The sequence below is a fragment of the Rhodamnia argentea genome, chromosome 4 (genome assembly GCF_020921035.1).
Source record: "Rhodamnia argentea isolate NSW1041297 chromosome 4, ASM2092103v1, whole genome shotgun sequence".
NCBI lineage: Eukaryota > Viridiplantae > Streptophyta > Magnoliopsida > Myrtales > Myrtaceae > Rhodamnia > Rhodamnia argentea.
The window spans coordinates 14217468-14357820 of NC_063153.1; the positions used below are offsets into that span (position 1 = coordinate 14217468).

Sequence of the window (140353 nt, forward strand, 5' to 3'; positions counted from 1 at the left end):
TTTTGGAAATAGCACTTGCACAGCTTAATTTTTGCTGTAATTACAGAAACATCCGGATAGATTTCACGAACTTACAGGGACTACTTGGGAAAATCATTACTTTCACATCCAAGAGCATCTTGACTCTGGTATCATATTGATTTGATGAAGACAGGCTCTTACTTGAATATTAAACGGTGCAATTGGAGCTAGCAGTTTAATTGGTCCAAAGTTTGATTTCTATACCAAGGAAACCCTTAAAAAATATAATCTTGATAAATCTCCCCATTACAATACGGATATATGTAGAGGTACGCTTAATTGTACTTGGATGCACTTGTTGTACGGATATTAATTTAATCCTAAACCTTTTTACAATTTGTCAATTTAGTTTTCCTGGCCAAATTGGGCCGAAAAAAAGGGAAAGCAATTGTCCCACGTGGCACTGCCGGTATTTACATATTTTTCTATCTTATCTTACCTTTTTTTTTATTCCAATGTGACCTGTGAGGCGGCCCTTGCTGACCATAGTGAGAAAAAAGAAAGAGAAAAAATACTTAGAAAATAATAAAAATTGTCCCTTGATCAAAATTGGTCGAAGGATTATATTGATAATTTATTAACATAGTGCTAAAAGTTTTCCATGTTAGCCATGTCACATAAAAACGGTCGGCATCCACATCAGCGATGTCTAACCAGAATTGATCGGATTGACTGAATTTGAACAAATACAAGATGTTTAGGATTGAACTGGCACAATTGCAATAGATATAAGATTTTTTTGGTAATTTTTCCCTTGTACATTAACACATGAAAATTCTACAATAATGCCAAAAGAGAGTTGGTGATATTTGATTCTAAAGCATCAAAAATTGCATTTAGGGCCAGTGAGGAATTTACAAAATCATGAGATACACTCCGTCAAATATATTTGCAAGATAAATTATTTGGAGCGGTATCGATCGTGGGCCGCGCAAACCTAGAAGATATGACAAAAAAAAATAAAATAAATGTACATGTGAAAGTCCCTGGGAGAAGAGACGTATACTTTGAAGAATCCCAAAAGGCAGATTCACAATTTGTTTATGCAGGCAAGGGTAAGCTTGAGTAATTTTCCCCGCATGTGCATTTTCTCGAGTAGTTCAAGCTCGAGCTTGATGCAAAATTAGGCAGTTGCATATCAAGTAATTGTCAAGTCGTGTCCAAGCTATAGGAGGGCCTAGTTTTCTTAAAAAAACACTAAAATTAGCTCGGATCTCAATTTTGGCTAAACTTTAGCTTGGAAAGCATTTTTCTTTTAATCTAAAAAAAGCACAACTTTTGGTCGGCACCCAAATCAGCCCAATTTAACGTGATGGTTAAATTCAGAATCAAATGGTTTGTGTCCAAATTTCTTGCAAGCATAATCACGGCATAAGCGTGTGGTGTGTTGCTATGATTATCCTATCTGCCCTTGTTGCTGTCGCTTTTTTGCTCGGCTGCTGGTTGGATTTGGGTAATGAAACACAACGCATAATGGAGGTCGGTGGTCAAAGGTGGTTCGTAAAAAGAAAACTCTGGATGGAGTTGGTCAAATATTAACACAGAGGAATGTCTTATCTACCTTTTCCTGAAAGATGAGTCCTAGAAGATGTCCCCGGATTGTAGCATCAGAATTGACAAGGACTCGTTATCTAGTAATGACCGCAGCTTAGATTTTTTTTTTTAATCGTAAGTGTTGCGAGATCGGGTCCGAGGGGTGTTCTCCCATTCTCGACGTAGAGGCCGATGTCTTACATTTACGGCAGGGTCCAGGGTCCTCGGAAATGACCCGAGCTCTGCCTCATTGTCATTTGGATGTAGCATCCGGACTCATGCAGGGTCCGCTATAACGCTCAGCGTGAGTGACGTCGAGAGATCTACCGATTGTTTCTGCAAGTCTCAATACCCCGCGAAGGTAGTTCTGGGCGTGTATATAGCCGCATTCCTGGAGATGGGACCAGTGCAGCTGTGAAAGTTCTGAAGAGGGTGGCCAGGAATTTTTAGCCGAAGTCGAGATGTTTTAGCCAGCTACATCACAGGAATCTTGTCAAGCTGATTGGTATATGTGTGGAGGAACATGACCGCTGCCTTCTTTACGAACTTATTCCCAATGGCAGCGGGGAACCTCATTTGCACGGTAGGTCTAGCGTACATTTTACCTAACTTGGTCATCTTGTCACAATATCAAAGACATCTCCACATGCCGATTGCATCCAGGTATGTCGATCCTCCTCGCTTCACTGTCCTGCCAGGTGCTTGGCGTCCTGGCACTATTCTATTCACCAAAAAATTGCTGGGATCATGGAGAGGCCCGAAAGAGGCTAAAGTCCTGGTGAGGCTGGAGTGCAGGATTTTGATGGCTATGTTTCTGATGGAGGTGGTGGTGTTGGTCAGTTGCTAGGTGATCAGTCAGGAAGGGGTGATGTGGTGGACAAGAAGCGGAGCATGAGGATCACGAAAGTGCAGGAGGAATCGACAGCGGACGCGGCTAAGATGGCGGAGGTCGAGGCCAAAGAGTTGGATGAGAGAATGAGGTGAACCCTATTGAATGTTAGTGCCCATTTTGCCAATACTCTGAAAAATTGAGTTCACCTTAATAAGATAACCAGCAATGAAGCATACAAATAAGACAATCGAGACAAGGCGGGCGCTTGGCAGCATACAATGAACTATAGCGCAAGTATTGCTGATTTCACACTTCAGAAGTCTTGATACATGAGCTACATTTCACACACAGTAACAAATACGAATATAATTACTGTTGTAATATAACGTGCGGAAGCTAACCCAGATCTTGCAAATAAATCAATGCGAAAGCATCAAGAGAAATAACGATGAACGATAAATGACACCAGGGATTACGTGGTTCGGTCCGAATATCGGTACCTACATCCACGGGAGAGCCAGCAAGAACAATCCACTATAATCGGAGAATCGGAATTACAATCGCTCAATACGCTCGTGTTTCCCGCACCTAGATTATACCCAAACCCAAAGTGTTTACAAATAAACAACTTACTTGGATATAACAAAATATAACTCACGAAGCACAAATCTACTACACTCGGAAGCTCCTCGCGCTTGTGCGGCTTCTTCGTCCAGAGAAGAAATGTAATCCCCTTCTCTTAGTGCCTTCTGTGCAACTTCTTCTTTGTGCGATGAGAAGCCCTTTTGTGCAGCACACCTCCCTCTCTTCTTTTGGGTGCTCATTATAATATACAAGAAACCCTTCTTTCCTTCTATACGGCTTCTGCAGGTTCAAGAGAAAAGGGGGAAAGCAATCCCTACCTTTTTCTTCTTTTATTCCTTTCATCCACCACCGTGGGCCCACAAAATTTCCTTCTCTTTTGTGAACGACAATTGCATGAAGAAGCCATGTGCTCTTCTTTCTTTTTGAACTCTCTGGGACCCACCGTGATCTCTTGATCTACCATTACTCAAGAAAGAGGTCGTGCACTTCTTTCTTTCCTATCAGACCAAAATCTTGAGTAATGATCAAACGTGGTCCCCATATTTTGTCTTGTGGTGCCAATAACAATTTTAAACTCGAGACATATTTAACAATTCTCCACCTTGGCTCGATGTTTGAAGCCAAGTTAATAATGCTCATCATCCATGCTGCTCTCCCAACGCCCCCACGGGCGCTCACTCTCTACAGACGCCAATAGTGCTCAAGCAGAGCTTGAGCTTCGCCAAAGGAACAGGCTTAGTCATCATGTCTGCGGGGTTCTCTGCTGTAGCAATCTTTTTCACAACAACCTTACCCTTCGCTAAGACATCTCGGATGAAGTGGTACCTGATATTGATATGCTTCGTTCGCTCGTGATAAACCGGATTATATGCCGGATAAATCGCACCTTGGTTATCACAGTGTATATCAACACTTTTATGTTCTAACCCAAAGTTCATGAGCAAACCTTGCAACCATATCGCCTCTTTCACTACAAAGGTCGGTGCCATGTACTCTGCCTCGGTTGACGACAAGGCTACGTGGTCCTGTAAGGACGCCTTCCAACTAATCGCACCACCTGCAAGCGTAAACACGTACCCGGCTAAAGACTTGCACTCATCCAAGTCACCCGCATGATCGGAATCCACAAAACCCGGTGGTCTCACTGCCATTATCGTCCCCCCGGTATACTATACCAACGTCGATGTCCCCTTCAAATATTCGAGGATCCATTTCATGACTTCCCAATGAGTTTTACCCGGACGCTTCATATAATGACTAACCACACCGACAGCTTGTGAAATATCGGGCCTAGTGCATACCATAGCATACATAATACTACCCACGGCACTAGAATAAGGAACACGAGACATATGTTCCTCTTCCTCCTCGGTTTGCGGCGATAACTTAACCGAAAGTTTAAAGTGCTTCGCTAATGGTGTACTCACGGACTTCGCTGATTGCATATTAAAACGTGCAACAATTTTCTCAATATATTTCTTTTGAGACAGACGTAATAATCCTGCGGTCCTGTCACGCAAAATCTCCATACCCAATATTTTCTTCGAAGCACCTAAATCTTTCATCTCAAACTCGGTACTCAACTGCCTCTTCAGCACATCAATATCGGACATATTTTTCGCTGCTATCAACATATCATCAACATATAATAGCAGATATATCAAAGACCCGTCCTCCAATCTCCCGAAATAAACACAGCTATCCATCTGACTCTTTGAATAGTCCCGACTAGCCATGAAAGCGTCAAACCGCTTATACCACTGTCTAGGAGATTGTTTCAGCCCATATAAAGATTTTTTTAATAAGCAAACATGATCTTCCTTACCCGGAATAGCAAATCCCTCCGGCTGCCTCATGTAAATCTGTTCCTCCAACTCACCGTGAAGAAATGCCGTTTTCACATCAAGCTGCTCCAACTCGAGATCCTGTGCAGCAACAAAGGCAAGTAAAACACGAATAGAAGTATGCCTTACTACGGGAGAAAACACCTCACTGTAGTCAATGCCTTCCCATTGGGTATACCCCTTCGCAACAAGTCTCGCCTTATATCTCGCTGCCTCGACACTAGAAATGCCCTCTTTCCGTTTGTAGACCCATTTACTTCCGACAATCTTCTGGCTCTTTGGTACTTTAACTAACTCCCATGTCTGATTTCGATGGAGTGATTCCATCTCTTCACTCATAGCCCCTAGCCCCTGCGACGACTCGGAACTAGCCATCGCCTCAGAGTAAGACGAAGGTTCATCTGTCTCCACCTCGTCACCTACGGTCAAAGCATAAGCAAAGTCCGTATAAGCATAACGTACCGGTGGTTTAATTTGCCTTCTCTGTCTGTCTGCGGCTATACTACGCTGCAGCTGTATTGGTTGTTCATTATCACCGATTTCGGGAATTGCGGCCTCATCTGCAGTCTCAACATCTGTTACCTCCGAGGTCTCCGGAGTCTCCACCTGAAGCTCCACCTCACTACTAACACCATGATCCGTCCGCTCTGCTGGTTGTGTCTCAGAACTCCTGCGTCGAAGCATTTCGGTCTCGTCGAAAATCACATCTCTGCTGATTAGAAAACCGGGTGATGCGGGATCGGTGCACCACAGCCGGTAGCCTTTCACCCCATGTGCATAACCCGGAAATATGCACTTCTTCGACCTCGGCTCAAGCTTACCATCACTCGCATGAGCATACGCGGGACATCCGAATATTCGTAATCCGGAGTAATCAACGAGTTTCCACGACCATACTTCCTCCGGAGTCTTCCACTCGATAGCAGATGATGGAGATCGATTAATCGGGTAACATGCCATGTTCACCGCTTCGGCCCAAAATTCCTTGCCTATTCTAGTATGCGAAAGCATGCTCCGAGCTCGCTCAAGTAAAGTTCGTTTCTTCCGTTCTGCCACGCCATTCTGCTGTGGTGTCCCAGTGCTTGTGCGGTGTCTCACAATCCCTTCTCTCTCGCGGAACTCGGTAAAATCTTTACCACGGAACTCCATGCCGTTATCGGTTCTCGGGCACTTGATCTGTTTATCCGACCGCTTCTCAATCAATGCCTTAAATTTCTTGAACCGATCAAACACATCAGATTTGTGCTTGCGAAAGTATACCCATACTTTCCTGGAATAGTCGTCGATAAATGTCAGCATATAACGAGCACCTCCTTTCGAAGGAACAGGAGACGGGCCCCAAACGTCCGAATGAATATATTCTACCGGTTGCTTGGTCGAATGAATACCCGTAGCAAACTTAATCCTGCGTTGCTTCCCAAAGATACAGTGCTCACATAAGTCTAACCTACTTGTCTTCTGACCCTTTAACAACCCTCTATCACTCAGCATCGTCATACCTGCCTCACTCATGTGCCCTAGACGCATATGCCATAAACGAGTTAAATCAGAATCTGACTCAACCGATGAAACTGCAGCAGCTCCTGTCACGGTCTCTCCCAGTAGATGATAGAGAGAACTCACTTTCTTCCCTTTCATCACTGTCATAGCACCTCGAGAGATCTTCAGCACTCCACCTTCAGCGGTGTACTTACACCCGATATCATCGAGTGTACCCGGAGAAATAAGGTTCTTCTTGAGCTCCGGTACATGCCTCACGTCCGTCAATGTGCGCACCACACCATCGTGCATCCGAATCCGAACTGTCCCCATCCCCACAACCTTGCAGGCTGCGTTATTCCCCAACAGAACTCTACCACCATCTGCAGTCTGGTAAGTAGTAAACCGGTTCTTATGAGGCGTCATATGATAAGAACACCCCGAATCTAGCACCCATTCATCTCCTGATGAACCTGCGGTCACACACAAGACAGCCTCTGCATCACTAGTGCTCTCTTCGACAACGTTCGCCACACTGGTTGTGGCTTTCTGCTTATCACCTCTGTTTCTCAATTTAGGACAATCTCTCCCGATGTGCCCTTCCTCGTGACACTCAAAGCACTTCACGCGTCCCTTGGACTTTCTATGGCGTGACTTAGATCTGCTTTTACCTCTGCTGCTCTTGGACCCTCGTTGTTGCTCTCTACCCCGAATCACTAGTCCTCGCGCTACATCCTGCGCTAGACCGTCATCTCGCAACTTTCTCTGCCACTCTTTAGAAAATAAGGCGGACTTTACCTCTTCCGAGGTAATCGTAGTACGCCCCTGCAAGTGTGAATCAGTAAAGTGCTCCCATGACTCTGGTAGGGAAGCTAACAACATCATGCCCCGCTCTTCATCATCAAGTGTCTTACCGACGTTCTTCAAATCCATCATGAGTTTATTAAATTCATCTAGATGGGTTCTGATAGACGTACCTTCGATATATCCGAACTGGAACATCCTCTTCAACATGTATAAGCGATTGTTCAAACCCTTCGTTACATAGAGCGCCCGAAGTTTTGTCCACAATGCTGCGGTATCCTTCTCCTCACCAACCTCTATTAACACTTCATCCGATAAATTCAACAGGATTAAACTTCTAGCTTTCCTCATTACCACATCCTTTTCAGCATCTGTCATCGTTTCGGGCAACTCGGCCTTGCCCTCCAATGCTTCTGCTAAACCTTGAGTTGTCAATATCGCCTCCATCTTGAGACTCCATAACCCAAAGTTGTTCCTCCCGTTAAACTTCTCAATTTCAGCTTTCACTCCAGACATAATTGCAATAACAGGATATCCAGATAATAATCGGACAAGCAAAAGCCCCAAATCACAATCTAGAATATCCGAACCTGGTGCTCTGATACCAATTGTTGTAATATAACGTGCGGAAGCTAACCCGGATCTTGCAAATAAATCAATGCGAAAGCATCAAGAGAAATAACGATGAACGATAAATGACACCGGGGATTACGTGGTTCGGTCCGAATATCGGTACCTACATCCACGGGAGAGCCAGCAAGAACAATCCACTATAATCGGAGAATCGGAATTACAATCGCTCAATACGCTCGTGTTTCCCGCACCTAGATTATACCCAAACCCAAAGTGTTTACAAATAAACAACTTACTTGGATATAACAAAATATAACTCACGAAGCACAAATCTACTACACTCAGAAGCTCCTCGCGCTTGTGCGGCTTCTTCGTCCAGAGAAGAAATGTAATCCCCTTCTCTTAGTGCCTTCTGTGCAACTTCTTCTTTGTGCGATGAGAAGCCCTTTTGTGCAGCACACCTCCCTCTCTTCTTTTGGGTGCTCATTATAATATACAAGAAACCCTTCTTTCCTTCTATACGGCTTCTGCAGGTTCAAGAGAAAAGGGGGAAAGCAATCCCTACCTTTTTCTTCTTTTATTCCTTTCATCCACCACCGCTGGGCCCACAAAATTTCCTTCTCTTTTGTGAACGACAATTGCATGAAGAAGCCATGTGCTCTTCTTTCTTTTTGAACTCTCTGGGACCCACCGTGATCTCTTGATCTACCATTACTCAAGAAAGAGGTCGTGCACTTCTTTCTTTCCTATCAGACCAAAATCTTGAGTAATGATCAAACGTGGTCCCCATATTTTGTCTTGTGGTGCCAATAACAATTTTAAACTCGAGACATATTTAACAATTACATAACCAATGTTCTTGTCCAATAATAATAGAGATTACTTCCAAAGCTTCAGGGGACGGTAGAGGCGAGGCCAGTAGGTGGATTCGACCATTTCAACGTACAAGGGAAGCTGTAAGATTGAGAACATTACGATAGGGACGGCAGCCAGCAAAGCAACTGGGATGTAAATCCACCTCCATTGTTCGCTCAGGACGATCATAAGAGCAGAACTAAATGCCACCAGCATAACAGCCAATGAGAGGAATAGAAAAGTGAGGCCCAGTGTCATGTCTCTCGGGAGTGAGAAGAGGAAATCTTCAATTGCGTAGCATGAAGTTAGGACAACCAAGAACATCAACGTGGCGGCGACGGAGGAAAAGAGAGCAAGAGAGTTTGCAACTGTGAATACCATGAATGAGTTGTTCTTCAGAAGTGTCGGGATCCCCATATTGTTGTCGTTGCCTCCAGGTACCATGAAAGCTGCAGCGAAAGCTATCGTAATAATGAGAGTCCCAACGAGGCTACAAGAGGATGATGTATCCTTCATCCATTGCCTTGCGTCCTTAAGTAACTCTTGCCGTTGTTGTACGAAAACTTCCCAATGTGTGCTCTTGTCTTCTTGATATTTCAGCCATTTAAGAGAAGGAAAGGTGCTAACATCCACTACCTTAAAAAAAAAATAAAGAACGCCTATTAATATTAATTGACATTATAGAGCATAAAAGGGAGGCAAACGAGTAAAGAGAACTGACTTGAAACCACTGAAGTTCCCTCTGCAGAAGAAAAGCTGCTCCAGAAACATCCGAGGATACACATTTTGATGACCATTCGGCTACAGCCTTCATTAGATCAACGTCGATCGAAAGATCTTCAGCAATATATCGAACGCGGTTGTGTGTCCTCACTAGTCTAAACAACTCAACATGCCGTCCCTTCACAACTTTTTTTATCAGTTCTTTTGCGAAATTGTCATCCCACATCAACTCCGGAAAATTTTTAAGACATAAGTCCACAAATTCAAAGATTCCGCGTGATGCAGCGTCAAGGACAACGCCTGAAGTTAATAGAAATTCAAGCATTTTGGGCGTTCCCATATTACTCTTCATCTCCGTAAGAGCTAGTTCTGCAAGCTCAAGCAAGCAATTGTGCCTCAACTTCAATTCTCCACAACTTTTGATGAAAGGTACTGCACGTAACATCAGATAGGTAATTTTACTAATGATGAAGAATAAAAAGGTTAAAAAGGTTTCACATTTACAGTGTGTGGAAAATGATGGATTTAAGTCATTAATCGGGAAAACAAACTTGATAAGGCTTTGAAAAAGTTAAAATGCATGAATCATAGAACAGGTGGATCTATCGATGAGCACACATGATGTCTTAAGAGAAAAAAGATTTTTTTTCTTCTAAGAAATGGATAAATTCAGCAATGGATCGATAAACCTGCCTTCGATTGAATATTTTTACGGGTTCACCTAATGGATGCTTATAGCGTAAACCTTGAATTAAACTAATTAGAATCAAGTCGTATGTTAATAACAATGATCTCAAAGGGATATACTGAAAGTATCAATATACACTTTTAATTAGAGATCTCTACCCATGTGCTTTATCCATATATAAAATAGCACCTTCATGTACCTGATTTTGTGACAAGATTCCAGACTGATATCTTGAACCGATTAAGTGCTAGTAGTGCTACACCACAGAGAGAAGAGACGAATTATGTTAGCAAATCAAGAAGTAGTGATGAAATTAAAAGATAGTATCACAAACGTTAAATGAAAATAGCACATGTAATTGAATTTAATAATGCTTGAACATGTTAGAAAACAACTCTGGATCAATCAGCCTCTATGACTTGCAATCCAAATCTACAATTCTCAACAGTTCTTCTTGGCAATTTTGACATTGAGTAAGACTTCTCAACCAACTTTGCAAATTTTATATTAGAGATTGGTTTGTGACATACATGGTGGTTTAGTTATTAATTTGTACCAATAGATGTAGTCCCTGTCCGTTAACATTGTTCTTAATGAATGATATATATATATATATATATATATATATATATATATATATATATATATTTTGGTCATGTTGTTAGTGCATCCATTAAGCAGATCAACAAAAATACCTCGAGCCATCTTCGTGTCTTTGGAGTTGTCAAACACTGTATCGACCAACCATAGAGGGATACCTAAAAAATGGTAATAAATAGAGTGAACACCACGGGAATAGAGTTGCTCGAATTGTACATATGTAACATAAGAAGCGCCACATGTACCTACAATTGTAAATAGCTTTTTGCAAAAAATTGAGTTTAGCTCCACTATGGAAGTAAGGAGTCAGTGTCACGAAAAATTCGAGAAAGCTAGCATCTTCGATCTCGAGGTCTTCTCCCGGGTCTCCCAAAGTGCCGGGGTATTTGCGAGCTAAATACAAGAGTATGTCTTTTGGGACACAAACAAAAAAGTTAATTCAGGTGAACAACGAAGATAATGAGATAAGATGAGCAAGTGTGAAATGCTACCCAAATGGCCAGAATGAACAAGTTTGGACCAGGTAGTTTGATATGGTTTTGTACGCTTGACCAGGTACCAGATAACCTCCTTTTGCGTAGGAGAAAACGTGGATGCGAGTTCCAACGCGTCAGCTATAATTTCAGGATCATACACAACTTCGTCTGCTAATGCCTTTACTATCCTTATTCTTCCCCCTCGAGCAGCAAAGTGGAGGGCCCGACTAGGATTGTGATATTGAGGAAAGTGCTTGATCAGATTCTCAACCAACTGATCTTGTTCGCCCATAATCGCAACTTCGAGCACAGTAAAGCCCTGACTTTCAGTGGTCATAACATTGGCTGTCATTGCTGCAATGTCTTCATTGAGGAGTTTCTCGGTAGTTTTCCAATCACCTTTCCATGCGGCTTCAAACAATGATCGATGGTTCTAAATTACCTTCGCTCTTGGCAGGACTGCAAAAATTGAACACCAAAAATCCTTAGGCTTTCACACTTCTTGCTTTTTAGGTCTAACTGTAACCATTGCCCTTTCTCAAAGTTCCCATGAAACTCAGATGCCATTGAAGAGGCAGTGATTTACTTAACAGACCTTTTTCACCTTCCTTTACTCTTCGCAAGTCAAAAAAGAATTTTTTTATTTGGGCTGTCTCAATTATAATTCAAGAAGTAATTCGCATTTTAAGAATAACGAAAAGATTATATTTGAATTAATATACTAGCATGATGGCTTGACTGTGAAATTTATATACTCTATGCATATATACGTGGTCTCTCTCCTTCTATCGACTTAAACTTTATGGTTGGACTTTCTTACATGGTATAGAGTCAGGGTTTGCATTGATTTATTTCACTCGTGCTTGTACTTCGTTCGTCAAACTCCATCTTCTAACAATATGTATGCTAATAAATTTAAAATGCTTTTGATTAAATAAAGTCAATGCGTGGAACAATGCGTGGAAACACCCGATTTATGAAGCACGAAAGTTGTGAGATCAAAGTGACAAACCTTTATTTGATCGTCTCATGCGCTGTTGCTCCACCCACCTGCGATTGTCTTCCACAAGATTTACCTGATGCAAATCTCGTGAGTCAAATCTCACCTGATGCACCTAACCGATGTTGCTACACGTATCTGTGAAGACAGATTCGAGTCCGGAAAATTCTTTTATATTTTTTTTTTGCCTATCAATATTGATGACATGCTCCTATTGCTGGAGACTGCCTTGCCCCCCACAAAAGGGAAGAAAGATATATGAGAGAGAGGAGAAGCCACCAAACCAAGAGAAAAGTAGTGGTCAAAGTCTACGGTGGGGACGATTTTGAAGAGGGTCAATGGAGGAAGGCAGCGGGTCCTTTTCCTTTCTCCCCTTAAGTTATTCCCCACCTTTACTATTATTCAAATTACCATTGTTTCCCACTTCTTCTCACACCTGAATTTAACACCACCAGTTTTTTTTCCCTCATTTCAATAAAAAAATATCAAATAATTCATGTTCACATTGGTCATACAATAAATCTAGATATTTCACGTCTTTACACACGTGTAATTCACAACAAGTCATACAATCTAGTCATGGTTGGAAACCATGTACACATCATATAATACGGTATCCGTGAATTGCCATCACATAGATTCGATTAACCTTAATCAAGGATGTATCGAAACCCTAATTTTAGCAGGTTTTGGCATAAGATTAATACTAATTTGTAGCCCCATTCCACGTGGGCCCTCTCTGGCGATGATCTTATCACCGTTCGTATTAGCGTAAAAGACATCATCAGACTTGATTTTTTTTGGGTTTCGCTAGCATAATAGTATCCGGGTGACTGTGAGAGTAACAACATATTGTGGGTCACAAATTCTCGAAGAAGTGGACCTTGCAGCAAGTTCGAATGATTCTTTTATTTACTTTTTTATCGGCCATAATAAGCTGTTAATCTCGCAGTGGATTAAAGATCGTGAGATAACCATTTCTCTAATTCTTCCCCTATAATAAGATATTGGACCACTTTTGGAAGTGCCCACTCGAGTAGGCTTTCTAGAATGCTTCAACGGGTCGTCGGGTTTGAGATTACCACGTAATTAGTTTATAATGCAGTGTGAACACAACATAGTTAATAAGCCTTTGTTTCTCTGGACTTGGACTTTTCTCTTAGTTGTTGAGAATATTATTCTTTCCTTCTCTCCATCATGTGTCCAGCATTGACCTTGGGTGATAGAAAAATACGCCATTTATATATTTCTGATATAGATAAGAGTGGTAGCTTATAATGACCACTGTTTAATCAAGATTTGGTCAATTAGGGAGATTAGTCATGCTTGAGGACCTCCCTAATCTAAGTTCCTATTCATATCAATCAAAGGAAGAAACAAAGCAGCCCATGTAAAGTAATCACTCATAATGACGAATTAGCCACGATTTTTTTTGGGAACCAGTCTTGAACCTATTGTACATATGCTAATTTTGCTCTAAACTTTCAAGTTTTATCACTTCAACCTAAACCTTTAAACGAGACTCCAATTTAGTCGTTTCGATCGGTTTTCGTCGGAAATCGCTGATGTGATGATACGCCACATATGATGGCCGATAATGATTGGATTCCCATATTATTAAAGAAAACTAAAAATATGATGATTATTTTGTGGTATCATTGACAATCGGTCGATATTGTATAGTTTCTATTCAAGTTCGGGGGAAAAAACATACACAAGTGGGTGGTGCTATTCGACCCCATCTTCAAAGTCAACGGGTTTTCAAATTGTGTCTACAGCTTTCTTTAGCCGTGACAGTTGGCGGCGGGGACCCCAAATCTTCGTCTCCATACTTCTCGCGAGCAATACCCAAGAGCACTTTCCACTAGGAGTGCATGAACAACATGGGATAGTCTAAGGTTAATAATGTCGCATTATCTTCTATAAGATCGCAAATTTAGATTTGTTCCACTAGTGAGCTTTTGACTAAAAAAGCTGTTAACATAATAGTCTGATAATACTGTCAAATATTTCTAACCACACGATCTCCCAAGTAATGAGTGCTTTATACAAAATACGCAAAGATAGTATGTGAATCTACAGTTGAAATTGTATCGTCGATGACAATACTGTCAGGAAAACGTTTTCCTTTGACCAATATGAGCCTTGGATATTTGCTACCTCATATGAAGAGACTTTCCGAATCCGAGCATTTTGGGAAAGGGCGGTGACAAGCTCATCGATCTTGGAACTTCATGCTCCTAATTGGGACGGAGTAATTGTGGCTCATACTAAATGTTCCATAACAGATGGAAGAACTTTATCATAGCATTTTAGAGATTTCACCTACCAAAGAAAAAATTTAGCAGGTGGATGACCACCCCCTAGTGTGGTAAGCCGATTGATGTCATGCTCACCTATGAAGCTTTTTTCTAGCCGTGTGCACGAACCTCTGGCTAACTTGAGCTTTTGGGTTGTTACCTTGTAGAGAGATAAAGAAAATGGTTTAAAAAGTCTTAAATTTGTTACACTTTTATCAATTCAGTTATAAATCCTTTTAATTGTGTCAATTAAGTCCTAAATCCTTTCACATTAGTTAATCCATCAAGCTAATTTTGACTGAAAGTCGCTGACGTGGACATCACGCGTCTTATGTGGCACGGTCAACACCGGCCTAAATAACCTGTAATATTGTTTCAATATTTTTTTGATATTTTTATTTTTCCTTTTTTCTTTCCTTTTCTTTGTTTTTTTTGCTGTGGCCAATAAGGGTCACCGGGCCCTCACCCGACATCGCCCATGGCCAACGAGGGCATTGCGGCTCTCACTAGCCACACTAAAAAAACAAAGAAGATAAAAAAAGGAAAAAAGGGAAAATGAAAATAAAAATTAGTAAAAATTTTGAAAAATACCAAAGTAATTAAAAAATTGCTCACATCGGCGCTCGCCATCTTGACATCAGCCGTGGCGCATAGGACTGCCAATGTCCACTTCAACATTTCCTATCAAAATTGGTCGAATGGACTCAATTGGCAAAACATGAAAAATGTTTATAATTCAATTGACAAAATTAAAAGGTTCAGAAGCGAGGCGGTAAAAATGCAAGAAGTTCACGACTTTTTGGACAATCTTCTCATGGAAAGATAGTCACGTACTACTGACATGTGATAAGGGACTCGCCAATTTTGAACCATGTCTTGGACGATAATGGGTAGTCGCAAGTTAAATTCAGCATTTTTAGAGCGGTGTCACTCTTATGGTAATGTCTAGAAGGCTATCAATGTTGATCGCCTCCTCCGTCCCTTTCACCCTTTTTTTTTTTTTTCAATCAGGATAAGGATGAGCTATCTTTGGATGTTCTCATATGGCGAACTTAACGGACAATTAATTCCAGAGTACCACTTGACTTCAGTAAAAGATAATTCTTTTTTTTTGCCCGTCCTACCCGTAACTCTCATCTCTCCGACTTTTGCCGAAAGCTAATTCTAGAATTACGCATCTTCATCAAACCCCTTTTCGTGTTCTTGCTCTTCTTCCTTTTCCTCTCTAGGCACAACAAGGTATCCGAATCTTCAAGCGCGACTCATTCCATTTTACGTCGCGAACCCTTTTCATTGGCGCTTTACTAGTATTATTCCCGGCAACTTGCATGAAGAAAGAGCAAGGAAGCGGAGAACTTCCAGATCTTCCTTCCTTAACAGCTGCAAAACTTTATTGCATTCGCTTGACTCAAAAAGGAGTATTGAAAATTCTGTAGCTATTCAGAACCGCTCGGATTGCTACTTGGCGCTAGAGCTCAGGAAAATGGACGAACACCAAATCAACTAATTGCGGAAAAATTCATTTTCCCCGTCGCCTATGCTTTAATTTACGAGAGGTTGCAGATAGTCCATTTTCGAATTCATCTCGTCCATCTCTACCCCTAAATTTTCTTGTTTTTCTTCTCTCTCGGTCGTTTCAGACAAGGAAAGAAAGAGGGAAAATTATCCAAAAAATCCTAAATCTATTGTTATTTTGCTAATTCAGCCGTAAATTTTTTGATTGTGCTAATTGAGTCGTAAACTTTTATAAGGCTTTGCCGGTTAAGTTCATCATGCTAATTTGAGCTGGATATTGCAGACATGGACGATGGCTATCCTACGTGGCATGATTGACGTGAATAATTTTTTTTATTATAATTTTATAATATATTTTTCTTATGTTTTCTTTCTTTACTTTTCTTCTTTCCTTTCTCCCTCCGCTGGTATTGGGTGAGGTCCGCCCTCGCCTACACTGGCCAAGGTTGCCCTCTACTGGGCGAACCGAAGCCGTAGGAGCCGTCGCTTTCTGTCCTTCCTTGCTATTTTGCCTCTCATTAATGGGGTCCGAACGCAGGTGACCCGGCGAAGGCAAGATGCACAAGAATGGGGGACGAGCCACGACCATTTCAAGCTCACGTCACACGCTTGAGGCCAAGAATCATATGACTCGTATTGCCATACGAACATTGTCTCCCTGTCACACAGCCACTTGAATTCTTAATGGCCCCCACAAAACGACGCCGGTTTAAGCCCGATCCTAGACTAATTTGACACACGAAAGAGAGCCACGCGCCCACGTCGTCCCGTGTCCACACGTGCTCGTGGAAATCTTTCGCGTGGGACAAGAAGGGAGAATAATTTAAAAAAAAATCAAAAGAAATATTAAAATATCGTTAAAAATTGTTCACGTTAGCACCAACCGTTTCAAATAAGTCGGCCGTCATTCAGGTTAGCGTTTTTCAGTTAAAATTGATTGGATGTGACTAAATTAGCAAAACGTGAAAATATTTTAATTGACAAAAATGTAATATGTTTATGGCTTTTTGTGGATAATTACGGGGCATATCATGTTGTGCTCGAGCTTGTCCCCTCTTAATTCGCGCATAAAATGTGGTACCGCACGATAAATGGTCAAGAATCATATGACTCGTATTGCCATACGAACATTGTCCCCCTGCCACACAGCCACTTGAATTCCTAATGGCCCCCACAAACGACGCCGGTTTGAGACCGATCCTAGACTAATTTGACACACGAAAAAGAGAGCCACGCGCCCACGTCGTCTGTCGTCCCGTGTCCACACGTGCTCATGGAAATCTTTTGCATGGGACGAGGAGGGAGAAGAAATTTTTTTAAAAAAAATAAAAAAATATTAAAATATCATTAAAAATTATTTACGTTAGCACCGGCCGTCTCAAGTAAGTCGGCCGTCATGTAGGCCAAGATTGAAAAGTGTGTAGCGCCAGGGCTAGATTGAATGTTTAAAGGACGGGTCGACCGTCGAGCCCCGCTTTCGAGGAATCTCGTGCCCGCCGTGCTCTTAGTTACAATTAGTGTTAATGTCGAAACACCCATCCCCCCTCCCTCATGCCCTTATTTGACAAATTTTAATAATCGCTTTGTGAATTCCCTCCGGAAAAATCACAAAAAGTCCTAAATTTATTATAATTGTGCCAATTTAGCTGATTGAAAGGAGGAGGAAGGGAAGAAAGAAAAGAAAAAATAAATAAGAAATTTGGCAAATTATTAAAAAAATTATTAAAGATTGTCTACGTCGGCACTAGCCGTGCCATGTCACGTCAATGGATCAATATCAAAATTATCCGGATGCAATGAATTGGCACAAATACAAAAAGTTTATGACTCCATTAGCGAAGAAAAAAAAGTTTAATGACTGAATTGATACAATTGCAATGAGCTTAAAACTTTTTGGGTAATTATCCCCTCGTATCGTGTTTGTGCCTAGACCCGATCATCAGCCAAGTGGCCCGGTGGGCCCCACATCATCTTGGTCTATTCGAGGGGCGAAATGGGCAGGCTGGAGAAGCAATTCTCATCTCGAGCCTGGCCTCCTCAAGCTCGATCATTTATGTGTAAAAAAATCAATTATCTTATTAAATTATAGAAATGGGCGAGCTGGAGAAGCGATTCCCATCTCGAGCCCGGCCTCCTCAAGCCCGATCATTTTTGTGTGAAAAAATCAATTATCTTATTAAATTATAGAAATGGGCATGCTGGAGAAGCGATTCTCATCTCGAGCCCGTCTTGGTCTACTCGAAATGGGCAAGGTGGAGAAGTGATTCTCATCTCGAGTCCGACTTGCTCAAGCCCGATCATTTATGTGTAGAAAAATCAATTATCTTATTAAACTGTAGCGAGGCTCAAACATGGATCTTCATGCCACACCCATCAATCAGCTCAAATCGAACTTGTATTTGATATTTCGGGTACACAATGAAGAACAGGGGAAGAACCACGTGACGGTGTTGACTCCAACTTGGGAGACCCTCCCTTCATAATTTTCTGACGACGGCTTAGAGGGAATAGGAACCGCTAGCTCTTCATGGCATAAAAAGAAAACAGTCTGCGTTTCATGTCAACGCGTCCAATGGTCCCGATCTTTCCTCCTCGGGAACGGTCAAATCCCCCCCCCTGGTTGCTTTCCCTCTGGGTCTTTGTCCGTTCATACCATCCATCGTCATTGCATATTTTTCACATGGCCTTCTGAATCTTCAGATAAATGGCTCCAATTTATTTATTGCCAAACTATTTATATATTTATAAGCACTGACGTCTATCTTTTTGCAAAGCGCAAAGTCAACGAGCTGTTTGTTTTAGGCTGCAAAAGGTCAAACTTGGTGTATTCATAGAGAGAGAAAGAGCCGGAATACATAGAGACACAACATGATTTTGCTGGGAAGGGGGGTAAGATAGGCAATATAAATTGTGATGTGAATGGTCTGTCTCTTATTGACAGTGAATTGAGATTTAAGAGAGGACTTCTTCGGATCTCGATCTCGAGAGACGATCCGCCGTCATCTTAAAAATGCCGTATTCAAATGCATTTTATCGTGCCTCCGAAACAGATTATCATGCCCGATAAGCACTTCAAAGGTACTCAATGAACGAATGATAGCAGATTTGCATTTTTGCAATCTACCGGTAGTGATCCCACCTCATAAAACACTTCAAAGGTTTTTCGAGGGATGCTCGAGATTTGTTCATTTGTGATCCAATGGCCGCCGACCCCCCAAAGATCTAATCCTCGGGGATTTGTAGAAGTGCCTTAAGATTTAACAGCCCGATATAGGAAAAGAAGGGGGAGGAACTGGATTCCGAAAGCAAGGGTTGAAGAGGAGGAGTACACTCGGTGGCGTATACATGCTGTTAATCGACCTGTTCGACTCCCATTCACCTTAATACGGCAGTGAGCAATGAAGCATAAAAATAAAACATGAACACACTCCATGGTAATCACAGTTCACACACAGTAACAATTACAAACAAAGATCACATCACATATGTCCTTGCCCAACAATAATGGAGATCACTTCCAAAGCTTCAGGGGACGGAAGAGGCGAGGCCAGCAAGTGGATGCGACCATTTCAATAGACAAGGGAATCTACAGCTTCGCGAACAGTACAACAGGGATGGCAGCCAACAAAGGAACTGCGATATCAATAAACTTCGATCGTCCGCTCAACACGATCGTAAGAGTAGAGCCGAACGCCACCAGCATGAAGGCCAAAGAGAGGAAGAGAAAAATGAGGCCCAGTATCATTTTCCTCGGTAGTGATTGGAGGAAATCTTCCATTGCGTAGCGTGAAGTTAGGATAGCCAAGAACATCAAGGTGGCGTTGACAGAACAGAGGAGAGCGAAAGCGTTTGCAGCCGCAAATACCATGAATGAGCCATTCTTCAGAAATATCGGGATCCCCGTATCGCTGTAGCTGCCTCCAGGTACTGTAAAAGCTGCAGCAAAAGTTACCGTAATGATAAGAGTCGCCACGACACTGCAAGATGATGATGTACTCTTCATCCATTCCCCTGCCTCCTTGTGCAACTCTTTGCGTTCTTCTACAAAAATTTGCCAGTATGATTTTCTTTCTGGGTCAAATTTCAGCCATTTGAAAGATGGGAAGTTGGTAACTTCCGCTACCTTCAGAATAAAATAAAGGAAGCGTATCAATGTAAATGTCAAATAAATAAAACAAAAAAGGAGGCAAACGACTAAGGAGAACTGACTTGAAACCACTGAAGCTCCCTCTGCAGAAGGAAAGCTGCTCCAGAAACATCAGGGGATACACACCTTGGTGACCATTTGACAACAGCCTTCATTAGGTCATCCGGAATATCGTTGCCCACCGAACATCGAATAGAGTTATGTGAGTTCACTAGTCTAAACAACTCAACATGTCGTCCCTTCACAATTTCTTTCACCAGCTCTTGTGCGAAGTTGGTATCCCACATCAACTCCGGAAAATATTTAAGACATAAATCCACAATTTCAAAGACTCCATGAGATGCAGCGTCACGGAGTGAAGTCCCTAGAAGCTTGGGTATTTGATTAGTATCCTTAGCTTTCTTTCCCTCGGTAAGAACTAGTTCTGTGAAGTCAAGAGCACATTTGTTCCTGAACTTCACTTCACCAACCCTTTTGATGAAAGGTGCTGCACGTAACATCAAATAAGCAAATTTCCAGAGGATGAAAAACCAAAAGCTTATAGAAGCTTTCACGTTTGCGCCGTGTTCTTTTGTAAATATATCGGAGTCGAGAGAAAATAATGGATTTCAGATAATAATCGAGAAAACAAACTTGATATGGCTTGAAAATCAAAATGCATGCATTGGAGAACAAATGGATCTGTGATTAATGCACCAAAAATCATACGAGATAAAAAGGAGTTTTTTTTTTTAAAAAAATGGGTAGATGCAGCGATGGATCAGTAGACTTGTTTTCGCTTAAATAGTATTACAGATTCACCTAATGGATACATATAGTCTAAACTTCGAATTAAATTGACTAGAATTGAACCTTATAATATACGAATTGAGAGCCTGTCGATATAAATGACTATCCTATCAAGGGAAACATACTGAAAGTATCAATATGCACTTCAAATTTGGAGATCTCTACCCATGGATGGAATAATGTCATTTTTCTGTATATAACACAACAATTTCGTGTACCTAGTGTTGTGGCAAGATTCCATAGTGATCTCTTGAACTGGTTTAGTGCTAGTTGTACTGCCACCACAAAGAGAAGAGACGAGTCATTTCAACATATTAGGAATTGACCACGAATTAGAAAATCCATGTCGCACTCGCGAAATGGAAATTGCTTCTGTTTTATAATGCTTGATCATGCTAGAAAATAACTTGGATCGATCAACCTTTATTGCCTGAAATCCAAAATCTACAGCTCTCAATAATTCTACTCGGCAATTTGACATCGAGCAAGGCTTCTCCACTGACTTTTCAAATGTTATTAGATATTAATATGTGACATATATTATGGTTAAGATGTTAATTTGTATACATAAATGTAGTCCCTCAATGATATGCGCTTTTTTTTTTTTGTGCATGTTAGTCGATCCACTAAGCAAATCGATAGAAGTACCTCGAGCCATCTTCGTGTTCTTGGAGTCGTCAAATGATGTGTCGACCAAGCATAGAGGGATAACTGAAAATGGGAACAGATAAAGTGAACACGATAGAGTTGTTCCAATTGTACATATCTATCAAAAGGACCGCAACAAATACCTACATTCGTAAATACAATTTTGCCAAAAACTGAGTTCAGCTCCATTATGGAAGTAAGGAGTCAGTATCGCCAAGATTCCCAAATGCTCCATGCCTCCGGTTTGATCGCTGGGGTATTTGCGAGCTAAATACAGGCATATGTCTTTTGGGACGCAAGAACAAAAAAAAAAAAGAAGGTTAATTCACGTATACAACGAAGAAGATGAGATAAGACGAGCTGAGTGTAAATCCTACCAAAATGGCCAGCGTTAATAAGGAGACGTATGGTTTCTTTATTTGGGGTATGTTTTAGACGCCTGCTCAGGTACCAGATGATCTCCTTTTGATTAGCTGCAGATTCAGCAGCAATCTCCAAGGCATCGTCAATAATTGTAGATTCAGCACCAATTTTGTCTACTAATGCCTTTACCATCCTTATTCTTCCTCCCCGGACAGCGTAGTGGACGGCTCTACTCAGATCGAGATCTTCACATGTTGGAAGGAAGTGGTTGGCCAACTTCTCGACCAAATGATCTCGTGGGGCCATAACCGCAACATCGAGCACAGTAAGGTGGTCGTGTTCTAAGGTCACAACTTTGGCTGTCATCGCTGTGCGGTTTCCGTTGAGGACCCTCTCGATTTCTCTCCAATCATCGTTCACCACGGCTTCAAACAATAATCTGTGTTCTTCATCGACCACTGCTTTGGGCATGACTGCAAAAATTGCACATTAAGGCATTTGTACTTGTTTTTTCGTTTTTTCAAGTCAAGTGTAACCCCTGCAGCGGCTCAAAGTTTCCAGGAAAGTGCGGATGCAAGCGAAGAGGCGGTGATTTACCCAAGGGAACTTTTGCACCTTCCTTTACTCTTTGCATGTGAAAAAAAATATTTTTTACTCGGGCAGCCTCTCAATTATAATACAAGATATAACTCGGTTTTTTCAAAAAGACCAAGAGGTTATATTAGAATTAATACGGAGTTGAAATGTCCCACGTCACTTGATCATGAAATTTATGTACTCTTTATATGCTTGTGGTCTCCCCTCTCCCCCTATTAGCTTAAATTTTATGGTCAGACTTTCTTACATGGTACTAGAGACAAATTCCGCACTAATTTATTTCGCGCGTGTGTCTGCCTCGTTTGTCAAATTTCATTTTTTATTTATTTGTGTGCCGTGAAATTTAAAAAGTTTTGGACTGAATAATGTAAGTACATGAATCGCAAGATTTATGGAAAACGAGAATTAAAAGTCTAAAGTGACAAACCTTTATCAGATGTCAATATCGCGGAGTTTCGCTCTGTCCACGTCGTATGGTCTTTTGCAAGATCTGTCATGCCTTCTGAACTTCCTTCTTCGTGCACCCCTTTGTTACCAAAAAGAGAAATGACCATTAGTCACAGTTTCTGCGGTTTAGACCATGTACAAATGACTAATATCATGCTCATTTATTGCATGGAATTTTCTGTCTTGAACTTAGATGATAAAATTTTAAAGCGAAGAATACTTTAATGTCAAACTTGACAATTTTTCTTTTTCGAGATAGGTATTGTATCATGAATTAGTTTTGTAGGACCTTGTAACTTCCATATCCTGAACAATGCGTTTCTTGTTAATTAGTTTTTATTTCTTATTGCCGTTGATTTTTCCACAACGTCATTCATAAATTATGACCGCCTTCTTTTACTCTTTGAAGTAAGAAAGTATTATTTTTTGGACATCCTCAAATATAATTCAAGATATTATCTGTATTTAAAAAATTACGATAGGCTTATATTGAATTTATATGTCGTATGCTATGAGATTTACGATGTTTCGGATTAAAGAAAAGTCAAGTGCAAAAAACATGAGTTTTTATGAAAAACGAAAATTAAAAAGTTCAGAGTGACAAACCTCTGGTTGATTTTTGACTATCTTGGCAAGCTTGATCAGTTGCCATGTCTTTTGAACACAAGTCTATGCGAACCTCTTTGTCGCAAGAAAGAGAAATGGACATAAATAACTCTATAGAAAATTGACCACGCATTGTATGCCATGGATCATGGATACATGAGTAGTATCAGAAAAAAAAAATGGATATGCTTTACTTGATGGTTACACCTATCAAACCGGTGGATTGGGTCATAAATGGTCCGACCTAAATAGACCCGTTTGTTGACCCATTTGTTGCAATGCAAATCTAGTGACTCATACCTAACCCGACTCGACCAATGTTCATAAAACACCTCAATATCTAAACCCATTTAGGAAAATCCTTACCCAAGCTGAGGTGAAAGTGCGGAATGAGTGAATGCGAGAGAGAATTAAGAGAGACTCGTAAAGGTGGATTGGGTCTAAGTAAGTCGAAAACCCATTTATGACTTTTTTCCTTTTGTCGACATGACCTATTTAACATCATATTATGTTTGAATCAATTTTCGGCTCATTTATTAGACATAACTAATCCACATAATAACTCAGCCCATCGTATGTGGGTTAAGAAATGAAATTATGACCCATCTTGATAGGTCCATTGATGGCCACACATTGTTTCTACAATGTAAGTTTGTTGGAAATTCATTTATTTTTTGGTCCCTGTATTCAGTCCCAATTACGTATGCTGCCAAACTAGACACAAAAAATAAAAATAAAAGTTATAAGACCACATAGCTCATCCCATAAATTTTATGTGTCGGAACCTGAACATGTACCTCGTGGTGGCTCTGCAGGATTCGGATTCCCTGATTTTTCACTTGGTTGCGACCCCATTGAGTTGCGACCCTCGTTGTCTTTCAAGAACAAAGTGAAGGGAGAATGCAAATATGGGTAAGATATTCAATTACCAATGAGTTATAGTAACCTTAGGCGGAGTTCATTCTTCCTTTTATACAAGTGCCTCCCCAGTCGTAAAGATAAGCTCTCACATCGATAGCAAGTAAAGCATATCCATTTTCCCCACTTTATAGAGGTTGGTTTACTTCATTGTAAAACGGATTATCACCGGGAACATAGACTAGACTTGTACAAATTGGAAACTAGGCTTGGGCTTCGGGGCCACAGATCATTAGGTTCCGTCCCTAGTGATCGAACCATGACTTTAAGGCGACTCCATCCCTCTCTCCTACAATAGAATTCATATCGTGCCCCGACACCTTGACCAAGTTAAGTCATAACCAAGTTAAGCAGATTCTTTTCTAGAGCTTGGGAAAGCTATTCGGACAATTTAATTTGTAAGCCTTGAGCCGATTAAAGCTCAAAGCAAAACCGAGCACCTCACTTTTTCTGGCCCAAAAGCATACGCAAGGAACTTCAATTCAATTCAAGATAAAATATTTCTAAAGAAAACACTTTCACATGCAACTTGAAAAGGTTAGGACTAAATTGGTAAATCGTCATAAGATTCTGTTGCTTCTAATAGATTTATTGGGTCAAGTTCATCAGCTCGGACAACTAGATCAACAGGTGCCTAGGATTTTTTGGTCAATTTTCCTGGCTTCGGGGCCACAAATTATTTGGTTCAATCCTTAGTGATCGAATCATCGCTTTTTAAGGCGACTGTCTTTCTTCCTACAATGGCATTCATACCGTCCCGACACCATGATCAAATTGAGTCATTAGCAAGTTAAGCACATTCTTTTCTTGCGCACGGGAAAGCTATTCAGGCAACTTAATTTGTAAGCCCCGAGCCGAATAAAGCTCGAAGCAAAACTGAGCACCTCACTTTGTCCGGCCCAAAAGCATATGCAAGGAACTTCAATTCGGCTTAAGATAAAATCTTTCTGAAGAAAATGCTTTCACATAAAACTTAAAAGGTTCAAGACTAAATTTGTAAATTGTCAAAAGATTTAGAACTTTTTGGTCAATTTTTCGAACTTCGGGGCATAGATCATTTTGTTCAGTCCCTAGTGATCGAACTATTACTTTAAGCCGACGCCGTCTCTCTTTCCCGCAATTGAATTCATACCGTCCCTTGACACCATGATCAAATTGAATCATTTTTCTTGAGCTTAGGAAAGCTATTCCGGCAACTTAACTTCCAAGAACCGAATATAGCTCGAAGCAAACCGAGCAACTCACTTTATTTGGCCCAAAAGAATACGCAAGGAACTTCAATTTGATTCAAGATAATATCTTTCTAGAGAAAACGCTTTCACACAAAACTTGAAAGATTTATGCTGAATTGCAAATTGTCAAAATATTTAGGACTTTTTGGTTAGTTTTCTCGGCTTCGGGGTCACATAATTTGGCTTAGTCCTCAATGATTGAACCATCACTTTAAGGGGACTCTCTCTCTTTCCTACAATGGACTTCATACCGTCCCCTGACACCATGATCAAATTGAGTCATTATGAAGTTAAGCACATTCTTTTCTTGAGCTCGGGAAATCTATTTGAGCAACTTAATTTATAAGTCTAGAGTCGAATAAAGCTCGAAGCAAAATCAAGCACTACAGCCCAAAAGCATACGCAAGGAACTTCAATTTGATTCAAGATAATATCTTTCTAAAGAAAATACTTTCATTCAAAACTTAAAAAATGTAGGACTGAATTGACAAATCATCAAAAGATTTAGGACATTTTGGTCATTTTTTTGGGCTTTGGGGCACATAACATTTGGTTCATTCCCTAGAAGGCGACTTCGTCTCCCTTTTCTACAATGGAATTCATACCGTCCCCTGACACCATGATCGAATTGAGTCATTACCAAGTTAAGTAGATTCTTTTCTCAAGCTCGGAAAATCTATTCGGGCAACTTAATTTGCAAACCTGGGGTCGAATAAAGCTCGAAGCAAAACGCAGCACCTCACTTTGTCCGGCCCGAAAGCACACGCAAAGAACTTCAATTCGATTCAAGGTAAAATCTTTCTAAATAAAAAGGTTTCACACAAAAAAATAGATGTAAAATGGAGATGTTTCAATTTATTGTAATTATGCTAATTCGGCTGGCTAGAGGAAGGAGGAAGGGAAGAAAGAAAAGAAAAAAATAAATAAGAAATTTGGCAAATTATTAAAAAATTATTTAAAATTGTCCACTTCGGTGTCAGCCGCGCTACGCCACATCAGCAGATTAAGATCAAAATCGGTCGGATGGACTGAATTGACTTAAATGCAAAAAGATTTAGGATTGAATTGAGATAATTGCCAAATGTTTATGACTTTTTTAATAGTTATCCTGTCATATCGTGTTTGGGCCTAGACCCGATCATCGGGCAAGTGGCCCAATGGGCCCCACATCGTCTTGGTCGATTCGAGGAGCAAAATGGGTAGGCCTGGAGAAGCGATTCTCCTCTCGAGCCCAGCCTGCTCAAGCCCGATCATTTAAGTGTAGAAAAATCGATTATCTTTTTAAATTATTGGGAGGCTCAAACGTGGATCTTCATGCCCTACCCATTAATCAGCTCAGATTGAACTTGTAATTTCACATTGAAGTAAAGGAGAAGAACCACGTCTTGGCGTTGGCTCCAATCGGGAAGACTTTCTTTTATAATTTTCTGACGATGGCTTGGGAGGGAACAAGAACCACTAGCTCTTCATGGCACAAAAAAAAAAAAAAATCGTTTGCGTTTCTAGTCAGCGCGTCCAACGGTCCTGATCTTTCATCCTGGGGAATGCTCAAATACCCCCTGTTGCTTTCCCTCGGGGTCTTTGTCCGTTCATACCATCGGCCGTCATGCATATTTCTCAGATGGTCTGAATCTTCAAATAAATAGCTCCAATTTCTTTATTGCCAACTATTTTTTAGATAAGCACTGACGTCTATCTTTTTGCAAAACGCAAAGTCAACGAGCTGTTATTTCAGGCTGCAAAAGGTCAAACCTGGTGTATTGAGAGAGAGAGAGAGAGAGAGAGAGAGAGAGAGAGAGAGAGCGTGTTTCAATACATAGAGAAACGACATGATTTGTTGGGAAGGTAGATTGACGTGATTGACGCGTAAGATAGACAACATAAAATTGTGACGTAGATGGTCTTTCTCTGATAGGTGGTAGGGGCAATCGGTTCTGCCGTGAAATCGAAAACGGGAATGGGACTAGTTCCTATGAGAGCAGCCCAAAATTGACCAGGCCAGTGTGGTCCCGACGATTTCCGATTCTTTTGCACACCCTTAATTTATAGTGAAGGCAGGTGCCTCAAAATCGAATTGAGATTTAAGAGAAGATTTCTTCCGTATCTCAAGAGACGATCAGCCATCTTGAAATCGTCGTATTCAGATGCATTTTATGGTACCTCCAAAAATAGATCATCGTGCCTCATGAACACTTCAAAGATTCCCAACGAACAATCGGGACACGTGCTTTTGTAAACTACCGGTAGCGGTCCCACCTCATAAACCCTTCAAAGGTTTTCGATGGACTCTCGAGATTTGTTCTTTTGTGCTCCAACGGTCGCCGATCCCCAAAGCTCTACTAATCCTTCAGGATTTGTGGAAGTGCCCTATCATTTGGCAGCCTGATAGAGGAAAAGAAGTGGGGGGAACTAGATGCTGAAAAGAAGGGTTGAAGGAAAGGAGTACCACAGAGGAAGAGCAACTGAGTTCAACTTTGGTGAATAATTTTGAACTGCACACATGTTGGGTTCGCGGCACATACTACATATCTATGAAAAATTACTAAAAAAATCCTAAACTTATTGCAATTATGTCAATTTAGTCATAAACTTTTTTTTCCTTCCTATTCAGTTCTAAAACTTTTGCAATTGTGTCAATTCAGTCCATCCAGCTAATTTTGGTCGGCCGGCACCGACATGGACGTGCATGACCTAATATTTTAATAATTTTTTGAATTTTTTTACATTTTTTATTTTTTTTATTTTCTTTTTCTTCCCCTTCCCTGTTCTATCTCCGTCGGTCATCGAAACTCGGTGACTAGCGAGAGGACGACCGGCGAGGCTCTAGCAAACCTCACCATGGCTGGGCAAGGCCGACCTTGCCGCCTTAGATCTAGCGAGGTTGAGCCTCACCGAGCCATGGCAAGGCTTGAACTTGTCATCGCCGGATGAGGATGGCCTCGCCTCGCCTCGCCTCGCCTCGTTAGATCCGGGCCGGAGAGGCTCGGCCTCTAGTGTCGTCCTACGGCCGGCTATCGGGGTTCGGCGATCGATGGAGGTAGAACAGGGAAGCTGGAAGTGGAACAAGAAAGGGGAAGGAGAAGGGGAAGAAAAGAAAAGAAAAAAGAAAAAATCTAAAAATTTAAAAAATTGATAAAATATTATGATGATTTTCTTAAATATCTAACTAATTACGGGTTCCAACCTATCTTTTTGTCAAAACTGATTAGGGTAGCTAAAAATTACGTGGATATGTCGAATTTTCTGTTGAGACATAATAAACGTTTATCAAATATGAACTATTAGATCTAATTTTTTTTCGGGTACATATACTAGGAAAAACACAAACATTCATAAAAAGCGCTTTTTTTATTATCAATAAGCTTCTGTAAGTTTTTCTCATCACTTCTGTAAATTTTACTATTCATCTTTACAATTCCTAAGCAATTTCTTTATATCAAACTTTGAACAAGTTATGAAACAATTACAAAATGAATGGAATCGGTGAAATCGTTTCATACCGAATAGTCGAAGCTACTTGTATGAAATTTGTAGCTTAATCCGCAACATAGTTATTCTAAATTATGTAGATGTTTCCCTAATATACAATGAGTACATGTCAAACTAAAATAGCTGTGAAAACTTATATGATTCTTTAACTTTTCTCACCTTCCCTATTGACACCATATTCTTAAGAAAAAAAGAGGCCCGTGTATGATAAGTCATAAGAATCATCACGACGTCGTTCTGCAATAACATTTCGTTCAGCCTTAAAGTAGAACAGAGTGATACGTGACATTTGCCCATCCAACGTTGTGCGATTCATCCTTTGAACTTTTTAGAAGTAATGAAATTAATCTCAAATACGTGTAAGAACTTATGGACATTTGTTGCTTGCATGGAGGACGCTTAGTCTTGGGGAAGAAGTCTGCTAACATGTTGGCCATGTTGTACAAGTAGCTCGTTAAAGCAGGTAAATTAGTTGTGTATTGACATGGGGAAAGAAGTCTGCTCCATGCTGACTATCAACTTTTACCTTCATTTAATCATGAGAATAAGTTTGATTTTCATTTCTATGTACAAAACTAGATGAAGATTTTTCAGGGGTACTGACTCGACAAGTCGGTTAATTTGACACTATGGGAAGTACCAATCGACTCAGCAAGAAGCCGAAGCTTCCTCTCTGTGACTCTTGACGCGAGAGGCTACTATACCTATTTACCCAGCAATTGTTAATGGAAGTTAATCTGGGGTCTACCTTCCCCAGCTACAAGCCTCTGAAGTCTTTCCAAATCTTTTTCTTCCCTAGAGAGATGGAATACGAATAGAGAACTACATAGGAGATCCATCCACCATACCAGGGATCTCCTTCCCCTTGACTTTTTAGGACCTACTCAAGTCCAAAAGTAGGTAAATTAGTTGTGTATTGACATGGGGGAAGAAGTCTACTCCCATGTTAACTCTCAACTTTTACCTTCATTTAATCATGAGAACAAGTTTGATTTTCATTTCTATGTATAGAACTTCATGAAGATTTTCCCTAGTGCTAACACGGGCAGAGAGAGTAGGCATCAAACTTTATTGGATGATGACATTAATGGTCCTCGTCGAAAAATAACCGTGGCTTCAGTCGCGATGGTTATTGGTTTGCTATGGCAATGGATGAGCTAGAGAAACATACTCAATATGGTGCCCTCATTGTATTCATCAACACAAATTCAAGCGTCAACAGCTTTATATTATTCTTTTTTGGGAAAAATCCAAAAAAATGCTTGAAGTCCTCTTATTTTTTCAAATAAGGGCTCAAAATGAACTATATTTTAAATAAGGACCTAAAGTGACATAGTACGTTTCAATTAAGGGCCCGAAGTGGTCATAATGTTTCAAAAAATGGTCTGGTCTAAAGGGCGTTTTCATCATTTCACATTTTAATTTTTCTATTCATTTTTTATCTTTTCCCTAATTAAAAAAAAAGCCACACATAGGCGGGAGGGCTGCCCCTCCCGCTTGGGGCCGCCAGCCCACCGCTGGTGGGGGGTCGGCAGGCGCGATGAAACCTAGCGGGGTCACCGGCCATCCTGCTGGTTAGAGGCGAGGGCCTACTGGTGGTTGTGAAATGCACAAATCTCCTTGTTTTTCGCTTGGTGGCACCGCCATTGGGTTGCTCTCCTGGTTGCAGCCGCCCTTCCACGACAAAGTAAACGGAGAACGCAAAAAATCGGTGAAATGTCAATTATCAAATGGCTTTAGTCTCCTTAGGGAGAATCTCATTGCTTCCTTAAAGACAAGCACCTCCCCTAGCGTAAAGGCAAGCTCCTATAACTAATGCAAGCAAGCAAGAATTAACTTTTTTTATTCACGTAAATTAGATTCAGCCCCTAGTTATCAAATCGTTATTTTAAGGTGACTTTGTCCCTGTTAGATTTCACTCCGCTCATTGACATCGATTGAATATTTGCCAAGTTAAGCTGCTTCTTTTCTCGGGCTCAAGAAAGCTATTCAAACGAGTAATTTGGAAGACTCTAGCGGAATAAAACTATCGACAAAAATAGGCACCTCACTTTTGTCTGGCCCAAAAGCAAAAGCAAGGAATTTCAATTGGATTCAAGGCAATATCTTCTTAAAGAAAAGAAACTTCATGCAAAATATAGATGCGAAATGGAAATGTTTCAGTGTCCTGCTTTTTGACACCAACAGAATCTTCACCAAGTTAAGCCGCTTCTTTGCACGAGCTCAAGAAAGCTATTCATGCAAGTTAATTTGGAAGCCTTTAGTCGACTAGAGCTATTGGTAAAACGGGCACCTCACTTCTATCTAGCCCAAAAGCAGAAGCAAGGAATTTCAATTCGATTCAAGGTAGTATCTTCCTAAAGAAAAAAAAATTCACGCAAAATATAGATGTGAAATGGAATTGTTTCAATGTCCTGCTTTTGACACCAATGGAATCTTTACCAAGCTAGGCTGCTTCTTTTCTCGGGCTCAAGAAAGCTATTCAAGCAAGTTAATTTGGAAGACTCCTGTCGAATTAAGCTATCGGCAAAAACGGGCACCTCACTTTTATCCGGCCCAAAAGCGGAAGCAAGGAATTTCAATTTGATTCAAGGCAGTATCTTGCTAATTTCAATTCAATTCAAGGCAGCGTATTTGTAAAGAAAAAAAATTTCACACAAAATATAGATGTGAAATAGAATTGTTTCAATCTCCTGCTTTTGACACCAATAGAATCTTTACCAAGTTAGGCTGCTTCTTTTCTCGGGGCTCAAGAAAGCTATTCAAGCAAGTTAATTTAGAAACTCCAGCTGATTAAAGCTATCGATAAAAATGGGAACCTCACTAAAGAAAAGAAATTTCATGCAAAATATAGATGTGACATGGAAATGTTTCAAGTCTTGCTTTTGACACCAATGGAATCTTTACCAAGTTAAGCCGCTTCTTTGCTCAAGCTCAAGAAAGCTATTCATGCAAGTTAATTTGGAAGCCTTTAGCCGAATAAAGCTATCGGTAAAAACGGGCACCTCACTTTTGTCTGGCCCAAAAACAGAAGCAAGGAATTTCAATTCGATTCAAGGTAGTGTCTTCCTAAAGAAAAAAAAATCACGCAAAATATAGATGTGAAATAGAATTGTTTCAATGTCTTGCTTTTGACACCAATGGAATCTTTACCAAGTTAGGCCTCTTCTTTGCTCGGGCTCAAGAAAGCTGCTCATGCAAGTTCATTTGGAAGCCATTAGCCAAATAAAGCTAATGGTAAAAACAAGCACCTCAATTTTGCCTGGCCCAAAAGCAGAAGCACGGAATTTCAATTCAATTCAAGACAGTATCTTCCTAAAGAAAAATTCATGCGAAACATAGATATGAAATGGAAATGTTTTAGTGTCCCGCTTTTGATGCCAATAGGATCTTTACCAAGTTAAGCCGCTTTTTACTTGGGCTCAAGAAAGCTATTCATACAAGTTAATTTGGAAGCCTTTAGCCAAATAAAGCTATTGGTAAAAACAGGCACCTCACTTTTGTCTGCGGCAAAAGCAGAATTAAGTAATTTCAATTCGATTCTAAGTAGTATTTTCCTAAAGCAAAAAAAAATCACGTAAAATATAGATATGAAATGGAAAGGTTCCAATTTCCTTTTTTTTTTTGGTACCAATGAGTCTTTACCAAGTAAAGTCGCTTCTTTTCTCGGGCTCAGAAAAGATATTAAGGCAAGTTAATTTGGAAGCCTTTAATCGAATAAAGCTATCAGCAAAAATGAGCGCCTTGGGATAAGTACACCGCTAGCGCCACAATTTGTGTATGGCGCTCATTTGAGTGCCACAATTTTTTTTTCATTCACTTGAGTACCAAATATAAGCAAAACCGATCACTTGAGTGCTACTTCTGGCAAATCATCCTACGTGGCTTTTTATTATTTTTTATTAATTTTTTTGTCACATGTGGAATTTTTTATCATTATTTTACGTTATTTTCCAATTTTCTTTTGTTTTTTTATTTTCTGGGTTTTTTACATTAGCTGGCGAGGGTCACCAGCGGGCCTCACCGACCATGAATCCGTCGCCGAGGGGCGAGGGCCCTCGCGGTCCCACCGGCCATGGCCACGAAGGCCCTCCCCCGGACCTGGCGAGGGCCATTGTGCCACCGCTCACGGTTGGCGAGGGGAGGGCGATCACGGGTTAGGGCGCAATGGCCTTCGCATGGTCCGGGCAAGGGCCTTCGCGGCCATGGCTGGCAAGGTTGCGAGGGCCTTCATGCCCTCACTCGCGGCCAGCGAGGTCGCAATGACCCTTGCCCATGGCCATCACGGCCGGCGACGAATTTGTGGCCGGCGAGGGTCATCGGTGACCCTCGACGGCCAATGTCAAAAATCAGAAAAAAAAAAATTACAGAGGAAAATAAAAAAAATTCAAAATAAATAATAAATAAATATATTCCAAAAAATATTAAAAAATTCAAAAAAATTGTGCCGGCGATGCCACGTCCGACTTTCCAGCATCCATGTAGGATTTCCAGCAAGCCAAATCACCGATGGCATTCAAGTGATTGATTTTTAAAAGTTGTGGCACTCAAGTAAGCGTAAAAAAAAGTTATGGCACTCAAAGTGAGCGTCGTATACAAGCTACGGCATTTGTAGTGTACTTACCCCTAAGCGCCTCACTTTTGTCTTGCCCAAAAGCGAAAGAAAGGAACTTCAATTCCACTCAAGGCATAATCTTCCTAAAGAAACAGCTTTCACGCAAAATATAAATGTAAAATGGAAATGTTCCAATTTCCTGTTTTTGACACCAATGAAGTCTTTACCAAGTTCAGCCCCTTCTTTTCTTGGGCACAAGAAAGTTATTCAGGCAAGTTAATTTGGAAGCCTTTAGCCAAATAGAACTATTAGCAAAAACAGGTACCTCATTTTTGTCTGGCCCAAAAGTATAACTCGGGAATTTCGAATCGATTCAAGGCATAATCTTCTTAAAGAAAATGCTTTCACGCAAAATATAGATGTAAAATGGAAATGTTCAAATTTTCATCCTTCGACACAAATGGAATCTTTACCAAGTTAAGCCACCTCTTTTCTCAGGCACAAGAAAGCTATTCAGGCAAGCTAATTTGCAAGCCTTTAGCCAAACAAACCTAGTGGCAAAAAGGGGCCCCTCACGTTTTTCTCAGGCCCATATGTGCTTGTTTCCTGGGAGCATGCGCCTTTGTCGTTCAATATCCTCGCCACATTAATATAACATATATAAGAGTTTGCTCCTCATCTTCTGATCCTGTTATCAAGACTTATTAGGAGCACTCTAGAAATCAGATTCTGAATCCATTGGACCGAAATGGACCCAACACCTCCCCAAAAAAGCCTAACTTTAGCGTAAGAAAATATCAAATGTCGTCTCTTAACTTGAATTAATGGAATGATTAAATTGAATATTTTCCTATGGTTCAGGGACTAAGTTGAACATGTTCTAAAAATTCAATGACCACATTGAATAAATTGAAAGTTCAGAGATCGCATTGCATATTGGGCTAAAGTTTATGGACCACATTGGTCAAATTAAAAGTTCAGAGATCATATTGACATTGGATCAAAGTTCGGAGACCATTTGTGTCATTATCCCAAATTAATTATCATACTTTTTCATTAGTTTAAATATCACGAAAAACCTTGCTCGGGACAATTTGTCAAGAAATAAAGTGTAAACGTGGAAGGCTAGCTCTTCGGTACTTGGATGAAGAAATAGTGAAGGTCATATTAATCCGGAAAATTACCAAAAAAATCCTAAACCTATTGCAATTATGTAAATTCAGTCCTAAAATTTTTTTTCTAATTAAGTTTTAAACATTTTGCATTTGTGGCAATTTAGTCCATTTGATCGGTCGGCGCCGAGTGGCGTCATCCAAGACTTGCCCTGCGACCGCGCCTTGTGATGGTTTAACAATGCATCCGCCATGGGACATTTCATGTTCTTCTCTAGAGGAATTAGTAAATTCACAGACCTTGAGATGTAGATGAGAGATCGAATTATTAGGTTCGCGAAGCGAGGCCAAGGGCGAAGGTGGCCATGGCCTCGCCGGTCGCAAGCAAGGCCACCTCACCCGCGATTGCAATGGCCTGGCCGAGTGGCCAGCGAGGGTCGCTGGAGCTCGCCGGCCTGTAGGACTTTTTTGGTAATTTTCTCCATGTTAATCAATCAACTATATATTTTTGATTATATGTTACATTTGATTCATTGCGTCAATTAAAATGGTTCGGATATTCGACCACGCCACGGTCCTTTTCAGCCTTATCAGAATTTAGAATACAAAAACAAAGTCCCAAAAATTTCTTTATGTGCAACCATATCCAAGTCGATCATTAATTCAAGTTAGAAACTATAAACTAGCGATACGAGTCGAGAACTACTGGCATTAAGCCCACTTGGGATTTTGCCGCAGAACTTGTCACTCTCGATGGTCCGTATCTTTTTTGTTCAACATCGAATGTCATGGTACATTTTTACTTAATTAACTACGAGTTATCCTTTTTGGAAATAGCACTTGCACAGCTAAATTTTTGCTGTAACTACATAAACATCCGGATAGATTTCACGAACTTATAGGGACTACTTGGGAAAATCATTACTTTCACATGCAAGAGCATCTTGAACTCTGGTATCATATTGATTTGATGAAGACAGGCTCTTACTTGAATATTAAACTGCGAAATTGGACCTAGCAGTTTAATTGGTCCAAAGTTTGATTTCTATACCAAGGAAACCCTTAAAAAAATATAATCTCGATAAATCTCCCTATTACAATACGGATATATGTAGAGGTACGTTTAATTGTACTTGGATGCACTTATTGTACGGATATTAATTTAATCCTAAACCTTTTTATAATTTGTCAATTTAGTTCTCCGGGCCAATTTGGGCCGAAAAAATGGAAACAAGTTGTCCCACTTGGCACCGCCAAGATTGACGCGGACAACATCTTCTTTTTTAAATAATTTGTCTAAGTTATATACATATTTTTCTGTCTTATCTTACCTTTTTATTTTATTTTATTTTTCTTATTCCAATGTGACCTGTGAGGCGGCCCTTGCCAGCCGGAGTGAGAAAAAAAAAGAAAGAAAAAAACTTAGAAAATAATAAAAATTGACCCTTGATCAAAATTGGTCGAAGGATTATATTGACAATTTATTAAGATATTGCTAAAAATTTTCCATGCCAGCCGTGTCTCGTAGAACGGTCGGCATCCATATCGGCGATTTCTGATAAAATTGGTCGGATTGACTGAATTGGCACAAATGCAAGATGTTTAAGACTGAACTGGCACAATTGCAATAGATATAAGAATTTTTTGGTAATTTTTTCCCTTGTCTATTAACACGTGAAAATTCTACAATAATGCCAAAAGAGAGTTGGGTGATATTTGATTCTAAAGCATCAAAAACTGCATTTAGGGCCAGTGAGGAATTTACAAAATAATGAGATACACTCCGTCAAATATATTTCCAAGATAAATTATTTGGAGCGGTATCGATCGTGTGCCGCGCAAACCTAGAAGATATGACCAAAAAAAATAAATGTAAATGTGAAAGTCCCTGGGAGAAGAGACGTATACTTTGAAGAATACCAAAAAGCAGATTCACAATTTGTTTATGCAGGCAAGGGTAAGCTTGAGTAATTTTCCCGGCATGTGTGTTTTCTCTTACCATTAAAAATTTTAAAAAGAAATATAAAATTTCGATTAGTTTCGTGAGCCTATCGAGTTAAGTATTTTCAGGGCCTGCTTGACAAGATACTCGAGTAGTTCAAGCTCGAGCTTGATTCAAAATTAGGCAGTTTCATCTCAAGTAATTGTCAAGTCGTGTCCAAGCTACAGGAGGGCCTAGTTTTCTTAAAAAGCACTAAATTTAGCTCGGATCTCAATTTTGGCTAAACTTTAGCTCGTAAAGCATTTTTCTTTTAATCTAAAAAAAGCACAACTTTCTGTCGGTGCCCAAATCAGCCCTATTTAACGTGATGGTTAAATTCAGAATCAAATGGTTTGTGTCCAAATTTCTTGCAAGCATAATCACGGCATAAGCGTGTGGTATGTTACTATGATTATCCTATCTGCCCTTGTTGCTGTCGCTTTTTTGCTCGGCTGCTGGTTGGATTTGGGTAATGAAACACAATGCATAATGGAGGTTGGTGGTCAAAGGTGGTCCGTAAAAAGAAAACTCTGAATGGAGTTGGTCAAATATTAACACAGAGGAATGTCTTATCTACCCTTTTCCTGAAAGATGAGTCCTAGAAGATGTCCCGGATTGTAGCATCAGAATTGACAAGGACTCGTTATCTAGTAATGACCGCAGCTTAGATTTTTTTTTTTTTTTATCGTAAGTGTTGCGAGATCGGGTCCGAGGGGTGTTCTCTCATTCTCGACGTAGAGGCCGATGTCTTACATTTACGGCAGGGTCCAGGGTCCTCGGAAATGACCCGAGCTCTGCCTCATTGTCATTTGGATGTAGCATCCGGACTCATGCAGGGTCCGCTATAACGCTCAGCATGAGTGACGTCGAGAGATCTACCGATTGTTTCTGCAAGTCTCAATACCCCGCGAAGGTAGTTCTGGGCGTGTATATAGCCACATTCCTGGAGATGGGACCAGTGCAGCTGTGAAAGTTCTGAAAGAGGGTGGCCAGGAATTTTTAGCCGAAGTCGAGATGTTTTAGCCAGCTACATCACAGGAATCTTGTCAAGCTGATTGGTATATGTGTGGAGGAACATGACCGCTGCCTTCTTTACGAACTTATTCCCAATGGCAGCGGGGAACCTCATTTGCACGGTAGGTCTAGCGTACATTTTACCTAACTTGGTCGTCTTGTCACAATATCAAAGACATCTCCACATGCCGATTGCATCCAGGTATGTCGATCCTCCTCCTCGCTTCACTGTCCTGCCAGGTGCTTGGCGTCCTGGCGCTATTCTATTCACCAAAAAATTGCTGGGATCATGGAGAGACCCGAAAGAGGCTAAAGTCCTGGTGAGGCTGGAGTGCAGGATTTTGATGGCTATGTTTCTGATGGAGGTGGTGGTGTTGGTCAGTTGCTAGGTGATCAGTTAGGAAGGGGTGATGTGGTGGACAAGAAGCGGAGCATGAGGATCACGAAAGTGCAGGAGGAATCGACAGCGGACGCGGCTAAGATGGCGGAGGTCGAGGCCAAAGAGTTGGAAGAGAGAATGAGGTGAACCCTATTGAATGTTAGTGCCCATTTTGCCAATACTCTGAAAAATTGGGTTCACCTTAATAAGATAACGAGCAATGAAGCATACAAATAAGACAATCGAGACAAGGCGGGCGCTTGGCAGCATACAATGAACTATAGCGCAAGTATTGCTGATTTCACACTTCAGAAGTCTTAATACATGAGCTACATTTCACACACAGTAACAAATACGAATATAATTACATAACCAATGTTCTTGTCCAATAATAATAGAGATTACTTCCAAAGCTTCAGGGGACGGTAGAGGCGAGGCCAGTAGGTGGATTCAACCATTTCAACGTACAAGGGCAGCTGTAAGATTGAGAACATTACGATAGGGACGGCAGCCAGCAAAGCAACTGGGATGTAAATCCACCTCCATTGTTCGCTCAGGACGATCATAAGAGCAGAACTAAATGCCACCAGCATAAAAGCCAATGAGAGGAATAGAAAAGTGAGGCCCAGTGTCATGTCTCTCGGCAGTGAGAAGAGGAAATCTTCAATTGCGTAGCATGAAGTTAGGACAACCAAGAACATCAACGTGGCGGCGACAGAGGAAAACAGAGCAAGAGAGTTTGCAACTGTGAATGCCATGAATGAGTTGTTCTTCAGAAGTATCGGGATCCCCATATTGTTGTCGTTGCCTCCAGGTACCATAAAAGCTGCAGCGAAAGCTATCGTAACAATGAGAGTCCCAACGAGGCTACAAGAGGATGATGTATCCTTCATCCATTGCCTTGCGTCCTTAAGTAACTCTTGCCGTTGTTGTACAAAAACTTCCCAATATGTGCTCTTGTCTTCTTGATATTTCATCCAATTAAGAGAAGGAAAGGTACTATCATCCACTACCTTAAGAAAAATAAAGAACGCCTATTAATGTTAATTGACATTATAGAGCATAAAAGGGAGGCAAACGAGCAAAGAGAACTGACTTGAAACCACTGAAGTTCCCTCTGCAGAAGAAAAGCTGCTCCAGAAACATCCAAGGATACACATTTTGATGACCATTCGGTTACAGCCATCATTAGATCAAGGTTGATCAAAGCATCTTCAGCAATATATCGAATGCGGTTGTGCGTCCTCACTAGTCTAAACAACTCAACATGCCGTCCCTTCACAACTTTTTTTATCAGTTCTTTTGCGAAATTGTCATCCCACATCAACTCCGGAAAACTTTTAAGACATAAGTCCACAAATTCAAAGATTCCGCGTGATGCAGCGTCAAGGACAACGCCTGAAGTTAATAGAAATTCAAGCATTTTGGGCGTTCCCATATTACTCTTCATCTCCATAAGAGCTAGTTTTGCAATCTCAAGCAAGCAATGGTGCCTCAACTTCAATTCTCCACACCTTTTGATGACAGGTACTGCACGTAACATCAGATAGGTAATTTTACTAATGATGAAGAATAAAAAGGTTAAAAAGGTTTCACATATACAGTATGTGGAAAATGATGGATTTAAGTCATTAATCGAGAAAACAAACTTGATAGGGCTTTGAAAAAGTTAAAATGCATGAATCATAGAACAGATGGATCTATCGATGAGCACACATGATGTCTTAAGAGAAAAAAGATTTTTTCTTCTTCTAAGAAAAGGATAAATTCAGCAATGGATCGATAAACCTGCCTTCGATTGAATATTTTTACGGGTTCACCTAATGGATGCTTATAGCGTAAACCTTGAATTAAACTAATTAGAATCAAGTCGTATGTTAATAACAATGATCTCAAAGGGATATACTGAAAGTATCAATATACACTTTTAATTAGAGATCTCTACCCATGTGCTTTATCCATATATAAAATAGCACCTTTGTGTACCTGATTTTGTGACAAGATTCCATACTGATTTCTTGAACCGATTAAGTGCTAGTAGTGCTACACCACGGAGAGAAGAGACGAATTATGTTAGCAAATCAAGAAGTAGTGATGAAATTAAAAGATAGTATCACAAACGTTAAATGAAAATAGCACATGTAATTGAATTTAATAATGCTTGAACATGTTAGAAAACAACTCTGGATCAATCAGCCTCTATGGCTTGCAATCCAAATCTACAATTCTCAACAGTTCTTCTTGGCAATTTTGACATTGAGTAAGACTTATCAACCAACTTTGCAAATTTTATATTAGAGATTGGTTGGTGACATACATGGTGGTTTAGTTATTAATTTGTACCGATAGATGCAGTCCCTGTCCCTTAACATTGTTCTTAATGAATGATTTTTTTTTTTTTGTCGTGTTGTTAGTGCATCCACTAAGCAGATCAACAAAAATACCTCGAGCCATCTTCGTGTCTTTGGAGTTGTCAAACACTGTATCGACCAACCATAGAGGGATACCTAAAAAATGGTAACAAATAGAGTGAACACCACGGGAATAGAGTTGCTCGAATTGTACATATCTAACATAAGAAGCGCCACATGTACCTACAATTGTAAATAGCTTTTTGCCAAAAATTGAGTTTAGCTCCACTATGGAAGTAAGGAGTCAGTGTCGCGAGCAATTCGAGATAGGTAACATCTTTGGGGTCTTCTCCGGGGTCTCCCAAAGTGCCGGGGTATTTGCGAGCTAAATACAAGAGTATGTCTTTTGGGACACAAACAAAAAAGTTAATTCAGGTGAACAACGAAGATAATGAGATAAGATGAGCAAGTGTGAAATGCTACCCAAATGGCCAGAAAGAACAAGTTTGGGACAGGTAGTTTGACATGGTTTTGTACGCTTGACCAGGTACCAGATAACCTCCTTCTGCGTAGGAGAAAACGTGAATGCAAGGTCCAACGCATCAGCTATAATTTTTTCCTTATCTTCAGGATCATACTCAACTTCGTCTGCTAATGCCTTTACTATCCTTATTCTTCCCCCTCGAGCAGCAAAGCAGAGGGCCCGACTAGGATTGTGATATTTAGGAAAGTGCTTGATCAGATTCTCAACCAACTGATCTTGTTCGCCCATAATCGCAACTTCGAGCACAGTAAAGCCCTGACTTTCAGTGGTCATAACATGGGCTGTCATTGCTGCAATGTCTTCATTGAGGAGTTTCTCGGTAGTTTTCCAATCACCTTTCCACGCGGCCTCAAACAATGATCGATAGTTCTCAATTACCTTCGCTCTTGGCAGGACTGCAAAAATTGAACACCAAAAATCCTTAGGCTTTCACACTTCTTGATTTTTAGGTCTAAGTGTAACCATTGCCCTTCCTCAAAGTTCCCATGAAACTCGGATGCCATTGAAGAGGCAGTGATTTACTTAACAGACCTTTTTCACCTTCCTTTACTCTTTGCAAGTGAAAAAAAGAATTTTTTTATTTGGGCTGTCTTGATTATAATCCAAGAAGTAATTCGCATTTTAAGAATGACGAGAAGATTATATTTGAATTTATATATCAGCATGATGGCTTGACTGTGAAATTTATATACTCTATGCATATATACGTAGTCTCTCTTTCTTACATGTTATAGAGTCAGGGCTTGCATTGATTTATTTCGCTCGTGCTTGTACTCTATTCGTCGAATTCCATCTTCTAACAATTTGTATGCCAATAAATTTAAAATGCTTTTGATTAAATAAAGTCAATGTGTGGAAACACCCGATTTATGAAGCACGAAAGTTGTGAGATCAAAGTGACAAACCTTTATTTGATCGTCTCATGCGCAGTTGCTCCACCCACCTGCGACTGTCTTCCACAAGATTTACCATGCCTTCTGAACTTCCTTCTACATGAACCTCTTTGTTACCAAAAAGAGAAATGAAAATAAATAACCATAGGAAAATTAGTTAGACTTTGTATGGTCTAGATCATCCACCCATGACTTGTATCATGCTCATTCGTGCCGTGAAATCTTTTGTATTGAACTTAGATGATAAAACTTTTTAAGAAAGAAAACTCGAATTTTAAATTTAACCGAGATTATGAGGTTTTTTTTTTTTCAATGATAGGTAATGTATCACGAACTAGTTTTGTGGGACCTTTGAACTTTCATATCTTGGACAGTTTGTTTATTCGTTAGTTTTTCTTGTAGTTGCCACTGATCTTATCGGCGGGATCATTCATAAATTACGACCGCGTTCTTTTAATCTTTGTAAGTAAAAAAGTATTTCTTGTCGGACTTTCTCAATTATATTTCAAGATATTATTCAGACATAAAAAATTATAATAAGATTAAATGAAATATTTATATGCCACAATTCGATAATGCTGTAAAACTCAAAATGTTTCATTAAAAAAACTCAAAATGAATGAAACGCAAGATTTAAGAAAAACGGAAATTTAATTTTCAAAGCGACTAACCTCCAGCTGTTTTGCGACCGTCTTGGGAGGCTCCACTTGCCATGGCTTTCGAACTCCCTTCTTTGTGAAACTCTTTGTTACCAAGAAGAGAAATGAACATAAATAACATTAAAAAAAAATTAATTACAACTTGTATGCTTTAAAAAAAAAAAAAAACTTGTACGCTTTAGACCATGTGTAGATGACTAGTGTTAGACTCATTCATTGTATGGATTTTCTGCATTAAACTCAGATAGTAAACTTTTAAACAAAGGAATTAATGTCAAACTTAACAGAGATCATGAGTTTAATTCTTCTTGTTGTGAAAATCATGAAGATCTAAGATTATTTAATTATGAATTTCCGCAGAGTAGAATCATATGAATTCTAACAGCATCGTCATCCAAAGCCATAAGGGAACATGTACCTGGTCGTGGCTCTGCAGGATTTGACTTCCTTAGTTTTTTGCTTATTTGCTGCCCCATTGGGTTCCTCTCCTCGTTGCAGTCTTTCAACAACAAAAAAAATGGAGAATGCAAAAATGAGTATGATATTCAATTATCGAAGTGTTTTTATCTACCTAGACGAGTTCGCTCGTTCCTATTTATACACAAGCACCTCCCCTAACGTAAAGGTGAGCCCTTACATCTAGAGCAAGTAAAGCACATCCTTTCTTTTTTTATTTTTATTTTTTAACTTTATAGCAGTTGGATTACTCGAGTGTAAAATGGATTGTCGCCCAGATTATCGACTAGACATGTACAAGCTGCCAAGGAGGCTCAAGCTTGGGTGCCACAAATCAGGAAAATTACCAAAAGAGTTCTAAACCTATTCTACTTATGCCATTTTAGTCTTAAACCTTTCAATTGTGCAAATTCAATCCTAAACATTTTGACAACTTACCAATTATGTCCTAAACCTTTTAATTATGCCAATTTAGTCCTAAACTTTTAGAAATATTGTCAATTTAGTCCTAAATATTTTGAAAATTTTCCATTTTAGTCTTAAACTTATTATTTAAGTAATTTACCGGAAGGACTAAATTGATAATTCGTGAAAAGGTTTAGGACTAGCTTGGCAAATTATTAAAAGATTTATGACCAAATTAGCATAATTAAAAGGTTTAGGACTGAATTGACAAGTTATCAAAAGGTTTAGGATTAAATTAGCACAATTAAAAGGTTTATGGCTGAATCGGTACAAGTGTAATAGGTTTAGGACTTTTTGGACAATTTCCCCCTCATTCCTATGAAAAACTCTTATTTTTCGCTCACCAAACATATTTTTGAGAAAATGGGGGTTTTTTTTTCCAAATTAATTTTTTTTTAAAAAAAATATATTTACAAAAAAAAATTTTAAAAATAAATATGTACAAATTTGGGCCTCGCTCAGCGGTTGAGGTGCCGAGTGACGCCCGTTCGGCCTAGCCCCTCGCTCGGCGGTTGGGCTGCCGAGCAGCCTTTACTCGGCAGCCCCATTGTCGAGCAAGGCCCATCTTGGGCCTTTTTTTTGTATTTTTTTAATTATTGATACTTATAATATTATAATTTTTTTCTTGTGAAGCTTCTCTTTATAACATAATTAGCAATAATTAATGTAAAAATTTATTAAGATCTATAATTAATAAATAATGTTGTAATTATGTAATTAATTAAAAATATTCATAAAATAAAATTGATAAGATATATGAAAAAATGAGATTTTCATAATACATTCATCTATTAGAGAGGCAGAAATCCAACTTGAAGGTAAAACGGTGATGTGTCAAGAATCGGCGAATCGAGTCGACGACATCGGATCGGGCTCAAATTCGGTCGGTTGAAGCCAAACGGCGTCCTAATCAATATGCACTGCCGTTGGCGGTGACGAACGATGGATTTTTGCGATTCGGGATCGTCTAGATGGGTTTTCCTATTTTTTTAGTATTTTCGGGATTTATTAAAGAGAAATGTTTGTAATTTTGGATTTTGATATTTAAAATCCTACTAGGGCTAGGTTTAGGGTTAACACCCTATAAAAGGTGTTATTATAACATTTTTTAGGACGATGATTATTATTGAATTTTGAGATTTTTCTCTTTAATAAATTTCGAAAATACTAAAAAAATAGGAAAACTCATCTTGATCATCTTGAATCGCAAAAATCCATCGTTCATCACCGCTTATGGCGGTGAATATTGATTAGGACGCCGTTTCGCTTCAGCCGATCGAATTTGAGCCCAATCCAATGTCGTCGACCCGATCCACCGGTTCTTGACACATCACCGTTTCGCCTTCCGGTTGGATTTCTGCCTCTCCAATAGATGAATATATTATGAAAATATCATTTTTATATATATTACCAATTTTATTTTATGAATATTTTTAATTAATTACATAATTACAACATTATTTATTAATTATAGTTCTTAATAAATTTTTACATTAATTATTGCTAATTATGTTATAAAGATAAGCTTCAAAAGAAAAAAATTATAATATTATAAGTATCAATAATTTAAAAAAAAAAGTCCGGTATGGGCTTGCACGGCAATGGGGCTGCCGAGCAAGGGCCGCTCAGCACCTCAACCGCCGAGCGAGACCCAAATTTGTAAATATTTATTTTTAAAAAATATTTTTGTAAATATTTAAAAAAAAATTAATTTAGAAAAAAACCCGAAAAGGGAAGATGAGAACCGTACACATTTTTTATTAGAATATTTTCACAAGCCAAATGCACCATAAAGGTATTTAGACAAGTTTATTTGCAAGCCTTTAGACGAATAAAGCTATCAGCGAGAACAAACCCTTACTTTCGTCTAGACCAAAGCATAAGAAACTTCGATTCAATTGAAGGCAGAATCTTTCTAAAGAAAAAGCTTTCACACAAGATACATATATGAAATGAGAAAAAGCGTTTCGCTTCAGCCGACCGAATTTGAGCCCAATCTGATGTCATCGATCCGATCCTGCCGTTTTTGACATATCACCGTTTCGCCTTCCGGTTGGATTTCTACCTCTCCAATAGATGAATATATTATGAAAATATCATTTTTTTACATATCTTACCAATTTTATTTTATGAATATTTTTAATTAATTACATAATTACAACATTATTTTTTAATTATAGATCTTAATAAATTTTTACATTAATTATTGCTAATTATGTTATAAAGATAAGCTTCACAAGAAAAAATTTATAATATTATAAGTATCAATAATTTAAAAAAAAAAGTCTAGTATGGGCTTGCTCGGCAATGGGGTCGCCGAGCAAGGGCTACTCAACACCTCAACCGCCGAGCGAGGCCCAAATTTGTAAATATTTATTTTTTAAAAATATTTTTGTAAATATTTAAAAAAAATTAATTTAGAAAAAAACCCGAAAAGGGAAGATGAGAACAGTACACATTTTTTATTAGAATATTTTCACAAGCCAAATGCACCATAAAGGTATTCAGACAAGTTTATTTGCAAGCCTTTAGACGAATAAAGCTATCGGCGAGAACAAGCCCTTACTTTCGTCTAGACCAAAGCATAAGAAACTTCGATTCAATTGAAGGCAAAATCTTTCTAAAGAAAAAGCTTTCACACAAGATACATATATGAAATGAGAAAAAGCGTTTCGCTTCAGCTGACCGAATTTGAGCCCAATCCAATGTCGTCGACCCGATCCGCCGGTTCTTGACACATCACCGTTTCGCCTTCCGGTTGGATTTCTGCCTCTCCAATAGATGAATATATTATGAAAATATCATTTTTTTTATATATATTACCAATTTTATTTTATGAATATTTTTAATTAATTACATAATTACAACATTATTTATTAATTATAGATCTTAATAAATTTTTACATTAAGTATTGCTAATTATGTTATAAAGAGAAGCTTCACAAGAAAAAATTATAATATTATAAGTATCAATGATTTAAAAAAAAACACGGTATGGGCTTGCTCGGCAATGGGGGTGCCGAGCAAGGGTGCCTCGGCACCTCAACCGCAGAGTGAGGCCCAAATTTGTAAATATTTATTTTTAAAAAATATTTTTGTAAATATTTTAAAAAAATTAATTTGGAAAAAAACCCGAAAATGGAAGATGAGAACAGTACACATTTTTTTATTAGAATATTTTCACAAGCCAAATGCACCATAAAGGTATTCAGACAAGTTTATTTGCAAGCCTTTAGACGAATAAAGCTATCAGCAAGAACAAGCCCTTACTTTCGTCTAGACCAAAGCACAAGAAACTTCGATTCAATTGGAGGTAGAATCTTTCTAAAGAAAAAGCTTTCACGCAAAATACATATATGAAATGAGAAAATGGCACTAGAATTGTCAAAACTTTCATACAGTACTCACTTTGTGCCTAAAATTTTCAAGCAATCACTTCTATGCCACTTTGCTGAGGAAAAAAAATCATCATTTCAGTGCCATTGCCAATTTAGATTGCTAGAAATCTGATGCGGCTTAAATTTCCAAACCGCGTGGCTCGTCGACAAAAGCAAGTCATCAAATATAGTGAAAAACGACATGCTTTTAGCTATTTGTTTGCCCCAAATTAAGGACTTAGGGCAGAATCCCAAATCTTCAAACCCTAACCCTAAATTTAGGACTTAGGGAAAAATTAAAGTCGTATTCAGTGTTTTAAGTGGCTCGAATTAGTCTTCTTTACCATGCTTGCTTGCTCTTGGAAGCCATTGAGGCAACAATACGGAAATGGCCATCGCTTCCTGCAACGCTAACGACCTCAATTCAGCGAATGTGGCGACTGTGAAACTTGTGTCTTTCTTAGGAAACTTTTCATTCGTCGGTGGCCAAATCCGTCAAGTTGGAGTTTGTTGGTGTCCTAGTTTTAGCCATGGCTATGGCAAAGAAAACAAGAGGTTGAAGAAGAGGTTCAAACGTGTCGCTTTGGACTCCCAATCGCTACGTCATTTCATCCATTTTCCACTCTGGACTTGTTTTCTTTAGCAAAGAACCCACACTGAACTTAAAAAATTCATTAGATTAATACCATTAAGAACCCCAAATTGATAGGGCAATGACAAATTTACTCAAAATTAATTTTTGGATCATCAAAAAATCCAAACTGGTATACCTGTAATAGATTTGCCCCAAATAGATAAAGATTTTCATAGGAACTTGCCATATCAATTGAGTTATTGCCATGTATTATCAAGCTCGGTAATTTCTCGGTAAAATTTGACGTTAGATAAATATGTCACGAGTGCACTGGTTTGAGGGTTTTTTGTGGCCCAAAATTTAGTTTTGGATAAGTTCGTCACGGGTGTACTGGTTTGAAGTTTTTCGTTAAATTAACCAAAATTCACTAAAAAAATCACCTAGTATTCTTTTCTGGAAAATGTTGCCGAAGACATTTAAGATGTGGCTCTCAATTGATAGCTCAAAAAGTTTTGAAATTGAAATCGCTGACTTACAAAAGTTGTGACATTTTTAGCATCATCTTCCCAATATAAATGCATATTTTCCAATTTCCTGTTTTTGTTTAAAAAAATTTCAATGAAAATATACATTTGGCAGAAATTTGGTTGTCGTGTTGTAAAAACTTGAACTTTAAAATGAAAACGACCAAAATTGAAATTGTTTCACCAAAGAAGTTTTTTTTATTATTGTCATTCCAAAGGAAAGCTCTTATTTTCCACTCTTCAAACAAATTTTCATGAAAATGAAAGATGAAAACAGAAAATAGTTTTATCAGAACATTTTCGTGAACCAAATGAACCCTAAACCTATTAGGCAATTTAATTTGCAAGCCTTTTTGGCCGATTGAAGCTGTTCGTGAAAAAGGGCACCTCACTTTTGTCTGGCCCAAAAGCACAAGGAACTTCAATTAGATTCAAGGTAGAATCTTTTTTAAGAAAATTTTTTAAAGCAATATATAGCTAAAAAATGGAAAAAATTCAATTTCCTGTTTTCGTTTCCAAAATTATCAATAAAAATACTTTTGGTAAAAATTCCAATTACTATGTTTGAAAATTTGTACTTTAAAACATAAAACGGCAAGAAGTGACATTATTTTGTACAAGGATTGTTTTAAAAATACTACATCAAACATGTTTTTATAACTGGGTTAATATTAAGAAAAATCTCAAACTGGTACAATTGTGATAAATTTACCTATTTTGATTGCCATGTCTTAGAAAATTTGAAACTTAAAACTTAAAACGGCCATAATTGACATTATTTTGTACAAAAATTGCTTTAAAAAGGATTAATACCACGAAAAACCCTAAACCGGTACATCCGTGACAAATTTACCTGAATTTTTTTTTTTGTATGTAAACCCCAAATTATTTTTTTACCACAAAAAATCCCAAATTGGTATACTTGTGACAAATTTACCCCAAACTGGTACATCTATGACAAATTTAACATCCGTTAGTTTTCGTTAAATTTAACAGTCAAATTACTTAGTTAGATGGCACGTGGCTGTTCATATGTGTACTAGTTTATGATTTTTAACCTTTGTTTGTCATAGGTGTATCAATTTGAGATTTATTGTGGTATTAACCCAATTTAAAAAAGGGTGAATGTGACAACTGTACCAGTTTGGCATTTTTCATGATAAAAAAAATTGGTTTAGGATAAATTTATCATAGGTGTACCAGTTTGGGATTTTTTGTGGCATTAACCATTTCAAAAATTACACAAAATATGATTTTTAAATTTTCATTCCTATTGAAAACTCTTATTTTTCGTTCACCAAACATATTTTCAAGAAAAAGGAGGATGAAAGCAAAAAACAATTTTCATTAGAACATTTTCGTGGATCAAATGTACCCTAAAGCTATTCGGGCAAGTTATTTGGCAAGCCTTTAACCGATTAAAGCTATCAGAAAAAACGGGCACCTCACTTTTGTCTTTCTCTAAAGCACTAGCAAGGATTCCATTCGATTTGAGGAAAAACCTTTTTAAAGGAAAAGTTTTCAGGCAATACATAAATGCTTAATAGAAATTTTCCAATATCCTTTTCTTAAATTCATTATTGTCAACGAAAATACGTTTGGTAGAAATTTTCATTGCCTTGTTTTGAAAATGAAACCCTAAAATTGAAAACAGCCAAAGTAAACATTATTTTGTACAAGCCTTCCTTTTAGAAAGAAGGCTTAAGACCACGAAAAATTTCAAACTAGTACACATGTGATAAATTTATCTCAAAATCTTTTTTGATCACAAAAAATCTCGAACCGGTATGCTTGTGACAAATTTATCCCAAACTAATTTTTTTTACCATAAAAAACTCCAAACCAGTACACATATGACAAATTTATCCTCCATTAGTTTTCGTTAAATTAGATTAGTACCACAAAAAATCATAAATTGATACACTTGTGATAAATAGAAGGTAAAAATCTCAAATGTGTATACCTGACAATTGCCACGTGTCATCTAACTTGGCAATTTGATGATAAAATTTAATGAAAACTAACATAGGGTAAGTTTATCACATGTGTATCAGTTTAGGATAAATTTATCAAAGGTGTACCAATTTGGATTTTTTTGTGGTTAAAAAAAAATTTAAGTTAAATTTGCCAAAGATGTACTAGTTTGAAGTTTTTCATGGTATCCATCCTAAAAAGAAACTACATCAAACAACTTTCTATAATGTTTTCATTCCCAGCTGCATTTGGTTGTCCGAATTTCAAACCAAGAAAGAATTGGATAAGATATGATATGAAATTCTGAGATTTTGCCAATCATAATCACTATTTTGGTGAATCGTAGTAATAGAGTATGAATATTATCATATCATGTCTATTATTTGATATTTACAACATATCGATATAAATGAATTTGAAAATGCACAAACGAAGACTATAAGAATCTCTCATAATTCACTGCTCAATCTAGGAAGAGAAAGAAAATAGAATCATTCACCTTTGCAACTATGAAAAGTTTTTGCTCTCTCGCTACTTTCTTTTTTTTTAACTTCAACATGAACCACAAAGCTATGGGGGAGAATGAGTTTTGACCCTCAATATGCTTTCATATACTTTTGAAATGAACTAAAAAGCTAAGAAAGACAAAAAGTTTCGACTCTCTTGCCGTTTTTGGAGAGTTTTGTCATGAACTAAAAAAATACAAAGGAGTCATGACATTTCAAAGAATTAGAGATACAGAGGAGAAGGTCATTCTTCGAGAATTAGAAAGATCATTTTCAAATTTGAACATGTTCACTTAAAATCTGGGTTCCGCAACTTCGTTTTTTTAGTTCTTTTTAAAAAAAAGTAAGTATTTTTTATCATTATTTTTATTCCTTTCCATCATTTCTTGGTCAATTTTTTTTTAAATAATAAGCTATACTATTATACTTAAAAATTGATTGATATAGATACTAGGTGTATAGATTATAAAGTAGAAAGAAATTAAGTATATAAATAAAAATTAAATAAAAGAGGATTTTTTTTGTTATTTTGAGTTTTCTTTTTAACATAGAATACAAATATAATTTAAATTTAATTATTATTTAGTTTTATTATTTAAGAAGTTTGCTATTTAGAAAAGTAGTTTTTACACCATAAACAGAAAAAATCATATCCACCTTTATCCCACCTCTCCTAATGAATAATTTTATCCATGCTATATCCCATTTATATCCTACTCTATCATATCCTGGGTGTAAACCAAACACAGAATATGATAAATTTTATCATATCTTGACTTTTATCCCGACTACCAAACACAACCTTATTTTTTACTCACCAAAGATATTTCGAGAAAACGGAAGATGAAAACAGAAAACAATTTTCAACAAAACATTTTTGTGAACCAGATCCATCTTAAAAATATGCAAGGAAGTCTTTTTTTTTCTTGTCTAATTCGAGCAGTTTTTTGTCAAAATTCAAGCAACTTAAGTTGCAAGCCTTTGGCAGACAAAGCTATCGGCAAAAATAGTCACCTCACTTTTTTCTGGATCAAAATCATAAGTATAGAACTTCAATTGAATTTTCAAGGTAGAATATTTCCAAAGAAAAAGCTTTCACACAATATATAAATATAAAATGAAAATTTTCCAATTTCCTATTTTCATTGTCAAATTGTCAATGAAAGTACGTTTGGTAGAAATTCTGATTGCCGTGTCTTGAAAATTTGAAACTTAAAGCGGCCATAATTGACATATTTTGTACAAAAATTGCTTTAACAAATTACACGAAACATGTTTTTAAAATTTTCATTCTGACTGAAAACTCTCCTTTTTCGTTTGCCAAACATATTTTCAAGAAAAAGGATGATGAAAATAGAAAAAAATCTTCATTAGAACATTTTTCGTAAATCACATGTACCCTAAAGCTATTCGTGCAAGTTAGTTGGCAAGTCTTTAACTGAATACAGCTATCAGCAAAAAGGGGCATCTCACTTTTGTCTTGCCCTAAAGCACAAGCAAGGAACTTCAGTTCGATTTGAGGCAAAACCTTTCTAAGAAAAAGCGTTCACGCAATATATAAATGAGTAATGGAAATTTTTCAATATCCTTTTCTTCAATTCCAATATTGTCAATGAATACACGTTTGGCAGATATTTTCATTGCCATGTTCTGAAAATTTGAACTGTAAAATTGAGAGCAGCCAAAATTAATATTATTTTGTGCAAGGCTTGCTTTTAAAAAGAAACTACATCAAACAACTTTCTATAATTGTCATTCTCATGGAAAACTCTTATTTTTCACTCACCAAAGATAATTCAGGAAAACGAAAGATGAAAACAGAAAACAGTTTTCAATAGAACATTTTCGTGAACCAAATGCATCCTGAAACTATGCAAGCAGGTCTTTTTTTTTTTTTTTGTCTAATTCAAGCAATTTTTTGTCGAAATTCAAGCAAGTTAAGTTGCAAGCCTTTGGCCGACAAAACTATCGGCAAAAACGGGCACCTCACTTTTTTTCTGGATCAGAATCACAAGTAAAGAAATTCAATTGAATTTAGGGTAGAATCTTTCTAAAGAAAAAGCTTCCATACAACATTTAAATATAATTGACATTATTTTATACAAAATTTGCTTTAAAATTTACACTAAACATGTTTTATAAATTTTCGTTCCCACTGAAAACTCTTATTTTTGGCTCACCAAACATATTTTCAAGAAAAAGGAGGATGAAAACAGAAAACAATTTTCATCAAAACATTTTCATGAATCAAATGCACCCTAAAGCTATTCAGGCAAGTTAGTAGGCAAGCCTTTAACCAAATAAAGCTATCAATAAATACGGCCACCTCACTTTGTCTTGTCCTAAAGCATAAGCAAGGAACTTCAGTTCAATTTGAGGAAAAACATTTCTAAAGGAAAAGCTTTCATGCAATATATAATTGTGTAATGGAAATTTTCCAATATCCTTTTCTTCAATTCCAATATTGTCAACAAAAACACGTTTGGTAAAATCTTTTATTGTTGCATTTTGAATATTGGAACCGTAAAATTGAAAACAGCCATTATTAACTTCAGTTGTAGAAGGCTTCCTTTTAAAAAGAAACTACATTGAACAACTTCCTATGATTTTAATGCCCATGGAAAACTCTTATTTTTCCCTCACCAAAATATTTCAGGAAAACGAAAGAAGAAAACAGAAAACAGTTTCCAACAGAACATTTTTGTGAACCAAATGCATCCTAAAACTATACAAGCAAGTCTTTTTTTTTTTTTTGTCTAATTCAGGCAATTTTTTTTTTTTTTGAAATTCAAGCAAGTTAAGTTGCAAGCCTTTGGCCAACAAAGCTATCGGCAAAAAGGGGCACCTCACTTTTTTTATGGATCAAATCACAAGTATATAGTTCAAAAAAAAAAAATCACAAGTATATATATAACTTCAATTGAATTCACGGTAGAATATTTCTAAAGAAAAAGCTCTCACGCAATATATAGATATGAAATGAAAATTTTCCAATTTCCTGTTTTCATTTTCAAATTGTCAATGAAAGTACGTTTGGTAGAAATTTTGATTGCCGTGTCTTGAAAATTTGAAACTTAAAACTTAAAATGGCCGTAATTGACATATATTTCTCTACGTATTAGAAAATCTTTTGAAGATTCAAACAATCCGAAAAAAAAGGAAAAAATGTATTGTATGGAGGGTATGAAAGCACAAGGACTTCGAGGGAAAGCAACCAGGGGGGATTGGACCGTTCACGATGACGAAAGATCAAGACCGTTGAACGCGTTGACTTCAATGTGTGTATCAGAGTAGATCTTACTTAGTGCCTTTTATCATACCTTCAAAACAAAATACCGTATCTCATGAACCCTTCAACGTTTTCCGATGAATGGCCAAGATTTGTTCTTGTGTGATTCAGTGGTCGCCAGCCCCTAAGGATGTGGTCCTCAGGGATTTGTAGAAGTGCCCTAATGATTTAATCTCGCGATATAGGAAAAGGAGGAGGAGGAACTGGATTCCCAAAATAAGGGTTGAAGAAAAGGAGTACCAGAAAGCAATCTAGAATAGCCATTCATTTGAAATAATGCTAACATTTGTCAAAATCGAAGTACGTTTTGCTTGAATAAAAGGTTATCACGTCATATTGCACATACGAAACTCATCAAATCAAACTATTAAAAGTTTAAGTTTCTTATCGTGTCTTGATTGTCGCCCGACTATTCAGTTCCTTTACATATAGCTGAAGAGAAAAAACTCTCCTTTCATTCAATGAATATCTTTTTTTTTGTACATTTACAATACTCAATCCTATCATATATATATGACATCCGATAACCCTAATTAGGGGATATACAATAGGAAGGATTCTATACTAAGAAGCATACTATACAATAAAAAACTTCCTAACAAATAGGCTAAAATAGCTCATGACCACACTCCCCCTCAAGTGGGTGCGAAGATGTCTTTGATACCCAACTTGATAAGTGAGCAATGGAATTCTCTACTTGACACAGCCTTTGTCAATATATCAGCTAACCGATCTTCAGACTTGACAAATGGTAACTGGATCACTTTTGCATCCAAATTCTCTTTGATGAAATGTCCGTCAACCTCCACATGTTTGGTTCTATCATGCTGAACTGGATTATGAGCAATGTTTATGGCTGCTTTATTATTACAGAACAATTTGATTTCCAAACCTGGTGGATACCCGAGCTCGGTTAGCAACTTCCGAAGCCATAGAAGTTCGCATAACCCATTTGCTACACCTCTGAATTCAGCTTCTGCACTAGATCGAGCTACAACCTTTTGTTTCTTACTTCTCCATGTAACAAGGTTGCCTCCCACAAATGTAAGATACCCCGATGTAGACCTCCTATCCGTCACACTTCCAGCTCAATCTGCATATGTGTAACCCTCTACTTCAAGGTGGCCATTCTTTGCAAATAGCAATCCCTTTCCTGGGGCTGATTTCAAATATCGAATGATGTGCAACACAGCACTCATATGATCCTCACTAGGTGTATGCATGAACCGACTCACCACACTTACCGTATGAGCAATATCAAGACGTGTATGTGATAAGTAAATCAATCGGCCTACTAACCTTTGGTATTTCTCTTTATTAGTAGGCGTCTGATCGTGGTACTCTCCAAGCTTACGGTTTTGTACCATAGGAGTGTCCGCGGGCTTGCAATCAAGCATGCCAACTTCAGTCAAAAGATCAAGAACATACTTCCGCTGAAACAAGTAAATCCCTTCCTTCGACCTAGCAACCTCGATTCCGAGGAAATATTTCAGACCTCCCAAGTTCTTCATCTCAAACTCCCTAGATAATAATTCCTGCAGTCTCATAATCTCCGCACTATCATTGCCTGTAATAATCATATCGTCTACATATATGATAAGAGCCGTTATTCTTCCTTAAGCACCTTTTAAGAACAAAGTATGATCTGAATTACTTTGGGAGTATCCATACCTTTTCATAGCTGAGCTAAAGCGACCGAACCATGCACGAGGGGACTGCTTCAACTCATACAATGATTTTTCCAGCTTACAAACCATGTTCGGCTGATCTGCGCATCTGTATCCAGGTGGAAGTTCCATATAGATCTCCTCCTCTAAATCTCCATGAAGGAATGCATTCTTCACATCAAATTGATGCAAAGGCCAGTCCAAGTTTGCAGCCGGAGATAACAACACTCTTATAGTATCTAACTTCGCAATCGAAGAGAATGTTTCCCGATAATCCACCCCATAAGTCCGTGTATACCATTTAGCTACCAGTCGTGCCTTATACCTCTCAATAGTGCCGTCCGCCTTATGTTTAACTGTAAACACCCACCTACATCCAACCGGCTTTTTATCCTTTGGTAGTTCCACAAGTTTCCGGGTTCGATTTTTCTCCAACGCCTCCATCTCTGCCTCCATCGCTTGAAGCCATTTCGGATCCTTCATGGCTTCTTCAACTCTATTTGGAACTTGAACTGAGGAAACCATGGACACGAAGACTTGTAGTGGTGTGGACAGCCTCTTAGCAGACACATAGTCTGCAATAGGGTATCGAGACCGACGGTTCTCTACATCCGGAGAATATCGATTCGGTGGTTTACCCCTATTATGCCTATCGGGTAGCTTATAACTAGTAAGCACATTAGTATCTTCAAAAGAATCAAGTACGGTGGAAGTACTTACCTCGGGTACATTCTCGGGAGCTTGGAGTGGTACTAAAGAGGGCGAAGAGGGCAAAGATGAGGGAGGCTGTTGTAGTTGTGAATCGGTTGACACCTGTTCGGACCCATACAATAATTCAAGTCTGCCGCACGGTTGTATGGTCCGGAGCACGTGATCGTGCGGTTGTAGATCGGTTGCCACCGCTTCTGTGCTGCCCGGCCGTGCACTTATCTCACTTCCGTGAGGCAGTAGTTCAAAAACTTCATCCTCGGAATCGTGCGGTCGTGCGCACCCATCCGTCACTCCTGCAGTCCCAATCTCCCACCAATGTCTGGTTCTACATCCAGTCTCCCCCCGAACAGGACACTGGGGGGAAGGAAAAAAGGACTCCGTCTCAATAAATGTTACATCCATGGTGACATATGTGCGCTTCCCGGCAAGATCATAGCATCGATACCCTTTCCGAGAAGGGCCATAGCCAAGAAACACACATTTGATCGCACAAGGGTCAAGTTTGGTCCGCTGATTTTTGTGAAGATGGACATAAGCAACACACCCAAACACCTTATGAGGCAATGTAAGAACCGAAGGAAGAGACACATGGGCGGCAAGCGATTGCATTGGCGTACGATAGCTCGGAATGCGAGAAGGCATGTGATTTAACAAATAAGCTGCTGTAACTACAGCAGAATCCCAAAAACGATGGGGAACATGGCCACCCTCCAACAGTGCTCGAGTGGTTTCAAGAAGATGTCGATTCTTGCGCTCAGCAACACCGTTCTGCTGAGGAGTCTGAGGGCAAGACGTTTCATGTATCAAACCATGTTCCTGAAAATAAGCTGCAAGAAGTTTACTTAAGTATTCACCACCATTATCAGACCGGAGAACCTGAAGTTTGGCCCCAAACCGAGTTTGAATCATACGGTGGAAAGTCCGAAAGATAGCTTCAGCCTCATTCTTATGTTTCATCAAATATAGCCAAGTCATACGTGTGCAATCGTCAACAAAGATGATAAACCATCGAAACCCGGATACTGTAGTAATAGGAGACGCACCCCATACATCAGAATGAATTAAGGAAAAAGGAGTGGAAACGATATTCGAACCGGGAAGAAAACAGGTACGATGGCTTTTTGCCAAAATACATGTATCACACTGAAAACTAGAGTTTGATAGACCATGAAATAACTTGGGAAATAAATGCCGTAAATACCCAAAGGATGGGTGACCTAAACGACGATGCCATAACCAAAGTTCCTTCTCTTGAGCTAACTGTCCACGAGAATGATAGGTTCGTCCAGAAGTAATTTCATCCACGAAATACAGCCCCTCCCTCTTAGTACCACGCCCAATAATCTCCTTCGTGAGAATGTCCTGAAACAGGCAAAAATCGGGGTATATAAGCACAACACGCTTTAACTCACTAGTAAGCTGTCCAACCGATAATGGATGATTATACAATGTAGGAACAAGTAAGGTATGAGATAGAGAGAGAGAAGGCGTGTGAGACACACGCCCAGCAGCCGTCACAGGAAAGCTATGCCCATTGGCATTGTAAATATGATCTCGACGTGGTGTAGTAGATGTAAAAAGGTCACCAGATTCCGGAGTCATGTGATCGGTGGCGCCGTAATCAATTATCCACCCATGATGATCAGCACCACGTCCATTAGCAAAGACAAACCCATAATTACCTTCGGGAGATTTGGCATTAGCAGATTCGGACTCCATGGGAATTAATGCCAAGCCGCTAGTCACTAAGGAGGCTTGCCCTCCATTCCGGCCCTTCTGTGAGCCTTGTTTCTTCTTCTTGGTCCGAAAATCATCCCACCAATCCGGATAACCATGCAGTTTAAAACAAGATGCTACTGTATGTTTAGGATTCCCACAATGAGAGCACCCCTCGGATTGAATTGGCATACCAGGTCTAGGGCGAGCTCTCGGGACAAAAGGCACTAACTGGAGATGCGGATCACCCTTGCCTCGGTACGACACCATGGCGGAACCAGAGGTAACCCCGACGGGAGTGGACAGCATGACAGATTGGCGCATATCCTCTCGCCCGACCCGAGCATAAGCTTGCTCAATAGTGGGGAATGGATCCATCTTCAGAACATCAGCACGAACATTATCCGGATGGTCATCGAGACCGTCCAAAAAAATATAAACTTGATCTTCATTGACAATGGCATTGTACCTTAGAATATCGGCCGGGAATTGCATAGGATTAGGACGTCGGAAATCAATCTCACGCCAGAGCCCTTGAAGATCATTGTAATATTTCTCGATGGATCCACCGCCTTGCTTCAATTGAGAAATCTGCCTCTTAAGATCATAGATTTGGGAGGTGTCGGATCCATCAAAAAAGGTCGTTGCCACAAAATCCCATACGGCTTTAGCAGTAGGAAACTGAATAAAGTTTGGTATCAAGGCTGGATCCATAGAATTGATAAGCCAACCTTTCACCGTAGAATCATCGGTCTTCCATTGTCGAAAAAACGGATCGGTAGGAGGGGGCTCGGGAGAACCACCATTCAAATAGCCCGGTTTGTCTTTGCTCGAGACATACATCTCAACAACCTGGGACCATACGCCATAATTTTTTCCATCAAGCTTGACAGCAATTGGTGCAGCGGGAGGTTCAACGCGCGGCGGCGCGGCCTGTTGGGTCAAGAGCCGCTTCATCGCAGCGGTCAAGTCCGCCAGAATGTCAGTAGCAGAGGCACTAACATTCGTTTGGTCGGTTGGAACAATCGGCTGTTTGTCAGCCATGAGATCTGGTCCGAAGTAGATCGAACGGGATGAAGTCGATCGGCGTGAGATCAAGTCCGAAGTAGATCGAGCGGGACCGCCGTAGTTGATGATTGACGTACGGTACCCAAAGGATCAAACCCTAGGGCTTTGATACCATGAAGAGAAAAAACTCTCCTTTCATTCAATGAATATCTTTTTTTTTTATACATTTACAATACTCAATCCTATCATATATATATATGACATCCGATAACCCTAATTAGGGGATATACAATAGGAAGGATTCTATACTATGAAGCATACTATACAATAAAAAACTTCCTAACAAATAGGCTAAAATAGCTCACGACCACACCCTTTTCGGTGAGCCGATTGCCATGTTCTGCGGCGCTACAGGGAACAAGTTCCTCTTTGGCAACGAGAACAGGAAGGTGGCCGTGTCATGGCCGAGCTCTGCGGTCAAGCTGCTCGGCTCATGTATAATTACTCTGGCCGGCGACGAGGGAAAGGTGATGAGGAGGATGCTAATGAGCGTTTTCAACCATGAAGCGCTCGCGAAGTTCACCAAGGTCATGGATGAAGTCACTTGCAATCATATCCAAGCTAATTGGAAAGGTATAGCTATACAGTACATGATCTACTGGTTCAGAACAGCCGAAACATGGAAATTTTGTGCAACTATCCTTTTTTTCTTTTTGTTGTTTTGATGTTCTTCGGTATTATTAAGGCAAAGAAGAGGTGCTTGTGTACCCGACCATCAAGCACTACGTCTTCGAGCTCACGTGCCGGCTCTTCCTCAGCATCCGTCACCCGCAAGAGATTACGGACCTAGCGCCCCCCTTCGCCGCCTTCCTCGAAGGCACTTTTAGCGTCCCTGTTGACCTGCCGGGGATGAGATTCCGCAGCGCGAAGAGGGCAGCGAGGTCCATCAGGAAGATGCTCCGAGAGATCATCAAGGAGAGGAGGGCGGCCTTAGAGAAGGGGGCCGCATCCCCGATGCAGGACCTGCTGTCCTACCTGATGGTCACCGCGGACGAGAACGGCCGGTTCTTGACCGAGGCGGAGATCATCAACAACCTGCTCCTCCTCCTGGTCGCGAGCCACGACACTTTGAGCTGCACCATAACGATGGTGATCAAGTTCCTCGGAGAGCTGCCTCATGTGTACGAGAAAGTTTTGGCTGGTGAGTCTCCTTAAAAACCCGTTTGCCATTTGCTGTCCTTAATAATCTTTCTGTTCGTTACATGCATCGCATGCAATGTCTTCTTCTGGGAATTGCTATGAGCAGAGCAGAGAGAGATCGCCATGCAAAAGAAATCAGCGGGAGAGGGATTGACTAGGGAAGATGTACAGAAGATGCGAGATTCATGGAGTGTGGTTTTAGAGGTGATGAGGCTCGTGCCACTCGCTCTTGGAGGTTTCAGAGTTGCCTTGGAGGATTTCACCTTCTGTGGTTATACCATTCCCCAGGGATGGAAGGTACATAAAAGAACGCCAATCTTTTTTGAAAATTGTCAACAACAAAAAATACTAAATCTTTCACGTTTTTGCTAATTCAATCATAAACTTTTTAAGTTTGTCGTTTGTGGCTTAAACCTTTTCACATTTTGTCAATTCAATATTATTGACCAAAATAGCTGACGTGAACGCCGGCCATTCTACATGGCACCACAGATGCTGACTTGAACAAATTCTAATAATCTCTTTTAATTTTTAATTTTTTAATTTTTAATTTATTCCTTTTTTTCTTTATTATGTTTTCCTTTTTCTTTTCTTTTTATTTTTTTCCTTTTCTTTTTTCCCTCCGCCGTCACCCTCCCTTGACCTCCTCCGACATCGTGTGATGGCTACCCTCGCCAGCCCAAGCGAGGGCTGCCCACGGCCACCTAGGGGAGGGTTGCACATGCTATGGGACGGTAGAAGCCACTCTCACCTGAGGCCGGCGGAGGTTGAGGCTAGGGTGATGGCTAGCAGAGGGAATAGAAAATGTAAAAGGGGAAAAAAAGGAAATTGAAAAAAGAGAAAAAGGAAAAAAAATTATTCAAAAAATATTAAAATATTATTAAAAATTGTCCATGTCGGCATCGGTGATGCTGTGTAGGACAACCGACATCCATGTCGGCGCCAGTGGAGGTTGAAGCTAGGCGATGGCCAACAGAGGGAAACCGAATAGGCAAAAAGGCAAAAAAAAAGGAAATGGGAAAAAGAAAAAAAGAAAAAAAATTATCCAAAAAATATTAAAACATTATTAAAAACTGTCCACATTAGCGCTAGCGATGCCATGTAGGACAGCCGACATCCACGACAGTAATTTCTAACCAATATGAATAAATTAGCAAAAGGTGAAAAAGTTTTGGACTCAATCGGTAAACAATAAAGGTTTAGCATTGAATTAACAAAGTGTAATATGTTTAAGATGTTTTTTATAATTTTTTCACAATTTCTTTTATAATGTTCAACACAAATTCACCAGAGATTTTCAATCTTTCGGCTCGATTAATCTCCAAAAACAAAATTATGTTGAGAAGAATAAAAGAAAGTTACTTCTTAAAATAAAATGGATTTATCTTCTATAAACAGAAGGCATGCGAATTGATGAACACACACATCTTTTATTAAGCATAGAGTATCAAAATTGATACTACTTTGCATTTTCTTAATTTGTGTTGATGCTCGCCGATATATCCATTCTCTCTTAATTGAGATTTTTTATATCGAAAAACTGATATCTTTAAATTTTAAAATTAAGAAAAGAACATTGTAACATCTTCCCCAGCTTTAGATCGATTTAAATCACAAAGTCCTTCTGAAATTTAGATTCTCAAGTACTTTCTAAGATCCTCACAAAAGTTTAACAAAAAATGACGGGATTTGATAACGATTAGATCAGATGTTCCACAACGGAAGATTAGTTATTTAGTAATCAAAGGTGAATGAATTGTTCATGCAAAGCATTGCCTTTGTCCGGTACTTTGCCAATGGAAGTATTGAAAAAAACCATGATCCATTGACAAAAACTATAGTCCAAGTTAAGCTTGCTTGATTAAATTACGTTACACAGCTGATATGGAGTCCTCTCACGACGAACAACGATCCCGCCATATTCTCGAGCCCAAAGCTCTTCGACGCGGCCAGCTTCGCGAGGAGCACATCGCCCTCCCCGTGCGTGTTCGTCCCGTTCAGCGGGGGCCCTCGGATGTGTCTCGGCAAGGACTACGCTCAGCTTCAGATCCTCATCCTCCTACACCACCTAGTGAACAACTTCAGATGGACCAACGCAATCCCGGATGAAAAGGTCAAGTTCAACCCAGTGCCGATCCCATCGAAAGGACTTCCGGTTCACATTCGACCTCATTATGATCGACCGTGATGTCGTTTCGCATCGGCTCGGTATTTAAAGCTCGAGTACTTGTTTTGTTGGCAGTGTAACGTCAATATGCTTAATCAGCATAAGTAGCAGGGGGACGTTTCAGTCGCCACCTTCATGAGTTCATCGTGTGAATGTGTCTGCGTTTACGTTTTTTCGTTCCATGGAATAATGGTCCGAATACGAACCATTTGCAGTTTGAGATGACGGAGATGTTTCACAAGCTAGCTCTTCCATTCAAATTGATGCAGTTTTATAAGATTAAACAACCTTGACTGCCAAAAAGCACGTCTAGTAGATCTTTTGTTGGTTGTCATAGGTTGTTATATCGTCATAACATCATTTAGACGAATTATAGTCTTTTGAGCTCCAAAGTGACAGATAATGTGTTGATACCATGAGCGCCTGCTAAATTTTAGCAGAGCAAAAGATTTTCCATTCATCCCACTATTTAAATCCTGAATTTCTCTCATTGTAACTATCCCACTATTTAAATCCTGACCGACACAAAATATATTTCTCAAACAAGGGGACAGTTCCACTTGGCCCCTTGAATTTCGTCACTACCTGGTGAATTCAACTTTTGCAAGAGTGCTCATCCAGAATTATTAGCTGTCGATGTCTCCGAGTGCTTCAAAGGCTAATGATAACTGGTCGACAACGCTCGAAGCTGAGACTCCTATGATCGTTCCCTTGATTTTTCCATTTTCTGCAGCCGTGGAAGCAAGTTAGCAATTGGGAATCGCAATCAAACGGTTGATGTACGGTAATTGAATTTCGTAAATTGCAAACTTCGAGCAATATGGATAACACGAGGCTGCTATTTTGACCTGCACTTGGATTTCAAGTATGATTTCAAGTATAATACCAGTGCATGCAGTGCCAGCAGCTAGTTTGTTCCGGTGTTCGCATTCGCGAAAATGGTTTTGGACATGGTCATTCAGTCACAGCTTTAATTCACAGAATGCAGGGGATGGTTGTTCAGGAATTACTCATGTACATATTAACTCTCTTAAATACTCTTTTGCAGTTAATTACCGAACTTCAAGTAGTTCAATTTTATGGTAAATATGGCGTAGTGATCCAAATTAACCAACAAATATGACAAACCTAAATTGAAAAGGTTTTCCTTTTCTCAGATTATGAAAAATAAGCTTGCCTAGCCATCAGTGGGTGAAAATATATATATATATTAAAAGGAAAGGACACACATTTTTTTTTTCTTTTTAGAGAATTTTTCGTAATGATAATAATATCTTTCTACTGCTAGTTTTTTGGTGGGTGGAGTGTTGTTTTTTTCGTTTATATTTAGAACTTTTTTGGCAAATCGAAAAAAAAAAAAACATCAAATAAGAAACATATGCACATCAAGGGATTAATCTGGGTAGCCTCATTTTCAGGAAAGGTAACCTCGACGTTCCGGGTTGTCCTAATGCACAAATGTACATAAATTATCGAAGGGAAGCCAACAAGGCCGAATTTCTGTCAAATCACCCAACCAAATGCATAAGCATGTCGCCGGGCTCGGCAGCCAGCTAGAGGAAAAAGGAAGGAAAAAAAAAAAAAGAAAGAAAGAAAAGGAAAAACATAAATAAAAAATCAAAAAACCAAAAAATATTAAAATACTATTCAAAATTGGCCACGTCAACGACGGCAAAATCACGTCAGCGATTTCTAGTCAAAATTGGCCAAAAAGACCGAATTGACGCAAATAAAAAAGGTTTATGATTAAATTGGCAAAAAAAATTAGAATTAAATTGCCATAATTGTAGTAAGTTTAGGACTTTCTTTTTTTTTTTTTTTGTAATTTTCTCAGTAACATTCAATAAAACAAAGCAATAAATAAATTGGTGGATATAGGACTAACCCCAATACCAAGCAAAACATAATTTTACTATAATTGTTATTCCAATATCTGCGAGATGTTAATTTAAAGAATCCATGTGATGCATGAGACGCAATTCTATTCTAAGTTATGACTATATGACCTAATTTAACTAATGATATGTGACATTAACTATCTATATGACGTAATTCTAATTACAAGTAAAAAAATATGAACTATTCTAACGTCACATGTAACTCAAGTTGTATGATTCTAATCATAACCACTAAATGAACTCAAGTTGTATGATTCTAACCATGCAACTACTAAATGACATTAAAATATGATGACACTGCACCTAATAAACTAAACGTTAGATCGAGAGATTCCATACGGTCTTAAGCAAGCATCTCCTGAACGATCACCATGAGGGGCTAGGAAAGAAAAGATACTTGAAAAAGCAATCTCGTCGCTTCGGTGTCCTGAGGTGAGCTAAGCTAGGAGTGGGGCGGAAGGCCTTACTAAGAGGGTTCCGTGTCGTGCATTGTCGTATGACATGGTGACATTACAATGATGTAGCAATGATGCAACTTATTCTATTGATATATACATGTTTTTGTGATTTTCTTTCAATGTTAAAATAGGGAAAAAAATACTTGAAATTCTTGACTTCTTAAAACCGCCAAAGAAGAGTGTGGTGTGTTCTCCGTGTGAAGCCTAGGAAAAGGCAGTTTGAATGTAATTCTCTCTCCTTTGGTATTTGTATGCTCTGAATCCATAGTTGTGAAAAGTTCCTATGCCTTTTGGTTCCGACAATGTCCTGATCATATTTCTCCTGAACCAGAACATCAAGAAGAATCTTCCTCCTGAATGCTACATGATCGAAGAGTCTTTCTTTGATCTCCGATGCCTCCAGGAATGGAGAATTACCCTCTTTTCTTGTTTCATCATTTTTTGGCTTGTCTGCAGTTCTCGTGCTTGTCCGAGTGTTCGCGGGGGTTCACCTCCACTAACTATATCCAGCTGGCGTAAGTTCGCATAAAAAAGAAGGACAAGGGAAAAGGAACCAAAAAGTCAATAAAATGTTGCGTTTGATCGTCCAGTTAAAACTCGGAATATGATATGTTTTATCATATCATGTATTTGACAGATGTCCGGAACAGAATAAAAGGGAATAAAATAGTCCTAAGGGGGAGATAGAACTAGATAGGATTTCTCTTATCCATCGCTCAAGCCACCTCCTCTCCGCCACACCCTATCCACCTCTCCGCCACACCCTATCCACTTCTTCGCCATGCCTAGCCACCTTTCTAGTGATGGTGCCGGTGGTGGCCCCAATTTGGTTCGTCTTCCCTTTCTTTGGCCCCATCAACTCCACTATCAAGTCATCCTCGTCAGCTTCACATTCTATATTTCTTTTTCATGTGGAGAAAAGGGAGTTGAGCTTATTGCTGGCGATGACTTGGTGAAGGGAATCTATGAGAGAAGGTTCTCGAACCGGGTTCCGACCGAATAGAGCGCGGAGCCAACGAGTTCAGTCAAACAGCGTAAGGAGTCTAAGAGCGGGATCAAGCTTGAAAGGAATGGATGGGCGACAACATGTAATGGCACATCTTGGTTGTGACTCATACCAAATCAGCACATGTTCTTTCCAGGAATGAGTATCTGGCCTTGCATAGGGATGAAACTTCTTTGAACAATAATATATGGTATGTTCTTTGCAGCCACTTTTATCATCTTGCCCTAGCTCCCATGGAGGTCTCCTTCATGGATAGATAAAGAAGTAGTGGCCGGCCTGGTTCCGGCGGTACGATGTTTATAAGATCTTTTTTGATATTTTGGATGGCTTCATCATATTCTGGAGTCCATTCCATGGGTGTATTCTTATGTAGCAACTTGAAGAGAGGTTAATAGGTATAAGTGAGTTGGGCAATGAATCTGCTGATGTAGTTGATCCGTCCAAAGAATAATTGGACTTGCCTGAGATTCTGGGGAGGAGGCATCTCTACAATTGCTTTGATCTTTGCTAGATCGATCTCAATTCCTCGTCCGCTTACTATGAGGCCGTCCAAGAGGAAGTTGGGGCTTTATCAGCCCAATACCTTCCTAGCTATGGGAAAAGAATAACCATAGGTTTAATTGGTTCTTGGATGTCTTAGAATATCAAAACTGAAAAGGCGCTCCGCTCAGCATTTCAATGATGGTACAAGCAACGCTCGATATATCAACAGCAAAAGCAATCTCAGGACTTGTCTTCTTCTTTGTCATAGATCCCTGTAGGACCTACATGATAATTTGAAATATGACATCAAAGTTTGCACTTGCATGGAACATGAGCTTAAAATAGATTAAGGTATGCTACCTCCGGAGCCATTGAATAAGGACTACCCTTCAGAGAGAGAATGGAAACCTGTCCTGTGAGCTTTATACAAGCTTGAGTTAGCATACAAGCAACTTAAAAAGTTGATGCAGTAAACTTCCATGATGCTACCCATGGAATGCAAAGGTGGTGCCCTTCCATCCACGACAGCACCTATTTTTACTTTGGTTATGTTTTTTAATCCCTTGAATTTTTCTGAATCCAACCACCCGGGTTGCACACCTTTCCTAAAAACCAAGTTTTCTACATGTCAATTAAACTTTCCCAAACTTGTAATTTCCTAATTATTCTTTCTATGGATAATATATTTTCTCATTGAGAAATGGATTGAGCAATATAATATTTTATTTTGATATTATTTTTATGCTACTTATGCTACTATGTCTTAGAATCACAGCGGCTCTTGGCGGCTGTCCTCTCGAGCTCCGACCCGACGGCCCCTGCGAGTGGGCGGAGATCCACCGTATCGACTCCCAAGAAGAGCCTCCGGATGGTAGAAGCAATAATCATTGCATTGATATCCAATTTCTTCCAAACAATGAATAGAATAGGATATAAAGGTATCATACTTTAAATTCGCAATTCACCAAATGGAAGATAGAATATGATCAAATCCTTAAATTTCTTATCCTAATCTATCCGGTCTTGTCCCGACTAGAAATGCGGATGACCAAATGCTTGATCTAGCCTCTTTCAAAAGACATCAATTGAAGACCTTCATTTACCTCCTAAGAAAAAATTGAAAGGAAACAACAGCTCCACCTTGAAATGATAGATTCGCCGGTTTACATGAGTATCAATTCTCATATGCTTCCAAGTTTATGCGTACACATAATTCAGATTTAGGAGAAGATGGCTATCTTTTAAGACAATATAATCAAGGGTTAATACCACCAAAAATCCTAAATTGATACATTTGTGGCAAATTTAATATTAACTATTATTTTGATAATCAAAAATCCCAAACTGATATATTTGTAATTAATTTACCTCAAACTAAATTTCTTACCATCGAAAATCTCAACCTGGTACGCTTGTGACAAATTTACCCTTCGTTCGTTTTCGTTAAATTGGGTTAATTCCAACAAAACTTCAAACTAATATACTTATGACAAACGAAGGGTAAAAACCCCAACTTGATACACCCGTCCACTATCACGTGTCATCCAACTTCGCAAGTTGATAGTAAAATTTAACAAAAATTAACGGACGGTAAATTTATCACAAGTGCACCAGTTTGAGATTTTTTATGGTTAAACTATTAATTTTGGACAAATTTGCTATAGATATATCGGTTTGAAATTTTTTGTGGTATTAATTTTATAATAAATTACAATGATGCACAATTGACAAACGACTCGGGACATTTTCTTAAAATTCAGTAGGAAAAGAGGCAAATGGGGCGCGAACTATTTGTAAATATTTAATGTGGTTTATTGATTATATGAAAATATTTAAAAGTTCACGAACCACATTGAATGTTGCACCAAAGTTAACGAATCATATTGAATAAATTAAAATTTTAAAGACGATATTGCACATTAAATTAATGTTCAAAGATAATATTGAGTGTTTTCCCTATTTCTATCGAAGAAATTTGTAGCCACCTCGTTAATGAAGTCGACTACGGAACAAAAATATCATCGGACTAGGTTTCAGAACTTGGGCAACCAACTTTGCACAAAAACGCTTTGCATGAAAAAAACTGTCGACACAAGTAGAAAAATCTTTAGGCGTGTGGTCCCGGTGAAAAGTTTTGCCCTCACGAAATCCGTCCAGATCACGGCATTGCGTTCATCGAATGTCGTCCATTTATCACTGGAACGGAAAACAGCGATTAAAGACGAAAATACTTTCCATGCTGGTCCAATCCGATGACATCTTCCTCCAACTTCTGTCACCCAATGGCAAAAGGCCAAGTGGTAATGAACTCCAATAATTGTAAACCCAACCTTATCCACAAGTACTATATTCCATGGGAATGATAATGAACTCTAATAATTGCCGCATTAAAAGGAGTAAAACACACAAACTCCACTTTCATACTATATAAATAGAAAAATGCTTCTCTGACGGTCTCTAAAAAATAATATAATATTAATTATAAATTCACACACCATTATCATATATTTTACATAAATTAAAAGATCGTTGACTATCAAACTAGCAATTTCATTATAAATATTCATATGCAAATGCCAACTTCATCAATGCGGTCACTCGATTGACATTTCCTATCAAAAACATTGCTCTCCCCCTCTCCTTGTTGAAGCAAAGTGAGAGAAAAGCCATGGAAGCCTTGACACTAGTCCCGGGCTTAGCTCTCTTCCTCCTCCTCCTCGCCGTCATCAAGCTACTCAAACCCAAAGCCACCCACCCGAACCTCCCTCCGGGAAGCTTTGGCTGGCCTGTCATTGGCGAGAGCCTCGAGTTCCTCTGTTGCCAACGCGGCGGGCACCCGGAGAAGTTCATCCAGGACCGGATGACCAAGTACAACTCCTCCGTGTTCAGGACCTCGGTGCTCGGGGAGCCAATGGCCGTCATTTGCAGACCGGCAGGGAACAAGTTCCTGTTCTCGAATGAGGGCAAGAAGGTGGCGCTGTGGTGGCCAAGCTCGGTCGGGAAGCTGATGGGGAGGTGCCTCATCTCCAAGGTCGGCGACGAGGCGAGGTCGGACAAGAAGATGCTCATGAGCTTCTTCAGCCCGGAGGCCCTCATGAAGATCGTTGGGGTCGTCGATGAGGTGACCAAGGATCATCTCAGGATTCACTGGGAAGGTATGCGCCTAAAAAGTAGCTGAATCAAAACTCTGCTTGTTTGGGTTGTTCAGATAAGAGAGAGAAATCCATTGCTTACAGATTTTTGTGTTGGATCGTGATATTTCTTCATTGGAAACTGTCGGGTCCCACTTGGACATGTGGAAGCGATTTAATGGAGTGAATTATAACCCACGTGGCATGTCCGGCTCACCCAATATTTTTTTTAATTGAACATGATATTAAGATAGGCATCTCTGGACATATGCTTGAGCAATTTCTGAACGTTTAATTCATCAACTATCTAAATGAATTGCTTATCAAGGCAAAGATCAGCTGGAGGCCTACTCCACCCTTAAGCGGCACACCTTCGACCTCGCGTGCCGTCTGTTCATGAGCATCACGGACCCGCAGCTCGTCTCGAGGCTTGCCGACCACTTCCACGTGTTCCTCAGGGGACTCGCCGACCTCCCCCTCAACGTCCCCGGCACAAACTTTTACCGCTCGAAGAAAGCGGCGGATTCTATCAGGAAGGAGCTCCGGGTGTTGGTGAAGCAGCGCCGGGCGGAGCTGGAGAAGAAGACGGCGTCCCCTTCGCAGGACATCATGACACACCTGATCGTGAACGGGGAAGAGAACGGGAAGCTCATGCCCGAGGCGGAGATCATAAACAACATGCTGAACCTCCTATTCGCTGGACATGATACTTCCAGTTCGACTCTAGTGTTGATCATCAAGTACCTGAGCGAGCTGCCTCATGTACTTGAGAAGACCGTTGCCGGTTAGTCCCCGCCTCGATTTTCCTAGTCACCGTTGCACTTCCATCGGCCTCCACGTACGTACTTAACATTCGCATTCGCCAGAGCAAAGGGAAATCGCGGCATCGAAGGCGGGAGGAGAGCTTATTCAGTGGGGGGATTTGCAGAAGATGAGATACTCGTGGAACGTCATCTCGGAAGTCATGAGGATGACCGCGCCGGTCTACGGCTCTTTCCGCGAGGCCCTGGTCGATTTCACGTACGAAGGATATACAATTCCCAAAGGCTGGAAGGTAAAATGCATGCATTCATTCTCTGAAAGCACATCAGAGGTAGGCAGTAATGCCGGGCTTACTCGTTTATATGTTGGTCTGTCGTGCATAGTTACACTGGAGCGCATGCACTACGCACGGAGACCCGGACTACCACCCTAGAGCGCCGACCTTCGATGAGTCAAGGTTCGAGGGATCTGGACCGGCCCCATATTCGTACGTCCCGTTCGGAGGCGGGCCAAGGATGTGTCTAGGGCTCGAGTTCGCGAGGGTGGAGCTGCTCGTGTTCCTGCACAACCTCGTCAATGGATTTCGATGGAGTCTGGTCAACCCCGATGAGAAAATAATCTACGACCCCCTGCCTATACCGGTTGAAGGACTTCCCATCCACCTTCGACCTCGCGACTAGCTTCTTCTGTCATCTGTGAATGACTGCGTGAACGCTTGGCATTCGTATTACTCGAAGTCCCTTAATGTTTGTATATCTTACATTTCCCAAAGCTCTCATCTGATTGATTCTATAAAATCTTCAGATCGAACTTTTGTTTAATCAGACACTTGAAATTAGTAGAAGAGAAGAAATTAAGCTACAACATTGACTAAGCCATCTGTAAAGATAATTATCAATATCGTGCTCTCTCGTTCAAGGAAAGCTAGCCTATAGAAGGGGGAAATAGATGGAATATACATTGAAAATAAGGACGATTATTTCATTTTTGCTAGTTTAGTTCTAAACCTTTTAATTTTATCAAATAAGTTGTAAATATTTTCACTTTTGGTCGATTTAGTTCATACGATTAATTTTGACTAGAAATCGCTAATGTGGATGCCGTTTGTTTTACATGACATGGTCAGTACTTACGTGGACAAAATTAACAATATTCTTACATAATTTTAAATTTTTTAATGCTATTTTTATTATTTTTTCCTTCTTTTATTTTCTTCTGTATTCCTTCTTTACTTTTTTTTTCTTTTTCATTTTTCATTTTCCCTCCATCGTCCACACTATTGATGGCCGGCAAAGGTCACCGGATCGGCGAGGGCAACCCTCGCCGGCCTAGCGATGGCCACCCTCGCCGGCCATCAACAAAGCCTGGATTTGGCCGATGGAGGGAAAAAGGGAAAAAGAAAAAGAAAAGAAGAAAATAAATTCAAAATTCAAAAACATGTTCAAAAATCACATGTTTTTGGATAATTTTTCGGATTGAGGAAGCGGTGCATAAGCTTCTCTTTGTTATATTCAAGATGCAATGTCCTAAAACTTTTGTCTGTTTTGCAATCAAATACCTAATTTTTTTAATATTCAATCAAGCATCTCAACGTTTTGAATTGTGGTCAATGCTATGCCTCCACTAAATTGAATGTTATGTCACTTGGTTTTTTGTTGGGACATGAACCTCCACGTCAATTTATTTTTTGCCATATAAGCAAAAATAACCTTTTCTTTGTTCTTTTGCCTTTTGTTTCTTTTTTCCTCCTCCTTCTTCGTTGAAGCCGCTGCTCTCTACTTGGGTTAATCTGCAAACTGAAGTCTGCAATGGTGTAGATGGAACTTAAAGAGCAGCCATGGCTGTCGAGGGAGAGAGAGATGTGGAAGGCAACGAGCCTCACAATCATTAATTTTCGCCAACCTAGGCAATACTTTTCCACGAAAGTGTCCATGTCAACTAGAGGTGTCAAATGGGTGGGGTCGGGTCGAATATGATCCGACCCATACCGACCCGTCTAACCCGTTTTGACCCATACCCGACCCAACCCGTTTTGACCCATATTACGAAAAAAACACACAAATATTCAAGAAAAACTTCTACAACTCATTTAACCTATTTTAAGCTCTTCACAGATATGTATTACTAGATAAAAATTTCACATCAAATAAAAAATAAATTAAATGATAAAAAAAATTAGCAAATAAAATAAAAATGATGTTACTAAAATACTTTCATGCAATAAAAATCTAATGAATTTTTAATATTTTATTTTATTTTTCTATTTTAATATTTTAAAAAAATATTCAAAATTTTTATTATTAAAAAATTTATTTTTATTTCATTTTGCTTTCATTTTTCTACGACAACCTGCCGCGGCGGTGGCGGTGGCGGTGGCTTACGGCTGGGGGGATTTATGCAGGTCGAAGAAGAGTGCATAACTAGTTAGCAACACGGAAAGATGCTATCTCTCTTCGGACAGTAAGGTAAAAAGAAAGGATATATATGTTTTGGGACTGAGTGGGAGAGTGCGTGGGGAATTCGTGGGTGGCCCCACATTCGTGACGAGCGCCAATCGATTGTTTCTTGCGAAAAGTTCAATGTGGACGAGGGAAGGAGAGGCGAATCGAGAGCACACGTCTTAAGCGCACGCTAAGCTTAGACACACCTGGAATTTTCCTTCCTTTTTTATAGGTAAAAAATGGATTCTATATGGGTTCTATGTGTAACCCATTTTTAACCCATTAGATTTTACTTCAATACTAACAGCCCATATTGAACCCATTTCTTTTAAATATGGGTCATGGACCCCATATTTACAGCTCTAATGTCAACATAACTAAGGTCGACAGCGCCACATCAGGGTGAAAAAACGAGGAAGAAAAAAGGGTGAAGGGGCTGAACCAAAAAAAGAAAAGAAAAAAAGGACAGAAAAGAAAGAAAGAACAGAGGAGAGACAGAGGCTGGTGGAAGTGGTGTGTTTTGATTGCGAAAGAAGATAACAGGGAGGGGGAGAGAGAGGATTTGGTGAACTAAAACAAGAACAGAGAAAAATAGAAGAAGAATCAGCGGGACCGCCGTAGTCGATGATTGACGTACAGTACCCAAAGGATCAAACCCTAGGGCTCTGATACCATGAAGAGAAAAAACTCTCCTTTCATTCAATGAATATCTTTTTTTTTGTACATTTACAATACTCAATCTTATCATATATATATAAGACATCTGATAACCCTAATTAGGGGATATACAATAGGAAGGATTCTATACTAGGAAGCATACTATACAATAAAAAACTTCATAACAAATAGGCTAAAATAGCTCACAACCACAATAGCTTGTTTGGGAACGTGAATCGTGTTGCGAAAATAAATAAACAAAATCTCCATACTAGCTTAATGCGAATGTTGCGATATTGGATATCTGTTGTTAATCGATCAGTTCGATTCAATATACAAACCGTGTAAATCCAAATGTTGGAGTTGGTGTTTCTTGGTGGCTAGTGGGGATTATCAATTGTGTTCAACCCGATGTGTTCCAATTTATGACCAGAGATGTGATTGGGGTTGGGTTCGACAGACTCCAAGACCAAACTCCATTGGATCTGGCTTGTGTTCGTAGGATTAGTCCAGGCTATTGAGATGGGCCTTTCAGCTTAATTCCAAGCACATCTTCTTTCTTGGGTTGGGGTAAAATCAGATGGATTTTGTGGAGAGTGCAAACCATTCGACCTGTGATTCGAAATTCGGTTATGGAGTGCAATGCAGAGAACTTGATAATATATAAGTTGCCAGACAAGTATCGTATCGCGACTTTCTCTTTCACGTATTGTGCCCATGTCCGATCAAAGAATGCCATCGTACGTCGAAGCAAATAGTTTCACGACGAATTGTTTCATCAAAACCAAATTTGGGAGGGAAAACTAACGATTTAGCCTTAAAACCTATCATATGTTAATTCGATCCTAAACTTCCCAATTTTTCCACACGAAGTTCCAACGAAGTCCGTCCGGTCAATTGCCTCGGAAAGTCCCCGACGCGACAATCCACAAAATGCCCATGCCAGCATGCGACGTAGAACAATCGGCGATGACCGGACGTCACGCCAGCAATTTGGGATAGAATCATTTTCGGCACATCCATGTGCCGATGCACGTGACTCAATTAAACACGAGATTGTATGCACAGCAACTCTAGCTTTAGGCCATAGCTTAGTAGACCTACAAGAATGTAATTCGATGGTTGAGGGAAAGAAGATGCTTGGGGTGTGTGGTGGGGTTTTGGCTGGGGAGGGAGGGACAACTAAGCCTTAGTATTATTATTTGAGGATCATGCACGTTCAAAGGACGTTCCTTTTCAGCCTTAACCAAAGGCAAGCCAAAAGCAACACAAAGCTTCCACCAAGGTAGTGAAAGAAGACCCACTTGGCATTGAATTCTCACGTTGGATTTGGGCAAGAACTCCATTAATTGACCCTTCTTGATGGTCCCCAAATGATATCCCCTTTTACTAATTTGACATTTTTTGTCTCACTAAAGTTCTATTTAATCACGGGTTACCCTTGCTATAACAATCAAAAACATCATCATTATCCCAATTGACTTTTCTTTTTGTTCTTGGAGAAAATGATAAAGAAAAAAGAGACAAAGCAAATCAATGTTTTTTTTTTTAATCCGGAGCATGTGTTGGATGTTGCAGACAAGTACATGGAGCAATGGTCCACCACACGTTAGAAGGGATTATGGGGGTTAACAGTATGTAGTTTGATGTGGCTTGTCTACATCCACGTGTGATAATTCATAATATAATGCCAAACTGCCTGGTTTGGCCCTTTTTAGTTCTATTGCCGTGACATCAGAAGCAATATGTATAGTACCCGAGATGATATTCAAAGGGATTTATTCATTTAAAAATTAAATCTGATATTGTCAACTTTCTAGTTAATAAGCAAATATTAACTAGTATAAAGATAAGAAATTTGGCATTTTTGAAAAGTTAACGTAAAGGGAATTTTTTTTCTGCCAATGGCAAATGAAAAGACTCCCATAATCGACAAGGACAATGCCACCTACATAAGAGTCCCGGAGACATTTTGAAATTGCTCTTGGATCAAAATACATGACCGTTCATCCAAATTAACAGGCATAAATCATCTTATTTTCTTTCAAACTAGCGTGCATGATTTGAGTGGTTTAATCTACAGCCATCAATTTTAATATTTAGGATCAATTAAAGCTTGCACTGATAGGATGAAACATAAGCATATTCTAGCCAAAATCCAACACAACAATTGACCGGCCAGGGTTCTCGCTTGTGGCCGGTCGCCTACACCATTGACAAGGTCAGGCAACCCACAAAGGAAGAAGGAGAAGAAAAAAAGGTGAAAAGGAAAAGATAAAATAAGATAAGATTCAACATAATTTAAAAAAAAATCGTGAAAATTAAAAAAATTAAAAAGTTCTCTATATCGGCGTTGGCCGTGCCACGTCGGACGTACGGTCTATGTTAGTGATTTTCAACTAAAATTGACCAAAAAGATTGAATTGACAAACCGTCTAAAGGTTTAGAATTAAATTGATAAATTATCAAAATATTTAGAACTAAATTAATATAATTAAAAAAAATTAAAAATGAATTTTGACCCTCGTATAATAAGTTTAAGATTTGGGAGAATTTTCTCCGTCCTGCAATTGAACTTCTTATCAGGAAACATTAAAATTTCCACTGTTTTCTTGGTTCACGTGCTTTATTGGCATCCCATCTCATCACCACCACATCATCACTTTACAGATTGTCACGAAAATATAAAGCTTCTTTTATTATTATTATTATTATTAAAGCCAACACAGCAGGAGCTAAAACACTAAATTAACCTTGAAAACTAGGGTTTGTGGGATCCGTCGAATCATCCTAGCTTTTCACCATCTCACCCCACGACCTTTTTAATATAAGCTGTCTTTTCTTAAGTCAAAAACCCAAAACTATACCCAGAATAGCATATTTATTTTAAATTATTTTGTGACACCAAAAATCTTAAATTTGTACTGATATAACACATTTCTTCAATGAGCACCATTAAAAATCTATCTAAATAGACTCGGAAAAGCAAACGGCTTATGTGGCTTAAACCAAATGAAAATGATGTTATTTTAACTGAAAAATCATCATACTTAACATTAACAGAGAGTAAATATATCAAATAAGTGGAAGTTTAGGATTTTTTATCTAACGAGAAAAATTTTGTGATAAATATGTTACAATAGACATAGTTTTGGTGGCGCCGCTGGTTCACGCACTCTTCCTCTCACAAAAGGTCGAATGTTCGAATCTCGGGAGCGTCGCATGGTGACTTATCCGGTGGCACGTGTTGCCCCCAGGGTTTACCCCCGGCTGCCGGTAGTGCGGGGGTTCCCTGGGTCATCAAAAAAAAAAAAATAGACATAGTTTTGGAATTTTATGTTACAAAGAGAAAATTCATAGTAAATATGTCAGGATGGGCATAATTTGATGTTTTTCATGGCTTTTTCTCTCTTTTTTATTTGGCCATATTGTATAATCCAAATTTATCTGCTGCTTACATATGAAGAATAAAGTTTATACCAACAGTAAGGGACAATCTATAGAAATCTAAAGTCTAAAGTGGGAAGGCTAACTCTTCGGGCACTTGATGGTGAAATAAATAGCGAAGGTCACAATAGTTAATGAATTATATCTTCAATTGTAAGTTACTTTTGATTCCTTGCACCAAATGAAATGGTGCGGATATTCGTTTGAAGGATGGTCCTTTTCATCCTTAACAAAAGATAACAACACGAGAACCGCGCACTTTGAATTTTGGGCAGAACTTGTCATAAAACAGAAAAAAAAATTTCAAAAAAATTAAATAAATCATAAAACAAATTATCCACATCGGTCTACGCCATGCCACTTAGGACAGCTGAAGCCAACTAGATCATCATATCGACAATTTTCTGTCCGAAATTGAGCATAAAAATTGGATCGATCATCGTACAATAGATTTAGGAATTTTTGTACGGTTACCCTTAATTTAAGAGTACGAGTATAAAGACTCGATTATCTAAAAGCTCACTTTATACATGTCTCGATATATGGGGTTAACACACTCTTTGTATATGGGTCATCTTCTATTATCGATAATCTTAAGCTTTTAGGATGAACATTTTGATATTTTATCGAATCTAGGTTGTGCCCCGATTTGCTTGGAGTGCAAGCACTATGCTTTTGCATATAAAAATGTTTTCTTTCTTTCTTTTTTTGGCAGAGCATGTAGTGAATATAAAAGACAAAAAGATTTGGGAGCTTTTGCTTTTCCCAGGATTTCCCATGGTCCCCCCTACAGTTCTACGTGGGGTTCATGTGAGTTTCCTTTGGGTATGTCTTGTCCCCCCATCCCCGTGAAAATTCCCAATAATGCCAAAAGAGAGTTAGGTCGCATGCATTTAATTATTACGTCATTCGACCCCTTCTTTGGCCTTAGCACACCAATAATTGCATTTAGGGCCGGTGGCAAATTTATGAAATAAAAGGAATATTCCCGGACAGATATATTTCCAAGATAAATCATATAGATCGGGACCAATCAGATGCCACGTAAAATAAGATGTGACCGAATAATGTACATGTGAAACTGGGAAAGTCCTGGGGAGAAGAGGACACACTGTTTAGCGTATCTGATTTGCCATTTTAAATACCAAGCATCCTATATAGGGACGAGCAGCACGTCGACTCGATCGGAGAACGTCCAAACCGGATCGAATCACGAATCGGACCGGCAGTTCCCGATTTCATAGGCAACCAGGACCAATTATTTTTGTTTATTTTTTTGTATTTCTTTAATACAAACCCAATTTAATTAATATATCAAAATTAAAGTCAACATTGCTCACCCTTACTAATAATTCTCCGATTCCATTAGACCGCTTGGAAACCGGACCGGTTGGCGGTTATTGAATGTGACCAAAATGGATCGGGAACTGATCGGCGGTAATTAAAAATATGCAAAAAAAGGGGTAAAATTTTCAAATAACAAGCATCTTGGTAGAAAAAAATTATTTAAAGAAACATATAGTTTAAAGAATCTCAAAGGCAGCTTCACAATTTGTGTGAGAGCCGATATAATATAAGGCTCGAGCTTGACTTGACCCACATACTCTGCTACCCAAAACATGACTCAAATTCGATCAAGAATAAAAGATGATGCTCGAGCTTAACTCGAATGGAAAATCGAACAATTTGAAGTCAACTCGAATTGATAACTATCAAATTATGAATAAGTCGGAGCGCAAGTTTAATAAGCTCGAATATTTCTACCCTCCATTTTGTCTACGTGTGTTTCCTTTTACTATATCCAAAAAACTGGAAAGAAAAATAAAAGCTCGCTTAGTTTCATGAGCGTGCCGAGCTATGTATTTACGAGATCAACTTGACAAGATACTCGAGTGATTCGAGCTCGAAGTCGACTTTAAATCGTGCGATTTGATCTCGAGTGATGATTGAGTCGCATCCGAGCTACACAGAGTATCTTGATTCAGCTTCATCCCCAAGGCTTAATTTGTATTTACATAGGTTTTGGTGCTCTGGCATGTAAAATGGAAATTTTCTACGGTAGGATTTAGAGGTGACCGGTTCCATGGAACCGCTGGTTCCAGTTCAGGAACCGCCGGTTCCTAGGCCCAATAGCTCTTTTTCCTGGGCCTCCTCCCTTTTTAAAAAAAAAAAAAAAAAAACGGGTCAGAACCGTGGACCCGGTTAACAAGCCCGTTCCAGGCCCCGATTCAATTTTGGCCATGTCTAGTGGGATTGTCACGCCATCAAAGCTAAAATTGGATGAATAGTGACTGGTCGAATTGAACACCAAGCGTCCCAATCCTATGAGCCAAGACAACAATAGGGCAAACCTGCTCTGATCATGATGTCCACTTTGAAGCTTGATATGCCCTGGAAACAACTGTATGATTTCCAAATTTACCTCCGTGATTGATATGAACAAATTTTCCTTGCTTTTTTTGGAGCTTCTTCCCTTTTTCTTCGACACCTTCGCAAGAGAACGAATAGATTAAACCTTAAATAGAAACGACAGACGTCTAATTCGACATTTTTGACGACTAACTTTGTCTCGTGTCCACCAACCCGTTCTAAACGATCCCGATTAAAAGCACAAGAACCTAAATCCCCCTTTGATTGTACTTTTTTTAGTATTTTGAATTGACAAATATAAGTATATAGTTAAAAAAAAAGGTGCTAATCATATGACATATAGACTTTGATTGCCAATGCCGACCCAATTTTCTTTTTCATTTCATGTTTTGCAAGAACACACTTCATTCTAACCCAACTCACCATCTTCCCCAAATCGAAATTAGATATGGTAGATACAATCTCTTAGCTTCATGAGATCGTATACCAAATTGGGACATATGTAAATCTAGTGACGCATCATAATTTAGGTGCTTTAATGTGAGTGCCTATCAGTAAGTTATGTGGTCAACAACATAATTTGATGGGGGTGCCTTTTTCTCCCCAATTTGTGCACGTAGAGGTCAATTGAATACGGCATTAATTAATTGCTTAAAATTATAATCCTTTTTTAGTACCCCTTTTGATGAAATGATCACGATATTCCGGAATATTAAAAGCATATTCCTAAGGTCAAGCATCTTATTAAAGTCTCAAAGAAGAAATTTAAGAGAAGGGAAAGGTTATTTTAAACTTGGCCGATGATGATGGCTCCCTAAATCGTACGGATGCAAATCGTGAATATGAAGTCTAAGCAATGTGTAGACATCGTTTGACTAAAATGAAGACGATTGCTCAACCAGATCTAAGTTTTGTGCATAAATATATGATCGGCCAAGTGTCTCAAGACGATCTCCTATCTTGAATGATGACATCTTTAGATTCTCCGTTTTCAACCTTTTAATTCAATGAAAATAAACAATTCGATGAGCAATGTTCAAACTTCACCCGATTCGTTTCAATTGGGGCAAGACAAATGTGATGGTTATTTTGAAATGGGTATTCAAATATTAAACCAGAGACCGAAATGACCCGGAACCCGTCGGGCAAGGCTAATTCGGGTTCGTTTTTAGGTTGGATGGGTCCAGTTGCTCCATGAGTACGACTACGTAACCAAATTCTAATATTGGTTTTGTAAATTTTTTTCGCGATGAGAAATCCCGATTTATATAGTTAGATTGTTATTTACAGCATATTCCAAAGTCCGAATCGATGACCCAAACATGAAGTTATTTGCATTGTGAGTTCGTGATGAACCGAACGTGCCTAATTTGAACATGTTAGTCAGTTCCTTAACCGGTTAAAATAAGGATAAACAGGGTTATATTTAGTATCCTTCTTTAAAGTTTTTAGTCTGAATTCCAACTGTTACTTTTTTTTTCTGCTTTTTTAACTGCCACTTTTCAATTCCCGGCCAAAGTCTTAACTGTTACTCGAAGGCTTGAAGCATGAGGTCAGGGACAGGTAAACATCGTATCCCTCCATGAAATCGCTCCCCTTTTCTTGTCCCAATCTTTGATCTTCGCGATGAGGAGAGAGTAGCAGTGGGTGATGAGTCAGTGGATGAATGAATTTACCACACTCTTCTTCCCAAAAGAAAAGAAGTCACCATCCAGAGGAACCCCAGCGTCCACCAAAGATGAGCTGAAGAAATGAAAGCCATGGAAGAACAAAGAGCACACGCGAGTCAAGACTCGAGGAGAAACCCCGCCATTAGATTAAGCAGACCGACCTCCTCCAAGAGTCCAATTTCAACTCGAGTAAACATTGATTCTCTTCTCGTGTTATTCCCATTGACACTCCACTCAAATCTAACCTCCCCCACCAAATAAGATACTGCCACATCTCTCTCTCTCTCTCTCTCTCTCTCTCTCTCTCTCTAGGAAGGGTGTTTCTTGTCTGTAACTGTTCAGTTCCTCCGTGAGTGGGGTTGCTTGAAGTACACAGGGCATTTCAATTCGTGCGTCGGTTTCAGTTCGTGGAATTAATTTCACGTTGGTGAAGAAGAAGGCGTTTCTGGGGTCACTGCGGGTTCCAGAGCATGTGGTTTATTCACAGAGAGATTGATTAATCTCTTTTCTTCCCCTTTTTTAATTTTTTTGTGTTTCCTCCGCCAAAAGGGTAGAAAAAGATTATTGCTTTGCTCTCACTGAACGTGGGGTCTCTCTCTTGCTGATCTATTTCCATTCCCTCTTCGATCTCGCTTCAAGTGTTGCCAAGTCTATTAGTTTAGCAATCTTTTTTTTCTTTCTCTCTTTTGTAGAGTTTAATTTTTCCCTTTTCTATATTGTATTTGGGCTTTATTGGTGCTTGTTCCTCATTGAGGGAGTTGGGGTTAGGATTGGGATTAGGTGTTGAAGGAGATGGGGGTGGTGATGCAAGTGATCATTGCCCAGCTGGTTCAAGTCTGTATCATCACCTTTGCTTCAGCTGTTCAGGGATCTGCAGGTACAGATACTTTCTTGCCTTTTTTTACTTGTTATACTGTGATTTTGAGCACTTGGTGCAGCTGCTGAACTTAAAGTTTGATCTAATAATGATAACTGTTGTCTTCTTGGTTTATGAAATTTCGCTTAGCAATTGTAAGGTCTCTAAATATAATGAAAGTTGCACAAATCTGTCCCTTTGTTGGCTCACTGCTAATGTCATGCTGTCGCATCTAGTGGTTCGTCTGTAATGACTGAGCTGGAGCATGAATTGAGGAGACTGGCAAAGGCATGGCAGATCCACCGTTTGTGCTATTGTTCTTCCCTTGAATTTGCTATTTTCTGTGCAGTATCGTGTAAAAATCACACTTGGCGGTCCTTGATTACAAGTTCTAGTTCGATGTTTCCCCGAATTAAAATTCGTAGATTTCAGCATTATCTATTCCCATCTAAGCTTTCTCTTCTGGGAAATGTTTGCTAGGTCATGGTTTACCCTACAAATGGCCATTAGGCATGGTTTGCATAGATGTTTCTGCTGTATTTCTTCATTTAAATAGGCTTTTCTGAATCTACTATTTTCTGTCATGTAGTTGGTTTTCGCTAAATCTAGATCAGCATTGATGCGAATCTTACTTGGACCAATCGAAAGCAAAATGGATTTTAAGCTTTGAAATTTTTCCATGGACAGTTTAATAGTCTGTCAAATGTTCGTTTTTATTTTTTATTTTTCCTTTTGAAATCCTTTATAGGGTACAACATATCTCCATCTACTGATAATTTCTCCGCTATTCCCCCAATAGGAGCAGAGCCTCCTGCCCATCAAATGAAGTCACTCAAAAGCAGCGCGCCAAGTTCATTAGATGGTAATTTCTCTGTCTTTAGAAAATTTTCAATTTCAGTTAGCTTTTAAATAGTTGAGCTTCTCTTTCCACAATTCAGGCTCAACTTTGCGCTCTCCACTAGCAGCACCACCTCTTTTGTCTTCCTCGCCGTCCCCAGACCAAAGAAGCCCGGTCCAAAATGCACCGAGCCCCATATCTCAGCCCAATGGTATGTGACTCTGAAACTGCTGGATCCTTACCCTTCTTGATATAATTTAAGCCTCGTTTCTCATTCAGGGTCTATTTTACAACCTCCACTTGCATCACCACCTTTGTCTGCTTTGCCGCCTCCGAAGACTACTGAACTTGTACCATTGTTGTCACCAAGTAATCCTAGTTCATTCTTTCCACACCTGTTGGCGCCTCCACCAATGAGTACTGAAAGAGGGGTTTTGGCTCCCCCACCAAGCAAATCTCCTGAGAAGGCACCGGTACATGTAACTCCTGCAGTCTCTGTAGCTCCTGGTACATACCAATTTGTTCTATTATGTTTTACTAGTGATCCATGCGATTATTGTCATTCATGAGCTGTCTTTTGTCATTGTGATGTTCAGCTCCTACTTTAACACCTAGAAAACATTCACCTGCACAGTCACCAGTAGACAATGCTAGTATTCCTGCAACTTCCCCACCAGCTGGACACCAAAGAAATGATTCAGCAGGCCATAGTCCCGTCCCTGAAGCAAGTGTCCCAAGTAGGTGATTAGCATTTTTAATGATTGTCATTTGATTTGCTCCGACTGTATTTAATCTGTTCATGTCCAAGAACAGCGCCATTTCCATCTCCACCGAGAAAAATAGGACAGAGTCCACCAGCAGAACATCCTGTGATGCCTCATATCGCACCACCTGTACCACCTGGTGCGCCTCAGGACATAATCTTCGAGGGATTACCTTTCTAACAGCATTTGTTGTTAAAGGTGTTTTTTTTTATCTTGATAAATTAATTGCAGTGCCAGCAGCGTCTCCATCAAATGAGGGGACACAAAATTCTCCGTCAGTCCACCCACATGCACCTGAAGAATCTCCATCCATAGAAGCAGGTACCAACTACAATATAGGTATAGTGACATAGTGAGAAATTTTGAAGCCATTGTGCATAGAAGAGATGTAGGTTATTGCTAAAGGTATATATATATATAAAAAGTCAGGTTATAGCTCATATATTGACGTGTTTTTCGATTGATGAGACATCTCTTGAGCACTACTGGATATATAGGATTGGAGGAGCCATGATCATATGATTGATGTCTCTGGCTTGCTTGTTGCTGACTCTCCCCCTTTAGCTTTGTCTATCTTTATCACGTCCATTTGGTTTTTGAGTAGCAAATATGATGCTTCATTTGTCCTATATGAGATTGCAGGTCATCACATGTCTCCCGCATTACCTCCACTGAAGGAAAGAGACAAGATGCCTGCTGCTCCACCCTCAAATAATGCAGCCACTGATCTATCTCCTGCGAAACATCCACCTAAAGGTACAGGGATGACCTGCGTGCTGTTTGTAAATGCCATCAAGAATCCTGTCCTCAACATAGCGAAATTTCTCTGACAGGTTCTTTTGATGCTGTATCTCCTTCAGTGCACAAAGCTGGCACTCCCGCTCCCTCACTTTTGCCCCCTCCAAGCGAAGGGCATCGTTCGCCTGCATCTTTACCTCCAGCTTCATTTGTTAACCATCGTCATACTAGGAAGGCCATACTACCTCCAAGCCATTCGCCTTTGCCTTCTACAGGTCAGCTTTTCATCACTTCTCAATCAGGACTTGGGATTGTGTGCGCTAAGTGGTGAAAATAAAGTTCAGTGTCAACTTTAGATTTATTTGTGCAGATTCATCTGGCGGCGTAGCTCCTTCCCCACACAAAACCGGTCATATCTATGCCGATGCTCCCTTGCCTCCTCCTCCATTACCTTCCAGCACAGGGCATCCTATTTCTGCAAAGTCGCCCTTGCCCTCATCTAACATGCGTCGTGTAAGAGGGAACAAAATTAGCAGTCCTCCTCCTTTCTCCGACCATCGAGCTTCTTCTCCAGGTTCCACAAGTCAAGTGGTTTAGAATTTGCATTTGGGATTCATGTGTTGACCGAATAGAATTTCGGGGATAGGTTGCATTTCTGTCACTGTGATTCTTATTCTTTTCTTTCTAATATCTGTCAGGTCCAGTTTCCGCTCCAGCTACACTTCCACAACATAAACAAAGACATAATACTTCTCCATCACCGAGTCCAGGTAGGCACATACTCGATATGTTAAGAGCCATTTTGTTTGATGGCGCCCAACCAAATTTTTACATCTGACGCTGTCCTTGCTCAGGCTCTTTGGTTTCTCCACCCCATTTCACCAATCCTCCTTCAAAGAGTGACTTACCGCTTGCACCTTCTCCGTCTCCAAGAACTGCATCTGGCCATCCCAAAAGTAAGAGAAAATGTGGTATTTCTTAGTTTAGATTGTAGTGTATTATTCTTTCTATCTTACTTTGCTGTTGGTTAATGTATGTGGTGCAATTTATCAAGTTCCTCCTTCTAAGCCTCCATCGACAAATCTCATAGTGGCTCCTCCGCCTCCTATTCGGGCATTACCACCCCCACCTCCAAATCAAGGTTAGTTGAACCATGTTCTGCTTTTGTTTTCTCTGGTGATTACAGCCAGATGTCGAGCCTTCACTATTTTTGAAGATGTAAAACGGGGATATTCTTTTCTGCAGATTGTTCAACAACGACATGCATGGAGCCATACACCAATACTCCTCCTGGGTCCCCCTGTGGCTGCGTATGGCCTATGCAAGTCGGTCTGCGTCTCAGTGTTGCTCTTTATACTTTCTTCCCCTTGGTTTCGGAGTTGGCTGAAGAAATTGCTTCAGGGGTGTTTATGAAGCAAAGTCAAGTCCGCATAATGGGGGCGAATGCTGCCACTGAGCAGCCCGAGAAAACCATCGTGCTAATTGACTTGGTACCTCTGGGGGACGAATTTGATAATACTACTGCTTTCTTGACTTTCGAGAGATTTTGGCATAAGCAGATCTTCATAAACACTTCCTACTTTGGTGATTATGAAGTACTGTACGTGCGATATCCCGGTAATGCTTTCTGTCAGCCATGGCGCCTGTCAGTAACTTTTTCCCTTCATTTTATGACACTAAGTCGATCTTGAGACATTGCTGTATACTTGTATTGGGTTTACAGGATTACCTGCATCACCGCCTTTGCCCCCAGATGCTGCAATAATCGATGGTGGGCCCTATTCTGCCAATGACAATAATGCAAGAACAAATAAACCTCTCGGGGTAGATGTGCAGAGGGGGCAGCATAATCACGGGCTAAGTGGGGGTGCGGTTGCTATTATTGTCCTATCTGCCCTTGTTGCTGTTGTTTTATGCTCTGTTGCCGGTTGGATTTGGATAATGAAACACAGAGATCGAGTTTTTCGACCTGCGCCGACTCCCCAGGCCTTGTTACCGTCTGTTGCAAAGTCACCAGGTAATAGTCGATCACCAACAGTGTTAATTGGATGTGCTGTCGTGATATTTTCGCATGGACCAGAGTATGTGGAGATCGGTGGTCAAAGGTGGTCCATAAAACAATAACTCCAGAAGAAGTTGGCCAAAATGATTGGTTATGTCGCTTAGAAAAGTTAGTCTAATGGAAAACATTTTCATTATTGACAATATGCCTAATTATTTTCGTAGGCGATGAAAATATTGTTTATTGTCATTTTTATAAGTGTACACATGATCTTTTTTATAAGCGAAGACACGCGATCATTTTTTGGTCAATGTTTTTCAAATCTGCAATTTTCCATAAAACAAACGCACCCTTAGTGCCATTTTCAGAAAGATGAGTCCTAGTAGATGTCCCATATTTTAGTAGTAGAATGGACAAGAACATTAACTTGGTTAATAGTTTGTAGCAACATAGCGTATGATTCCAATTAAGTATTGCGAGATTGGGTCGAAGGAAGTTCTCCCATTCTCACTATGGAGTCCGATGTCTTGCAGTTACGGCAGGGCCTATCCTCGGAAGTGGGCCGAGCTCTGCCTCGTTGTCATTTGGATCTAGCATACCAACTTATGCAGGGTCAGCTAGAACTTTAAGCGTGAGTGACATTGAAAGAGCTACTGATCATTTCAACGAGTCAAGAATACTTGGCGAAGGTGGCTTTGGGCGTGTATATAGTGGCATTCTTGAAGATGGGACCAAAGTAGCTGTGAAAGTTCTGAAGAGGGAGGATCAACAGGGTGGCCGGGAATTCTTAGCCGAAGTCGAGATGCTTAGCCGCTTACATCACAGGAATCTTGTCAAGCTGATTGGTATATGCACGGAGGAACGTGTCCGCTGCCTTGTGTACGAACTTATTCCGAATGGCAGTGTGGAATCTCATTTGCATGGTAGGTATAGTGTAGATTAACATGCAACTTTTATCTAGTATTAACAATTTTTTAATCTCTCTCTTCATTCTGCTTCATGAGGTGTAAAGCCAGTGTATATTTTCCCATGCTTTCAGGAGTTGACAAGGAAGCTGCCCCACTAGATTGGGGCGCTAGGATGAAGATAGCGCTCGGTGCTGCTCGTGGTTTGGCCTATTTGCATGAGGACTCAAGCCCGCGTGTTATACATAGGGACTTCAAGGCCAGCAACATATTATTGGAACATGATTTTACGCCTAAAGTGTCGGATTTTGGTTTGGCTCGCACCGCTATGGATGAGGAAAATAGACACATCTCTACACGTGTCATGGGAACCTTCGGGTTAGGAAATTCCTCTCTTGTTCAAATAGTTCCTTTGATTTCCAATCTCGTATTCTTTGGTTAATTCTAAATGTGTTGGCATTAAATGTTAGTTTAAAGCAGCATAACCTCAGTAATTTGAGGTCTCTTTGGAAGATTGGTACCCTATTCTCTGGTACATCCATCTTAACATCACGAGTTCGGATTCAAATCAAAATTCGTTCTTGCTAACTTTCACTGGACTTATGGTCTCAAGAGACTCGTGCAGAAGTATCTGTTAGCTTATAGGCAATTGTCTCTTTGATGTTTGGTCATTCAGATGTGACCCTTTAAGATTCTAAGTCGTTTGCTTTGAGATTATATCTAACTTGGTCATCTTGTCACATTATTGAAATCCTCTTCACATGTCGATTGCATCCAGGTATGTTGCTCCCGAATATGCCATGACAGGGCATCTTCTCGTGAAAAGCGATGTCTACAGTTATGGAGTCGTACTCCTTGAGCTCCTGACAGGAAGAAAGCCGGTTGACATGTCACAGCCACCTGGTCAAGAGAACCTAGTTGCCTGGGCTCGTCCGCTACTCACTAGCAGAGAAGGGCTAGAAGCAATTCTAGACCCATGTCTTGGACCTACCGTCCCCTTTGATAGCGTGGCCAAAGTGGCGGCGATCGCTTCGATGTGCGTGCAGCCGGAGGTATCACACCGTCCTTTCATGGGTGAGGTCGTGCAGGCGCTAAAACTAGTATGTAATGAGTGCGAGTGTGGTGAGGCTAGAGAGGCCGGTTCCAGAAGTTATAGCCGAGAAGATTTGTCCATTGACTTGGATCCCAAGGCTGGTGCTGGCTCTGGACCGTCACAGCATCCTCTACATGGCAGATACTCGGATCCAGACTACGATTCTGTCAGTAATAGTGAGCGAGGAGTGTCGGTTTCGGATTTTCTCGGCACAGCAGGGTACACAAGGCCCATCTCAATTTCATTTCGGAGGTATTCGAGCTCGGGTTCTTTAAGAGTGGGAAGAGGAAGGCATTTTTGGGAGAGACTGAGGAGATTGTCCGGAGGCAGCGCGAGTGAACACGGCGGCACCTTTTTGGGTTTATGGCCAGGTTCCAACTGAGGGAAATCTCTTAAGCTGAGAAGCATCGACTCGAGTTGCTACCTTTTTGATTTCTTTGTTCTTGGATTTTTGCAGATCAGCCAGCACAGTAGTCCTCTATGGACGACTACGGCTCACATCAGCTTGTGATCACAGAACAGGAGAACCAGTCGGTGCGAACCGACAGTCCGGCATAAATGTTCGGCACCAACGGGATGTCATTAATCCTACCTTAATAAGTGTATATGGAGGAGGAGCTGTTACAGACTGAGCTTTCCGCCGAGGCCGCGAATGCGCGGTTGTGCTACTTACGGGAGGGGATGGTTTTGTTTAATGAGGCGTAAATTTTTTTGTTGACTTGTAATTGGAGAGAGAGAAGATGGTTGGAATGAAAAGCTTCAATGTCTGAAATGTACAGAACGTTAATGGTGAGCGAAGCACTCCATTCACCATGCCGAATCTAAGTGAACTCCGCTAACGGGCAACACCGTAGCTAGATAAAGAATTTCCGGCATGTGCTCATCACTGTCGATAATACGAGATCCAATGATCGGCCAACGATTATTTCACTTGATAGACCCGTTCTTATGGAACAAGCATATGCTTAGCTCTGCTGGTGCTCTGTTGACCCTCATTGTTTTCTGGATTTGGTTTTGTTTCGTAGTATTCCGTGCTTTGCTTTACTTCAATTTAGTTTGCTCTGAAGTTTATGTACTTATTATGTATCCTTTTGAGTAATAAATATAACGTCATTTTTAAAGGAAATATCTGTTAAGAAGACTAAAGTACAAAAAAAAAAATCCATTAAATATTTTCGCATACTAAAGTAGAAATTTTAAGAGGGCTTAATCACCACGAGATTCGAGATGATCGAAATTTTAGAACCTTTGGCACTATATCTAAAGTCCTAAAAATTGTTACGAAAGAGCAATTGAATCCGAAAATTTTCAAAATGTTCAATCGAGTCTTAAAAATTGTCATGAAAGTGCAATTCAACAATTCAGTCTTAAAACTTTCAAAAGTCGCAATCAAGTTATAAAACTTATCAAAAAAATGCAATCGAGTCCTAAAATTTTTAAAAAGTGCAATCAATGGGAGGACTTGATTTCATCAATTTGACATGTTTTAGAAATTAATTATACTTTTTGAAAGTTTTAGGACTCAATTGTATTTTCTAGGGGTGAGCAAAAAAGACCACCCGGACCGGACCAGGACCAAGACCGATGGTCCGGCTCCCGGTTTTAGGGGGATCCAGTTCGGTTCCCAATTCCTAAAATTGGAACCGTTGACCGGGCGGTCCTGTTCCCGGTTCCAAGGCCTGGGACCGGACCGGTCCACTTTTTTTAAAATTTTTTTAAAAGATAAACCTAACGTTTACTTATTTTTTAGGTTTAGGTCATTTAGGATTTCTTTGCTTCACTTCGGCAAAGTGCCGCAAACATTTTTTCTTACCTTTCCACTGTCCAATCTCCACTTATTTTGTTACACAGACGAGTCTTGAGTCATCCTACCGCTTGTCTCGCCTCAAATTTCATTGGCACCGTCTACAAAGTGTGCATTTATTTTTCGGAACCGCGGACCGTAAACCCTTGGAACCACCTAGGAACTAGGACCACCGGTCCGGTTCCCGGTTTTTGATCGGAACCGGACTGGACCGGGAATCGCTCACCCCTAGTATTTTCGTGAGGAGTTTAGGATTTAATTAATTTTTTTTAAAAAAATTTAGTACTTAATTGCAGTTTCGTCGTAAGCTTCGGGACTTCTAAGTTTCAAAGCACTTTTCTCTTAAATTTAAGTGAATGAGCTCAAGCCCAGGCCAAAGGTTTGGGCCATTAGATGGTCCAAGCCCACCTTTTTTCTCTGCTTTATATTCATCTTCTCCCGACGCTAAGAAACGGCTCTTCACTGCTATCGAACTCGAAGAGGAAGCTTGACGCAGAACGACGACTCCGAGCTTCAGCGACGACGATGGTGAGACTCTCGCTCGTTCTTCAAAAACCCTAGAGCTCCATCTCGTTCGATGCTCGACTGGCCGATTTGATTCTCTTTCTGCGGATTATTTCGTGTTTCGATTTCGTAGGCGCCGAGAGCAATCACCAGTCCGGTGCCGGATTCGTTGTACCCGGCCCTGGCCTTCCTCATGCTCGCGATCGGACTCATCTTCACCGCCACGTTCTTCATGTGAGCTCCGATCTGGCCTCCACACGCCATTTTCAGTCTGTTTTCTTCTGTCTTGTTTGGCTCGAAGTTTTTGGAGTGTTCGGAGATGTTACTCTTCGCTTGCTTGCTTGGTGAAGTTTTTTTGGGTGCCTGGCCGTCGCGTTTTGGAGGAATTAGAATTCAGAGTGTGGACTGGTTGATTCTCTTGGGTGTTTTGGCGGATTGCGGCGGATTGGGATTTGGATCGCCGGCGCATGCTGTGTTGTAGTTAGGAAGACTGGATAGTGATGTTGAAAGTAGGAGGGAATTTGACTAACAATTTGTGGTGGATGCAAACTATACGGTCGGTTCAGTTGTTTCAGTTTGATCTCGAACCTGATTCTCTATTGCGGACTTTGGCATTGCATTTTCGTCGCCACTCTTCATGTAGACTCTCAGGTGTAAGATGTAAGATTGTGTGCAATTGATGCGGTATTGTTATATGTATACATGACTCTTAGAACTTGATATTCACCTTGGAAGCTGTTTGAACCAGCATTAGGAAGAAAATAGATAGTCCTGCTCTTTGAACTCGAGATAGGTAATGGACCGTGTGGTTCTATATCGAGTTGCAAGTTTGTGATCTGACAGGCGAGCGGAAATAAGCGCAATAGATATTGACCAAGTGAAGTAATCCCAATCGCTACAGTTACTGGATTCTTAGGATGGTTGTCTTTTCTCTTTTCTTTGTTTTCGGCTTCTTTGCCTCCAGCCTAATAACTTCCATTTCAGAGTCATGACTCATGAGTTATGTTGTTGTTTGTTTACCTCCAGATTCACTGAAGGATGGATATGAAACATCAATTGAAATTAAGGAGTTGTCTTTCTTAGTTTAGGACAATAAATCACCCTTTAAGAGCTGACTATCTCTCCTACGTCAGATATGTGCTTGGAAAGAGATTTGGGAAGAGATTTTTTGGTTTGTAGCAATCCAATTTTTTCACTACCTTTGATGTGTTGTCAAGGGAGTGATGGCCCCAGGCTAGCTTGTGGCTTGTCCATCATTGACTTTGTCAATTGGAACTAGGAGAGATATGTGCATTAGGGAAGTGTCCGAGTTCTGGCTCTTTTGAGAGATTCTCTAGACTGAACCGGGGTATTGAGTTATTGGCTCATGTTGCATATTTTCATCATTGCTAAATAGTAATTGGCCAAATGACTGGTAACGGTTCTGGTGTTCTGATGTCCGAGGGATAATTATTTGTATTAACTGGTAGATGTTCAACATCGTCCAGATTTGTAGCAGCATCCAGAATATCCTGTGTCTCTGCCCCCGCACCTGCTGTCTTAAGTCTAAGATACTTCTTTTTTGCAGTTACGAGACAACCTCCTCAAGACGGAACCTCAGCATTGTCAAGGAGGTGACTACAGGGGCTGTGGCGTCTGTTTTCCTGGTACATTTTGCTTCTCTGTTTATCTCCTGTGCACATACATGCTCGTAGAATCGCGAGCCTCGATACAGATCAATTGTGCATGTGAGCTTATCATTCTTTTTCTGATTTTCCCTTTCTGGTGCAGGGATTCGGGTCCTTATTTCTTCTTCTCTCATCGGGCGTGTATGTTTGATTCGTGAGGATCGAGTTGGTTGCTGTTATCTGACTGGATATAGTTTTTTATAATGGACAATGTCCTCTAGAATGCTGGGAACAATTTTGGCAGGCTTAGATCAGGGAGGTTTTCATTAGTAGAAAGAAATAGTGGTTTTCAAATCCCATGTTGCTTCCCTCTTGTTTCACAGATTCGTCCTATGATTTAATGCCTCGCCCCTTACAACTGCATGACCTTCCATGTTTTCAAATCCCATCTTGTTTCCCTCTTGTTGTTTGACAGATTCTTCCTATGATTTAATTCCTCGCCCCTTACAACTTACTGACCTTCCATGGTTACTGAAATATATCTGAATGCTCTAAGTGCTTTGTGGAACTTAATCTGTCCTGTTGCAATTTTGTCGTCAGTGTACAATCTTATGACACAAGCTAGGTGACCACTCGATGTGTATGTCAAAAACTCAGGGAGACCAAAATGTCTTAGCCCTAAGTTTCTGCAGAGAAGCCGGTAAAGTGGTCCATTCTTCGCCGAAGAAAGGAGTAATAAGAACATGGATATCTTGTATTAGGTAAATCGTAATACGGCATCACTCATGGCCAATCTTTAATAAAAGGAGCTGGCGACACCAATGTGTTGGAGGAGTGCACGGTTTAGGTTACAACCAGAAGAGCTATTTGATTTGTTTCGGATTTGTAAAGCAATGGCCATTGCTTGGGTAAGCGGAATACCTATCAAAGTCTTCATTGCCAGCATGAAAGATTGCTTCCCTGACCGAGACGGGAATTTCAGTCTTGCTCTGTTTCTTATGTTGTGGTCTAATGTGCAACGTTGATTCTCATGATTTTGCTCCATGATTGAGGAGTCGGCATCATGCAATTACAATCCGACCATCTAGCACAACAACGGTAGCCTATTTGGCTAGGATTGTCGTCCAAATGAGTTGGGTTCACGTGTAAATGTTTAAACTCGACTCGACTCAATCGAAGGAGCTTGGCTCGACGAAATTTGTAGTGATTTTAAGTTTGATTTGGCTCGATCCAATTTTCAGACCTTGTGCGATCGAAGGTGTCCATGAGAAATCTGTCTAGACGAAGAGAGAGATATGTTCGAGTTTACTCGTACAGTCTATGGTTGGGGAGAAAGTTCAAAAATGCTGTTAAAAGGAAGTTAGATTTTTCAATGCGATTACGTGCATACGCACAAAATATATATAACGGCAATCAAAATATACGAGTGTTCAATTTTTTCGATTAGGATTGCCAGTTAGTCGAATTTATTCTTAAATTCAGGCTCGACTCTACCAAGTACTTGAGGTGTTTGAAATCCCCTCAAGTAGGAGAAGAATCTAAATCTCGATCTTGAGTCATCTACGAGTCAACCTCAAGTAACTCACAAATAACTTAGGTTTCGTTATGCTTGTATGTTCACCACACCAAAATTCACTCGGAAAAGGAACAACAAAACATTGTGAGCGCGTGTAATCTACTGCTGTGGTAGTCGTCACATATTTGCCGGAACTCGAAAAGGATGTCGGGGTCCTTACCGGTGCCATTTGTCACCACCGTCACTGCCTCCCTCCTATGCATCCATTTTCCTCTCTCGTTGTCTTTAAAGTTTCCAATTTGTCATGTCATTTTCATTTATTACCTAAAATTAAAATTCACTCGCTAATTTGTAACTTAATTACTGCAAAGTCGTGCGTACGAGATTCATATGCTCAACGGTCGCCTACCTTTTCACCGATGCTAAGCTTAGGAGGTTTATCGAGTTGTAATCGTCGTATTGAAATGGCATTTTGAAATAAAGTTCATAAAATTGGCACTGATTCAAAAGGATTTTTGAAATCTCGTAAAGAGAATTCATTAAATTGGACGGTTCAGATCAACTTGAGTTCAAAAACAGAAAAAAAAATGGACATGAGTTCTGAATTTTTTCTTAATTTACTTTTTTGACCTCCATTTCTCCATATACATAGACTCTCCATTGCTCGAGTCCGGATCACCGCTACCTGCCACTAACAGAATCTGAGCAGCAAAACACTACAGTACCAGCAAGCGGGACAGCGAGGGAGAGCGCTCTCGGCGATGGAGTCGCAGCCACAAGCTCCGAAGAAGCGAGGACGGAAGCCGAAGCCGAAGGAGGACAAGAAGGAGGAGCCCCACCACCACCAGCCGCAGCCGCCGCCGGCCAAGTCGTCGTCGTCGTCGTCGGCGGGTGCCAAGGAGAGGAAGTCGCATCAGCAGCACGCGGTCGACGAGAAGTACGCCCGTTGGAAGTCCCTCGTCCCCGTCCTCTACGACTGGCTCGCCAACCACAACCTCCTCTGGCCTTCCCTCTCTTGCCGGTACTTAGAGACCTCTTGTTCTGTTAGCTGTTTCGGTTAGTGCAGGTGGGGATCTAGAGTTTTTGCGAGGTTTTTCCTTGGGTAAGTGGCGTGGATGTGCGAATTTTTGGAGGTTTAAAGTTTTGCGAGCGCGGTATTCATAGGTCTGGGTAGGTGTTGGGTTGATTAGGGTTTAGGGTTTTAGTACCCGTGACCTTTCCTCTTATGCCGGTCTGAAACTGCCTTTTGGTTTCGTGGAAGTTGGTGTCTGTGGATTCGTAGGGTTTAAACGTGTTTTTTTTGTTTTTTTCAACCTGTGAGGTTTGGTTCGTCGGAGTTGTCTCTGAAATGCTGGATTTTGGAGGTCCGTTGTGGAGGGTTGAGGTGTGCAGGGTTTATGTGGGTGCTAGTTTGTGCCAGGCTTCTTATGGTTTTGAGAAAGGTGTTCGTGACCCTTTGATCGTTATGGAGAAGACTCTGGGTACTGATCAAAGGTTTTGTTCGTTTGTGTTGAATCAACACTGTCGATGTGTTGGCTTGGCGAGTTTCTTTTTGTGTGGATTGTTTCATTTATTGGTGGGTTTGGATTGGTGATTATTGACATCATGCAGGTGGGGCCCGCAACTCGAGCAAGCAACTTATAAGAATCGGCAGCGGCTCTACATTTCTGAGCAGGTAATGAATGATGATATAGTATAGAAGTCTAAATTTGCGTGACGCTGTTTATTACTACTTATCTAGCGGTTTCCTTAGTAATGAGGAGGACCTGTAACTAAAATTCACAGGTTAATAAACTGCTGAGGACTTTTACGTGGTTGTGTTATAATAATGGATCATCTCTTTCTGCCTGCACATGCTGTATTAAAGTTTGTTAAAACAAAATAACTTGTGGTCCAGCAGCTGATGAGTTCTACCTTATGGGTGATATGAAATTAAGTTTATATGGAAAGCCAGAGAACGATAGTAATTGATGTGAAACCCTCATATTATTTTTAAAGTTTAACACGGAGTACCTCGCATCTGAATGCATGAGCAGGTCGAGTCCGAAAGCACAAGTATTTTTCTCGAGTTGAAGTTGAGCTGATTAGTTTTTGAGATAAAAGCACTGGAAGTCCTAAAATTTCTCATAAAAGTGCAAATGAGTCCTAAAATTTTCAAAAATTGCAACCAAGTCCTAAAACTTTCAAAAAATGCAATCGAGTCCTAAAATTTTCAAAAAATGCAATCAAAGAAAGGACTTAATTTCACCAATTTGACAATATTTAGGACCTAATTACACTTTTTAAAAGTACTTTATGGTAAATTTTAGGACTTAATTGCAGTTTTTGAAAGTTTTAGGACTCAATTGCACTTTTTGGTAAGTTTTAGAACTTAATTTCACTTTTTGAAAGTTTTAAAACTTAATTGCACAAGTTTTAGGACTTCCAATGCACTTATCTCTTAGTTTTTTTGCTGAAAATATTGATCTGCCCGCAATTGAAACAATGTTCTATTTATGAGTTGGATATTTGAATATGGCATTGTAATTTTAGTACTATTTCGAATTCAGTGCTGATGTATATCACTAATATTTACTTAAAAGTTAAAAGAGGAGATTCATGTGTTTTTGATTTGAAGTGGTTGTGAAGTTCGAACAACCTTAAACCTTTTATCTACATCTTGTTGCTCCTTTGGTAGCAAATTATATGAAACTTGAGTTGTTCTTTATTGTGCTTTCTTTATTGCTTCATTCATCTTTTTCTTTGTGTTCTCAGACTGATGGTAGTGTTCCAAATACTTTGGTCATAGCAAACTGTGAAGTTGTGAAACCTAGAGTTGCGGCTGCAGAGCACGTGTCCCAGGTCATTCGCAGACATGTGGTTTTATCTAGTTATATGTATCTTATCCTTGTTAATTTTAACAATGTGGTGTTTAATCTCTCATACTTGATTTTCAGTTTAATGAGGAAGCACGATCTCCATTCATAAGGAAGTACAAGACAATTATACATCCTGGAGAGGTACCTCTCCTTTCTCACTGGGCGAGCTCGTAATCAAATAGAAACATTCACGATCAGATTATGCAAGATCTTTGCTTTTTAAAATTTGAGACCTTGATGATCTTTCTACCCTGTTTTTCATCCAAACTCTGATCTAGTTCTCTTCCTTTTATTATCTTTGAGCAAATATATGGAAATATTATGTGCCAACTCACCTTTACCCTTGCTTCTTAAAATGTTTGATCTATGTATTTATATATTCCGTCTAATTTTTACTTTATGATGTGCATGGTTTTTCTTTACATTGATCACGGATTATCAAACTCCAGGTTAACAGAATCAGGGAACTTCCTCAGAATCCCAATATTGTGGCAACTCACACTGACAGCCCAGATGTATGTTTATTATGAGGTTTTTCTTATGCTTTTACTGGGATTCATAGTATCTGCTAAATTTCATGGCTCTTTAATCTGCTAAGTGCTGCTGATGTTATTTGGAATTTCAGGTTCTCATTTGGGACGTGGAGTCGCAGCCTAACCGGCATGCTGTCTATGGAGCTACAGCTTCTCGTCCGAATCTGGTTTGTTCATGATGAGACCAATGCATCTGCCAGTATTGATGCCATTTTAGAATTTTTTTTTTTTCATTTGCTAATTTTTAGTAGCTCCTGGAAAATGTTCATCTGGTACGCTCGATGAAAAAAATGAAACAGTCATGCTACTTACTGTTGCAAGCTCGATTAATCTGTCCTTTTAAAGTGAATCACATATGAAACTTCAATTGGGTCTATTCATGGAGAACTGAGAGTATTTTCGCATTTGGAGAGAGAGATGCTGAATTCAAAGATGATGAAGATAGTAAGAACTTGTAGTAACACCTGTTTACTAGGTAACGTAATTGATCTTGTTTGTACAAACAAGCAACTTATCTCGTGCTTGGATTCCTTCCCTTTACACATCCACCTGAGCTCACTTGAATACCTAGTCTGCCAATTTTAGTAAAGTTTCTAGTATTCTTTACTTTGAACATTAAAAATACCATCTTCAACTTTGCTCCCCATATCAGTTATCCTCGTATTCCAAAACCTACAATCACCATTCCCACTTTTCCATTGGATTTAAAATTGCATCTCCTAGTTTTCCAAATTACCCGTCCTCAACATAAAGATCTCATTTTGTGGGTGTAGATTTGGGGCGTGCATGACGACAAATAGGTCTTCTTCGGTTGGGGAGACGCAAAATTTAAAGTTTTGATATGATGAGCTCTGTGTTTGTCGAATTGCACCAGTTGATTTGCCAGGCTTCAGCAAAGGTTATAGTTACATGCCAACCCTGATGTCGCATATCTTTCAATATCTGTATTTTCTGCTTTTTTTGGGCAGATTTTAACTGGACATCAAGAGAATGCTGAATTTGCCCTTGCAATGTGTCCAGCTGAACCCTTTGTTCTTTCTGGAGGTAGGATATTATTGGTTTGTTAATGTTAGTCAAGGATTGGAGTTGTCCGTATTTGTGGCCCATCAATAAGGGGAAAAAGAAGGTGATGTGCAGAGAAGGATGGCATTTCCCTTGTTATCCTTTATTTTCTTTCTTTTTCTTTGGTTTTTCCATTTAGTTGTCAGGAAGCTCCCTAATGTTATTTTTGTTGATAATTTTATGAACTACTGAATTTGAAACTTGGAAGACGTACTCAGGGAATTACTTTGGTTACTGTTTGTGTGAATGAGTGCCTTTTCTTGTACCCACAGTTACATTGATTCGGTTGATTACAAAGAATATAATAAAGGCCTTTTTCACAGGAAAAGATAAGACGGTGGTTTTGTGGAGTATCCAAGACCATATAACAGCATCTGCAACAGATCAAACAACAAATAAATCTCCAGGATCTGGAGGATCCATCATTAAGAAGACTGGGGAAGGTAATGAGGAAACTGGTAATGGCCCTTCTGTTGGACCACGAGGAATCTACTGTGGACATGAGGATACTGTTGAAGATGTGGCTTTTTGTCCATCCACGTAAGTGGCATAGTTAGAGGAAATATGCATCATTTTGTCATACCCTGATAGATATGTTTACTGTGAGATTTGAATTTGAAATTTTAGTTGCTATAGATGGACATAAGGTCTTCCTTGTCTGATGGTTATTTTTTCCTTCTAAAGTGCACAGGAATTTTGTAGCGTTGGTGATGATTCATGCCTTATATTGTGGGATGCACGAGTCGGCACTAATCCAGTTGCTAAGGTCTGTATTATGTCTCACCTCTTCCTTGCCCTCATATATATATAATTTCAGTAATAATGATATTGCATCTTTTGTGTCTTGTGCTAGAGTGATGCAGCATGTTTTAACTAATTTCCTGGTTCAGTCTATCTGTCCCCTTCACCTCTCTCTCTGTGCGCGCTCATGCACATGTGGAGATACATGAGTTATATTCTCTGTATCACCTCATTAGATTTGCAAATGAGCCAACCAGGTTGGAAGCGTTGACTAAGTCAGTGCAAAACATATATGATGATCGAGCTGCAATATGATTAGTTAGATAAAAGAATTTGGCTTTCTTCTTCTTCTTTTTTCACTTTGGCCCTGCATACAGGATGATGAATGAATGGATTCAGAAGCTGTTTGGGCATGTCATTTATTGTGTTTAATGCCATGTCATGTGCCATGTCATGTGCCATGGCACGTGACATATGTGCTAACTAATTCCCTCTCATTTGTTTATGTGATGCAGCACAGTTAACTTCACAGCATCAAAATAGATTTTGACCGAGAAAATTATTTTTCCTTATTTTCCAGTTGATCTGCATTTCCATTCTTGCTGACCTTTGTCTGGACTGAAGATTTCTTTGTGATATTCAATACTGTTGCTTCTAATGATATATGCTTTTCTTTGGCCTGATTTTGATGTCGGCTGCCTCATTTATTGTTGAATCAGGTTGAGAAGGCACATAATGGTGACCTCCATTGTGTGGATTGGAATCCTCATGACAATAACCTAATTTTAACTGGGTATGCTCCTGTGTCAAGTTTGTGATTATCATGTGGTTTACGTTTAGAACAAATTATGGATCAAGTTGACAGGTTTATGCTTTGTATTGATGTGATGATGACCTAATTCTTTTCTTTGAATTATACGGTACGTTTTCCTAGGTCGGCAGATAACTCTGTTAACATGTTTGATCGGCGAAATCTCACTTCTAATGGAGTTGGTTCACCAGTCTACAAGTTTGAGGGCCATAAGGCAGCTGTACTTTGTGTGCAGGTGGCCATGTATTTTCCTTCTCTTTTATTGCCATAGAGTTAGCTTTCCGAAATATATATTCTCTGTAAACGATTGCTTTGTAGTATTTATTGTGCTTGATTTTTCATGCATATTCCAGTGGTCTCCAGACAAGACTTCCGTCTTTGGGAGTTCGGCTGAAGACGGTCTCTTGAACATTTGGGATTATGAGAGGGTGAGGCAGTTTGTCTTTTTGTCTTGCCAGACTTGCTTTCGCAATATCTGCATGTTTTATGCCTCATGCAGAGTTCAATAATTTGACTTGACATAAAATTGAATTTAGTGATTCTTTACTTTCGTGTGGAGTATATGTGGGGATTTGGACTGAAATTTTGTCTTGCAGGTTGATAAAAAGGTCGAGAGGGCTCCAAATGCTCCTGCGGGATTGTTTTTCCAGCATGCTGGGCACAGGTGAAATGAGCCTTAAAATGACAATTATAGTGTAATCTAAGTCCAACCTAAGTGTTATTTCCTTGTCCGATTTTGGAGCTGACTTAACCTTAGAGTGCTCTAAGTGTCAGTTACTCTTAGGAGCTGTGCTTGGTGTGCTAGCATGCTTTTATTTTAGTTTTCCCCAATCAGAAAGTCTAGTCTAACCCGTTTGTCATTTCTTTCTTTGTTTTAATGTTTCTTTTGTTTTTTGTTTTTGTTTTCTTTCTTTGTTTTTTTTTTTTTTTTGGGGGGTTGGAGCTCCCTCACAATCCGGAGGTAGGGGAAAAAACTCAAGGAGTAAAAAGATGGATTAAGAGAAATATCTATATTGTGGCTAGTTTCTTGCTTCGATCTTTGGACAGACTCCTGCCTTCACTGATGATTTCTGATTGTTAGGGTGTTTCAAAGTTGCATCACTGTATCCGTCTGTGAGCTGTATGGTCTGATAACAATAAGGCACATTTGCTTTGAAGGGGATTATATTTAAAGTTGAGGGCTATGGTGATTTAGTGTTGGGGAGTGTTGTTAAGTCATCCGGCTTGAGGGAAACATAAATGAGTGGTTTGGTGTGAAACCTACTAGAAGATTTTATGGGGTGGCTGGTTTGATATGGATGTTAGAAGGAGATATTCTTTCCTACGACCAAACTATTGTCCTGCTTGTTTATCTGGTTTTTTCACCTATCTAAGGCCTCATTCGTAATTAACATATTTGCCTTTATGCTGTGTCACCCAGGGACAAAATTGTTGACTTCCACTGGAACGCGGCTGATCCATGGACAATGGTAAGCGTATCTGACGACTGTGATACCGCCGGAGGAGGTGGTACATTGCAGGTACACTTGTTGTTTGGTCATCATCTCACTGGGTGCGTGTTCTTTGTAAAGTATTATCGGATAGAGATGCTCAGTGCACATGTACATTTCTGCAGATATGGCGAATGAGCGATTTGATCTACAGGCCGGAAGAAGAGGTTTTGACTGAGCTCGAGAATTTCAAGGCCCATGTACTGGAATGCTCAAAGACTTGAGTGTGCCTCGAGAACAGGCCTCTGGGTCACGAATACTAATCAGACAAGCGGGTTTTCGCTGGCTGTTGCGGCTGTAAAATCTGTAGGGACTTAGTCATGTTTTGAACTGATCTGCGAGTGCGGGCACTCCCTTTTATGCAGATGATGAACTGAAGCTGGTTTCAAAGATTGGCATATTTAGCCAGTGGGGGTGTTGGATATTGCATAGACGGAACCTTCGCAGTTCCGCCTTCTCTGACTGAGAAACGGAGGAAACATTTTCGGTGGGTTACAAAATAGATGACATTCCGTTTACTTTGCGTCGTATGCTGTAGCCTTCGCATAGCTTCACGTGCAGCTTTAAGCGGCTCTAAGTTGGATGTAGACGAGGAATTAGAAGGTAGCGGTTTTCGTAAGCTCAGCAATTCGGGCATGAGTTAGTTCTCTGCATGGATGACACATTCTTGCTTGGTCATAGCGGCTCATCGCCGGGAAAAAGTCTGTTCAAATTGGGAGGGTTTGGTGAATTCATTGGGAACAATTCCTCGTTTGTTTCGCTCGCGAGCTAATCGGGAAAATGATTTTTGAAATTTCATCTCTGGTATTGTTTGTAAAAATCAATGAATGGAAAACTATTTGGCAATTATGAAAATGTGTAGACATAAATTATTGTTGATGATGTAAATTTTTTTCATTGGTTAATTATTGTAACTGATATCGCAGATCATTTTTTAGAAAAATATTCTTTAAATCATTCATCTTTAGTTTAACAAACGGATTCGTTCCGTTCATTATTTAATGTAAGGCTGTCAAAATGGGTAACAAAGGTAAAGATAATCGCCAAATAATTAAATGAATCAATTTGAATTACACCATAAAATAAATTTGACTCGATTCGACTCATTTATTTGATGGGTTTAGTTGAGAGACCAGCGGGAGTGATTCCTATATTTATTTTTGGTCAGAGTAGCCGGATGGAGAGGAGTGATTGGGAGAAGCATATTCTGACTGCATGTGCTGCATGCATGTCACGTGCAGTTTGCATGCGCAATTCGTACCTTCCAAATCCCAACGCCCAGTTTTTCCACCAGCCTTTTTCTCTCTCTCTCTCTCTCTCCCTCCTCTGCCTTCTGCCCTTCCAGACGAAAGACCCAGCCGGAGGAGGACAACACTGTCCGCTGCCAGTCCTTTCTGCGTCCTCTTTCGGCTCCGGGGACCCACCAAATCCCCCTCCCCTAAAAACCATAATCACGGCCTATCCTCCCCTCACCCGGTTAGGCACCGTGCAGGGTCCAAGTAGAATCATACACAGTAAATACACCGGCACCGTCGAATTTAGGAACGGAGCTCGCCGGGTTCGATGATCGGAAAACGTCGCCGCTTCATTCCTCGCCGTCGGCCCGCTATTCTCCCAAATGCCAATTGGCCAGGCGCGGCATGTATGGCTCCCCCATTGACCTCCCCATGGCGGATCCAAATGAAATGAGGACGGCCCTCACTGTCGGAATCGTGGCGACCCGGGCTATTGTTTAAGACGAGAGGTCTTTGGATATAATATTAACCCTTTTTCATGATCTCGTCCAGCGTCCGCACAATATCTTTCGCTTTTCGAAATCCCGAAAGGAAGGATTCGAAAAAATTTTTACCGAAAAAGGGGCAAAATCCGGAGGGCGGTTCCTGATAGCCACGGCCGAATCGTACAAGGAAACAAAGACGGTCCACTTTTCTGGCGAAACAGTGTAATTAATTGGGGTACTTTTTTTCATAGACGGGGCGTGGTAATCGTGTAGGCAAAGTGAGTGTGGTAATGTCGCGGTCGGTACTAGCAAAAAGCAGCAAAAAAAACAAAAACCGATTCGCTAATCGCTCCTGCATTTCCCTGACCAATTTCACCAACGTCTCTCTTGCTTGACAGGAAATTTTGTTTTTTTTGTTATTATTTAAAAAAAAAAGTGAATTAATCTCGATCCGGCAGCTTTCGCGATTTTCCTTACGGTAAAATTGTCTCCTATCGTGTCTTGTCTTGTGGAGACGCACTAATTCGGAACTGGGCGTTCGAATAGGAAATTGGAACTCGAACTCGTCCGATTACACTCGGTTGCATTCAAAATACACGGTTGCATGAAAGTTTTTCTTTTAACTATTCCGGAGAAGACTTTTCATATCATTTGTGACGGAACATGTTGGTAGATAGATATGTGGTTCAGCTTTTGGGGAAATTTTTTGTGAAAATACAAAGGCGTTTAGGCTAAAAGGATTTTTTTCGCGATGCAAGTAATATTTGGTAAAGTATATTTACAAAATACATCGGGAAAGAACTCTAACTTAAATGCCACTTGGTGTAAAACAAAAAAAAACTACATTTTACAAAGGACTCTTACTATTTTTTGTAAAGCCGTCAAAATATTTACAGGCGGAGTAAGCCGTAGCGAGCCAAATAGGTCGCTAGCCGGCCTTGCCTGAAGTCACACGACTCTCGGGCATGGCCGGCCGACCCTAGAATGGTTTCCGACTGCCAAACCTAGCCTCGTCGATGGCTTGGGCCCTTGCCGATGAGGTCGCGTAAGGCGGGGGGCATTTACGAAATCATGAAAGTCAAGCAAGGGCAAAGTTGGAAGAAAAATTTTATATTTGCATTCTAGAAATGTAGTATTTCAAAGTGCATCCGAGACATGCCTTTGGAAATTCAATTGTATTTCCCTAAAGCTCTTTAAAAAATTTGTCGAGCGCCATTTGTATTTTGCCCAAAAAGCTTTGGAAAAATTGAACCAAACACACTCATATTCGACATGAAAATCTTAATGTAAAGATACGCGAAAGGATGGTATATTTCTACTTTTAGGAAAGAGAAAACTTTTTTCCAATCTAACCTAGTAAAGGAAAAATAACATAAATGATCCATAAACTTTAGTTTAATGTGCAATATCGTCCACTGATTTTCATTTTGTTTAATATGGTCATTGAACTATCTAGTACACATTATAATAATGTTCAATGTCATCCCTGAAATTAAACTAATTGAAGGGTAACATTAGACATTTTCGTATAGCCTAAAGACTAGATTGAATATTTACCAAAAGTTTCATAATCTCATTGAATGAATTAGAAGTTCGGGGATGATATGACATATTAGGCTAAAGTTTAAAAACCCTATTGAACAAATCGAAAGTTCGTGAACGGTAATGCACGTTGAGCCAAAGTTTACGGACCATTTACGTAATTATCTTGGCCCCGGAAACGAACAAAAGGAAAATAGAAACGAATATTTCGTTAATCGTTCATAAATTTTACTAGATATCGATACATGTATAGAATCAGTATTCGTGAATTAAAGTTGGAAGGTCATTTTTTTTTTTTACCCGTTACCGCGTTTGCTTAATGGCTAAGTAGCAATCTTTATTTATCATCTCTATCCGACATTAAAACGTGAAAAATACACAAAAAATAAGGAAGGACGCAATAAATAAGGAAACCACATACGCGTCAAATCCATCTGGCAGTGCGAGTGAAAATGAGCACGAAGAGCAGCGCCACCTCACCTCCCCGTCTCTCCGCCCGACACGTGGCAGGCCATGCTGTCACTTCATTTGCTCTTTTCATCTATTTTGCCCGAAATTTCTTAATTTTCCCACATTAGCCTATATTACCTTTTATTTTTCACTATACAAATTAGAATTGACGGTTGACATATATTTTTAAAAAGTAACCCCCCCCAAATTTTTTTTATCTTCCTTAAAATGCTGTAGTTTCTAATGCGGGGACGGTAATTCATGGCATCGTGTTGTGTCGCGTGGTGTGGTTATAATCGTATCCGAGTTTTTCGATCTAATCCATGCTTTAATTTCCAACGCACAACAAAAATCAGACTTCATCTTTTTTTCCATTTTAATATTTTTTTCCCCTTAAGAGTTTTTGTTAGAGAAATAGCTCTGCTGTTTTATGTTCCAGTGGGCCCCACTCGCGGGGGTCTGAGGTGGCATCGTTTTGGCGGGTCCATCAGATCAGATCAGAAGCCTCTCTTCTTCTTCCTGGCAACCTCAACAAATCGTGCAAAAGTTCTCTTCCTCCCCTCTCCCCCCCCCTCTATTTATGAGCTCCCTCTTTTTGCCAAAACACGCGCACACCCAAACACACACACACACACACTCTCTCTCTCTCTGTCATTCTCGTATGGAGGAGGTGCGCAAGAGGCAAGCAGACGAAGCGGCGGACGGCGGCGAGGAAGGCTCCCCCGTGAAGAAGCCAAAGACGACCGAAACGCGAGCGGGGCCCGACAGCGCCGACGACGACGACGACGACGACGACTGCATATCGGCGTGGCTGACGCTCGACGACGACGCGGTCTCCGAGCTCCTGGACCTCCTCGAACCCGCCGGGTCGTCGCCCTCCTCCTCCTCCTCGTCGGCCGCGGCGGCGGGGGGCGCCGCCTTCAACTTCAAGGTGAAGTTCATCGACGACCCCTACGCGTCGCAGCTGGTATTCCAGGCGTCGTCGTCGTTCGTGACCATCAACGGCAACGAGGAGAGCTGCGGGTCCTCCTTCTCGGAGTCGGAGACCACGGTGATGGCCAGCATCGACACGCGCGGCATCGGCGCGCTCCGGGGCGCGGGGGACGAAGCCGGTCGCGGCCGGCGGGTGGCCGAGTGGGGAGGCGCGTGGGGCGCGGGGTCCGGGGAGGCGCGTGGGTGCGGGATGGAAGGGTGCGACTGCGGGTTTGGTGCGGATGATGATGTCGTTGCAGGGTTTCTGGGTGAGCAGGGTGGGGAGGAGGAGGAGGAGGAGATGCTTTTGACTGGACTGAAGTGAAATGCAGAATGCAGGTGATGATGGGACACTAGGGTTAGGCTCTTTGGGGTTTTTTGGGGTGGGGCTGCTTCTGCTTCTGCTTCTGCTTCTTCTTTAGGGTTCTCTAGGGTTCTAATACTGTGAATAGAAGGAAGATGGTATAGAAAAAAATAGAGAATACAGGGGAAAGTGGGAGGTAAGGAGTAGACTTTTTTTTTTTTTTTTGGGTTCCTTCTTGGGAAATGGTGGGATTTGCAGGTAGAGAGAGAAAGTGATGGAGAGAGAGAGAGACTTTTCTTTCCTTTCCTTTACTTTCCTTTTTGTTTTATGGGGGGAAAAAGGTGGACAGAAATGGGAAAATGTAAAAATGAAGCCTTGTTTCTTCTTATGTAAAAAGTTAAAAATTTGCAGCTTTTTGGTGTTTGTTTTGGGCATTTGCAATGCTGGTTTTTTTTTTTTGTCTCTTGCTTTCTTCTGGGTTGGCTGGGCTTTTTTATACAAAGAGCCTTTTACTCCTTAAAAGAGTTGAAGTTCAAAAAGCTAAATTAAAAAAAGAAAAAAAGAATTGGGCCTCTTTGGACATTATGAACTGGCTTAAAGTGGTTTAGCCATGAATTTATGATTAAAGCGGATTTCCTATTACCCATTTTCCAAGCGCGTCGAGCTATCCTTTCGGCTTTATCATCCCAAAAGCCCGAGAAAACACGATGTAGCGCATTGCCCGCGCATCGGAGCTTTGCGGCGGGCGGTGCCTACCACGATAGTAAATAAACTTTGTCATTATAAGAAGAAAGGAATTATGTTGGTGAATAAAAAGGTGGGTGTGAATTACCAACCCTTTTTATTTTTTATTTTTTTGAGCAAAAAGAAAAATTATCAACCCTTTTTTTCCCCGTTTATTGAGGAGCATAAGTAATGTTGGGGGGGAAAAGGTTTATACTTTAGGTTAGAGGGGGTGGTCCTGTCCCTTTCTCTCTTTTGATGTTTGATGGCAGATGTGAATAATTTACACCCTTTTGTTTTTTTTTCATTGGTTGGGGGCCCCACCCGATGTGATTTCGATTGTACGGCGAACTCACGGGGATCCGGTTGGCCCCACCCCCACCCCCGTGGCCGCCACGTGTCGTCGCAGGAATTCACTGCGCTTTTCGAAAATTTGAACAGCAATACCTTCATTTCCTGTAAAATTATAGATTATAGAGATGGCAATCGCAGGCCTCTCGGTCAAAGTCGACGTCGTTTCCTATGCGAATAATTTGTGGAAGTACATAGCGCATGGAAATTTCATCAGCTTTTTCGAATTTCCCCCTTTTTTTTTTCAGTTTTTATAATATTAAAATTATAAAGTCACATCAATAGGCGTCACACGAAATTCGACGGAGCGTTCATTACCTTATTGGGCCACCTCAAGCCCAGGTCCTCGCAATTTCAGATTGGGCCCAGTCTCAAAGCCCACAAAATTTGCTTTAAAGCCCTAACTTTTGGCGCGAAACATCTCTCTCTCTCTCTCCGCCACTCGCGTGCGCGCTCGCCATGAACGGGAGCTCGCTCCAAGAAATCACTGATCTCTTCGCATCGCTCGCGTCTCACCTCGAAACCCTTGACCGGACCTGTGCAATCGGCAATGGGGGAGAAGGGGAGGACGCGGGGAGATCGTTGGACGCTGCGATTTCGAAGCTGAATCGGTCGCTGAACCTCCACGACGGCGACGGCGACGGCGATGAGGATCCCGCGGTTCGGTTTCTGGACACCGCCTTGTCTCTCATGTGCTTCAAAGCTCCTCAGGTCAGGAAACGATGCGAAGGTCTCGTGGCTGGTGTTTTTAGTTGGGTGTTCGTGCATTTTTATGTTTCTAGTTCTGAGTGTTGAGGCGGTAATGTTCTAGGTGTTTGGTTCGGTAGTGGATTACACGGTGAAGACGATTGCTGCGGTTTTGTCCTCTTCAATTGGCTGCGAGGTGGTTCGCTTCCGAAAAGAGGAAGCTCTGCAGATAGGGAGCTCGATTTCGCACAATGATTGTGTCCAAGTGGTGGCAGCGTGCAGTGACATCCTCCCGAAATTGCAGAGAGACGGTCTGTTAATTTTCTTTACCTGTTCCGCTTGGTCTTGTAATTAGTAACCTCGATGAACGCTGAGCTAAAAGAAGAAGGGAAAATGGAAAAAACAGATTTGACTATTCTTGTCACTTGCTTGCGCCTGTAGTGATTGGTATTTGTAGGTTTCCACAGTGCTTTTCTTCACGATAGAGCATCAGATTCCGATTCCTGATAGTAGTTTGATATTTGGGTTTTTGTTTGAATAGATCACGAACCTCGCTGGGTTTGATAGCATTTCCCATGAACTTGCCCTTTCCATGAGAAGAAAATATTTGTACGAAGAGATTTGTTAGGGATGCAAGAATTGACACCTTTATTCTAGTTTCATTCTGCAAATCTACAATTGGTCAGTTTGTCTTTAATGTATGAGCTAAGATCTGAAGTTTGACTGAAACATTGCAGGAACACTTTCTCACTTACTACTGCATGCTGTCCTGCGCGTAGCAGTTTCAGCATCTCACAGTCGGTTTTTGTTCCCTCTGGCTCGCATTGTTGATGTAAAATCAGTCAGTGGGAGAATAATTGCAGCATCAAAGCTCCTTGACTATCTACCCAAAGGATTTTGTCTTAAGGATGACGAAACACCATCAAGGTACTTTGCGAACAAAGCTGCTATGGACATTGATTTGTGCATATGTCGATACCATCCTATCGTTCTTGACTTGGCTATCTGCGCAAGAACTCATTAATTGATTTCGGGAAACGCAATGCACCAAGCATGCTTTCTTTAATATAAGAACTTTTTAACTTTTGTTCAATTCTGTCCTTGGGTATATATGAGGCAAAGGAGTTTTATCTGTATTTTATCTGTATTTCGGCAACCTATTGAGGACCATAACTCTCTTAACTTTAGTTATGGTGACCTAATAACTCAATCCTTGCCTTTTTTTTTTTTTTCCTTCCAGGCTGTTATTCTGGTACCTCGATCCAGCGATTCTGAGCAATGACATTTCTAAGATTTTGCAAGAAGTTATGGAAAGACCTTTCCTTTGTTTGCATAAGGAATTGCATGAGAGGATGTCCTGGCGGAATATTGTTGCTTGCTTGGTACTTTCTCCTATAATGTTTTTCGAGGCAAAAGCTTTATTACATAGATGGTTTCTGGAGACGTGAGTTTGCGGTCCTTGCATCTTATGAAATTCATTTTGGAAGTTTTAGCTCTATCTGATAGCAAAAATGTGGTTGCATTCAACTCATGCACACTATTATCAGGTTCTTATTTGATTTTTCTCATGGCCTACTTGGCAATGTGCCTCAAGATTTCGGCCTACTTAACTGATTTTTTGTGAAGCTTTGCTTCTGAAAGTATCTGTGTTGACTGTGTTGCTCTACCTAATTTCAACATTCTTCTATGAGATAGGCACCTTCACCAATTTAATTCAATTCTAGCTTTCCTGTTGGATGAGTTTTAAAATGAGTTTTAAAACTTACTCAAGCAGAGCTGGTCCAAAATGTTTAGGGAAGTTCTGTGACAGCCTCCAAAAATGGAAGATTGCATCTGGCTACGAGTGGGCAAATACTAACCCTGTAGGACTTTCTTAGAACCTAGCATTGTTGTTTCTAATTGATTTCAACTCAACTCCCTAGCTTTGCTGGTGTAAACAATCTTTTTGTTAAGTTTATGAAGTTGAGGTGGATTTTTCTGTTGAAGAAACACCATTTGTTTATTGTATATCTGTTATGCCATTGTCACCTTGAATAAACATATTCTTGTTTGCTTTCAGTCATAAATATTTTATCCCATCTGTCATTGATTGAGGATATATAGTGGAAGATTCTGATGTTTCTCAAACATCTCTCATTCATCAAATGAAAAGGTTCAAAACCGCATTCATGTTTACTATAGTACATGCTTTACTGATGCCCTTTTTGTCTATAATCTTCTTGATGCCTTCTCTCATTTTTATGCCTAACAGGGGTTTGGCTTTTGTGCTGGAGTTTTCAACTATATTAGTCAAGGTGATTCTGGATGTAATTTCTAGGCCAATGTGGTGGGGGATATCGATGGAAACGGGAATGAAGCTGCCCTTTTCTGATGCCTATTTCCCCTTTCACCACCAATTATTGAGGTCTTTCATGGGACCTATATCATGTGCGACACTTTTAAATTTGGTTGATTTTACTAGCAACAAGAGTTCCACTGCGAACTCAGATGTGACAAAGGCGGCAAGGATAGATTCACAAGTCTATGTGGTGAGTATCTACTCAAACTTATTTATTTGTCAATTCAGATACGATGATGCCTGAGAAGTAATGTTTGTCATTGCCTTGTAGGGCACATGCAATCAACTTCCCAGTTTGGTTCTATTTTGCTTCCCTCACTCTTCTATGCGATGAAAGTTTACACATGCATTGCACATTTGGGCAAACCCATACAACTGACCAGATGCAGAACACGAAACCCTTGTCCGGTCGAACTGCTGCCGCAAGGTACATTGCGTGGATTTTGTGCCCGATCAATATAGCTCGTCAGGAATTGCTAGTCGATCATTTGATTAAGCTATCAGAGTCTTGGGCTGTGAATCAATTTTCCTCAGGTGTACGGGATGTAGAAACAGCTGTCTTGAGGAAGAAGCTCAAGAAACCCAGGCTTTCTGAGGATAATGCCAATAATAACTTGAAGGAGGAGGAGCATAATTGCCGTAGCATAGAGAACTTGGTTGAAGATTTCCAGAACCTGTATCGATGGTATTGCACACAGTTTATGAACTTTCGTGCGTCATGCGAAGGACAATCAATTGATGGGTGCCTGCAGCAGAGTATGATGTTCAGGGAAATTCCATTAGGTATCTTGATAGGACAGTCAAGCTTTATGGAGGAAGATGTGTGCGAGCTGTTGCTGCATTATGCCTCAACCGGCAGAATACTTCAGCCAGGGAAAACCAAGAAAGTGGAACTGAAGGACATAAGAAGCTATTCTGAAGGACCAGTATCAGCTGTATGGAATGATGATTGTGTCAAGGAAGAGGCAATCAGAGGTGCTCGTCTGATCTTCGAGTTAACTGATATTGTTGAGAACATGTCCTCATCGATGTGTGAAACTGAAGAGAGTGAATTGGGCTTTATCTGCCGACTGAAAGAACGGACTGTTGGGTACTTGGTCAAGTGCATCAAGTCACTGATTCAGCTGGAAACATTTGAGGGTAAATCTTCAATGCTATTGGATCTACATCGTAGGTTGCTGCAGTGGAAGCATAACGGGCGGAAACAATTCAAGGTTCCCGAAGATCTAGATCACATCACACTCGAATTGAATCATCAATTATCCACAACATGACTGAATTTGTCAAGGTAGCTGTAAAGTTAAAAGGTAAAGATGTAGAATCCAATGCAATGTTCTTTTTTCTTTTTTTTGGGTTACTGATCCAAGCAAATGGGATTAATTATCAATCTTATTCCCGTGCTCTGTCCATGTGGATTTACAGCTACAGATTATTCTCTACTGAGCTTTGCACAATTCAAATCCACCCCCCATTTTATTGCCAAATCAATATGTGCAAATGCGGTCATGAAATTTGTCAAACAAAACACATTGAGGACTTGCATGAGAAACACCTCGGCAAAGAATTATGACGTTACATAAACTTATGTATCGTCAGAAAAGCAAGGACATGGAGAAAAATCTTGTTTAAGGATGTGGATCGTGTTACAGTGCGTTGCAACTTCCCCATCGTAAAGTTGGGATTAGAACTATATTAGGCAGATAAAAGGGTGTTTAGAACTTCATCTTAGTCTTTCATAGAACAAAGGGAATCTTGGATTGTTGTCAATATAGCGGCCATTAAGCTCCAATGGCCTTTGGCTAATTTTTCATATTTTGTCAAAGTGGTTGGGACGGTAGTTTGTTCTTCATTTTGTGGGCTGATCTCTCTGTTCAAGATTTGCAGGATAAGCAGATAAGTTCTTGAGAGAGATCTCGTATTTTGGGGCACCTGACAATAATTATTTTATTTAGCAATTTAAAAACTACCTTAGCCGCCACAAACTTGGGGCCAATTTAAAAACAAAAAAACATGGTCAAACTTTTCTTTATAAGCCTCTCTGTTCCCCCTTCTCTCTTTACCTTCCCAAAATCCATTCCCATACCTTGAATATGGACACAGAGAGAGGGAGAGAGATTGCAACGTTGGACGGCCAATATTCAAGATTCGTCCATTGAGAAACAGAACAAGCCTCACTTTAGGAATGATCGCAACAATTAATGTCCGTCTTATCTTCTTCACCAGAAACCATCGTCCTCTCTTCGGCTACGATGGTTTCTAGTGAAGAAAATGAGAAGATATTAGTTCTTCGGACCATTCTCGTATCGCGAGGCTCGTATTTTTTCCCGATGGTACAAATCTTGGAAATTTGGTCACACCATAAGTGGTGGTGTCTGGCGATGCCCGAAGTCGAAGGAGGTGATGCACCTGATGAAGCGGAGGAGAAGAGAAAGGGAGATAGCCAACGGTTGAAGTTATTTGTTTATTATTTTTTTTTTTCTGTTGCCTGCTTTCTGAGTCTCGTCTCCATTTTAAGAAGTATAATGTGTTCGATGATATCAGACAATGTCTACCAGTACGAGAACTTGCTTTCTTGAACAATTGTTGTTTGCATCTGCACGTACAAGACATGTTCTCGTTCTTCAATCTTTAGCGCATGTACATGAGTAAGTCTTCCCTTTACTAGTTATAGAATGAAAATTTCAACCATTGTTCTTCAGCCTAAAAGAAAATAAATTTAACTGAAATATTTTCAGTGATGAGTTACCCATGAAGGGCGGGTTTTTCGTAACGTGGATGATGTAGATAAATAGAAACTAATTGCCATACAAACCTTGTACGAGAATATGTGTTCTTCGTGGGTGGTTTTCATGTGAGTTCTAAAAATTTCTTGATATATACTTGCGTTGGTTTAATATAATTAGCTTGACAAAAATAAAGTCAACTACGAATTTCTGTTTTTCCGATTCATGCCGTTTTAATTTTAATTTTTTTTTTTTGTAGGACTTGGCTAACTTCTGTTCTATCTATCGACATGCCTACCTATACTACTGTATAGTCAATTTTTGGATTAGGTGTCAATTTCTTGAAAGTTTGGAATAATCTTGGTGTGCATATACGAGAAATCTTTGATCGCCATGGTTTCTTGTGATGTACGAAATTCGTTGATCTGAAAATCCAGGACAAGCTTCTTGCACTTGCAGTTCATCAACTTCTTGGACACACATTCGCCTCATCTTGTGCAGTGACATCATGGAGAGGAATTCGATATCAGCTTCTTGAGTTGCTTGGAATTGGATAGAGAAGCTCTTGTTGATCGCTGTCGAGAACAGCCTTGAAGTTCATGAAGCTCTCTTATCAAACTTCATGCAGAGGAAGCAACTATTCGGAATAGCAACGAAGGGCTGTGGTAGGATCACACAGAAGCAGTTTTCTGAGTTGGTGGACTTAGGAAGTGTCTAGTGATTGTGCATCTGGAATGCTATCCAAACGAAAACTTTGCAAAGATGAGCAAACATTGAAGTAATTAAGTTTGTCGGCCTATGAGATCGGGCACCTTTTTTTGCTCGAATGCTAGCATTTCAGGCCCCATACTGGGAAGTGATGTGGCTTGGTCCTGTATAGATTGTACGCTTGATGTTCAAGTTATAGAATTATAGTAAGGCAAGAGAAGTAAACAAGGAGGTACTCAAAGCGGGAGGAGTTGAATTTCATGTCATTGTCACAAGCACTTCATTTCAGTGTCCTTCTTAGCAAGGCAACAAAATGACTGTCCTGCTTTCTAGAGACACTCAACCACGACGCCTATACACTTGAAAGGCCGAGAAATTCCACTTGATCGCGTTCATATGTGGAGCACAAGCTAGGTGTGACACACCAGCATTTCTATGCAGTTTATTCCTGCCGGGCTGTATTTCTGTCTATGACTTCGGCAAAATGGTGAGTTAGCATGGCTTGACTCTTGCACACCGTTTGCTCTGTGAACTTCGGAACTTGCGGTATGTCGGTCATAAGCCACAGCGATTCAGAGGTTCTGCTGTTACTAAGTCCTTGATACTCGGACCAAAAAAATTTGATTCGGGTTGCCACCCCATTCTTCGAAGATGACCAATTGATTGCCCGTGGGCTTCAACCACGATCTGGGAAGGTGGTACCTGAAAATGAAAAGCTTAATAATAGGTGTTCAAATCAAAACGGAAATCTGTAAAGAAAAAGTACAGTTCTACTTTTCTCACCATCTTTGAGACGGCTGTCCACAATTCTTTCGGCACTTATACTCATTGAAAGTTCCGGCATAACTGCAGGTGCCACAATTGCCACGAGCTGTGTAGGCAGGCCAGTGGCGTCCGATGCTCCGACCATTTATCCATATCTGACCCTTTCCCACGCTGTTCATGTCCAAGGCTAATGGAGCATGTCCTGGGGGAGCATCGAATGTTGCCTGCAAACAAAGCATAAATTGTTTTTCAAAGGGAAACCAGACTAGCAGTTATTGTCAAGTGAAGTTTTCAGGGGTCGATCTTCACCTTGTACCACGTCAGCGGCTGCCTTTGGACCAACTTTGAACCTTCAAGCCATTCAACTGGGGAACTACCACTTTGGGTGTGAAGATTCAGAGCTTCGCCCTTGAGACCAACCTGTTCAGGAAAAGCAATATTTAGGTTTTGAATTTGGAGATGGTGAAACAGATTATTCTCAGTCCTCTATCGCATGGTATGAGTTGTGTCCAAAACCAATACATACATAGCCAGACATTATTACAACTAGAAGAACAAAGGAGCAGCAGACCAGGTACAGATACCTTGTAACTCCATTTCCATTTCGACATGTCCCACGTCCTGGAATTGAGGCCCTTCAATGTGACTGGCCCAAGAACCCCGGTATTCCATGTCTCAAAATGTAGGCCAACATTCTGAACATTCGGAGAAGAAAAGGAGAAAGTACTAATGTTAAGATCCATATCTGTATACAGCTTAACAATATCAGGTGATACCAAAATCAACTCGGGAAATACTGACTGGAAGCCCAACAGCTACGCTCAATATCGACAGTTTGTTGATGCCAGCTCTCAGCTTCACTTTTTCACTGTATGTTATTCTTGGATCCTTTAATGATCCATATGCTGACCCTGTATTACAGAAAAACAATCACCAAGGTAACACATGTTATGTATTGAGATTTCAGGAACTGAAAGGGTATTCATTTTGGGATCTGGGCAGAAATTGATCTACCTGCGAGTTCACCATTGACGAAAACATGCATCGCATGTCCTGCTGACATTATGGTGAGCACGGGATATTGGCCGCTCCACAGAAATGCTTCGTTAGGACTTATCGTGATGCTGAATGGTTGAGAAGATCAGGAGAAGTAAAATTGTAAGCACATGACAATTCAATATATCCAAGCTTTTATGATGCTTATGAGATGCAAGTTGGAAGCAGCACTCACTCTGTCGTGTACCACAAATAGTCCGTAGTATCCCAAGTGAGACTAATTTGCTCCAGCAGCCCATCCTTTGTGAACGTGCCGTCACCAAAGGCAGAGACAGGTTCTTCTATGTACGACTGCCAAGAGAATCCACCTATCGGCACCATCTTGATCTGAGAAATCGGTACACCGACCTCTTTGAAAGTTGATGGTATTGTGTCATCCTTGAACATAATCTCTTAAAGAATTGTTTAAGGTAAGGTAATGGAACGTGTTAAATTGGAAAGAGTTGACACGAGATGTTATGGAACTGGAATGTCTCTGCCTTACCCTTGCAGTGTTGTAAACAGCAGTTTTGCAGTCGGGAAGAATGCTGATGGACCAAGCAGGCAAGTCATATTGCCCATTTCTGAATTTGACTCTGACAGAATACTTTGTGTCGTAGTTTGCCAGGAAGGCCGCGCAGCCGCTTCCAGCTTTGAACACGTGAGCCTAAGAAAAATAGAGTTCGACAGGTATGAGTTCAATTAACAACCAGCAAGGCTGTGAGAGTGTTTTTACGCATTTTGATTTTAAGGGGTTTGAGAAACCAAACCTCTTGATTACTTCCAAGCCATTGCACTTGTGGATCAGCAGAAACTAGAGCCCATTCACTTTGCTTAATGGCTTTGTGCAAATCTCTCAAGTGACTCCATTTTGGTTCCCTCAGTAAACCTGACACATTCATGCGAATTCCGATGTCAGGAAGATTAAAAAGGTGAAATGTTTAACCAACAAGATGTAGATTTGCCTTTACTCGGTTAAACTTCTGACAGTGTAACCGATTACTGCAGTTTTAAGGTAGTTAGATCCATTGAATGCTCAAAGTGAACGAGTTGAGGCACATGAGCAAATTTAGCCTTGCCACTCTAGGATGCTAACCATCTATTCTAAGTCACATACCGAATTCATCTAGAGGAGCATCAAAGTCATAGCTGGTGGCAATGAAGGGACCACCGGCTGTCCTGCCAAAGTTGGTTCCTCCGTGATACTAGAGAAAAAAAACAAGACCAATATAAAGAACGAGCAAGAGTGCAATCATTAATTAGGAGTTAAAATGGAGTGATTGATACAGAGTCACAGATGCTACTGAAGTCAAGATTACCATATAGTAATTGATGAACGAACCGCCATTCTGAATGAACCTCGCGACTGAGAATGCCACATCCTCTGCTGGCCTATAAGGCACAGCTCCCCCAAACTCAATATACCTGGAAATCATTGGAGTAATCAGCTTTAAATCTACACAACTGAGAAAGATACAGGGGGCAAAAGTTCAGCATGTGCAGACATCCGCTACTTGACGTACCAGCCGGTCCAGTTTTCAGTCCACATCTTGGGTTTATAAATTGACTTTGGTTTGAAATTTTCGCAGTAGTAGCCATTGCAGGTATCAATCTGTCACATAACGAACCAACATAAGTCAGGGACATCCTAGAAGAAGCTGTCTTAGTCCCAGTGTTAGATATCTTTTATGAAATAAGTCAAGATATATATGTATAGAACTCATATAAACCAACAAAATCCAGAACAAGTGCATACCACAGAATCAGGAGCATCCTCATGCTTGCACATGACCCATGGAACACCAGTGCCAAGTCCCACAGCCATATTTGCTGCCCATTGTGAGTATGCCTTGCCTGGTGCTCCAATTTCCCATTCAATTGGTCCATATTCATTCTCTATCTGTCAACAAACACATAAATCCAATACATCAGAGAATGAAACATCTATATAATCCCAGGGTGGTATAGAAAATAATCTCCTTTGTTGTCAGAAACCTTTTTCTTTATTGTTGAGGAGAAAAACCAGCTGAGATGGTCCATCTCTTAGAAGGGGTTCTAGATATGGTAAAACGCTTCTCACCTGAGATAATATTATTGGACCTCCCTGAGTTTGAAACAACCTCTCTGCCTTCATAAGGTTGACTATCTTATACGTGAACCGTTGCATTGCATCCTCCATTACACAATTGTTAAATGATCAATGGATGTCTTATTAGTCAAAAGTTTAGATACATGAAAAGGATTGAGAAGAGCAATTTGTTTTTAGAAAATAGCCAACCTCGAAAGGCTTATTGTCCGTCCTGAACGAGATCCCGGGGACATATTTCAGCCAAACAGGAAATCCTCTGCAACACGAACCAGCACAAAAAACAGAGTACATGTATTAAAAAGTACATAGCAACCTAAAGCACTTCCCTTTTTCTATTTTTATGCTATGAAATGGGTACCCAAAATTCCACTCAGCACAGATGTAAGGCCCAATCCGGAGATGAACATAAAGACCAGCTTGTTGCACCAGCTTGACGAACCGAACCAGATCATACCTGTCCTCGAAGTAATACTGCACCAAGTGTGGTGAAAATAAAAGGGAGGCAAAGAGCAAGAAACTTCATTAATTTTCAGAAGAGAAATTGGAAAACGTATAATCATTGAAACAAAATGTTTATATTCCAAAGAAGATCATAAGTTGCACTTACTTTTCCGGGTGAAGGTTCATGTCCATTCCAGAAAACATAGGTCTGAATAACATCCAACCCTCCTTGTTTTGCCTTCCATATGAGATCAGGCCACATCTGCAACCAGCCAAAAGCACCAAAAAACAAATTAAATACAATTCTAAAGGTATAAAAAGAGGCATGTTTCGAACTGCACTGGGATTTGTCACTACCTCAGGCGTGCTTCTGGGATAGTGAATGGAACCAGAGATGAGAATCCTCCTTTTGCCATTAATGAGAATAGCTTTTCTGTCATAAGAAACAAAGCATGACACTGAAGATGCCCAGGAGAGCAGGATCAATGCCAGCATCAGTTTGGCTCCCATCATGTTCCACGTTTGAGTCTTTAAACCCATTACCCTCTTCTTCAAAACAACAAAGAAATGGACTTTTCTTTCTTTTAAAGTCTGTCCTCTTCAAGACATATGTCTGACTGACCCGAGAAACCAGTAACAAGTCTTGCTCCTGATATCAAGAAAAGGGACCAATTTGTAGAGATTTTGGTGTGCTGGGGAGAGGGTTGTGGTTAAGAGTTTGGTTGGTGTAGTGAAAAGAGAGGGAAGCTTTGCAAATCCCATTTATAAAGATTTTGTAAAGGAGGTTTGCTTTTCTTCCTTCTTTCGTGGGTCCATTTTCGGTTGCCTCTCGAGTGGCCTCGCTGTATCTGACATGGCAATTTTATGGATAGCAATGTGGATTTTTCCTTATTGGCATTGGCAAAAATTGATGCTTGAGATGGACATCAGTTTACAGCAAATCATTCAAATTAGACCATTCTGATTTGTGTATTTCCTTTTTCGAAAATTGGAACATGACTACTCGACTATGACATGCCGGGTATAGCGCTTTTCATGCACGAAAACAATTAAGTTTTGCTGTACAATCTTAAGGAAAGGAAAAGAGACGGTGTTTATCGCGAAAATCCCATGTGTCTTTGCTTGATCAGGTTTATGCAGACCCAACAGTGAATTCCTGATAAACTTGCTGTCAGTTCTTATCTGGTTTAGAAGCAGATTTGGAGTGTTAACAGCCTCAGCTTCCGTGTTCACCTGGAAAACCCATTTTGCAGTTCTTCGCTTTTGATTTTATCCACGAATGAGTCAACCCCTGTCCATTAAAAACGTTGGTTTCCAAAAAGTGATTAGGAGGCTCCTGCTTTCTTGTAGTTGTCATGCAGCAAAAGCACGTACCAAAATGAAAAATTAATTAAATCATCTGAAGATTGAAATTAGATTATTGTTTATAAATATTCTTCTTGGCATCTATAATCATGAATTAAAAATAATGGGTTAATACCATGAAAAATCTCAAATTTGTACACTTGTGATAAATTTGCCCCAAGTTACTTTTTTGACAAACAAAAACCCTAAACCGATATACCTTTGATAAATTTACCCCAAAGTGATACATCCGTGACAAATTCACCCTCAATTAGACTTCATTAAAATTTTATCGTCAAATTGCTTAGTTGAATGACACGTGGTAGTTGCCGGATGTACACATGTGGGGTTTTTACCCTCTATTGTATAAATTTGGGATTTTCGTAGTATTAATCTAATTTAAAGGAAACTAACGAAGGGTAAATTTATTACATATGTATTAGTTTGGGATTTTTGTTGGTCAAAATAATTTGTTTGGGGTAAATTTTTCACAAATGTACAAATTTGAAATCTTTTGTAGTCAAAAAAATAGTTTGAGAATAAATTTATCATAGGCGTATCAACTTGAGATTTTTTGTGGTAAAAAAAAATAATTTTGAGTAAATTTGTCATATGTATACTAGTTTAGAATTTTTCGTGGTATTAACCATATAATAAATTACAAATCCGCAAACCAGGAATCTTAATCATCCCTAATTCTTAAACAGCACGAATTGATCACAGATTTTTAATCTTAGTCTTGACCATTTAAAAGGGCATACAGCTAATTTAATCCACTTCAGATAGAAAAAGTTGGTCCCACTCTACGAATATTTTGGCCACCTGGAAAAATCAGTTCTACCAAATTTTTCATTTTCATTTTCATTTTTATGCCTCTGTGCATATTGCTACTTTCCCCCACGAGTGTGTTGTGGAGAGGAAAAAAAAACCCGTCGGTTCATGTGACGGTCTTGTTCTTCCATTCTAAAACCATTTTTACTTTTGAGTAAGAAAATAATAAAATAGAACTAAAACAATGGATGAATATATTTTCAAAATGACAATAGTATGCAATTTTACCTCACTATTTCATCAACTAGGCATCCTGAATTTCCCGTGTGTTTTGAAGGAAATTGATGAACAAGAATACGTTGATGCTAATGTTATTATAACGTTATAATATCAATAATGTGAATGAGGATATATAAAGAGGTCTAAGCCAAGCCCCCTCTGCACCCAAAAAAAAAAAAACACACCATCATGTCTTGAGAGGGTAATTAGTTAGAAGTATCCATTCACTGATGCTCAAGGCTCCGCGCATCCGGTTTGTCATCGACTTCATCATTGGCTGGAGTCAAGTACAGATTTCTTCACGTTTCCACATTCGGTTCTGATTACACATGAGCCTTTGTTCATCCGTGTGCAATCGGATTCTTTAGTCCTTTAGAAATTCTTACACGTGATTGGTAAGCAGTATTAGAAGCTAAATCTTGTAGTTTTGGACTCATATGCGTAGATGATTTCTTTTCTCAATAAGTAGTTACGTGGTCCTCTTCTAGTGGAATAAAAAAGATTACTCGGACCCAATATTTTCTTAAAATTTGGAATCGGGTATAGGCAATCCTTTTGAAAAATATTGACTATACCACGGATGAGAAAAAGATAAAAACAATTGAATCAAACAATTAATTTGTATTGAATTAATCGACTTTCCCCCTCTTTTTTTCAAACCATATCGAAATAGTGCCAAGATCGATTCTACTTTGGAACCATGGGTTCTCTTTTCTCCCAAAATCTATCTAATTTGAGATCTCAGTCCTTACTTGGGTGGTTGTTTATCCTTAATTATAATGGAGTACTTAAAACTTTTGGGTGGTTTATCACCTTTTTGTGCCTTGTTTCCTTTCTTATCGACTTTGGGGCTCTCTCACCCTAAACAACTAACTTATAGGGTGAGGCTTTTATCACACTTACAAACTTAAACACTAGTCCCTTTTATAACTGATGTGCAGTGGCCTCAACAACAACAATAGCAACAACCTATATCTTCCATGTATATGATGGTAGGCTTGTCAAATGGGTGGTCGGGTCGAAAATGGTCCGATTCAAATAGACTTATTTACCTTGTATTGACCCATCTTTATGTAATATTTTAGCGACCAAAACTTGACCCGACCTATATTACTAAAACACATCACATGCATATCAAAACATTTAACCTACTTTAAGCTTTTCATAAGAATATGTTCCTTTGATAGATTTTTCTTTCTTATCAGATTAAAAAAAATAAAGCATCCAAATGGCATTGTTAGTAAATAAATGAAAAAACATAAGAAAAAACTAAAGACCGAAATGCACATGAAGAACTAGAAAAGTGTGCATGTGTTGTGACAAAACAAACTGGAAAATTACCAAAAAATCAGTAAATTAATTGCATTTGTGCTAGTTTAGTCCTAAACCTTTAATTTTTGCCTATTTGGTGCTAAACCTTTTGATGATTTGTCAATTTTGAGAGAAAATCACCAATGTGAACGCCAACCATCCTACGTGGCACAGTTGGAAAAGAAAGTCCATTTCCAATTGCAAGTAGTCCTTCAATTGTGTTGGTGTTTACTTCAAAGTTCAATTATTACCATGCAAATAGTGCCACGAACAAATCCACAAAGATTTATTACTCAGAATATGTCATACCTAAGATGAGAAAATTTCAAATAAGGGTCCTAAGTATTTTTATTTTCTTAAATAATGACATAAAGTGAATATTATTTCAAATAAGGACTCAAAGTATCCTCATTTTCTCAAATAATGGTTTGAAGTGAATTTTATTTCAAATAAAGGCCTGAAGTGGTCATGTTGTCTCAAATTAAGGCGTGGCCTCGGGGACATTTTTGTCATTTAACTTTTTTTTTAAAAAAAATTATTTAATTTTCCTTTTTCATTTTTTATTAATTAAAAAAGATAAAAAGTGAAAAAAAAAAAAGAGGGGGTGGCAGCATCATCTTCATCACCCTCCTGTTTCCCACATCCAACCGTGGAAGACGACGACCACCACCACCTATCACCACCACCGATCTCCGTCCCTCCTCACACCGCAACGATCACCTCAACGCCGTCCAAGGCATGCGGTTTCTCCCTCCTCGGCCCCACCTCCTCTCGTCAAATCAGTTTCGTCACAACTTGAATTCGTCAGACCATATAAACCTCGAATTTCCTTCACTTTCACATATTTTGTATGCTTAAAAAGGTGATGAATGCATCGACTTATTCAAGTCCTTCATTTAAGATTGCTCGAGGATACTTAGCATCTCAGATAGCCCCTTTAAGGGCGGAATCAGAGTGCGAAGGAAAAGTAGAGGTATACTTTCAAAGAATTCTACGTAATTATTGGAAATTAATTTAGAAACACCATACCGTGCGCAATCCAAATTCACTCGAGAGCCAAGCATCTCGAGTGGTCCAGATTTCTTAGATAAAGAAGAAATCAAATTAAATTGATAATATTCAAGAAAACTGATGACGTGGGCCCTTTTTTTTTTTTTTAATTTTTGTCTCTAAATTTGTGCTCACGATGAGGAAGCATAGAAGTCAAATAAGAAAAAGGAAATAGAGTCAAAAAATCAAAACCGATCTAAAAAGTCTACCGGTTTCCTCAAAAAGGATTTGTGGCTCACCTTTCACCGTTGCAATGTCACTGTGCAATGGACGGTCACACTAGTATTTTCCATTGGAGTTATCCCACATCAATTATCGAAGGAGTCGATGGTCAAGTTTACAAATATGATGGAAACCTCACCCTTTGAAAGTTAGCTTTTGGGGCTTCGAAAAAAAAAAAAAAGTTTAATTTTTGGGGTGAGAAATGTCCAAGACCACCTAACAGTTTTAAATACTCCATTATGGTTAGGTATAAACAACCACCAAGAAAGAATAGGGATCTTGAATCAAATGATTTTGGGCAAGTAGGAGAACTAGTCATTCCAAAGTAGAATCGATGTTGGTACTATTTTTGGTATGGTTTTAAAAAAAGTAAGGGAAAATCAGGGAATTCAATTCAAATTCACTTGTTTCGAGGAATTTGATTCAAATTCATTGTTTGATTAAATTGTTTTTATCATTGTCTCATCCATCATCTATTCGATATTTCTCGAAAAAGTTGCCTGTACCCATTCCAAATGCTAAATTTTTTTCGATAATCGGACCACCTAACTACTTGTTAAGAAAAAAACCGCCTTAGCATATGAGTCCAAAATTGCAAGATTTAGCGACTAATACTGCTTAACAATTAGCATTAACCATGTTTTCCTGTTCTTCATTTCATCCAAAACACAGGAAATGCAGGATACCTAGTTGAAGAAATAGTTAGGTAAAATTGCGTATTGTGGTCATTTTGAGATTTGTCACATGACTCTCCAGTCTCCACAACCACAACACAATATACAGAGGCATAAAAATGAAAATAAAAAATTCACAAGAATTTATTTTTCCACGTGGCCAAATATTCGTAGAGTGGGACCCACTTTTTCTGTTTTTGTTTTTAAATTTAATCTGACATGGATTTGATGTACGCCTTTTTAATTGGTCAAAAGAAGGCAGGAGCCTCCGATATCACTCTTTGGAACCAACAATAGTCTGATGGACAGATGCTGACTGATTAGTGGAAACAAATCAAAAGAAGGCAAGAGCCTAGGCGATATAACTCGCCAATCCGCTTCTAAACAAGACAAGAATTGCAAAATAGGTTTATCAGGTGAACACAGGACCTCAGGCTGTTAACACTCCAATCTGCATCTAAACCAGATAAGAGCTGACAGCAAAATTATCAGGAATCCGTTGTTGTGTCTACATAAAACCTGATCAAGCAAGAGACGCGGGATTTTCGTGATGATTATCGTCTCTTTTCCTTAGACCCCGTCAAACGTGTTTAGGTGGGGGTGTAAATGGCCTGATCCAAATCGATTCATTTACAATCCGTTTAGGACTCATTTATTGCAATGCAAATTTAGTGACATATGCTCAACTCAATCCATACACAACCTGATTCATATTCCTTATAACACTTCCATTTTTAATTTATTCTAGGAAAACTATACATAAACTAAGGTGAGAGTATCGAGCTAGCAAGCGCGAAATCAAGTAAGGGTAAAAGAGAATGAAAAGAGAGTCATAGAGGTGGGATATTTTAAGTAAGTTAGAAATCTATTTATTAAATATAACTAACCAATATAACAATTTAACTTCTCATATATTGATTAAGAAATGTATCTATGACCCATTTTGAAATATCTACTTTTCCTTAAGATTGTATAGCGAAACTTAATTGTTTTCCTGTGTGAAAAGCGCCATACTTTAACACGTCAATCGTGTTCCGATTTTCGAAATAAAATTCAGAATGGGATAATTGAATGCTTTGCTGTAAGCTGATGTCATTTCTCAAATGTCAAAAATTGACAATGCCAAAAAGGAGAAATCCATATTATCCACAAGTTACCATGTCAGACACAACGCGAACCCACGAAGGGCAACCGCAAAATGGACAAAGGAATAAACCGAAACCTCCTTTTCAAAATCTTTATAAATAGGAATTGCAAAGCTTCGCTCTCTTTTCACAACACCAACCAAACTCTCAACCAGAACCCTCTCCCAAGCATACCAAAATCTTTATAGATTGGTCCCTTCTCTTGATATCAGGAGCAAGACTTGCTACTGGTTTCTTGTGTCAGGCAAACATATGTCTTGAAGGGGACAGACTTTGGGGAAGAAAGTCTATTTCTTTGTTGGTTTGAAGAAGAGGGTAACGGGTTTAAAGATTCGAACGTGGAACATGATGGGAGCGAAACTGATGCTGGCATTGATCCTGCTCTCCTGGGCATCGTCAGTGTCATGCTCTGTTTCTTATGACAGAAAAGCTATTCTCATTAATGGCAAAAGGAGGATTCTCATCTCTGGTTCCATTCACTATCCCAGAAACACGCCTGAGGTAGTGACAAATCCCAATGCCGTTCGCAACATGTCTCTTTTTATAACTTGGTTTTTTTCCAAAAAGGACTTGTATTTAATTTGTTTTTTGGTGCTTTTGGGTGGTTGCAGATGTGGCCTGATCTCATATGGAAGGCAAAACAAGGAGGTTTGGATGTTATTCAAACCTATGTTTTCTGGGATGGACATGAACCTTCCCCCGGAAAAGTAAATGCAACTTACGATCTTCTTTGGAATATAAACATTTTGTTTCTATGATTACATGTATCCAATTTCTCTTATGAAAATTAATGAAGTTTCTTGTTCTTTCCCTTCCTTTTCTTTTCACCACCCTCTGTGCAGTATTACTTTGAGGACAGGTATGATCTGGTTCGGTTCATCAAGCTGGTGCAACAAGCTGGTCTTTATGTTCATCTCCGGATTGGGCCTTACGTCTGTGCTGAGTGGAATTTGGGGTACCTATTTCATCGCATAAAAATAGAAAAAGAAAAGTGCTTGAGGTTGCTATGTAGTTTTTAATGCATGTACTCTGTTTTTTGTGCTGGTTCGTGTTGCAGAGGGTTTCCTGTTTGGCTGAAATATGTCCCTGGGATCTCGTTCAGGACGGACAATAAGCCTTTCGAGGTTGGCTATCTTCTAAAAACAAATTTCTCTTCTCAATCCTTTTCATGTAACTAAACTTTTGACTAATAAGACATCAATTGATCATTTAACAATTGTGTAATGAAGGATGCAATGCAACGGTTCACATATAAGATAGTCAACCTTATGAAGGCAGAGAGGTTGTTTCAGACTCAGGGAGGTCCAATAATATTATCTCAGGTGAGAAGCGTTTTACCATATCTAGAACCCCTTCTAGTAGATGGACCATCTCAGCTGGTTTTTCTCCTCAACAATAAAGAAAGAGGTTTCTGACAACAAAGGAGTTTATTTTCTATTCCACCTTGGGATTATATAGATGTTTCATTGTCTCTGATGTATTGGGTTTATGTGTTTGTTGACAGATAGAGAATGAATATGGACCAATTGAATGGGAAATTGGAGCACCAGGCAAGGCATACTCACAATGGGCAGCAAATATGGCTGTGGGACTTGGCACTGGTGTTCCATGGGTCATGTGCAAGCATGAGGATGCTCCTGATTCTGTGGTATGCACTTGTTCTGGATTTTGTTGGTTTATATGAGTTCTATACATATATATCTTGACTTATTTCGTAAAAGATATCTAACACTGGGACTAAGACAGCTTCTTCTAGGATGTTCCTGACTTATGTTGGTTCGTTATGTGACAGATTGATACCTGCAATGGCTACTACTGCGAAAATTTCAAACCAAAGTCAATTTATAAACCCAGGATGTGGACTGAAAACTGGACTGGCTGGTACGTCGAGTAGCGGATGTCTGCACATGCTGCTCAGTTGTGTAGATTTAAAGCTGATTACTATAATGATTTCCAGGTATACCGAGTTTGGGGGAGCTGTGCCTTATAGGCCAGCAGAAGATGTGGCGTTCTCAGTTGCAAGGTTCATTCAGAACGGCGGTTCCTTCATCAATTACTATATGGTAATCTTGACTTCAGTAGCATCTGTGACTCTGTATCAATCCCTTGATTTTGCCTTTTCATTCTGCTGTGAATCATAATCATTGGTTAACCTTCTTTTTTGACTCCTTATTAATGATTGTACTCTTGCTCGTTCTTTATATTGGTCTTGTTTTTTTTCTCTAGTATCACGGAGGAACCAACTTCGGCAGGACAGCCGGTGGTCCCTTCATTGCCACCAGCTATGACTTTGATGCTCCTCTAGATGAATTCGGTGTGTAACTTAGATTAGATAGTTAGCATCCTAGAGTCGGCAAGGCTAAATTTGCTCATGTGCCTCAATTCGTTCACTTTGAGCATTCAATGGATCTAACTACTCTAAGAATGGATTATTCGGCAACACTGTCAGAAGTTTAACCGAGTTAAGGCAAATCAACATCTTGTTGGTTAAACATTTTGTCTTTAAAAACAAAGTGTAGGAGTGATTAATGACATACTTGCACGGCGATTATGAGGCAATCTTCCTGACATCAGAATTCGTGTAAATGTTGCAGGCTTACTCAGGGAACCAAAATGGAGTCACTTGAGAGATTTGCACAAAGCCATTAAGCAAAGTGAATGGGCTCTACTTTCTGCTGATCCAGAAGTGCAATGGCTTGGAAAAAATCAAGAGGTTTGGTTTCTCAAGCACCCCTTAAAATGAAAATGCATAAAAACACTCTCACAGCCTTGCTGGTTGTTAATTAAACTCTTACTTGTCAAATCTAATTTTCTTAGGCTCACATGTTCAAAGCTGGAAGCGGGTGCGCCGCCTTCCTTGCAAAGACACAAAGTATTCTGTCAGAGTCAAATTTGGAAACGGGCAATATGACTTGCCAGCTTGGTCCATCAGCATTCTTCCAGACTGCAAAACTGCTGTTTACAACACTGCAAGGGTAAGGCAAAGACTTATCAGTTCAACGACATCTCGAAAATCGACTCTTTCCAATTTAACATGTTCCATTACTTTCCCTTAAACAATTCTTTTGAAGAGATTAAGTCCAAGGATGACACGATACCATCAATTTTCAAACAGGTCGGTGTACCAAATTCTCAGAACAAGATGGTGCCGATAGGTGGATTCTCTTGGCAGTCGTACAAAGAAGAAACTGTCTCTGCCTTTGGTAACGACACAGTTACAAAGGATGGGCTGCTGGAGCAAATTAGTCTCACTTGGGATGCTACGGACTATTTGTGGTACACGACAGAGTGAGTGCTGCTTCCGACTTGCATCTTATAAGCATCATCAAAACTTCGATATATCGAATTGTCATGTGCTTACAATTTTACTTTTCCTGATCTTCTCGACCGTCCAGCATCACGATAAGTCCTAACGAAGCGTTTCTGACGAGCGGCCAATATCCCGTGCTCACCATAATGTCAGCAGGACATGCGATGCATGTTTTCGTCAATGGTGAACTCGCAGGTAGATCAATTTCTGCCCAGATCCCAAAGTTCAATATCCTTTCAGTACCTGAAATGTCAATACATAACATGTGTTAATTTGGTGATTGTCTGTCCGTCAAACAGGGTCAGCATATGGATCATTAAAGGATCCAAGAATAACATACAGTGAAAAAGTGAAGCTGATGGCCGGCATCAACAGACTGTCGATATTGAGTGTAGCTGTTGGGCTTCCAGTCAGTATTTCACCAGTTGATTTTGGTATCGCCTGATATTGTTAAGCTGTATACAGATATGGATCTTAACATTTGTGCTTTCTCCTCTTCTTCTCCGAATGTTCAGAATGTTGGCCTGCATTTTGAGACATGGAATACCGGGGTTCTTGGGCCAGTCACATTGAAGGGTCTCAATTCTGGGACATGGGACATGTCGAGATGGAAATGGTCTTACAAGGTATCTTTTACTTGGTCTGCTGCTCCTTTGTTCCGTCGCATTTCAACATGCAGATTCATTGTTGTTGCAGAAAATTTTTGGCAAACCAATATCTCAGAGCTGTTAAAAAATCTATGTACTCAAATTTCTTGATGGTTGAGTAGGCCTGATTATCAATGGTTTGTTTGGATAAACTAATGCTTGCTCGACTAGTTATAATAATGTCTGGATATGTTTATACTGGTTTTGGACACAACTCATGCTATGCCATTGAAGACTGAGAATAATCTGTTACACCAAGTTCAACATTCCAAACCTAAATATTTGCTTCTCCTGGACAGGTCGGTCTCAAGGGCGAAGCTCTTAATCTTCACACCCAAAGTGGGAGTTCCTCAGTTGTGTGGCTTGAAGGTTCAATGTTGGTCCAAAGGCAGCCGCTGACCTGGTACAAGGTGAAGATCGACCCCCATAAACTTCACTTGATAATAACTGCTAGTCCGGTTTCCCTTTGAAAAACAATTTTCACTTTGTTCGCAGGCAACTTTCAGTGCTCCCTCAGGACAGGCTCCATTAGCCTTGGACATGAACGGCATGGGAAAGGGTCAGATGTGGATAAATGGTCGGAGCATCGGACGCCACTGGCCTGCTTACACAGCTCGTGGCAATTGTGGCGCCTGCAGTTATGCCGGGACTTTCGATGAGTATAAGTGCCGAAAGAATTGTGGACAGCCTTCTCAAAGATGGTGAGAAAAGTAGTAACTGTACTTTTTCTTTGCAGATTTCTGTTTTGATTTGGACACACATTCTTAAGATTTTCATTTTCAGGTACCACCTTCCGAGATCATGGTTGAAACCCACAGGGAATCAATTGGTCATTTTCGAAGAATGGGGTGGCGACCCTACGCAAATTTCCTTGGTCCAAGTAACAAGGACTTAGTGACAGCAGAACCTCTGAAGTCCGAACTGCGGTGGTTTACAACTGAAACTTAAGCAAGTTCGGTAGTTCGCAGAGTGAGTGACATGCAAGAGCACAGCGTTCGTCTTCTCTTTTTGGCCTAAAGAAGCTTGTACATCCAACGGATGCCGTTACAACTATCTCGACTTCGACAAAGGGAAGTGGGTAGTCAAGCCATACCGACACACCATTTTGCTGAAGCCATATACAGAAATTTTGTTGGTGTATCGTCCCTAGCTTGTGCTGCACCTATGGACGCAATCAATTCGACTGCAATTCAATACCATACACAGAAATTTTGACACTGTTTCGTTGCCTTCGCTAAGAAAAGACACTGAAATGCAGTGCCTGTAATAATGAACTGAAACTCAGTACCTCCTGCTTTTAATACCTTCTTGTTCAGTTCTCTTGCCCTTCATAATACAGTGACTTGAAGATCAAGTCTATAAAGGACAAAGCCACATCACTTCCCAGTATGGGACCCGAAATGCTGGCATTCCAGAAAGCAAGGGTGTCGGATCTCGGGGACGGACAAACTTTAAGTATTTCGACTTTTGCTTATCTTTGCAAACTTCGCGGAGAATGAATGATTTGAAAAATATTTTTCGAAAAAATAATTGCATATATTCATCCGCCAAAGAGTAAAAAACAGAAGCCTTGCAATTCTTGTGATGCACGAAAGTTAGTGATTTGTAAACCCTATCACTCATCGTCCAAAAAAAAAAAAACTATCGCTCCAATTGCGACATGTCCTTCAATTGTTTGGGTGTTTACATTAGGAGTCCATGGTAGAGGAGACAAAATGATCTAAAATCCATATATTAACTAAAATATAATAGCGTGGCCTATCCCATACCGAGCCTCATGGTTTGTCTTTTGGCATACATGCAGGCACTTTTTCAAGAGGTTACCCATTCTAGTAGTGCTTTAGCTTGAGCATGTTTAACTTTGGAGTTTCAAAGAAAAATTTGCCATTATGTCAAAAGGCACCATCATGATTCAATTCTCGTTTACACACACATATATATCGAAATCGCTCTTTTTCTATTCGAAGCACAAGTTCAGTTCATGCCTGCCCCCTTCACCTCTGCCAAGAGCCGCCCCTTGTCCAGCCCTCGTGCCCTGACGATCACTTTAAACCTTGGTCGGACCAGGTCGTGACAGACCTCATGGAGAGGAATTCGATATCGCTTCGCTGATTGTTCAGAATTGTATAGAGAAGCTCTTGTCGATCAATTTCGAGAAGGGCTTTGATGTTCCTGAACCTTTCCTATAGTCATGCAGAGGAGACAACTGATGGGAATAGCAACGAATCGGCTGTGGCAGGATTGCGCAGAAGCAGCTTTTACAGCGGATCTTCACGAACTACCCGTGTCCCGCTGGATATGATTCCTAGATCAGGCACGGTCATTCGAAACCAGGCCTTCACTGGTGAGACTCAAGTCTCTGGGATATCTGGGCTTGAACTTCAATGCATTTGATGGCAATGTCCTTCCTGAATTTCTTCGATGCTCGGTGAATATGGAGCGTATAGCAGGGCAACTGCTCAAAATCTAGGAAACTTGTCGAGCTTGGTTTTGATATCTTGATCTTTCATGGGAATTCCACAGTTTTAAGTGTAGTGTGGATAGTCGCTCTCGTATCTTTGAAGTATCTTACTCTACGTAATGTGGACCTCTCTTTGACTGGGTTGAATCAAAGTACAAGATCGGCTTAAACATCTCTGACTGAGCTGCATCCCTCTTTTCGGGGCCTATTGGCTTTAGTACCATTGCCTAGGTTCTTGAACTTAACTTCGCTCACCATAACAAATCTCAGCTTCAGTGCTCTCGACTCGGCGTTCCCAAGGTGGTTGGTGAAACAGCTTTGTTGGCATTGACATGAGTAATGGTAATGGGCAATACGGACGCTGCAGCTATATTTAGGACAGCTTCCTGAGTTGGTGGACTTAGGATGTGTGTAGTAATTGTCCATCTGGAATGCTATCGGTACGAAAACTTTGCAAGGATCAGCAAACGATGAGTAACTGAGTTTGTCCGCGGACGAGATGTGCACCTTGCTTTCTCGAATGATAGCATTTCGGGTCCCGTGCTGGGATGCGAAGTGGCTTTGTCCAGCATACATTTGATCTTCGACAAAACGAGGCAGAACAGAACAGATCAAAAGTAGGAGGTATTGAACTTCAGTTTATTATTTCAATTACTGCATTTCAGTGTCTTTCTTAGCAAGGCAACAAAATGACTGTCCTGATCTATAGAGCCACTCGTTCCCGACATCTACACACCTGAAAGGCTAAGAAATTCCACTTGCTTGTGTTCATACGTGTAGCACAAACTAGGTATGAAGACGAAGCTATTTCTAATTAGTAACAAATATGCTTGTATACACCTGCATGTTTCTGCAGTTTATTCCCCCTTTCTGTATTCCTGTATACGACTTCAGCAAAATGGTGTGTTGGTATAGCTTGACGTCACACTTCCCTTTGTCAAAGTCTAAGTAGTTGTAACGGCATCCTTTGGATGTACAAGCTTCTAAAGACTGAAAAAAGAAGATGAATGCTGTGCTGTTGCGTATCGCTTATTCTGAGCACTACGGAAATTGCTTAATTTCAGCTATAAACTGCATCGATTTAGAGGTTCTGTGCCTATGAAGTCCTTGTTGCTTGGACCAAAGAAATTTGAGCCGGGTTGCCACCCCATTCTTCGAAAATGACCAATTGATTGCCTGTGGGTTTCAACCACGATCTCGGAATGTGGTACCTGAAAATTAAAAGCTTAAGAATAGGTGTTCAAATCAAAACAGAAATCTGTAAAGAAAAAGTGCAGTTCTACTTTTCTCACCATCTTTGAGAAGCCTCTCCACAGTTGCTTCGGCACTTATTCTCATTGAAAGTTCCGGCATAACTGCAGCCGCCACAACTGCCACGAGCTGTGTAAGCAGGCCAGTGGCGTCCGATGCTCTGACCATTTATCCATATCTCACCCTTTCCCATGCTGCTCATGTCCAAGGCTAATGGACTACGTCCTGGTGGAGCATTGAAAGTTGCCTGCAACCAACATAAATTTTGTTTATGAAGGAAAACCAAATAACAGTTATCTTTAAGTGAAGTTTTCAGGGGTGGATCTTCACCTTGTACCAGGTCAGAGGCTGCTTTTGGGCCAACATCGAACCTTCAAGCCATTCAACTGAGGAACTACCACTTAGAGTTTGAAGACTCAGAGCCTCCCCCTTAAGACCGACCTGTTCAGGAAAAGAAAATATCAAGGTTGTGAATTTTTTGTTTTAACAGCTCCGAGATTTTGGTTTACTCAATTTCATATAACAACAATGAACCCTGATTAATATGGCGTCTTTTGTTTCTTAATTTTTTGTTTAAATGCCAAAGAAGAACAAAGAAACATTGGACTGGGTTCAGATACCTTGTAAGCCCATTTCCATTTCGACATGTCCCACGTCCCGGAATTGAGACCCTTCAATGTGACTGGCCCAAGAACCCCGGTGTTCCATGTCTCAAAATGCAGGCCAACATTCTGAAAGTTTGAAACAGAAGAAGAGAAAGTACTAATGTTAGGATCCTTATATGTATGTAGTAGCTTAACAATATCATGTCTACTGGGGAAATACTGACCGGAAGCCCAACAGCTACACTCAATATCGATAGTTTGTTGATGCCAGCCCTCAGCTTCACTTTATCATTATATGATAATTTTGGATTCTCTAATGATCCATATGCTGACCCTGTATTACAGACAGACAATCACCTAATTAACACATGCTATGTATTGACATTTCAGGTACTGAAAGGATATTGAATTTTGGGATCTGGGCAGACATTGATCTACCTGCGAGTTCACCATTGACAAAAACATGCATCGCATGTCCTGCTGACATTATGGTGAGCACGGGATATTGGCCGCTCCTCAGAAATGCTTCGTTAGGACTTATCGTGATGCTGAACAATTGAGAAGATCAGGAAAGTAATATTGTAAGCACATGACAATTTGATATGTTGAAGTTTTCATGATGCTTATTGAGATGCAAGTCAGAAGCAGCACTCACTCTGTCGTGTACCACAAATAGTCTGAAGCATCTCTAGTGAGACTAATTTGCTCCAGCAGCCCGTCCTTTGTAGTCGTGTCTTCGCCAAAGGCAGAGACAGTTTCCTCTATATAAGACTGCCAAGCGAATCCACCTACTGGCACCATCTTGATCTGAGAACTCGGTACACCGACCTGTTTAACAATTGATGGTATTGTGTCATCCTTGGACTTAATCTCTTAAAAAGAACTGTTTAAGGGAAAGCAACAGAACATGTTAAATTGGAAAGAGCCGAAGCGAGATGTCGTGGAACCGAAAGGTCTTTGCCTTACCTTTGCAGTGTTGTAAACAGCAGTTCTGCAGTCCGGAAGAATGCTGATGGACCAAGGCGGCAAGTCATATTGCCCGTTTCCGAAATTCACTCTGACAGAATACTTTGTGTCGTAGTTTGCCAGGAAGGCTGCGCAACCGCTTCCAGCTTTGAACACGTGAGCCTAAGAAAAATAGAATTTGACAGGTAAAAGTTTAGTTAACAACCAGCAAGGCTGTGAGTGTTTTTATGCATGTTCATTTTAAGGGGGCTGGAGAAACCAAACCTCTTGATTACTTCCAAGTGATTGCACAGCTGGATCAGCAGAAACCAGAGCCCATTCACTTTGCTTAATGGCTTTGTGCAAATCTCTCAAGTGACTCCATTTTGGTTCCCTCAGTAAACCTGCGACATTTACGTGAATTCTGATGTCAGGAAGATTACCTAATAATCTCCATGATAGGATGTCCTGAATTACTCCTAGACTTAGTTTGAAAAGGTAGTTAGATCCACTGAATGCTCAAAGTGAACGAGTTGAGGCACATGAGCAAATTTTAGCCTTGCCCACTCTAGGATGCTAACTATCTGTTCTAAGTTACATACCGAATTCATCAAGAGGAGCGTCGTAGTCATAGCTGGTGGCAATGAAGGGACCACCGGCTGTCCTGCCAAAGTTGGTTCCTCCGTGATACTAGAGACAAAAGAGAAGACCCATATAAAGAGCGAGCAATTATGCAATCATTTAAAAGGAGACAAAAAAGAAGGTTAACTGATGATTATAATTCATAGCAGAATGAAAAAGCAAAATCAAGCTATTGATACAGTCACAGATGCTACAGAAGTCAAGATTACCATGTAGTAATTGATGAAGGAACCACCGTTCTGAATGAACCTCGCGACCGAGAACGCCAAATCCTCTGCTGGCCTATGTGGCACCGCTCCCCCAAACTCGGTATACCTGGAAATCATTATAATAATCAGCTTTGGATCTACACAACCGAGAAAGATACAGGAGGGGAATAAGTTCAGCATTTGTAGACGTCCGCTACTTGACGTACCAGCCTGTCCAGGCCTCAGTCCACATCTTGGGTTTATTATTCGAGTTTGGTTTGAAATCTTCACAGTAGTAGCCATTGCAGGTGTTAATCTGTCGCATAACATAACGTACAAACTCAAGTCAAGGACAGGAAAAGCTATTCTCTAGAAGCTGTCTTACTCCCAGTCTTACATAAATTTTTAGGAAACAAGTCAAGATTTAACAACCATAATACGGAAATATCAATCCCTCTTAAGATCGAACGTTGACGAAGCAAACAAGAAAAGACGAGCCAAACCAGAATAGAGACATATTTATCGTTTTCGGACACAAATTAACAGCACATGACATATGAAAAACAGGGGAACTGTTTAGGACAATAAAGGCCACCTAAAGTAGAGAAAAAAAAAATAACTGTTGAACAGACCCCACCAGCCTAGGAGGCCGTCATTGCAGATGACATACTAACCAACTTATAAGTGCTATTGATATAAGTTAAACCAACAAAATCCAGAAAAGTGCATACCACAGGATCAGGAGCATCATCTTGCTTGCACATGACCCATGGAACACCAGTGCCCAGTCCCACAGCCATATTTGCTGCCCATTTTGTGTATGCCTTGCCTGGTGCTCCAATTTCCCATTCAACTGGTCCAAATTCATTCTCTATCTGTCAACAAACACATAAATCCAAGCTATCAGCAAATTAAAAACATCTAGATAATTCCAAAGAGGAATAGAAAATAACCTCCTTTATTGTCAAAGACCATTTCTCTGTTGTTGAGGGAAAAAAAAACCAATCTGAAATGGACCATCTTCTAGAAGGGGTTCTAGAAATGGTGAAACGTTTCTCACCTGAGATAATATTATTGGCCCTCCCTGGGTCTGAAACAACCTCTCTGCTTTCATCATGTTGACTATCTTCTGCGTGAACCCTTGCATTGCATCCTTTATTATACAAATAATAAATGATTAATTAGTCAAAAGATTAGATATGTGAAGAAGATTGAGAAGGGCAATTTGTTGGGAAATTAGACAACCATGAATGGCTTATTCTCTGTCCTGAAAGCGATCCCTGGGACATATTTCAGCCAAACAGGAAATCCTCTGCATCACAAACCAGTACAAAAAAACAGAGTACACGAATTTAAAAATTCATAGGAAAATAAAAAAACTTCTCTTTTAACATTTTTATGTGAGAAAATAGGTACCCAAAATTCCACTCAGCGCAGACATAAGGACCAATCCGGAGATGAACGTAAAGGCCAGCTTGTTGCACCAGCTTGATGAACCGAACCAGATCATACCTGTCCTCAAAGTAGTACTGCACAAATGGTGGGAAAAGGAAAGAGATGGAAAAGAAGAACAAGAAACTTCATCAAAATTTAAGAAGAAAATTGGGGAAACGTATAATCAGCGAAACAAAATGGTTATAATCCAAAGAAGATCGTAAGTTGCGCTTACTTTTCCGGGAGATGGTTCATGTCCATTCCAGAAAACATAGGTTTGAATAACATCCAACCCTCCCTGTTTTGCCTTCCATATGAGATCAGGCCACATCTGCAACCACCCAAAAGCACAAAAAAAAAAACAAATTAAATGCAATTCCTTCTTGAAAAAAAAAAAAACCAAGGTATAAAAAAGAGACATGTTGTAGAACTGCATTGGGATGGTCCCTACCTCAGGGGTGCTTCTGGGATAGTGAATAGAACCAGAGATGAGAATCCTCCTCTTGCCATCAATGACAACAGCTTTCCTGTCATAAGAAACAGAGCATGACCCTGAAGATGCCCAGGAGAGCAGGATCAATGCCAGCATCAGTTCAGCTCCCATCATGCTCCGCGTTTGAACCTTCGAACCCATGACCCTCTTCTTCAAACCAACAAAGGAACGGACTTTCTTTTCCCAAAGTCTGTCCCCTTGAAGACCAAGAAACCGGTAACAACTTCTGCTCCTGAGATCAAGAAAAGGGACCAATGAGGGGGGGTTTCGATGGGTCGATGGTGTTTGGTTTTGGTATGCTGGGGGATTCTGTATTTGGTCATACAAAAGACAAGTGTCCTTTATTCTATTGAGAATGCAATGAGAGCTACAGAGAGAGAAAGAGAGAGAGAGAGTTCTGGTTGAGAGTTTGGTTGGTGTTGTGAAGAGAGAGGGAAGCTCTGCAATTCCAATTTATACAGATTCTGCAGAGGAGGAGGTTTCGGTTTCTTCCTTTTTCTTCATGGGTCCACTTCTGGTTGCCTTACGAGGGGCCTCGTTGTATCTGACACGGTAAACTTTGGCATCGGCAGAAACTGATATTTGTGATTGACCTCAGTTTAAAGCAAAGCATTCAATTAGACCCTTTTGGATATTCTTTTTTTCTCGAGATTTGGGATCAATTTGGAATTTTGCCCAATTTTACTGTGGTGAGTGAAGATTCCAAAACCCCATCCATGTCCCTCTGCTAAATTCCATGCACCCCTGTTTATTCTTTCCATCCTTTGCTTTGGTTGAGGAAGCTATTTGTTAGCAATATTATGATATTTAGTTGATTCGGCAAATATTTCAAAATTATGCATATATATATTTGTCGAAGCATATATCTCTTTTGATATTACATATCTTTGATTGATTATATTTATATTTCATTAGATGGTCCTCTAATAAATCTTATAAATAAGCTCTGCACGTATTCTTTTCAGTACATCGAATTATAAATTCCTCTCCTCCGCTTTGCATTATTTAGTTATGTTTATTCTTCCGAGGTAAACCAGTTTGACAGGAAATCCCACTACCGGACTCACATATGCCTATTAGATTCATGTTCTAGCTTTTGGGAAGCCGTCTATGTTCAACTCATTTACAAGCCGCGATCCGATTAAGGCATCGAGATTATAATCACGTGAGTAATGAGTCTAAAGAGATGATCGGGTTTGCCATATCCTAGAGTACCCATCTTGAGTGCGTTACCCTTCGTCGGCTTCCACTACCTCAATCCGATCATAATTAACCTTTTATAACATGCAGAACTCATCTATCATGATACGATTTTGACTATCAAGGTCGATCAGCGATACGATGGGGATACTCTTTGGTGACCATTAAAATCGGAGAAATGGCGCTTCTATTTCTAAAAAAAAAAACAAAATTCATATGTCTATTTTTTAAAACAAAAAAGGTCATCACTTACAATCTAAGAAAAGGAGGGGAAAAAAAGCAAATTTTCCTTTGAAGGGAAAAGGAAATCAACAAAACGAGTAGACGTCTTGTGTAACCATAAGATGCAACTACTTGAGTACAGGCAACTACAATTGCCAAGATTTTCCTCCGTTGACGGGAAGTCAACAGTCCGCCACGTCAGAGCCTTGTACCACCTGACCTGAACGGTGGTATCTTTGACACCAAGCATGGCCCCTGTCCCCCCGCAACATCCACAGCGCCCAATCGCGACCCGCCACGTCAGCACCCATGAGGACGCCCCGCCCGCCGCCGAAAGTAAATCTGCGGTTAAGATTCGCCTAGGCCAACATTTATATCATGTTAATAGCAATTTTCTGCCTTTGTGATCAGTCATAAAAGTCGGCAGCTTGTGACGATTAGGCTTTTTATTTTCCTTTGTTGGCATGCCCATATTTAACTTTCTCTTTTTTTTTTTTGTAGTTTTACTATTATTATTTGACTAGACTTGATATGTTATTTTTATTGAGATGAGATTATATCTATCATTATCATTATAATCCCAAATTATTTTCCAAAATTAGTTCAAAAGTTCGTCCAAATCGTTAAATTATATCGAGTTTTTGCTTGCTCGGCATGTCTATCTTCAAATTTTTCTTATCAAAATTGGAGGACTTCTAGATCGTAATCAACCTTATTGTAGCATAGTTAAGAAATATGGTGGATTACATGATTTTTTTTAACAAGGAATTGTTTGATCTTTTATTCTTTAAATTTGCGCCATGTGTAAGTATTAGCCTACGTGATTGCACTTACTAAGCATCTCTATCTCGCACAAATCTTATCTTTCGAATAATTTCTAAGGCATTTTTTGGTGGATTAATTAGCAATATTATTATTTGCCAATAGGCATGCGGCCCTGCTGGTAAAGAGATTTGGGGGTGGGAACGCTAGCATCATAGGTGGATGAGGGGTTAGACTCCCGCGATTTGCAAAGAAGCAAGACAAAAGTATGAGAGATGAGAGTTTTAAATATGATAGATTAAAAAAAAATTAGCTGTAGCTAAAAGCAAACTTTCCCACAATTAGTTCACAAGTTCATCTAAACCATCAAATTATCACTTTTGAGAAACTCAAAATAAGAGATAATACATTTTCAAGCATGACCATCACGTGATAATATGCAATTTCACCTAACTAATTTCTTCACCAATGCACATTGTATCCTGATTTTCCTCTGGGTTTTAAATGAAATGAAGAATAGGAACATGGTCGGAGTAGTTGTTAGGCAATATTAGAAGCTAAATCTTGTGGTTTTAGACTCAAGGCGATCCTTTCCTAATAAGTAGTTAGGTGGTCCTGTTCTTGGAGTGGAATCGAAAACTTACTCCGACCCAATATATTCTTAAAACTCGAGATTGAGTACAGGCAACTTTTTCGAAAATATTAAAGAAGCCATGGATGAGATGTGATATAAGCAATAACATCAAGTGATGAATTTAACACTTTTTAGTTTAATCAAATTATTTTAGACTTGTTTTTCGTTTCCTTTGATTTTTTTCATACCATACCATACTTGGTTCAAGATCAATTCTACTTTGGAACCAACTTGGAACCAAAAACCATTTCGATTCAAGCAACTAAACTGGTTCTCCTGCTTTTGTACAATCTATCTGACTTGACCGATCTGGTCCTTACTTGGGTTGTTGTTCATCCCTAGCCATAATGGAGTACTTAGGTTTCATTTGTTTCGTAAAAAACAACTTCGAGGAAAGCGTTTTTTCCGATTTTTTTTTTACCGTTGATTCGCAAAAAATAAGTTAGTTTTGAAAAACACTTTCCGCCCATGAAGAAAACTCTTTCAAAAATAGATAAAACATTTTCCCCTTCTTGGGAAGAGGAAAGTATTTTCCCTCATCTTTGCTTCCTCAATTCCTTTTCATTCATTTTGTTTTATACTATTTTTTATTTTTCTTTTCTTCTTTTCTTTTCTTTTTATTTCTTTTGTTCTTTTTTTCCCTTCTTCCTCCTTCATCCGCCCGCGGCTCCTTCCTCCTTCTCCCCTTGCCGATCGCAGACCTCGGCGACGGTCGGTAGCCCAACGATCGGCCATGACATGGGCCGACGAGCTCGAGGCTCGGACGGTCCTAGAGATGTCGGGCTCTCCCGAGGCCAGTCGTCGGCCTTCACTGTGACCGGCGACCAGTCAAAACCAAAAGGAAAAGAAAAAAAATATAAAATATAATAAGAAAATAGAAAAAAAAAAAGACGGAAGAGGCTAAGAATTGGGAGTACACTGCTCAGTTAATATTTTGTCTTCAATTCTTTTTTTTTTTTTTGGTCGAAGTCTTCATTTCTTTTAAACGACCCAGGATCGTGGGTTCCATTATAAAAAAAAAAAAAACGAAACCCATGGTTTAATAAAAAAAAGAAACACATTTAGCTTCAATTTTTGCTAAAAAAATAATCAAAACAAATATATCCTTTGGACCGGTGCTGCCAGTTTAATCCAGTTGGTTGGTTTCCTTCCCACCAATCGGGAACCGGACCAATTATTCCTGGATATAAAAATTTAGAATCGGGAACTGGATTGATTCTTCTGAGAATCACCCAAAATCGGTGTAGTGTGATTCTCGGGTTGGATCGGATCGATACATACCCT

General features: G+C 39.9%; 11 protein-coding genes, 1 long non-coding RNA gene and 1 pseudogene across 23 annotated transcripts; 9 read left to right on the forward strand and 4 right to left on the reverse strand.

Annotated features, from left to right (window-relative positions):
* Positions 1–8512: 8512 nt before the first annotated feature.
* On the reverse strand, positions 8513–40947 carry LOC115733326 (ankyrin repeat-containing protein ITN1-like). Of its 5 annotated transcripts, none has more exons than XM_048277810.1 (4): positions 40704–40947; positions 40550–40612; positions 39202–39635; positions 8513–9162 (listed from the first exon to the last, which is right to left on the reverse strand). In XM_048277810.1, the coding sequence occupies exons 2-4, from the start codon at positions 40557–40559 to the stop codon at positions 8551–8553; spliced, it is 1056 nt and encodes a 351-aa protein (XP_048133767.1). In that variant the 5' UTR covers positions 40560–40612; positions 40704–40947; the 3' UTR covers positions 8513–8550. The 5 variants fall into 5 exon arrangements, with proteins under 5 accessions (XP_048133767.1, XP_030519850.2, XP_048133768.1 ...); XM_030663990.2 differs by lacking the exons at positions 39202–39635; positions 40550–40612; positions 40704–40947 and adding exons at positions 9248–9681; positions 10137–10184; positions 10633–10689; XM_048277811.1 differs by having other exon boundaries at positions 40550–40947.
* Positions 40579–43302, reverse strand: LOC125314824. Its single transcript, XM_048278041.1, has 5 exons — positions 42971–43302; positions 42565–42636; positions 41906–42001; positions 41008–41395; positions 40579–40612 (listed from the first exon to the last, which is right to left on the reverse strand). Exons 1-5 carry the CDS (start codon positions 43026–43028, stop codon positions 40579–40581), a joined length of 648 nt encoding a protein of 215 aa, XP_048133998.1. The 5' UTR covers positions 43029–43302.
* A 15895-nt stretch (positions 43303–59197) lies between these two features.
* Positions 59198–62381, forward strand: LOC115731388 (beta-amyrin 28-monooxygenase-like). The gene is made up of 5 exons (XM_030662051.2): positions 59198–59452; positions 59565–60020; positions 60126–60316; positions 61899–62201; positions 62263–62381. The coding sequence occupies exons 1-5, from the start codon at positions 59215–59217 to the stop codon at positions 62323–62325; spliced, it is 1251 nt and encodes a 416-aa protein (XP_030517911.1). The 5' UTR covers positions 59198–59214; the 3' UTR covers positions 62326–62381.
* Positions 62382–68661: 6280 nt separating this feature from the next.
* On the forward strand, positions 68662–70616 carry LOC115731389 (beta-amyrin 28-monooxygenase-like). The gene is made up of 4 exons (XM_048277310.1): positions 68662–69186; positions 69491–69946; positions 70029–70216; positions 70308–70616. Exons 1-4 carry the CDS (start codon positions 68700–68702, stop codon positions 70602–70604), a joined length of 1428 nt encoding a protein of 475 aa, XP_048133267.1. The 5' UTR covers positions 68662–68699; the 3' UTR covers positions 70605–70616.
* Positions 70617–80462: 9846 nt separating this feature from the next.
* Positions 80463–88516, forward strand: LOC115749141 (receptor-like serine/threonine-protein kinase ALE2). 7 transcript variants are annotated; one of them, XM_048277305.1, is made up of 19 exons: positions 80466–81386; positions 82114–82146; positions 82177–82227; positions 82304–82414; positions 82483–82710; positions 82800–82940; positions 83017–83106; positions 83199–83288; positions 83610–83723; positions 83801–83980; positions 84076–84279; positions 84404–84475; positions 84560–84661; positions 84760–84846; positions 84951–85322; positions 85429–85722; positions 86241–86630; positions 86747–86990; positions 87391–88516. In XM_048277305.1, the coding sequence occupies exons 1-19, from the start codon at positions 81302–81304 to the stop codon at positions 88085–88087; spliced, it is 3585 nt and encodes a 1194-aa protein (XP_048133262.1). In that variant the 5' UTR covers positions 80466–81301; the 3' UTR covers positions 88088–88516. The 7 variants fall into 7 exon arrangements, with proteins under 7 accessions (XP_048133261.1, XP_030541703.1, XP_048133262.1 ...); XM_048277304.1 differs by having other exon boundaries at positions 80463–81386; positions 82114–82227; positions 83828–83980; XM_030685843.2 differs by having other exon boundaries at positions 80465–81386; positions 82114–82227.
* Positions 88517–89897: 1381 nt separating this feature from the next.
* Positions 89898–91976, forward strand: LOC115749175 (transmembrane protein 258-like). The gene is made up of 4 exons (XM_030685880.2): positions 89898–90037; positions 90147–90247; positions 91581–91659; positions 91784–91976. Exons 1-4 carry the CDS (start codon positions 89903–89905, stop codon positions 91829–91831), a joined length of 363 nt encoding a protein of 120 aa, XP_030541740.2. The 5' UTR covers positions 89898–89902; the 3' UTR covers positions 91832–91976.
* A 1821-nt stretch (positions 91977–93797) lies between these two features.
* On the forward strand, positions 93798–101250 carry LOC115749174 (WD-40 repeat-containing protein MSI4). Its single transcript, XM_030685879.2, has 15 exons — positions 93798–94157; positions 94748–94811; positions 95891–95977; positions 96073–96135; positions 96444–96509; positions 96620–96694; positions 97496–97571; positions 97913–98129; positions 98274–98355; positions 99050–99123; positions 99265–99376; positions 99495–99569; positions 99738–99805; positions 100562–100661; positions 100757–101250. The coding sequence occupies exons 1-15, from the start codon at positions 93898–93900 to the stop codon at positions 100853–100855; spliced, it is 1518 nt and encodes a 505-aa protein (XP_030541739.1). The 5' UTR covers positions 93798–93897; the 3' UTR covers positions 100856–101250.
* Positions 101251–104984: 3734 nt separating this feature from the next.
* On the forward strand, positions 104985–105975 carry LOC115749146. Its single transcript, XM_030685851.2, has one exon. The coding sequence runs from the start codon at positions 105005–105007 to the stop codon at positions 105638–105640; it is 636 nt and encodes a 211-aa protein (XP_030541711.1). The 5' UTR covers positions 104985–105004; the 3' UTR covers positions 105641–105975.
* A 1143-nt stretch (positions 105976–107118) lies between these two features.
* LOC115749212 lies at positions 107119–111555 on the forward strand. Its single transcript, XM_048278042.1, has 8 exons — positions 107119–107404; positions 107505–107691; positions 108118–108307; positions 108621–108824; positions 109632–109912; positions 109947–109956; positions 109990–111025; positions 111141–111555. The coding sequence occupies exons 1-7, from the start codon at positions 107153–107155 to the stop codon at positions 110990–110992; spliced, it is 2127 nt and encodes a 708-aa protein (XP_048133999.1). The 5' UTR covers positions 107119–107152; the 3' UTR covers positions 110993–111025; positions 111141–111555.
* A 1832-nt stretch (positions 111556–113387) lies between these two features.
* Positions 113388–118057, reverse strand: LOC115749147 (beta-galactosidase-like). Its single transcript, XM_048277913.1, has 18 exons — positions 117837–118057; positions 117646–117741; positions 117397–117509; positions 117228–117294; positions 117030–117122; positions 116706–116849; positions 116473–116561; positions 116269–116374; positions 116067–116154; positions 115720–115838; positions 115455–115616; positions 115146–115318; positions 114929–115038; positions 114716–114825; positions 114499–114609; positions 114224–114334; positions 113933–114138; positions 113388–113851 (listed from the first exon to the last, which is right to left on the reverse strand). The coding sequence occupies exons 1-18, from the start codon at positions 118017–118019 to the stop codon at positions 113740–113742; spliced, it is 2193 nt and encodes a 730-aa protein (XP_048133870.1). The 5' UTR covers positions 118020–118057; the 3' UTR covers positions 113388–113739.
* Positions 118058–124507: 6450 nt separating this feature from the next.
* On the forward strand, positions 124508–129433 carry LOC115749148 (annotated as a pseudogene).
* A 771-nt stretch (positions 129434–130204) lies between these two features.
* On the forward strand, positions 130205–131849 carry LOC125314786. Its single transcript, XR_007198216.1, has 2 exons — positions 130205–131179; positions 131290–131849. It is a non-coding gene; the product is annotated as an uncharacterized LOC125314786 (long non-coding RNA).
* Positions 131319–136674, reverse strand: LOC115749129 (beta-galactosidase-like). Of its 2 annotated transcripts, XM_048277910.1 has the most exons (19): positions 136530–136671; positions 136210–136478; positions 135994–136089; positions 135741–135853; positions 135570–135636; positions 135385–135477; positions 135056–135199; positions 134552–134640; positions 134346–134451; positions 134097–134184; positions 133780–133898; positions 133516–133677; positions 133205–133377; positions 132988–133097; positions 132774–132883; positions 132565–132675; positions 132275–132385; positions 131986–132191; positions 131319–131904 (listed from the first exon to the last, which is right to left on the reverse strand). In XM_048277910.1, the coding sequence occupies exons 2-19, from the start codon at positions 136390–136392 to the stop codon at positions 131790–131792; spliced, it is 2196 nt and encodes a 731-aa protein (XP_048133867.1). In that variant the 5' UTR covers positions 136393–136478; positions 136530–136671; the 3' UTR covers positions 131319–131789. The 2 variants fall into 2 exon arrangements, with proteins under 2 accessions (XP_048133867.1, XP_048133869.1); XM_048277912.1 differs by lacking the exons at positions 131319–131904; positions 131986–132191 and having other exon boundaries at positions 132375–132413; positions 132514–132675; positions 136530–136674.
* Positions 136675–140353: the final 3679 nt, after the last annotated feature.

What these genes read in the sequence shown, in the direction of transcription:
- LOC115733326 (XM_030663990.2), bottom strand. An exon ending in GAATCTTGTCACAAAATCAG is followed by an intron (nt 9,682 to 10,136) that starts GTACATGAAGGT and finishes TGTTACGTGCAG; the next exon opens with TACCTTTCATCAAAAGTTGT. An exon ending in GGGAACTTCAGTGGTTTCAA is followed by an intron (nt 9,163 to 9,247) that starts GTCAGTTCTCTT and finishes TTTTTTTTTAAG; the next exon opens with GTAGTGGATGTTAGCACCTT.
- LOC125314824 (XM_048278041.1), bottom strand. Translation starts at nt 43,028, where the DNA reads ATGGGGCAGCAAATAAGCAAAAAACTAAGGAAGTCAAATCCTGCAGAG. An exon ending in TCCTGCAGAGCCACGACCAG is followed by an intron (nt 42,637 to 42,970) that starts GTACATGTTCCC and finishes TTGGTAACAAAG; the next exon opens with AGTTTCACAAAGAAGGGAGT. An exon ending in CGGTCGCAAAACAGCTGGAG is followed by an intron (nt 42,002 to 42,564) that starts GTTAGTCGCTTT and finishes TTGGTAACAAAG; the next exon opens with AGGTTCATGTAGAAGGAAGT.
- LOC115731388 (XM_030662051.2), top strand. Translation starts at nt 59,215, where the DNA reads ATGTTCTGCGGCGCTACAGGGAACAAGTTCCTCTTTGGCAACGAGAAC. An exon ending in TATCCAAGCTAATTGGAAAG is followed by an intron (nt 59,453 to 59,564) that starts GTATAGCTATAC and finishes GGTATTATTAAG; the next exon opens with GCAAAGAAGAGGTGCTTGTG. An exon ending in GTACGAGAAAGTTTTGGCTG is followed by an intron (nt 60,021 to 60,125) that starts GTGAGTCTCCTT and finishes TGCTATGAGCAG; the next exon opens with AGCAGAGAGAGATCGCCATG.
- LOC115731389 (XM_048277310.1), top strand. Translation starts at nt 68,700, where the DNA reads ATGGAAGCCTTGACACTAGTCCCGGGCTTAGCTCTCTTCCTCCTCCTC. An exon ending in TCTCAGGATTCACTGGGAAG is followed by an intron (nt 69,187 to 69,490) that starts GTATGCGCCTAA and finishes TTGCTTATCAAG; the next exon opens with GCAAAGATCAGCTGGAGGCC. An exon ending in CAATTCCCAAAGGCTGGAAG is followed by an intron (nt 70,217 to 70,307) that starts GTAAAATGCATG and finishes TGTCGTGCATAG; the next exon opens with TTACACTGGAGCGCATGCAC.
- LOC115749141 (XM_030685843.2), top strand. Translation starts at nt 81,302, where the DNA reads ATGGGGGTGGTGATGCAAGTGATCATTGCCCAGCTGGTTCAAGTCTGT. An exon ending in CCATCGAGCTTCTTCTCCAG is followed by an intron (nt 84,280 to 84,403) that starts GTTCCACAAGTC and finishes AATATCTGTCAG; the next exon opens with GTCCAGTTTCCGCTCCAGCT. An exon ending in TGTGGAATCTCATTTGCATG is followed by an intron (nt 86,631 to 86,746) that starts GTAGGTATAGTG and finishes CCATGCTTTCAG; the next exon opens with GAGTTGACAAGGAAGCTGCC.
- LOC115749175 (XM_030685880.2), top strand. Translation starts at nt 89,903, where the DNA reads ATGGTCCAAGCCCACCTTTTTTCTCTGCTTTATATTCATCTTCTCCCG. An exon ending in TTCACCGCCACGTTCTTCAT is followed by an intron (nt 90,248 to 91,580) that starts GTGAGCTCCGAT and finishes TCTTTTTTGCAG; the next exon opens with TTACGAGACAACCTCCTCAA. An exon ending in CTGTGGCGTCTGTTTTCCTG is followed by an intron (nt 91,660 to 91,783) that starts GTACATTTTGCT and finishes TTTCTGGTGCAG; the next exon opens with GGATTCGGGTCCTTATTTCT.
- LOC115749174 (XM_030685879.2), top strand. Translation starts at nt 93,898, where the DNA reads ATGGAGTCGCAGCCACAAGCTCCGAAGAAGCGAGGACGGAAGCCGAAG. An exon ending in GCACTAATCCAGTTGCTAAG is followed by an intron (nt 98,356 to 99,049) that starts GTCTGTATTATG and finishes TTGTTGAATCAG; the next exon opens with GTTGAGAAGGCACATAATGG. An exon ending in TTCCAGCATGCTGGGCACAG is followed by an intron (nt 99,806 to 100,561) that starts GTGAAATGAGCC and finishes TGTGTCACCCAG; the next exon opens with GGACAAAATTGTTGACTTCC.
- LOC115749146 (XM_030685851.2), top strand. Translation starts at nt 105,005, where the DNA reads ATGGAGGAGGTGCGCAAGAGGCAAGCAGACGAAGCGGCGGACGGCGGC.
- LOC115749212 (XM_048278042.1), top strand. Translation starts at nt 107,153, where the DNA reads ATGAACGGGAGCTCGCTCCAAGAAATCACTGATCTCTTCGCATCGCTC. An exon ending in GATGACGAAACACCATCAAG is followed by an intron (nt 108,308 to 108,620) that starts GTACTTTGCGAA and finishes TTTTCCTTCCAG; the next exon opens with GCTGTTATTCTGGTACCTCG. An exon ending in CATAGATGGTTTCTGGAGAC is followed by an intron (nt 108,825 to 109,631) that starts GTGAGTTTGCGG and finishes TATGCCTAACAG; the next exon opens with GGGTTTGGCTTTTGTGCTGG.
- LOC115749147 (XM_048277913.1), bottom strand. Translation starts at nt 118,019, where the DNA reads ATGGGTTTAAAGACTCAAACGTGGAACATGATGGGAGCCAAACTGATG. An exon ending in GTCCAATAATATTATCTCAG is followed by an intron (nt 116,850 to 117,029) that starts GTGAGAAGCGTT and finishes GTTTGTTGACAG; the next exon opens with ATAGAGAATGAATATGGACC. An exon ending in CTGTTTACAACACTGCAAGG is followed by an intron (nt 115,319 to 115,454) that starts GTAAGGCAGAGA and finishes ACTTTCAAAGAG; the next exon opens with GTCGGTGTACCGATTTCTCA.
- LOC115749129 (XM_048277910.1), bottom strand. Translation starts at nt 136,392, where the DNA reads ATGGGTTCGAAGGTTCAAACGCGGAGCATGATGGGAGCTGAACTGATG. An exon ending in GGCCAATAATATTATCTCAG is followed by an intron (nt 135,200 to 135,384) that starts GTGAGAAACGTT and finishes GTTTGTTGACAG; the next exon opens with ATAGAGAATGAATTTGGACC. An exon ending in ACTGAGGCCTGGACAGGCTG is followed by an intron (nt 134,452 to 134,551) that starts GTACGTCAAGTA and finishes AATGATTTCCAG; the next exon opens with GTATACCGAGTTTGGGGGAG.